Consider the following 121,896-nt stretch of genomic DNA (forward strand, 5'->3'; position numbering starts at 1 on the left):
TTCAGTGTGGGAAGGTTGTGCTTTTCTACGAATGTGTCCATTTATTCCTGGTTGTCCATTCTATAGGCATTTAGTTGCTTTTAGTAATCTTTCATGATCCTTTGTATTTCTGCAGTGTCAGTTGTTACTTCTCCTTTTTCATTTCTAATTCTGTTGATTTGAGTCTTCTCCCTTTTTTTCTTGATGAGTCTGGCTAATGGTTTATCAATTTTGTTTATCTTCTCAAAGAACCAGCTTTTAGTTTTATTGATCTTTGCTATTGTTTCCTTCATTTCTTTTTCATTTATTTCTGATCTGATCTTTATGATTTCTTTCCTTCTGCTAACTTTGGTGGGGTTTTTTTTGTTTTTTTTTTGCGGTACGCGGGCCTCTAACTGTTGTGGCCTCTCCCATTGTGGAGCACAGGCTCCGGACATGCAGGCTCAGCGGCCATGGCTCACGGGCCCAGCCCCTCCGCGGCATGTGGGATCTTCCCGGACCGGGGCATGAACCCGTGTCCCCTGCATCGGCAGGCGGACTCTCAATCACTGCGCCACCAGAGAAGCCCTAACTTTGGTTTTTTTTTATTCATCTTTCTCTAATTGCTTTAGGTGTAAGGTTAGGTTGTTTATTTGAGATTTTTCTTGTTTATTGAGGTAGGATTTTACTGCTATAAACTTCCCTCTTAGAACTGCTTTTGCTGCATCCCATAGGTTTTGAGTCATTGTGTTTTCATTGTCATTTGTTTCTAGGTATTTTTTGATTTCCTCTTTGATTTCTTCAGTGATCTCTTGGTTATTTAGTAGTATATTGTTTAGCCTCCATGTGTTTGTATTTTTTACAGTTTTTTTCCTGTAATTGGTATCTAGTCTCATAGCGTTGTGGTTGGAAGAGATACTTGATACAATTTCTGTTTTTTAAAATTTACCAAGGCTTGATTTGTGATCCAAGATATGGTCTATCCTGGAGAATGTTCCATGATCACTTGAGAAGAAAGTGTATTCTGTTGTTTTTGGATGGAATGTCCTATAAATATCTGTTGAGTCCGTCTTGTTTAATGTGTCATTTAAAGCTTGTGTTTCCTATTTATTTTTATTTTGGATGAGCCGTCCATTGGTGAAAGTGGGGTGTTAAATCCCTTACTATGATTATGTTACTGTCAATTTCCCCTTTTATGGCTGTTAGCACTTGCCATATGTATTGAGGTGCTCCTATGTTGGGTGCATAAATATTTACAATTGTTATATCTTCTTGGATTGATCCCTTGCTCATTATGTAGTGTCCTTCTTTGTCTCTTGTAATAGTCTTTATTTTAAAGTCTATTTTGTCTGATATGAGAATTGCTACTCCAGCTTTCTTTTGATTTCCATTGGCATGGAATATCTTTTTCGATCCCCTCACTTTCAGTCTGTATGGGTCCCTAGGTCTGAAGTGGGTCTCTTGTAGACAGCGTATGTATGGGTCTTGTTTTTGTATCCATTCAGCTAGTCTGTGTCTTTTGGCTGGAGCATTTAATCCATTTACATTTAAGGTAATTATCGGTATGTATTTTCCTATTACCATTTTCTTAATTGTTTTCGGTTTGTTTTTGTAGGTCTTTTCCTGTTCCTGTGTTTCCTACCTAGAGAGGTTCCTTTAGCATTTGTTGTAAAGCTCGTTTGGTGGTGCTGAATTCTCTTAACTTTTGCTTGTCTGTAAAGATTTTGATTATTCCATTGAATCTGAATGAGATCCTTGCTGGGTAGAGTAATCTTGAGTGTATGTTCTTCCTTTTCATCACTTTAAATATGTCCTGCCACTCCCTTCTGGCTTGCAGAGTTTCTGCTGAAAAATCAGCTATTAACCTTATGAGGATTCCCTTGTATGTTATTTGTTGCTTTTCCCTTGCTGCTTTTAATTTTTTTTCTTTGTATTTCATTTTTGATAGTTTGATTAATATGTATTTCAGTGTGTTTCTTGTTGGGTTTATCCTGCTTGGGACTGTTGGCGCTTCTTGGACTTGGGTGGCTATTTCATTTCCCATGCTAGGGAAGTTTTTGACTGTAATCTCTTCAGATATTTTCTCAGACCCTTTCTTTTTCTCTTCTTCTTCTGGGACCCCTGTAATTCAAATGCTCGTGCGTTTGATGTTGTCCCAGAGGTCTCTGAGACTGTCCTCAATTCTTTTCATTCTTTTTTCTTCATTCTGCTCCTCGGCAGTTATTTCCACCATTGTATCTTCCAGCTCACTTATCCGTTCTTCTGCCTCAGTTATTCTGTTATTGATTCCTTCTAGAGTATTTTTAGTTTCAATAATTGTGTTGTTCATCACTGTTTGCTCTTTAGTTCTTCTAGATCCTTGTTAAATGTTTCTTGTATTTTCTCCATTCTGTTTCCGAGATTTTGGATCATCTTTACTGTCATTACTCTGAATTCTTGTTTCAGATAGGTTGCCTATTTTGTCTTCATTTATTTGGTCTTGTAGGCTTTTACCTTGCTCCTTCATCTGTAACATATTTTTTGTCATTTTATTTATTTATTTTTTTGATGGGTCCTGTTGTATTCCTGTCTTACTGGTTGTTTGATCTGAGACTTCCAGCACCGGAGTCTGCAGGCAGTTGGTTAGAGCTGGGTCTTAGTGCTGAGGTGAGGACCTCCGGGAGGCCTCACTCCAATTGATAGTCCCTGGGGTCTGAGGTTCTCTGTTAGTCCAGTGGTTTGGACTCAGAGCTCCCACTGCAGGAGTTTGGGCCCGACCTCTGGCCTGGGAACCAAGACCCCGCAAGTTTGTGGTGTGGTTAAAAAAAAAAAAAAAAAAGGAAGAAATAAGGAAAAGAAGGAAAAAAAAAAAGGAGCAGTATAGTATCAAAGAATAAAAAGCAAAATAAAATTAGAAAGATAAAAAATATATTAGGAAAAATAAAACTATAATTGAAACAACTGCAAAAAGGTCAAATAAAACCACAACAGAAAAAAGAAAAAAATAAAAGAGGTATGTGGGGGGAAATAAGCCAAAAGGAGAGAACAATAACAAAGTATAAAGAATAAAATAAAATTAGAAAAATAAAAGATTTATTAGGAGAAATAAAAAAAAAAGAATCAACAACAATGAATCAACAAGATAAAACAGAACCCCAGTCTAAAAGAGTAAAAAAAAAAAAAAAGCCTTGGCTATGGGGGTGGAGTTTTGGCAGGGGTGGAACTTAGGCAGGAGCCGGGGGACTAGGTGAGGCGACGTTCAAGCGTGGGGTGGGGCCTCTGCTTCGGACCTGCACGGAAGGGGAGAGGCAGCCGTGGAAAGGAGGGCCTCTGGAATGTGGAGTTCCGGAGTTTGGAGGTAGGGCCCTGCGTGAGGGTGTGTGGGTGGGGTTTGGGCCCAGCGTGTAGGAGGGGGTCTCCGAGTGTAGAGGTGGGGCCCTGGGTGGGGCTCTAGGGGCGGGGCTCAGGTTCTGTGCAGCAGGAGGGAGGCTCCGAGGGCAGAGCATTAGGCCCAGGAGCCCAACAGGCTCCCCGGTGCCTAAGTGGACAGGGAAAGCGTTGGCCCTGTTCCCTTACGTTCCTTCGTGCCCCTCCCCCACCGTCTCCCCAAGGGTCTCTGTCGCCACTGGACCCCTAACCATGGGTGGGTCCCACTGGGTGTAGGAACTCCTCCCGTCCCCCAGCCACCCTTAAGGAGTGCCAATCCCTGAGGTCCGGCCTTTACTTTTGCTTCCCCTTCCCTTCCTCCCTGACCCTCAGGCAGGACCCGCGCAGCTGGAGGGGGCCTAGGTGGGCAGAGGATCAGGCCCGAGATCTCAGCAGGTTCCTAGAGACCCGAGTGGGCAGGGGAAACCTGGCCACGCTCCCTTTTGATCCTCTGCCCTCCCAATGGTTCCGCAGTTTCCCCCTTTGGGTGTGGGATACCTTCCCCTCCCCCAGCTGCCCCTCAGGGGTGCCAGTCCTGTCCCACCTCCACTTCTCCTCCCCCTTCACTCCCCCCACACCCCACATCCTACCAGTTGCTGGGGGTTCCTCCCATCCCCTTAGGTGTGTGTGGTCCTCCACCAGTGCCTGGTAGGTGCCCTTACATTATTTTGTTAAATAAATTAATATATGGATTTTACATGAGTCCCTTAGTTTTTCTTATGTTATTTAGGCTAACTGGTGCAACAAGGTCAAAACATCAGTGCCTGGACAGAGGAAGGGCTTATATCTCATTACTGCTATACTCTCACTTGGGTCAATGAATGGGAAAAACATCTCTGCTCCACAGAGTCATTCAGAGACCCAGGCTCCTTCCAGTGGGTGGCTTCACCATCCCTTGAAGCCGCGAACTCCTCTACTAGATCCCATGCATCTGGATGCCAGGCAAAGGAGAAGAGAAAATGTGAAGAGAGGATTGTATGGTGGGTCAGCCCTAAAGGAGGAGGCTTCTGCCATATTTCATTGGGCAGAAACTTAATTCTCTGCTGCTCTATCCCTCCAACTGCAAGAGAGCTAGGAACAGTGATCTAGTGACGCACCCTAGAAGAAGAAGAGAAACTCATACATCAGTAAGAATTCACTTTCTCTGCTTCACTCTTTGAGCCCCAACTTCTGAAAAGAATTAATTGCTATTTGTCAACACTTTATGGGGATTTAATTAGGCAATAAATGTGGAAGTATTTAGTAAAGTGCTAATCAAATGTTAGTTATGAATATTCCTGGGTAATTTAGTCCCTTTACTCCTGCTTTCATGGGTGAAATGTATAGGCTGAAATGCCCTCTAAGAATCCTTTCCAGCTCTAAAATGCTTAGCTTCTGTGGTTCTTTTAAACCTTCAGCAAGCAGGTGCCTTTCTGACTTTGTGGTGGTGCCTGGGATAAGCCCTTTAGGATCCTACAACCCAACCCGCCTGTCCCCAAACCCTCTTTGATTGCTATAATATTGCCTGTGTTCTTTCTGAGACATAAGCTGACCCAGTCTTATCTCATTTTAATTCTGTTCATTCCCACTATGGGTAAAAGATAACTTTTGCTTCCTGTTGCATCAGCAAGTTGTAGCCCATTAGATTCTTAATTTCAGAAGAAAATTGTAGATGAGGGAATAGAACCCAAGAAAGCATTCTACAGATTTGAAATACTAAAAACAAACAGGATTAATTCAATCCTGCCTTGAAAGATTCGGTGTAATAGAACTGATTCAATCTACTGCCTTTGTGGTTTCTTCAGTCTCTTACCTCAGCTTCCCAACCTTTTGCTCCAGCTAAATTCCCTTTGTGGTTCATTGACAACTGTTTTGCACAACTCGTAGAGGAGGTGAGCAAGGAGAAGTCTGAATTCTCCTCTGTTAAGGACAGAATATGCATTGATGATATACATTGATGCTCGGGGGTATTCCAGCTTCTAGGTAATTTGAATAAAGCAGAGGAAATGATCTACCCACTTCCATTCAGGCCCCTTCTTATCTTTCTCCAGACCACAGCCAGGGGGCTTTTTTCACATTGCAAATCTGATGTCATTCCTGTGGTTAAACAGTTTAATGTGTATTGTACTTTAAAAAAAAAACTTTGATATATATTATACAAATAATACAATGCACAGATCTTCAGTACAGTTTCAGGAGTTTTGATAATTGGATATGCTTGTGAAATCACCATCCCAAACAAAATATAGAACATTTTTATCACCTCAGAAAGTTCTCTTGCTCCCCTTTTCCAGTGATTTCACTCCCTGCCCAGCCCATTTTCGGATCCATACAAATATAAATACACAGTATGGACTTTTTTTGTGCCTGGCTATTTTTACTCAAAATAGTCTTCTGGACAGCATTCTGTGTTGTTCTGTGTTCATTCCTTTCAGTTGAGTATGAATATACTGCAATTTATTTATCCATTCTCTTGTTGATGGACATTTGGATTGTTTCCAGTTTTAGGCTATTTTAAGGCAGCTGTGAATATTCATGTTAAGTCTTTTGGGGATATAAGTTTTCATTTCTCTTGGGTAAATACCTAAGAGTGGAATTGTTAAGTAATAGGGGCTTTAACAGTCTAAAGACCCATTTAGGATGAAGACCAAAACCCTGCGTGACCTTGATCATGGGGTCATCCCACAAACTCCCCCCTTCTCTTCATTCTGTGACTGCAGCCCCTCTGTCCATGCTCTTCCCTCTGCCTATCTTCCCTCTGGAAAAGAGGCCTTTCTTGCCTCTTTTCCAGTTTATCCTTCAGATCTAAACTCCAGCAACAGCTGCCCGCTTTCCCCATTAAGGTAAGTCCTTTATCACAGGCATCCACACCTCTGTGTTCTCGATGCCCTGCACACACCAAGACTGTGGTTTTATATTCATGGGCATGAGTACAGCTGACCCTCGAACAACTCGGGGGTTAGGGGCACTGACCCTCTGCACAGTGGAAAATCCACATACAACTTATAGTCGGCCCTCCCTATCCACAGTTCAGCATCCACAGATTCAACCAGCCCTGGTGATGCAGTACTGTAGTATTTGAAAAAAACTTAAAAAAAAAATCTGCATATAAGTGGACCTGCGCAGTTCAAGCCCATGTTGTTCAAGGGTCATCTGTATTTGTTTAGTGTTTGCTTCTCACTCAGCTCAGGCTCCATGAGAGCAGGCTATCTGTCTGTTTCACTCACACGGTGCCTGGTCTAGTTTCTGGCACATACTAGGCATTCAATAAGTCACTGTTGGATGAATGAATGATGGTGCTGTCCCTTACCACACCACAGATTCTGTCCTCCACTTTGGTAAAACCCCTTTTGTTTATCCAGAGAAGAAACTCTTTGTCCCCTCATGGATTTCTCCATAGCTGGGACTCAGCTGGAGAAAAAAAAAAGACCAGGCAATCAGTTATGTTTAGGCTGCCTGGCTTCCAGGAAAGAGAAGAGCTTGAATTTCAATCTTAATCATTTTTGTCTTAAGCAGACCATTATATAAATGAACTCCCTGCTAAAGGGGCTTCTGATCCAAATGAGACTACAAAGCAATGCAGTTAGCAAGTATTCCACCTTGAACTACATCGACGGGGACTTGCTCCTAGTTTTCTTTGTTTCCCCTAGTTTTTCTTCTTGAGGACAAAATACTGGGAGCATTCTCAAGACAGCACTGGTTTTCTTGGAAAGCAGAAATTCTTCTTAGTAGAGAGTCAGGGAATGAAGCGGTTCCAGAATAAAAATGAGAGGATAAAATGCTATGCAATGAAATTTGCTTATATATTGAAAAGCGCCTCCGTGAGGCATTTTTACCAGTTGACTTGCCAGAGCAGAGGTGCTGATGAGGTGGGAAGGCTCCTTTACTCCATGTGCTGTTATTGTGAGCAAGGCTAATCAGGGAGATGCTTAACTATACATCCTCTCTCCTCCTCAAACCCTCCCAATACGTAGAGGAATGAAGATGATTACTCGAATCTTACATACCTTTGCATGATTCCATATTTCTCATGAGTGATTTCCTTTCTGAGTTGAGTCTTTGTTTGCGTAGAGTGATAACAATGAGCAGATGAGTGTGTGGCTACTCTTTCTTCTCTAAGTATTTTGCCTTTAGGAATCAGCAAATCTCTGTAGAAGGAATGGAACATACTCTCCTGTCTTTAAATAGGGGTGGGTGATTCTCCCTTTGATGAAAATTTCAGGAAGTCAAAGGTGGTAATATGCATCAGAAACTCTGCCAGGATGTTTATTAAGAAACTTTAGAGTGTTCATACCCTTTGATCTAGTAATTCCACTCCTAGATATCTGTTCTGAAGAATTAATCATAGATATAGACAAGAGACTATTGCAAGGAAGGTCATTGCTGCATAATTTACAATAGGGAGATATTGGAAATGGTCTAAGTGTTTAACAAAAAGAGAATGGCTAAATAAATTCTGGGGTCTGCTTATCATAAATATTATGATATTAAAGTGTTTGCAAAGTCTAGTTAATATGATAGGGAAAATTCTCCTAGTGAAAGAAGTACCTAGAATAGGGCCTGAGATACTGTAGGTACTCTGTAAATATTTGTTCAAGTAATAGATGGATAGATTATTTTTATAACCAGAAAAAGTGATTTGAAAGTCTGCCAGAGAAATGGAGGTTAACATTTTAAAAAAATATAGGTAGGGTTAACACTTCTGGAAAGGCATTTTGCAGAGGGAAAGAAGATGAAAGCAATTCTCCCCTCTCCTCCCTAAAAACCAACAAAAAACTTGACCTTGAATGTAGGCCAATGGAAAGACCTTTCTCCCAGGACATTTTAGATGGAAACAGAGTCCATTTGCAATGATGGCCAGGGTGGGGGTGGGGGGGTGCTTTGCTCTAAAAGGAGAATTTGTTAACTTAATAGTTCTTGAGCACTTTTTTTGGTGTATGTGATAAAAATTTTGCTGAGATATTGGTTTGAGAGATTTTTCTAATTTAAAAGAGTTTTGTTCCTTCACTGTTTTGTTAGGTGAAGAGTTGGAAATATTTCTGCCTCATCAAACAGCCTCAATTCCAGAGAGACACCCAGACAGAACATCTGCCATGTAAGCCTTTTTCCTCCTCTTGCCCTCTAAAGTTGAGACTGGCAGCTGTGGGCGTTCTTGGAAGTGTTTGCCTTGTACATTTGAGCTCAAACAACTGGCTCATTGCCAATCTGCACTCCAGATACTTAAATCTTAAATACTTAGTATTCTTCTGAAACTTAAATAGAAGATGCAACTTCACCAGATATAGACGAGTGCGCGCACGCGTGCGTGTGTGTGCGTGTGTGTGTGTGTAGGGGGGCGGCGGGGAGAGGCACAAAAAGAAAATCGACAAAAAGGTGTAGATTGGAAGCTATACTCTGAGCCAAGTGCTGCGCTTCAGTGGAATTAGGGGTCCACCTACAACAGGAATGTTTCAAAACAAAGATCAGGACAGAGCCAGCAAGGTCCAAGGTCACCCCTAGGGATACATGGATTCTGAAGCAAATTTCTCTGGGCTTCACTGACTGGGAAGACCCAGCTTTGGGAGGTAAAGGGAGGCATTATAATTTTGGAAACCCTCTTTAAGAAAAGAATACAATTTTAGGATGCAAATACTATAACAAGAAGACATGACAGTGCTTACATCTACTAAGCCCCACTATGTGAATCCCCAAGCCGACTTTCCTTTAGCCAGATCCCAACATGTCCAAGGACTCTCCAAAGCTCCCTGACACGTGGGAAATTGTGATGGGAGGAATGTCAGAGAACAAGGACGGAGGTCTTAACTGACTGCGGTTACAATGTCTTAATTTTGCAAATTTAACAAAAACACGTGCCCTTGTGAGCATTGTTGGACTTTTCCTAGGGCCTTTACAAGGTGGGGGCTTTGAAACTTGAACTTCATTAACTTTGAGATGAATCCCCTCTGACCCATGCCCCACCCTTAGCATTTTTCTGCAGATTACATCAGACTAAAGTTAAAGGCAGCCATAAGTGGAACGCAGAAATTATAGAAAGGGAACTCGTCACATACGTTCTTATAAGTCCTGTGATCTGATGAAGGACATGTTAGGTCTTCTGGAAGATTCAGTAAAGGAATCTTGGGGCTGAAGATCCAGCCTCCTGAGATAAGCATTAGCACAAGTTGGGAAACAAGGCTGCTTCAACCCAGTGGAGAAGGGAAAGTGACTTAGAAGGGCAGAGGAGTTACTTGGAGGTGAGAAAGGTAGCAGATAGTGCCTTGTCCAGGGACCTTACTTTGCTACTTGGCTTGGCAATCATTGCTAGCTTTGCAGTTCCCTCCAGGAGGGCAAATGAAGAACTTGGAGCAAGTTTCTCAGGGAAGAGGGCTACACAAATGAAAAAAAACAAGGTTGACTTTTGGGTGAGAGCATTAAGTGGGTGCAGGCACTGGATGGGTGGTTGGGGGAGGCGTGTGGCAGAGAGAACTCTTGAATGAGATGTGAAGTCAAACCATTTAGGTCAATTAAAAATACGAGCTTACCAAACAGCACATATTTTATAAGAACACAGAAACAAAAGAATGCAAACTAAATACATTAGAAGGGGTGTCTGTGGGAGAGGGTTAAGAGTACGACTGGGGTTAAAAGGGAACATATTACTCACTTACCCAGTTCTTAATAAACAAGAGAGGAGCCATGAAAACAATCAAATAAAACAAAACACTCCAGCAGCAATGGGAGAGCATCAGTTTTTTGTGAAACGGCGAGATTTCCAGTAATAACTCTGGGTGGGATCTGCATACAACAGTTTCAGACTCTCAGTAGTCCCAAGGTTGTGTAGCTTTGGGAAACAAGGGCTGCCCATGTATGAGAATAGAAGGGATATTTTTAAAAACTGCTTCATAGTTTTTTGGGGAAAATGATACATGATTTTGGTTTTCTTAAAAATGCAAACCATACAGGTTATTGAATGAATTTAATCCATGTAAAATACTTGAAAGAATGCCTGACACATAGTGTGCCCCCAGTAAATGTTACAAAACTAACCTGAAATTCCACCACTCGTAGATAACTAGAATTAAGATTCTGGTAAACATCCTTTCCAGGAAATATAGCAGTTTACTTCTTCAATTGTATATAAATGAGATAAAACTCTACATGATGTTCTGTAATAAAATGAAACTCAGTCTCTATATACACACATCCTGTCGGTTCTACTTCTCTGGAGAACCCTGACTAATACAGTTTGTTAGGTTGCCCAGCTCAAATGTTTATTGACTTTCTGTATTTATTTCTTTTCTTTTAACTTTTCCTTTCTTTCTTTCTCTCTCTCTCTCTTTCTCCCTCTTTCTTTCCTTCTTTCTTTCTTTCCTTCTTTCCTTTTCTTTCCCCTCCCTCCCTCCCTCCCTCCTTTCCTTCCTTCCTTCCTTCCTTCATTCTAAAAATTATATCCTAGCCCTGTATCTGGATCTTTTTCAGCCCCTCTGCTTATGCCTGACATGAGGCAACGTGACCTCGGAATCCCCCAAAGTGAGGGGCTCTAACCTATAATCCCTGGGTTTTTTGGGGAGTGAGGAGCCTTTTTGACTAGGGAGTTGTACTTCAAGTGAGATTATAGAAATAAATAGGCCGAATAAATAAAGCCAAGTAATTGAGAATTACTGGCTTTACTTAAGGGAACTTACTTTAACAACCAGTTCCTCCTTCATTTATCAGTTTACAGCTGAATGTAGAATTTCCTGTTGTTTCTTCCCCCCCCCCCCCCGCCCCGGTAGTGGTTGATGTCATCACTGCCACCTAAAAGAACAATTTTTTACAGTGATGAAGGTTCTGTGATGTCATTGGGATTACAAAAGCTGGCAAGGAAATCTGCTATCAGCACTTATCACCGGAAATTACAAAGGAAATTAATTGTAAGCTTTCTAAGAAAGGACTGTTCAGTGAAACTAAACTTTTTTTTTTTCTTAATTTATTATACAATGAGTCTTTCCTCTCTCTACAGAGAGAATGCCCTACAACTTCAGGAGACTAAATAAACAGGGTTTGTGTAAGAGATAGATTGTCCTACTTTGTGAGTGCTTGATTGGCTAAGTATCTGTGCCAAAATGGTAACTATCTTCTTACCGGGTAGTTTGGTGATGGACCGTTTTTAAAGCAATCAGTCCTTGCCTGAGGAAGCTTTGAAATTTCCCCCTTTCTGTATCTTAGGTCAGATCTCCTAAGCAGGGTTCCCCTGCTCCCGCCCCTCCCACCCCCCCCCCCACCCCAAGCCATTAGAATGGAATTAGCATGTGTTTGTTTCCTGTGGCTGCTGTAACCAACTACCACAAACCGGTGGCTTAAAACAATAAGAAATTTATTTTCTTACAGTTCTGGGGGCCAGAAGTTCAAAATCGAGGTGTCAGGAGGGTTGGATTGGATCACACCTGAACAACACTGAGCAGGGAGAAGCAGTTGCTGCAAGTAAGGGCAATACTGTCACCAGAAGGAAGGGAGCACATGCAGCTGGGCAGCTTCAAACACCAGGCCAAGAGTGCAGGGAGAAAGGCAGGGAGTTCAGTTCAGACATGCTGAGTTGTGGCGTGGCTGGTGAGGCACCCAAGTGGTGATGCCCGTCTATTGGATTTGGTAGCAGGCGCACCGTGTTTGCCTTCAGGGAGAATGCTTTCAGTGGCATGTAAGGCAGGGGGACTATGGAAGGGAGGTGAAGAATGAATGGGATTGAGGAAAGCTGATATGGGGGTGGTCAGAAGCCAAAGAGAATAAGGATCTTTTGCACTGAGGACAGGCTTTCAGGGCCCAAGGCGATGCCCTAGGGCAGTAGTTGTCGAAGGCTAGTACCCAAACCTGCAGGAGCAGGCACCCAGTAACTTACCAGGAAAGCAAGGGACCTACCCAAGACTTAACTGAATCAAAAACCATAGACTAGAGCCCAGAAATCAGTGTTTAACAAGCTCCCAGGTGATTCTGATGTAGGCTGAAGTCTGAGAACTAAGCCCTAGGAGGCAGGAGAAACAAGCTTTGATAGAGCTGGTGGTGCCGGCTGTCATCAGGGAGGCATCTGGGCGGGTTGTGAACATGTTGAGTCCGGCTGGGCTGGCTGGAAGCAGAAAGTCTGGCCTGGGGTGGGGGTGGGGGGTGGTATTGGACTTTAGGGCATGAATTTCTGCAAAGCAAGCAAATGAGGAAAGGGACTGACTGGTTCCTTCCCAGGGCAGGATCCCTGCTGCTTGAGTATGAAATACACCTGTTTTGATCTTTCGAGCAGACCATCAATTCTACATCTTTCCACTCCTCTGAGCAACATAGTAGTGAGCGGATCTCTTGAAGCAGGAGCCTGGTGTTTGGCTGAAGCTGTCACAAAGTGGCATTTCTCACAGTATTTGCAGAGCCCCTGGGAAATGTTAACCAGAAACTCGGTCTGCTCTTTGACTTCAGTCTTTATGGTTGAAAACCTTTCTAAAATGGATATTTTTGTCACTTCAGAGACTAGGATAATATCCAAAGTAGCAAAGTTGTGACAGATTTATTATCTTTCACAGATAAAGATAAAGCAGAGTGGCTTTAAGATGAGCTCTCAAATAGTGGCACTCTTACTTGTGTTCTGATTTGCCTTCTTGAGAGGAAAGGATTGGGATGAAAGGAGTTCCTGCTGGGTGCTGGGACTTGCTTGTTACCTTCGGCATACATGATCTATGACACACTCTGTTATGAATGTCTCTATCGGATTTCCCTTTAATGGCTATCATGAAAGTCATCTGTCCAGTGGCAGATAGCAGGAAGGATGGCACAGTGTAAACCTGATGAGAGCAGGGCTGGTTAGTTCTTGGTTTTCTCTCTAAAACTTAGAATTATAACAGCACCCAGTAAACATGTTGAATGAATAAAAATACATGGTAATTATGGGGCTTCCCTGGTGGTGCAGTGGTTGGGAGTCCGCCTGCCGATGCAGGGGACGCGGGTTCATGCCCCGGTCCGGGAGGATCCCACGTGCCACGGAGCGGCTGGGCCTGTGAGCCATGGCCGCTGAGCCTGCGCGTCCGGAGCCTGTGCTCCACAACGGGAGAGGCCACAGCGGTGAGAGGCCCGCGTACCGCAGAAAAAAAGCGGGATGTGGGCGTAGGGGCTGTTTGCCAGGAAATCCAGTAAAAGTCCCAAGCCTGCGCTGTGAGCCAGGGTTGTTGGGTTGGATAAACCCAGAATATATGACCCAGGAGTGAAAAGGAGAGTTTCGCTGTGCCACGTAGAGTAATGCTCTCAACCCCACTCCAAAGAGGTCTATATCCCAATCTGGAAGGAACTGTGAATAGGTTACATGGCAAAGAGGAATTAAGGTTGCCAATCAGCTGACCTTAAACTAGTGAGATTATCCAGGTAAACCCAATATAATCACCAGCATTCTTAAAAGTGGAAGAAGGGGGCAGAAGAGGGACAACCAGAGAGATGGTAGCATGAGAAGGACTTGGCCTGATGTTGCCGGCTTTGAAGATGGAGGAATGAGGCCATGAGCCATGGTATGTGGGCAGTCTCTAGAAACTGGAAAACGCAGAGGAACAGATTCTTCCCAGGAGGACCCAGCCCTGCTGATACCTTGACTTTAGCTCAGCGAGACCTATTTTTGATTTCCAACCTCCAGAAGTAAGTAAATAAGATGATAATTTTGTATTATTTTCAGCCACTAAATTTATGGTGGTTTGTTACAGCAATGATAGAAAACTAGTACATTCCCCAACAGGAAAATTTTAGAGCACTCCTACTAAAACAAGGGGGAAATACTGGGCAAGCAAACAGACCAGACAGATGGGTGCTGTAGACTAGATCTCTGGGGTCTCTTGTTCTATGGCTCCCTGGATATTTTCCTAGGGGAGACAGAATATACTATACAAAGTGTTGTCAATAGTAGCATGCACATGTTCCAGAAAACCAAAGCTCACGGCACCTGCCAGCAAGAGCAGAAAAGCCTGAGAGTGTTGCTCTGAAGGCACTCCACCTAGCCTGGAAACCTGGTTCCTTCACCCATCAGCTGAGTTACTGTAGGCAAGTTAACCTCTATGTGCCTTAGTAAAAAAGGATGATAAATATGTATCTGATGGAGTTTTTATGAGATTTAACCATGTTAATATATAAAATTAATAATCATGACCGGCATGTGGTTAAGGCTGTTGATGTTGATGGTTGCTGTTATGACTAGGCAGTATGTATAGAGGTTAGTAACCCTGGATCTGGAGCCAAACTCCCTGGGGTCAAAGCCAGCTCTGTCACTTACATCATCTATGCTGGGGCAAGTTATTTAACATCTACGAGGCCTAGTTTTTTCATGTGTAAAATGGGGATATTAAAGGTACTCACAGTTGTGATGGGGATTAATCAATTAATACACATAGAGTCCTAGAACAATGTCTGATACATCCAGTAAAGGTCATCTGTCGTCGTCATCATCATCGTCATCAGTATTATGGGACCACTGTCACTCTAGATGATTAACAACTAAACAACCCCCATCATGAATTCAGTAGCATCTCATGTGATCATCCAGACCTTTTAGGTTAAGGAGAACCATGGTTCCCAGACTGTGGGAGTTACAGGGAGCAGCACCATCTTTCTTATCAGGAAATCAAATCATAGTAGCACCTAGGTAAGATGCATGCGAAAGGAAAGTGAAAAAATTAGTCATCAGAAACACCAGTAAGGAAAGACTCTTAGATAAGAGACAGCCTACCTACTTCTCTTTTTTCCTCTACTCTGCAATTATGCAGGGCTGTACTTCCCTGTTGCTTTTGATTCAATGTTTTTACACTTTGTAACATAGTAAGAACATTAGGTTAAGGAACCTTGCCACTTTCTTATTCAGAGCAGTCCTTCCCACAATGCCAAGCATTCTCACTTCGGTAGATAATGACAAGAAATACGACACCCCATTAGTAAACAGGCAAATCATTTCGTGGCAACAGCCGATTTAATCAAAACATTCTGGTTTTTCCCTCATCTGAACCCACACAAGGAATGAACCAATCCAATGGGAAAAAATATTTGTTTTATCTTTACCACATTTATTTACTCTTAGGGACTGTTTAACTTCATCGGGCAGAGAAGTTGGAAAGAACAAAAATACTCGAGGCACTGAACAGCCTACTCTATCTCCGGCACCAGACGGGAATGGCCTGGAGGTATTTCCACAGGGATGTGTTCTTGAGCTTTTTCTTGAAATCCTTTGCCCTCTTCTTCACAGGGGAGAACTAACCTATTTGTGCACCACGTTTTGGGGGGTAGGGTGCAGAATGGGAATTGAAGGATAAGTCAGTCGTTTAACAATCCTGCCCATCCATGCAAATGATTTCAAAATATAAAATACTCATTCCAGAAAATTTATTGACAATTTATTATGCAAGGTATTGTGTAGGTGTTACAGAAAGACAAAGGTAAATTACACATGGATCAAATCTCAAGGAACTCCCTGTCAAAGAAGTCATGTAAAAGACACACAGGTAACTGTGGGGAGTAGAAAGCTATGGGTGTGTTTTAGGTTGGATTCCTGGAAGTACAGCTAGAGCAGGGCTTGTGGGCTTTATTGAGGGAGGGATCTGGGGTGAAAACTTTGAGGCTGTGAGCCGAGAAGGACAGAGCAGGAGAGAAGCTAGGCAAAGAGGTGAGTGTATCTGGAGCCTGATCCCATGAGGAGCTCTAAAGGATGATTTGTGCCTGTGGTATAATAAAAAATATATATCTGGTCTTTGTCCCTGATTTTGGAGTACAGAGCTCCTAAAACCCTTACAAGTTATCTTCTGTATGCTAATGAGGTGAGTCCTGTGGAGGCCCCAGATCGTCTCAGAATGGGAGCTGGTCACAAGAAAAGCCAGCTATATGATTAGAGGGTTGGAACTCTCAGCCCCATTTCCCAACTTCTGGGGAGGGCAGAGGGGCTGGAGATTGAGGTCAGTTCCCCGATGGCCAATGACTTAATCAATCATGCCTGCATAATGAAACCTCCATAAAGCCCCTAAACAATGGGATTCAGAGAGTTTCTTTTTTTTTAAATTGAAGTATAGTTGATTTACAATGTTAATTTCTGCTGTAGAGCAAAGCAATTCAGAAATATATATCTATATACGTAGATATATATACATAGATATACATATATACATTCTTTTTTTAAAATATTCTTTTCCATTATGGTTTATGACAGGATATTGACTACAGTTCCCTGTGCTATACGATAGGACCTTGTTGTTTATCCATTCTATATATTAAAAGCTTGCATCTGCTGACCCCAAACTCCCACTCCATCTCTCCCCCAACCCCCTCCCCTTTGGCAACCACATGTCTGTTCTCTGTGTGAGTCTGTTTCTGTTTCATAGATAAGTTCATTTGTGTCACAGTTTAGATTCCAAATATAAGTGATATCATATGGTATTTGTCTTTCTCTTTCTGACTTACTTTACTTAGTATGATAATCTCTAGTTCCATCCCTGTTGCTGCAAATGGTATTATTTTGTTATTTTTTATGGCTGAGTGGTATTCCATTGTATATATTATTACATCTTCTTTATCCATTCATCTGTCGATGGACATTTAGTTTGCTTCCATGTCTTGGGTATTGTGAATAGTGCTGCTGTGAACGTTGAGGTGCATGTATCTTTTCAAGTTATAGTTTTGTCTGGATATATGCCCAGGAGTGGGATTGCTGGATCATATGGTAATTCTAGTTTCTGAGTTGGTGAACACATCCATGTGCTGGGGGGGTGGCTCACCCCAACTCCATAGTGCAGAAGCGCCTGTGCTTGGGACCCTTCTGGAACTTGCCCTATGTACTTCTTCATCTGGCTGTTCATCTGTATTCTTTGTAGTAAATTACAACATAAGTGGAGCACTTTCCGGAGTTCTCTGAGTCATTCCAGTGAATTATCAAACTTGAGGGGGCATCATAGGAACCCCTAAATTTGTAATCAGTTGGGCAGAAGTGTGGGTCTCCTGGGGATCCCACTTCTGACTGGCATCTGAAGTGGGGGGCTGTCTGGCGGGACTGAGCCTTTTAAATTGTGGGATCCAATGCCAGCTAACTCCAAGTAAATAGCGTTAGAATTTAACTGAGTGGTTGGATACCCAGTTGGTGTTGGAGAATTGGTTGGTGTCAGGAAGAACCATACATTTTGTGTTAGAAGTGGTGTCAGAAAACAACATGTAGTACCACAAAGGGGAAAAGCTGTTGTACACTGTATCAGCTAGCCATTGGCTGTGGGCTGCCCCTGGGGATAGAATAACCTCCCAAACATTTCTGGGCAAGGTGGCTCCCATGAGTCAAGGGCAAACTCTCCAGAGTAGGAGGCAGCTGTAAGCCTGTAGCAGTTGACACAGCAGCTGTGGGATGCCCACATCTGCCTGGCAAAAGCATCTGGACAGGACACAACAGCACTGATTACAAGGTCGCATTCAGAGGAGGATAGGAAAGTGTTGAGGGGAGTTCCAGTGAGAAGTGAACTGAGCCATTGAAATCAGCAGGAGAGAGGTCATTCAAATGGAGGTTCTTCCAAAGGAAGTAAAACAAATACCTCAGAACAGTCATCGAGGAAGCTCCTGCCTGAAGATTCCAGTAGGACATAGGTGATTGTATCAGCCAGGGTTCTCCAGAGAAACAGTACCAATAAGGGCAAGTAACTTGCTAAGGGTCACTCAGCAAAGGAGTGGGGTTCCTGCCCAATCCGTGACTCCCACTGCCGCTGCTCCCCACACCATGCCACCGCCTCCTCCTTCACGCTTTCTCCTTAGCTTCCCTATGACTCAGTGGTTCTCAAACTTCAGTGTGCATCAGAGTCACCTGGGGTGCTTCTTCAACCAGACTGCTGGGCCTGGCCATAAGAGTTTTGATTCAGGTGGTCTGGACCCAGGCAGAGAGACAGCTGCAAAATTCACTGCGTCCAGTGCAAAAAGAAAATGCAGGGCCCTGTCCTGGGGGGGAGTCCATCTCCCCTTCCCACAGGCCCATGGCCCCGGTCCACCCTTAACAGATACCCTCGCCTATTCCCAAGGAAATGCAACCTCCACACCAGGATACTCTCAGTACCCGGATCAGGGCCGGCGAGAGGCCCCTGAAAAGTCACTGTGGTACTGCCCACCTGGGATGGGGACAGCGCCACCTTGCCCTGACCTGAGCACCGAGGGGGCGAGGGGTGCGTGTCCCACCCCTCCCCTCCCTGTGTCTGTGATCAGGGCCCAGCCTGGGGCAGAGGACAATGGCAAATGCAAGCCTCCCCTCATCACTGCCACTTGGCTACCCACCCCCCTTCCCTGAGTGGAGGGAGGCAGGGTCCTGGGGCAGGGAGGGTGGAGGCAGAGGGCCTAGAACCCGGGCAGGGAAGCGCTGGGAGGCTCCAAGGTCCTGAACCATTGTCCGAGCTGACTTCACTTAGGAAACACTCAAAGATAAAATTAAACTTCAACTGCCGGGCTCTTCTGAACCCGTGGCTGTGTGTAGCTACACTGGTTGCACGCCATGAATCCCGCTCTGGCCACAGGGGATATTTGCATTTCTAGCAAGTTCCTAGGCATTTCTGAGAACCGTGTAATCATTCTTTTTTTTTTTTTTTAAGTGAGGCAAAACGTTGCTGCATGCTGTGGCTTTCCTTCCCTTCTCTGTAAAATGATGACACTTCTGCCTCACTGGATTGGGGGAGAGGACACAGGGGAGCAGGCTTAGCACAGAGCTGAGAACACAGGCCACACTCTAGCATAATGATGTCAGCAACAACGACACTAGTAGTAATGATCACTACTGTCATCACTACCTCTACTTTTGTGCAGGCTATTGTGTCTAATGCTTTTATCTGTCGTTTCCCGCTTATTTCCTCTCCGCTGTCTGTGGCCTCAATTTTGAGAAGGAACTGAAAAGTACAGGGGAGGGCTTGGGGTGGGAGTGGGGAGGGACACCTCTGGCCAAAGCCAGCTGTGGCAGGAAGCCACGTCGAGAGGAAATGTGTAAGGATGCTGCCATTTGCCTTAACAAATATCAACCTTGGATCCTCTGAAATTGGCACTAGAGGGAGAAGCTAAGTGTGAGGAGGCGTGGGTGGACCGCTGCACCCCATGTTCCCCTCGGGACTGAGCTTCTGCTCTGTAAAGGACATATGAATATCTTTAGGGAGGAGACAGCTCCAGGTGGTATTCAGAAAAGGACAAGATACAGTCCTGGGGATGGAGATGCAGTTCTCACTGCCACCCCTCCTGTCCCTTCAGATGTGAGTGGAGAGGGGCCGCTTTTCCCAACAGCATCTAGACCAGGTTAAGACGTCCAGAAGCACAAGACTGCAGCCATTCTGTTTCATTTCCACAAGGCTTTATTAAAGTCAGGCTTACGGGGCCTTGCTTGCTCTCCAAGGCTTGCCCCATCCCATCCCCTGTAGAAAGAATACACTGTTCTCAAATTCTAGTGCGGGGAGACTAAGGCCCAGAGAGAGAATGAGACTGAGTGCCTCTGCAATGGGTCTCAACCTTGGAATCTTCCTAGGAACTAAAAAACACCAGTGCTTAGGGCCTACCCCAGGGGTTCTGATTTAATTCATTTGGGGGGCATTCTAGGCACTGGTGTCTAAAAAAACCTCCACTGGTGTAACGACTGTGTATGGAGGTTGAAAACCACTGCTGTACAGCTCACTCAGCTCTGGGTGGCTCTGGGGACCCTTCCATGCAGAATGAGCCACCCAATCAGGGGCACATCCATTATTCACAATGGTGTGTCCTTGCCTGAGTGGCTATCCAGGAAGTCCTCAGGACACACAACATGCACACAAGAGAGGGCCACTATAAGGCCAGATGAGGATGGGGTGTGGAATCATTTTAAGGGGAAGTGGGAGGGTCACTGGGTCACAAGTCACCACAGGGTGAAAAATCAAGAGGAGGGATTCTAGGGTTGTGTCTAGAGTATGTCCCCTGGAAATAAAGTGAATGATATAGAAAATCTTCCTCTTGCTGTTCTGATTGGCAGGAACCCCTTCCTCACGGCCTTAAAGCAGCTGTGCTGGAGGGTGTTTTCACCACTGTGTCCTGAGACCTAAGCCTGGGGTAGGTGCCGGATGTTTATGAGAATTCTGCCTGGTCTGCCCTCTCCTCTTTGCCAGATACAAGCTGCCAACTTGAGTACAATCTCCTCACCTGAAATCAATTCTACAAACATTTATGGAACATCTTTTCTCTGACGGCAGCACACGAGGAACTAGGGAGCACACGATAAATAGCTGTTATCATTGTTGATTAATACTCTTTTTAGAATGTTGACCTCAAGCAAGTTAACTTGCCTCGCAATATTTTAGTTTCCTAACCTGAAAACGTGATAATAATAGGGCTTACCTTGAAAGGTTGTCTGAGGTCTAAATGAGTTAACACATCAGAACACTTAGAAGGATGCCTGGCGTATATTAAGTACTTAACAAGTATTAGCCAGTGTTATTATGATGATTAATATTAATGTTACTAACTGGGGCTACCACAGTGAATAAGACAGGCATAGTCTTTGGTCTTATGAAACTTACAGGCAAATGGAGAAAACAAGCAATTACAATAGAGTGGTGGGTGTTAACACAGCCAGAAGTAGAGGTGCTGTAGGAACATTCAGGAGGGGCCCCGTACCAGGCTTGGGGGAATATTGAAGTTTTCTTAAGGGAAGCAATGGCTTGGCTGAGACCTGAAGAATGATTAAGAGATTTGCAGGTACGGGAAGGACTGTGATGAGGGGAGAGGCAGAATGATCTTCCAGGCAGAGGGAGTAGCAATGTCAGCAGGTGAGAGAGGACTGGCTCAGCAGAGAAGAGGAGGACACAGGAGCAGGTCCTTCAGGCCTGGGAAGCACGCTAAGGAATTTGGACTTGATCAAAAATGGATGGGGCTTCCCTGGTAGCGCAGTGGTTGAGAGTCCGCCTGCCGATGCAGGGGAAGTGAGTTCGTGCCCCGGTCCGGGAGAATCCCACATGCCGCGAAGCGGCTGGGCCCGTGAGCCATGGCCGCTGAGCCTGCGCGTCCGGAGCCTGTGCTCCACAATGGGAGGGGCCACAACAGTGAGAGGCCCGCGTACCGCAAAAAAAATGGAGAAGACACAGGTCCTGCTCTTGAGTAGCTGCCAGTTCCGCAGGACAGATGGACATAAAATAGATACTTTATTATTTTTATTCGTTATTTAATATAATGTGAGACTAGAGAGGAAGGGCCTGTGGCAGAGAAGGAAGGGTTTATAGAAAAAACCAAGATGAAACGCCCAGATCGACATGGACAAGTGCTACATGGGAACACTTCCTCTATCTAAGCATGTCCTCTTGCCTCTCTTCCCAGGTTCTTTTGCTGTAACAACATCCTCTACCAACTCAGAACCTTACTGTGATCCCCAGTGCCATTTTCTCACTCACTCCTCACATTCAACCAATGGCCAAGTCCCACTGAGTTGCCACTTCTCATTGCCCTGAGTGAGGGCTTTATCATCCCTTAAGGGATGCTTTCAACAACCATGTCTATCGATCTTGCGTTGCCCTGATCAAATTCAGTTTCATACCACGAGTGCCAGAGTGATCTCTGCAACATAGAAATCCAGCCATATCCCCTCCCTGGGGCAAAACTATTCAGTTTTACAGCATCTTGCTTTCCCTGCATTTCTACCCATGCACAGAGCTATTGTGAGCTAAGGATGCACATGTGTAAAATACCTTCAGTCCCTCTGGGGAAATGTAAGAGTGCTATTTTTATCATTCATATTCTTAATTTTAAAAATTGAGATATAACTTACATAACATTGTTTAAGGTGTACAACATGATATGATACATTTATAATTTACATGATTATCACCCCATCACAAAATTATCATTTCTCTTTTATGGTGAGAACATTTAAGATCAAGTTAAGAGTGCTATTTTTAAACCTGTTTTTAGTACTGAAGTTAAAACAGTATCTTCTCCTATCTGTAATTTCACTGAACCTGAACTATTCTCTTTCTTGAGTAACCTGAATTAAAATGGGGAGGGGTACCTAGACCTTTTAGGTGCAGAGATAAAACTCATCCTTACCTCCCTTATTTGTCTTCCCAGAGTGAGAACCATACAAATGCCAAAATACAGGTTAGAGGGAAGGTTATTTAGTGATGGAGTCTTGCATGTACACTGACCTAGCCTGAATAACATAAGATTTCAGCCTTTTCCTGCTTTTTGTCCTTCTCCAAGGTAGTTCTTTTCTAGTTTTATCTTCTTAAGAGTCAGGTTTATTGGGGAATAATTCACATAAAATAAAATTTACCCCTTTACAATGTATCGTTCAATGAGTTTTGTTGATTGTATACAGTCATGTAACTACTGCCTTAGTCAAGATACAGAACATTTCTATCAAGTCCAAATGTCCCCTCATGCTCTTTGCAGTCAATCTCCTCACCCACCCTCATTTCCTGGCAACATATGACCTGTTTTCCAGAATGCCATGTAGATGGAATCCTGTAATGTATAGCCCTTTGTGTCTGGCTTCTTATGCTTAGCATATTGCTTTTGAGATGAATTCATATTGTTGCATGTGTCTGTAGTTTGTTCTTTTTTTATTGCTGACTATTATTCTATGGTCTGGATGTAGACAATTTGTTTATTCACCTGTTGGCAAACATTTGGACTGTCTTCAGTCTTTAGCTATTATGAATAAAATTGTTTGAAATATGAGAGTTTCTGTTGCTTTGTATGCTCACCAATGTTTGGTCATGTCAGTTTTAAAATTTTAAACATTCTAGTGGGTGTACAATGGTACCTTGTGTTTTAAGTTACATTTACCTAAACTCAAATTAGCATCTTTTAATGAACTAATTTGCCATTCAGTTATATTCTTTGGTGAAAGTGTCTGTTTAAATATTTTGACCACTTTTTAGTTGGATTTTTAAATATTATTCTTATTGAGCTGTAAAAGTTTTTTGTAAGTATTCTAGATATAAGTCTCTTATCAGATATAGAATTTTCTAATAATTTTCCAAGTCTGTGGCTTTTTTCATTTTCTTAACATTATTTTTATAACAACCTTATTGAGATATATTCATTTAACATTATCTCTTGAAGAGCAGAAATTTTAAATTTTGATGAAGTCCAATGTATTATTTTTTTCTTTTATGGTTTCTGATGTTTGTTGCCTATCTAAGAAACCTTTGCTTAACCCAAGGCAACAAGATTTTCTATGTTTTCTCAGAAGTTTTATAGTTTTGTTTCTTAACATTTAGGTCTATGATCTACTTCAAGTTAATTTTTGAGTGTGGTATGAAGTAAGAATCAAGGTTAATTTTTTTTTGGATAGCCAATTGTTCCAGCACCATTTTTTAAAAAAATTATTTATTTTACATTTGGGTGTGTTGGGTCTTCGTGGCTGTGCGGGCCTTCTCCGGTTGTGGCGAGAGGGGGCCACCCTTCTCTGCGGTGCCTGGGCTTCTCATTGCGGCCTCTCTTGTTGTGGAACATGAGCTTTAGTCACGCGGGCTTCATTAGTTGTGGAGCGTGGGCTCAGCAGATGTGGTTTGCGGGCTCTAGAGCACAGGCACAGTAGTTGTGGCACACGGGCTCAGCTGTTCCCTGGCACGTGGGATCTTCTTGGACCAGGGATTGAACTCGTGTCCCCTGCATTGGCAAGCAGATTCTTAACTACTGCACCACCAGGGAAGCCTGCATCATTTGTTTTTGTTTTTGTTTTTTATAAATTTATTTATTTGGGGCTGCATTGGGTCTTCGTTGCTGTGCACAGACTTTCTCTAGTTGTGGCGAGTGGGGGCTACTCTTCGTTGCGGTGTGCGGGCTTCTCATTGCAGTGGCTTCTCTTGTTGTGGAGCACAGGATCTAGGTGCGCAGGCTTCAGTAGTTGTGGCACGCAGGCTCAGTAGTTGTAGCTCGTGGGCTCTAGAGCGTAGGCTCAGTAGTTGTGGCACACAGGCTTTGTTGTTCCACGGCATGTGGGATCTTCCCAGACCAGAGATAAAACCTGTGTCCCCTGCATTGACAGGTGGATTCTTAACCACTGCACCACCAGGGAAGTCCCCAGCACCATTTGTTGAAAAACTGTTGTTTCTCCATTGAATTACCTGGACACTTCTGTTGAAAATCAGTTGACTGTATTTTGGTAGATCTATTTCTGGACTCTGTGTTCTGTCCCTTTGATCTGTATTTCTATCTTTAGACATATGCACTGTCTTGATTACTGTAGCTTTAGAATAAATCTTGAAATCAGAGTGATTTCGACTCCAACTCAACTCCTCCAACTTTGTTATTCTTTTTTCAAAAATCATTTCTAGGTCCTTTGCACTTCCAAAAATTTTTAGATTCAGTTTGTTAATTTCTACACCACCACCAACAACAAAAGCTGATCAATAGTTCAATTTGGGAAGAATTGACATCTTAACAATACTGACTCTTCCCATTCATGAGCATGATTTGTCTCTTGATTTGTTTAGTTCTTCCTTGATTTCTCGCAGCAATAAATCTACTTTTCGAGGTACAGCTCTTGCACATAGTTGATTATATTTATCTCTAAGTATTTCATGTATTTAATCTTTTGTGAGTGGTATTTTTAATATTTTCAATTTCCAATAGTTTGTTGCTAGTGAATAGAAAAACATCGTATTTTTTTATATTGACATTGTATCCTAAAACCTAGCTAAACTCATGTTTTTATTGTCATAACTATTTGTATTTTTGATTTCTTAGAATTTTCTATGCAGATGATTATGTTATTTACAATTAAAGACATTTTAACTTTTTTTTTTACAATCTATATACTTTTATTTATTTTCTTGTCTTATTGGACTAGCTAGGACCTCCAATATAATGGTGAAAAGAAGTTGTAAATGTGGGCATTCTTGCTTTGATCCCAATCTTAGGGGCAAAGCACTCAATATTTTACTGTTAAAAATGATGTTACAAATTTATTTTTTATAGATAAGGTTTGCCATATTGAGAAAATTTCCTTCTATTCCAAGTTTGCTGAAATTTTTTATAATGGATGGATGTTGAATTTTATAAATGCTTTTTTTTACATGTATTGAGATAATTATATGATTTTAATATTTTTGTCTGTTGAGATTGTGAATTTTACTGGTTGATTTTGAATGTTGAACCAACTTTGCTTTTCTGGAACATACCCAAGTGGGTCATGACATATTATCCTTTTTATAGATTTCTGGATTCAATTTGCTAATATTTTGTTACTATGCTCATGAGAAATTTTGGTCTATAGTTTTCTGTCTTATCTATCTTTGGTATATAGATAATGCTGGCCTCCTAAAATGAGTTGTGAAATCTTCCCACTTCTATTTTTCTGGAAAAGTTTATGTAGAATAGGTGTTATTTCTTCATTGAGTGTTTGGTAAAATTCACCAGTAAAGCCTCCTGAATCTGGAGTCTGTTTCTTTAACAGGGCTACACAGGTTATCCATTTCTTTCTTTCTTTCTTTCTTTCTTTTTTAAAAATATTTATTTATTTGGCTGCTCCAGGTCTTAGTTGCAGCATGAGGGATCTTAGTTGTGGCATGCATGCGGAATCTAGTTCCCTGACCAGGGATCGAACCTGGGTTCCCTGCATTAGGAGCATGGTGTCTTAGCTACTGGACCAGCAGGGAAGTCCCTATCCATTTCTTTTTCAGTGGGCTTTGGTAACTGGTGTCTTATTCTCTTGTGGTGGTCTTTGTGTGAGATGTTGGAATATTATAACAGCCTTCTGATTTCCCAGTTGCTATCAGTGATATTTGTTTATTCATACCATCTTTACTTATTGTGCCTCTTTATTTTTGTTCATTTAATGGCTGCAATAAACAGATCACAATAAAATGAATCTGGTTGACAGTGAACACGTGGCAGGGGAAGTTTGGTGGTTGTGGCAGAGTAGAAGGCAATGTAGACTTTGGCTAAAAATTTTTATGTCATGAAAGAGAAGGATTTGCCTGATGACTTTGTCAGACAAATTTATCTCTTTTAAGTATTGACTTTAAAAACAGGAGAAAAAAAGGGAAGTTGCAATAAAAATCTCCTTCCCAGCAAGCACTGGAAAAACCAAAGGGAAAAATAGCAGGACTTACAACATGATGTGCACAGAGTTATTTCTAAACAGGTTTTTTGTTTTTGTTTTTTTTTGGCATTTTATAAGAAATAAGACTTTACCTTAGTGTTTATTTTGGAGTTAATGGCACATACTGAAATGATTGATTGGGAGTATTTTAAAACAAAACAGAAAGAACCCAACTGTCCCTTCAATTCCTTATCCCTAGCCTATGTTTAAATATTGTAAATAACCTTTGAAAATGTAACAGCTATATTCATTGGAATAGCACTCAGTGATTTGAATGACCTAATTTACAAGCAACTTACCCTACAAGTTACTTTTCCATTTAAAATGTTTTCTTTGTTCATACTAAACCCCATTCTGTTTTCCCAAGGACAATTTGGTTACAAGTACAGCATAACCTACTTAATCTACTTTGGTTTAATTTACTTACAGGTAAAGTAGATACTTCTTTTCCTACCACCGTCAAAGGGTTTTTATAAGAGTAAAGTCAGATATATGCTATAATATATTGGTGAAAAAAGAGTAAAGCCATCATATAAAGACAAACTGATGATATTATATTGCTTTCCTGTATGGCAGGGCATGATCATTATAATTTAATGTGCTAGGAACAGAAAAGGCCTGTATGTGTGATCAGCTGGCCTTTTCACGTGGGATGTATATGGAGGTTGTCCTGTGGCTTGAGGAGGTGGCTACTGTTTGTATGGTTTAGAGCTTGCCTTCTGTAGCTCTGGTTGTAACATGCCTTTGGTTAAAGTTAGTCTCACCCATGATTGCCAATCTCCAGGTTGGTTCACTGGGTGCTGCTACTTCTCAGAATTCCATGACTAAGCCAGGAGTGGTGTTTGTTATTTACTAATAGGTATTTCTTCTGCCTGTTCTGCTTACCACATCATCATACCAGGCCTTGACCTTTGTGAACTCCTCTGGAAAATCAAACATACCTAGAACCTGCCCCAGCTTAGGTCTAATAACACCATCAATTGCTCTTTGGGAGGTTGTGGAACAGAGCTTGGAAGGTGATTTGAATGAGAAGGAAACATAACAGCTCATCAAATCCAGATTTTCCATGAGAAAACAAGAATCCACAGAAGTTAAGGGTCTTGATTAAGGTCCCTTCTTCCAGGAAGCCTTTCTGGACTTCCCAAGGTGGTTGTACTGGTGTTTCCCAGCTGTTTGCAAAGCCACTCTTAATTCCTCCACAACTTTTCACTCTTTGCTAAAATGATTTCCTGGTGGTGTCTCTCACTAAGAGAGGGCTGAGTTACATTTGTTCACAAGGCCTAGAACATTTTAAGCCCTCATGAACATTTGTTGAGTGGCTGAGTCTCTCACTTACTAGCTACTAGGTACTACAGCTGTGAAGTCAGGCTCATGGAAATTAAGGAGAAACTCCAGGAAAGCCCAAGCTCTTCTTGGTAGCAGATCAGAGTCTGTAGGCTAAGCCAGAGACTGAGCTGAGAAGCACATGTAAGCAAGGGAAGATGAAAAAGTTAAAGGGAGCCAGTCCAGAAAGGAGCTAGTGAAAGTGTTTCAATTTCCCTACTTGTAGATGCATTTGTTTAATTGATTCATTCGGCAGCTTTATATTGGGCATCTACTATGGACCAGGAGCTATTTCAGGCATTGGAGATACAGTAGTGAATAAAACAAAGTTCCTCTTATATTTCCAGTGGGAGAGAAACATTAAACAAATATCAAGTGAAAAATACTGATAACGTCAGGTAGTAATAAATGCTGGGATGGTAAATAAAGCAGGGGAAAGAAATAATCACTGATAAAAAAAAGGAAGGTCTCTCTGAGCAAAGACCTGAACGAAGTGAGGGAGCGATGCCATGAGAATATTGGAGAAAGAGCATTTCAGAGAGAATAAGTACAAAGATCGTGAGGCAGGCTTGCTGTGTTTGAGAAACAAGGTGACCAGAAGTTTAGAGCAGCGTGGGGAAGGAGAAAGATGAAGAAAATTCTTCTGCACTAGTGAAACTGTCCTTTCCAGCACCAGAGTGTTATGATTTGTGATCCTCTGACTATATAGACCAGTTCCAATAAAGAACGCCCCATACAGTGCTGAAACCAGACCTTTATCTCTCAGGAGTGCTCTATTGAAGACTATCCACCCTCTAGGACGAGGGTTCTCACCTGAGGTCAACAGGCCCCTGGGGGCTCACAGTCAGGCTTCATATGGTCAGTTAACCTCCTCCCCAATCTGTGCCTGCCTCCTGAACATTTTCCTGCAGATAAAGTCTTAGGTGGAACCTGTCTGCAAATGCCTGCAGGACCAGGTAGGAATATAGAAGAATGAAATAGGCCAATGTGAGAACCCAGCCACACTTTGTTTGCCTATTAAACAGAGGAATATTCATCACTTCCACAGAGAAATAAGCTCTCTCCCATTTGTCTTGAAATATTCAATCTTTTGGTTCTATTTTTAATTTCCTCACTCTGGTAGAGACTTAGGGCCAGAGAAATACTTCTTCACCATAAGAAGACCAGCAATGTAAGGGTGATGACAGATGGCAAGTCATGTTCAGTGCTGGGGATCCATAGAGGATGCTGAGGATTGTGGAGAACGGGAGGGGATGTACCTTCCAAAGGCGGCAGCCGCCACTATGCTTCTGCTGCTCACTGCCTTGAGGGAGTGGGACCCAGTGTGGACAGATCTTAGGACGGGTTAAGAGAAAGCAAAAATCTGGATCTCTTTGGGGGTGAAATCTCCAGAGATTTTATTTGGTTCACATTTTTTTTTTTAGAACCCTGGTAGACCACCCATAACACTCAGGGTCAAATATGGCCCATATGCAGGTGGTTTGTTGAACTCTGATCTATAGATTTTACCAGAATTTCTGAGAGATCTGTGACTTAACATTGACAACTACTGTCCTAGAACATGATTCCCTTCCACTTCTGTGGGTAGAAAGACCAAGGACACAGCCATCAACCATGTCCCAGCGTCCCAGAAGTCTAGGGGACAGCCATCTGCCTGGCTTCTCCCTCCCCCCATCCCTGACCCAGAGCACAGAAGCCAGCAGGATCTGCTCGTCTTCCTCTGTCCCCCAGTGAGTGTCCTCCACTGTAGGGGTGGAGCAAGCAGGACATTGTAAAGGGAATTGGTACTGAGAAGCACCAGATGACGTTTAAGAGATGCTCATTACTGTGAAAGGCAGCTCTCTTCTTTGTCTTCTCAATTCTCCACTCCACTCCCTCCCATACATCCCTCCACACCCACACCACTACACCCCATGAGAGTATCTTTGATTACAAGTTACGGAAACCCAAATCAAACCCTGTGGGGAAAAAATAAACTCTTTCATTCCTGTATCTGAGAAGCCGAAGGGCAGTGCAGCTTCGGGCATGTTGGATTCAAGTGCTCAGGAATCTCTCCCTGTCACTCAAACCTGAGCTCTGCTTTCTTCTCTGTTGCCTTTGTTCTTTGACAGACTCTCTCGAAGTGGTGGAAAAGTTGGCTTGCACGGTCATTACTGCTCATCATCTCAGAAGGGGAGGCACTTACATCAAGTCCTAAAAAAAATAATCTGCTTGGGCTGTGATACTGGACAAACCCGTGTCCAGGGGCATGGGGTACTCCTATTGGCTAGCCTAGGTCATATGCTCTCCAGAAGAGTGGGTTCCAGAATCACAAGGAGCTTTGAAGGTGCTGAGTGTGAGTGTGTGTGTGTGTGTGTGTGTGTGTGTGTGTGTGTGTGTGTGTGTGTGGTGGTGGTGGTGGTGAAATGGCAAACTCTAAAAGGAAGGGATGGTGGCCACTTAAAAGGGTACCTTCTACCCACAGGCACGTTAGATACAACAGTCAACGGTCATTCCCTCGGCCCCCAAACAAAACCCAAAAGGCTCTCTCTGCAACTCAGCAGAAGCTCAGTGCAGATTGCTCATCAATTCCAGTATCAGAACATCCGCACTGCAAAACCAAGAAGGTGCAGTTCAGGTTTGGTACACAGAGATTTTCAAGCCTTGGCAATTCCTCCACGCGGGCAACAGAAGACACTCTCCAGCTTTGTGAAAATCACTCTCCCTTCCCTCCCCAATTAGAATGAAAGTTCACTACTGCAGCCATGCACCTGCCCTGCTGAACAGAACAGATGTACTCCTGAAAATCTAGGAACAAACAGAATCACTATTTTACCCTATACATTTAAAGCTGAAGGTGAACTCCAGGGAATCAACTAACGGGAAGTTCTTGGTCAGTGACCAGAGAGTGACTGTTGGGTTTCATATAGGCAAAAATAAGATAATCTTACCCCTAGGGAGAAAAATCCAAACTCACTGAGAGTAAAAGAATGAGAGTTGAAGTAATAGCTAATCTTTATTATTTGCTAAGTGCCAAAGCACTTTTTATAGATTATCTCATGTAATTCTCACAATACCTCTATATGTTTAATTATTATCTCCATAAGAGGCTAAATCATTTGCCAAAGATTACATACGCAGCCAGCAGTGGCAGAGTGAGGATTCATGCCTGGGCAGTTTAACTTTAAAGCCATTCTGATGGAGCATCAATTCATTCATTCTACAGTCATGTGGAGTGCCTACTACATGTTGGGAACTCTTCAAGGTGCTGAGATATATAGCTGTAAACAATGTAGATACAAATACAGATATATGTCCTCATGAAACTTACATTCTTGTGGGGGAGAAAGATAGGAAACTGGACCAATGGATAAAACATAAACTAGGTTAGATAGTGATCAGTGTAAGGGAAACAACTATGGCATGGAGGCAAGAGAAGTGGGGGGGAGGGGTGGATTCTGAACAGTCAAGTCTCACTAAGAAGGTGACACTGAATAAAGATCTGAGGAAGTGAGGGAGTGAACCATGCAGATTATCTGGAGGAAGAGCATAATAGGTAGAGGAAACAGCAAAGACAAAGGCCCTGAGGAAAGAGCAAGGGCAGCATGCACTACCAATAGCAAGAAGTCCAGTGTGACTTGAGCATTGTGATCAAGGAACAGAACAGGAGGGGATAAGATCAGAGGTACCAGATCTTCTAGGGTCTTGCAAGTGGCTGTTAGTGTTTTGTCTTTTACTCTGGTGCAATGCAGCCACTTGGGTTAGAGCAGAGGAGGGACGTGAAATGACTTAGTTTAAACAGGATCTCTCTCACTGCTCTGTCAGAAATAGCCTATTGGGGAGCAAGGAGGCCAAGAGGGAGGCTGCAGCAGTAAGCTGGGTAGAAATGGAGGTGGCCTGGACTAGTGTGCAGTGGAGATGCGGCAAGTGCTTCCATTCTGGGTTTATTGTGAAATCAGAGTCAGAGGATTAGCTGACAGGTGAGATGTGGGTGTGTGTGAGAAAGGGCAGTCAAAGATGGCTCTAAGGCTGTTGGCTGGCCTGAGCAACTGAAGAATGGAATTGACATTTTCAGAGATGGGGAAGGGTGCAGGAGGGATGGCTTTGTTTTTATTTTCTTTTTAAGGGTGGGGGGGGAAGGGTTATCTAGGCCCCATTTTGGGACCTATTAAATGGGAGATACCGATTAGACATCTAAAGGGTAATGCCGGGTGGCAGGTCTGGGGTTCAGGAGGGCAGTCCATCAGCTCTACAAACTATACTCTACCCCCTGAGAGTAAGTGAAGACACCTGCATGCAATTTTGGGAAACTGATGGCTGTATCAGAAATACTAGAACAGTATTAAGGAAAGTCAAATTTAAAAATTCACCCACATCCTGCCACCCTAAAAACAGCTGCTTTTATTTCTTCTCGTTCTGTTTTTGCCCACATGCATACATACTTCTATAATGTCAAAATCATAGCATGGATACAATTTCATATTGTACTTTTTTTCACTTAACATGATCTCATAAATATTTTCCTAAGTGGCTCCCACATGTGCTTCCTGGGGCCAATAAAATGCAGGGCATTGCTGAGACCTTTCAGAAACAAAAGTTAAAAATCCTACTTTGGTACAAAGCTTGGTGCCCCTACAGCTGGCATTGTGTTTATTGCAATCTTTGTGGACAGTGACTCTCTGTGGATGTGACTTTGAGCTGGGCCCTGAATGACGAGAGTCTGCCATGCACCCAGTCTGGGGAGGGGCATTCCAGGAAGTGAGGAGGGTGTGTGCAAAAGTCCTTAGGAAGCCACAGGAAAGCACGTTAAGAAGTGCTGCTGGCAGATCCATTTCAATTGACAATTAAATAGAAATTATTTTATCTTTGTAAAATTTTAAAAATATCTTTAAACTACAGAAAAGTGGGTGCACCCTTCCTCTGGGATGCTCTACCAAGGAAGGAGAGGTCAAATGGAATAATTTAGAGCATAATGAACCCTAGTAGATGTAGTGGCTCCTAAAGGTTCTGGGCCTCAGACTGGACACAAACTCCACATGGAATCTTATTTTTTCATTCATACCAGTCCGTCACCCAGAACCAGAGTCCAGTCCCTTAATTTTATAGAAAAGGTCTAGGGTCCAAGGACGATAAGCGACTTGTGCAAAATTATTCATCTCCATTATAGAGGGTTTTAACTAGGATTCAATTAGCTTTGCCCTCCAGATCAGACTCTAAGAAACAAAACATGATTCAGTGCACGCGACTCCATCGTTGACAAAACCCTTTGTTAGCTGGGAAATGCAACCCCCCTTCCTCTCCAGCTAATCTGCCTATCATTTGCATAATTATTTACTCAAAAGCAGGAAAATTATTGAGAAAAACCGTTTGTCCAGGACTCCCGGCCCGAAGGAAGGAGCTGGTTTATGCTTCCTCGCAGAGCCAGCAGGGGGGTGCACCAGGCAAGGTTTGTGAGCCGCGCCTTCCCCTACGCCCCCTCCCCTTTCCTCGCCCAACTTCCCTATGGCCAACGCTTCAACTAAAAGTGGCCATTGACCTTTCAAGCTTTTGAATAGTGATGCAATAGGATAGTATTTCAAAGAAAAATGGTTATCGAAATTTTGGATCCGGTTTTCCCATGAGTGTTAATGGTTTTTAAAAAGTAGGTCACATTTAAAGTAGGTCACATTTCGGAGGCGGACGTGCAGGGAAGGAGATGAGTTTCAACTGAGGCCAGGTGGCCTTCAACTAGGTGGGAGGAGGTGAGGGTCCCTGGGCAGGGAAGAAGAGCTGGGATCTTTCCGCATTTCCGGGCCCCGGGTGCAAGCTCTGCGGGAAATCGCAGAGTCGAGCGCTCTCGGCCTGCGGACACCGAGACTGGCCGGCCAGGACCACTAGGGCGCGCGGGTCTGGGCGCCCCCTCCGCGATCGGCGCAGGTGAGCCGGAGGGCCGCCGGGTGGCCGGAAGGAGACTACGGAGCGGCGAGGAGGAGGAAGGGACGGAGGAGCCGGGCTGGGCCGGTGCGGGAGACAGCGAGCAAGACCGCCACGGGGAGGAGACAGAGCGGCCGGCGCCGTTTAACGAGGCGCCGCTCTACGCCCGCTGGCAGCCTTCTAGGACCGGACCCGAGAGGACCGCCATCAGCCCGCTCCCTCCGGGTCCCGGGCGTGGGCGCGGGGGTGCTGAAGAGGGAGCTCTCCCACTCCATTAATGTATCTTAGAGCGGGAGGGGCCCTTTCCGAGGATCTCTAGTCTCTCCAGCCACCACCACCCCGAAAATGTGCGGCCTGGAAAGTCGCCTAGAGAAGGCGCGGAGGGGATGGAAAAGACAACCAGCCGCGGCGGGCCGAGGGGCGAGAACGTTTGCTAACCGCTCGACTCCGGCGCACAGCTTGCATGGGTTGGGCGCAAGCTCCAGCCGCCGAAACCGGGACGGTGATGGCCTGGTTCTTCTCCTGCGCGTCTCCGAGAACTCCGGGGCGTGGGGTCAGAGGAGGGCGGATTCCCAGGCATCCACCCCGCCCTGGCCGGCACCCGAACGCTCTGAGCCCGTCTCTCCTGAAGCCTGCGCATTAGCACCGGAGTCTCTTTAAAGCAGTAGCGGGGGCCGCGGTCACGTGAGGTGGATTCCTGGAAAGTTCCTGGAAAGCGGCCTCCGCAGCCGCGGGGCGGGGCGCACGAGGAGCGCGGACTAGGGAGAGAGGCGGGGAGCGAGGGAGGCGCGTAGGTCTGGGAAGTCGCGCGCACACAGCGCTCCGGGGACAGACATTTAACTCTTGTCTAGTCTCGCCGCCGCCGCGGCTCGCGGGCCTTGGGCTTCCCTTGAAGCATGAGCCTTCTCGCCCGCCGCCACTGGCACTGCGCGGGCCGCGGACAGTGCGCGCCGGGGCCCCGGGCGCACAGCCTCAGGATCCCCGTCGCCTACAGCTGGGGCGCCGGAGGAACTCGGGCAGGGGCCCGCGGCAGGTATCGGGCCGGGGAGCTCAAGGGCTCCGCCCCTAGGAGGGCTGGGGAGGGCACTGGGGCGCGGCCGAGAGAGCGGGGCAGCCTTGGCTTCCGCAGTTTCGAGCCTCTGGGCTAGAGAGCCCGAGCTGCAGTTCTGCCCCGAGGCTGGAGCTACTGCCTGCTTTCTCCAGTTCTTTCCCGGCGTCTGGAAGTCTCCAGAGTTTTTGTTTTTGTTTTTCCTCCCCTAAACTGCCATCCAGATTAATAATCCTCCTAATAAGCTGATCTCCCGCTCCTCCCCACCCGCCTACCTCCCGCCCTCTTTCCTCCCTCCCTCTCTCCTTCTCATCTCCTTGGTTGCAGCCGGAGGGAACCCAGCAGCTGCCCCGGGTCGGGGGTGTCCGAGCCCGGAGGGGGTGTTAGAGCCCGGCGAATCGAGGCGATGGTCCCCGGGGCTCACGTTTGCCCTCTGTTCAGAGAACTCCGGCCGCCCCCGCCGCTGAGCACAGGGCTCGTCACATCCCCAGGCATCTCATTGCCAAATTAAAAGTCAACAGGGGAAACTCGGGCAGACACCCCTCCTCCCGGGCCCCTCCCGGCTCCCCCGCCCCATGCCTGCTGGGGAGGCTGCCTGGTGCGGAGGCGGCAGCGGCGGCCGAGGCCGAGGTAAGGGCTCAGCGTGGGTTGTCTAGCACGTCCCGCAGCGCTCTCTGCCGCCTGCTCGGCCCCCGGCTCGGGTCAGGGCTCGGAGCCCCCGCGCGGGCTGCGCGCTCGGGCAGATTCCTCGACAGCGCTCGCGGCGGCAACAGCAGCCTCAGCCGCCCGGCCTCGGGAGCGGCAGCCACGGCGCCCCCAACCCCTGCCCCAAGCGAGCTCCAGGAAGCGGGGGGAGGGGAGGGAGGCAGCCTCTCCTGCTGTGTTGCGGCAGCTCCCGCACCTCCGCGTCCCGGGCTGCAGGCTCTGCCCGGGAAGCCCCGCGGCGCTGTAGGGCCGGGAACTAGGTTTGTGCGGGGTGCTTCCTCCTGGGGCTCCCCGGGCTGTGCGGAGTGTGAGATAGGAATGCCAAATGGGGACCTCTCCTGTTCTTTCCTTTTTACATTTTTCTACTTGTCCTTGACTGAGGCCTGTTTACCACCGTACCCGCAGGTGACTCTTTGCTCTTCTCATCTCCTTGTCTGCGATTTCAGCGAGCAGCCCTGGGCGGGAAATAAGCCGGTTCGCCACCCTCATCCTGTCCCCCGCCCCAACTCTTGCGTCTTGGATCCCTGCTCTCTCTTTATCCTTCTTTCTCTAGAACGGGCCAGGGCAGTAACTGGATGCTCGGGGTTAAATGGTTCAGGAGCGCAGACGCGGAGGATTCCCGGGATTTTCCACGTCTCTGTCCCTCCACCCACGCCCTGGCCGCAGGGGTCCAGTTCCGACTGACCCAACCCTCCACTTTCTCTTTGCAGGCAAACTGTGCGTGACCGCGCCTGCGGGGGATTTTGCTATCCGTGCACCGGGACCCGGGGAGGAAGAACCAGCGGCTCCCCATTACCTCCCCCTCCATTTCCATTTCGCGGACTCCTCAGGGACTCGTTTTGGGGTTTCCACTGACTTCTAAGAAGGACGCGTGCCCCTCTCTGACCCCAGCTCGGGCGGCCACCTGTCTTTGCCGCGGTGACCCTTCTCCCATGACCCTGCGGTGCCTCGAGCCCTCCGGGAATGGCGCGGAAGGGACGCAGAGCCATTGGGGGACCTCGGGGTCGGCGGAGGAGCCGTCCCCGGAGGCGGCGCGTCTGGCGAAGGCCCTGCGGGAACTTAGTCACACAGGTAGGGAGCGGACCGGCCGCAATGCGTGCGAGAAGGGGGCGCCTCCCCAAAGACAAGGATGCGGTTGTGCTAGCGAGGCTGGGAAGCAATCGCTACCCTCCCCGCCCCAGATCAGGGAACCGCGGGGAGAATGCCCCTACGGACCTGGATCCTTGGAATGCGAAAGAAAAGTGGTTCTCGGGGGACTCAGAGGCCTAGGGGAGGTTAGAGCGCTAGAAGGACTCTTTGGAAATAGACTCTTAGGGCGCTGGAATTTTTGCTATTTTCCGCGGCCGTTTGGGGGTCGGCACTCGGGCTCGGACCTTAGCCGGAGAAAGTGCCCGGCTCCTTTCCTGTCCGCGGGGTGAGAGGGCGGCGAGTGGGCGCTGCACTGCCCGCAGCTTCAGCTGCATCTGGCTCCCGGGCCGGGCAGCCGCTGCAGCCTGGAATCTTGGCGGCCAAGTTCGGGGACCGACTGATTGCCGCTCAGGACTGCCGCAAAGCCGGGAGGAGGGCGGGCTGCGAAGCCCCAGCCGAGCTTGGCCTCGCTTGTTTCAAGTACAGTCTTGCGCTTTGCGCGGCTCGCTGTCGTCTCTCGGCATCTGAAAGAAGAAAAGATGGAAAAAAAGATTCTGGCAAACCTGCAGGCTTTCAAAATCAGGATCCTCAAAGCTTACGTTTGGGGCAAAGTTGAAGTTTTGGTAGCAGTAGGGAGAAGGAAAAGTTCCTTCACTTGCGGTTCCGGTCTTTCCGTGCAGGCCACGGGCTTTCCCTCAGCGGGAGGAACCGGCAGATTGCAGGTACCCGAGCAAGTTTTTTTTTTGGAGGGGGGGAGCATTGTTCAAACTTTTAAACTGTAAGATGTTGCTAAGTCACTTTTCAAAACGGGATGGGAGATGGAACTGGCAGGTAGACTCGAGAATGCTGGGGAGACCGACGGTTGTGATTGGATTTGAATTAGGGCAAAGTCCAAAAGAGTTTATGGAAGAATGTAAACTGGAAGTACTAACTATCAATTGGGCTTTCTCTCATTTCTCAATGACTGATAAGGTAGTTGTAATCAAAGCAGCGAACAGAAGCTATTGTATCATACTAGAACTGCCCTCTTAAAACAAGTAAATAGCGGTGCTTTACGGGACTTTGAAAAGAGAGATGGACGCAGCCGCTAACAGATTTGGGGAGGGTGGGAGTGGACACCAACCATTCAGAAAGTTGCTTCTTTTTATCTTGTTGGTATTAACTGGAGTTGGGTTTTCCACTTTTTTAAGGGCATGGCTTTTATTTCTAACTTCTGACTTAATTTACATTAAATCTTTGATTTCACTTGACTAGTGGAGAAGCATCATGCCCGGTCAGCCAGTGTGTCATACTGCAAACATTCTTTTGTTTCATTAGGAGAAAGTCTTAAGAGAGTTTAAAGAACAGCTACAGAAAGTTACTTTTAAAAAAGAAAACTGGCTTGCAGTTTGTTCAGAAAATAAAATGGACCTATGTTTTCATCAGATTTCTATAGAAAGTATTTATGGTAGCCTCTGGTAAACTTTCACACATTTCTTTTTAGAGCTAGAAAAATTGTTGCCAAGTATTTACCCTATTTTAAAAATTCTCTATAATAACTATTTTACTCTCTCTTCTTTTTCTTTTGAACAAAAACCCCAGGTTGGTACTGGGGAAGTATGACTGTTAATGAAGCCAAAGAGAAATTAAAAGAGGCACCAGAAGGAACTTTCTTGATTAGAGATAGTTCGCATTCAGACTACCTACTAACAATATCTGTTAAAACATCAGCTGGACCAACTAATCTTCGCATCGAATACCAAGATGGGAAATTTAGATTGGACTCTATCATATGTGTCAAGTCCAAGCTTAAACAATTTGACAGTGTGGTTCATCTGATCGACTACTATGTTCAGATGTGCAAGGATAAGCGGACGGGCCCAGAAGCCCCCCGGAACGGCACTGTTCACCTTTATCTGACCAAACCGCTCTACACATCAGCACCACCTCTGCAGCATCTCTGTAGACTCACCATTAACAAATGTACCGGTACCATCTGGGGACTGCCTTTACCAACAAGACTAAAAGATTACTTGGAAGAATATAAATTCCAGGTATAAGTGTTTCTCTTTTTCTAAACATGCCTCCTATAGAGTATCTCCGAAAGCAGCTATGTAAAAAGAGAACCAAAACTTGAGTGACGGCTCTGGATAACTACGCAGAATTCTAAGAACAGCTGAAGTCAATCTAATTTAAATGTGTGGAGGGGTAGCTAGGTATTTAAAGTTCCCCCAGATATTTTCACCTGAGTGATGCTTCCCTTCCTAAGGCTGACCAAGACCAGTTTATCCTTTTAAGTTAAAAATAAAACGTCCCAAGTAAAGGCTGAAGGAACACTTTATCAGAACTCTGCCTTTCTGAGGTTCCTGTTAGGTGGAAGGTGCCAGCACCGGCAGTAGAGAAGGAGCTCCACTTAGGAGTGCTGAAGAAGTGGAAGGAACCAAACTGACACAGGCTTAACTTCAATTTTGTATGCCTGGTGATCAGAGTCTATTTTAGGACATTTGATACTTTGCATTCTGATGTACTTAGGAGATTTGTTAAACAGATATGCTTGTGAGTATTTATCCTTCATTTTATGCAATTAACCAAATCAACCAAAAAAAGTGACCATGAAATCCTGTATTTGTCTTTTTACTACATGTATGAACTCTCTCATGTGAATGAGTACTGTAGTAATCCATTTCAAGGGAGCCTTATTTCAGAAATATTTCAAACTGGTGCAAATGGAAAAGACTTCTTTTCCTTTAAGGCTAAAGACAAGAATGTCATGCTATACAGGTGCAACTCAATCCCTGTTAATAAAACCATGTAGATAGAGACATTTTACCCTTTGAAGTAGCTGTGTCCCACAACCTGTTGCCATTGATTTTTCAGAAATGGCTTTAGAAATTTCCAAGTGGTCTAACCATGGACATTAGCAATTGTCTCCCTTCTACCATGTAGAATACTCTGACTTAATTTTCTTCCAGATATAGGGGGATACCTGCCTGTTTTTCAAAGTGTTTATTTACTGCTGTTACTATTTGATTAGAATGTATTAAATAAAAAAACCTGACTTTCACAAGTTGCACTTAATTACTTTGAATCGGAGAGGACATACACTTTCATGGTAATAGAGGGTTGCCATAAAAACTTACGTCAAGTGAAATAACTGTATTCAGCCAGAGGTAGAACGTTACTTGCCCTTCTCTAAAGTTACAGGTCACACTTGCCCTTTGCATTTTGGAAAGCATGGTTTAGAAACTACAAGAATTGCCAAGTGGCCTGATCTTTTACAACTTGAAAAGGCATAATACTAACGCCGGTTGTGTTTCCGAAAAACCTGGTTTAGAAATTACAAAAATTTTTACAGGTTGAATAGGCACAATACAAAATACAAAGTAAGAGTTTTGTGGCCTTTTTTTTTTTTTTTTTTTTTTGCCACACGGTCTCACGACTGTTGCAAATGCACCATCTTTTCTGGAGTTCAGACATTATTCATTTTGCTGCCTTTAAAACAAAATGTGCTGCATAGCTGCATACTATGGTGTGTCACTGGGAAGGTGAGCCTAGTATATGATGTGTGTGCCCCAAGTGAACAAGAAAATTCAGGTATAAATTATAGTAAAACCTGCTAATCGCATATCGTGAAAATATGAATATTTTCATGAAGCTCTTAAAAACCGGTTTTGTGCCTGGAAGGAAAACATAACTGTGCGTGTCCAAACAGCAGAGCCAAACACAAAAGATTGCTAGGTGTGCCTTAGGAAGAATTTATTTGTAACCGAAAATTTACAGAAGAGCTAGACTTTTAAGGTCTGGTCTCTGATGGGGAGGTAACCTTCTCATTAGGATTCTCAGAGTCTGTGCTTTATTTACCCTCTTTTTCCACCAAGAACCATTGTGTGGTGTGGGACGTTTGGCTTTTCTGGCAAAACTTCCACATGATTGGTGCCAAGGGGCTTTGTGGAATTTCTTTAAGGTCTTTTGCATTTCTGTCCTCGTTGTTTCAAACACTCTGCTACCTCTCAGTTATTGAGAGTTGGATGTATAGTGGGGTGTGAGTACCCGTGGCATTGTGGAAAGTTCTTCTTAATGGCTATCAAGTGACTGATTACAAGAAAACCAGAGGACAGCAAAAACATCTCTGGATTGTGCTGTGGAACTATTGTTGCCTTATGTTTCGATCTTCCCTATTCCAAGTAAGTCGATAAGCATCAGGAAACAGTTCCCCCCCCACCCCGTTTTTTTGGTTTTGTTTTGTTGTTTGTGTGTTGTTGTTTTTACAGTTAGTAACATCATTGATTTATTGAGTTTATTGTGTCCCAGATGCTCGCTCAGCACGTTCCATGCATTATCTCATTTAATCGTCACACTGAGCACAGTACAGTGATTACAGGAGGTATATCTTCTAATTTGTGAGTGAGGAGGCATTCCAGGAATATCCTAGTCCTTTTTATTCCTGGAGAGGAATTACGAAGAGCAATTTACTGCTATTTCTACATTGATCCAGATGAACAAGTTAGAGCAGGCTGTAAGAGGAACCCTCAGCCTTTTTACCGGTGCCTCAACGGGAAAAGTATAGGTATCTTAATTAGCGTTGTGCCCTGTGGGATTGGAGCTAGCTTGGCCTAGTGGTTTTTTCCTAGTGTCGGGGTGGGTCAGGAGGGGGTTAACTGTTTTACCTGCTGTCTGGTAAGTGATGCCAGTTACCAATTATCGGTCACCCCATTTTACAGACTGGCCAACAAAAGAGTTAAGATTGTACACTTGTCTAAATTATTCTCAACAGAATCAGAAAAAATATCAGTGTTCTCCTTTTATGAAGGGCAGTTTGGGGCATCAGTAAGGGTTTGTTACTGTCGTTATTGTTGAGGAATATAGTATACAGGGCTTACATCTCCACAGATTTAAAATATTTTGATCTGAGTTTCCATTCTGAGCAGAGTTGAGGCGGTGGAGTTTTTCATTCCATCTCAGTGGGCACTGGGGACTGCTTTTTAGGGACTTGGAGGTTTTTTAGGGCTTTGGACAGTGGAGAAAAGGCAGTTCAGCTTATGAGCTGAGAGGTCTTTTCTGGCGTGTCAATAAGAAAGTCTTGACTTCATAGCAATTATGTAATCCAAATAGGTAACAGAATGGGACAGTTGCTTGGGAGTGTTTATTTTCTTGGGAAGGATTTTTCTCTGCTTTTAGAAAATTGTACTCTGGGAGGAGGGTAGGAGAGAGACACGTCATCAAATAATCCATGGGATGGAATGTCCCAGGACCAGGCCATGCCCTTCTCAGCTGAGGGTTTAGGCACAAGGAATGGGGGTGGAGTGGCAGTGGTGACATCTAACAGCCAGGCAGAGGCCCTCCTGTGTCCGAGGTTTCTAGCCTTTGGAGCAAAAAAGTGTTGTCATTCATTCTAGGCCTTTTGTTTACTAAGTGGCCTGCATTCTCCTCTCCCAATTTTTTCACTTCCTAGAATAAAGCTTGAAACCACTTTTCAGATGACATAATTTAGTTCCATCATTTTACTGAGGAAGACACCCAGCCCCGGGGAGATCAGGAGAATCGCGTGCACATGTACACAGAGACACACACACCATCAACCCAGCAAGTCAAGGGCGGAGTCCATATTGGAACACAGATACTTTAAACTCAGGTTTAGTATTTGTAAAAGCTGCACCCTCCTACCTTTTGTTTCGATCATCAGTACTTTTCTTTGGCGACCCTGTACGCCCTACAGTTCTTTGAACATTGGGTTTTCCTTCCTTTGGAATTTAGACAGCGGGCCTTGGGAATACTCTGCGGGCTAGTTCCCGGTTCTTGGCTCCTTCCACCGAACTCTGGAAGAATCAGCTTCTGCTGGTTTCCATATTTTGATTCACATCAGAGTTTTGCATTAATTTTTAACTCCTCAACGTTTCTCATCTACTTGCTGTTTTAAAATCGAAACCCTGCCATCCATGCTGTTTTGTGATCTCATTTTTGCCTCTGCCAGATGTGACTCACGCCCAGCTGGTGACGCCTGTTGGCCCAGTCAATGCCTACCCTCCTGTCCTCACCAGGGGAGCCATTCTTTCGCCCACTCTTGGTCCTAATGGCTCAGTTCATTCCTGCCTTACTTTCCCCCTTTGGTAGCATGAGGTTGCTCTGTTTGCTTGTCTGACCCAGCCCTGCTGGCCAGATCATACTCCAGTGAAAGGGGGTAGTTAATTACCTTCTCCCAGAGTTGGGTAACTGAGTGATTTAGGATCGGTAAGATTAAATCTGACTCTTTGTCTCATTTGATTCCTTTCAGGTTTTGAAACAAGTAGCCAGCCCCAAATGCCACGCTTTTGTCATGTGCATTTTTTAACTCTTTTTATGTAAAGTATCAGAAGCTGCTTCTTCACTAAGTTGCCCTTCATTTGAATGGAATGGAAATACCCTCTGTTCCTTCCCTTCTGGATATCTATCTGTAAAAATGAATCTGTGATAGTTTCGTTTCACTCTCCTATGTAGGCATGGTTTTCTTGTATTCTCATCTTCACATATTTTTGATGTTTCTAATTTTTTCCTCTATGTGGCTTGAGTTCAGGTTACTTTATTACTAAAGTAAAGTAACAGCTGTTGCCACAGAAGCTTCTTAAAAGCCCCAGAGTACCAAATGCCTAGATAGTAAGTCAGCTGAAATCATGGAGCAAAACCTGGATATTCCTTCGGGAGCTTTGTCAACGAGAGAGGCTGGATCACACGAGTGTTGTCACAGAGAATGGGGTTGCATCAATAAACATCTACTGAGCCATAAAACTGCTTTCATAGACAATTCTCACTCTGAACTGCATCCTTAACTTATAGGAACTCTGACTTGCCCTAGAGATCAGGAGCATATTTCGTGAAGTATTATTACTCATGTAGTGCTGCCTCTGTTAAAAACAGAGGGAAGGGGAAGGCAAGCCAGAGTCCTAGTGAGAGGGAAGGAAATATTGCCAGCTGCCTTCCTCTTCTGTCTAAGCATAGATACCACCCAAGGAGCCCCTTTCCTATGGCAGAGAGAGTGAGGCTTCATCACAGAACTTCATAAAATTTATATCTCTCCAGTTTCTAACCACGTTAAGATAAAAACTTACATTTTGCTAAACGGTTTTCCCTTCGGTTAGTTTGGTGTGCTTTTTCCTGTTTAGATTTTGGTCCAGAGAGCTGCTGTGATCTTTAACATTCAGAAAAATATTTTCCCTGTTTATTTCTAACCAGGGGAGTTGTCTGATTTCCCATTTTAACATGCCCTCTGCTATCTTTTTAAAAGTTGAACTATAGTTGATGTACAATATTATGTTAGTTTCAGGTGTACGACATAGTGATTTGACATTTAAATACATTTTGAAGTGATCACCACAAGTCTAGTAAACATTTGTCCCCGTACGAAATCATTACAGTATTATTGACCATGTTCCTTATGCCGCATTTTACATCCCCTTGACTTATTTTATAACTTGAAGTTTGTACCTCTTAATTCCCTTCACCTGTCCTGCCCATCCCCCTCCACCCGTTTGTTCTATCTATGGGTCTGTTTTCATTTTGTTTTGTTTGTTTTGTTTTTAGATTCCACATATAAGTGAGATCATATGGTATTTTTCTCTGACTTATTTCACTCAGCATAATACCCCCAAGGTCCATCCATGTTGTCACAAAAGGCAAGATTTCATTCTTTTTTGTTTTAAAGGCTGAGTAGTATTCCATTGTGTGTGTGTATGTATGTGTATATATATATATATATATATACATATATCTCGTATCTTATTCATCTATGGCTGCACACTTTGGTTCTTTCCATATGTTTGCTATTGTAAGTATACCGCAATGAACATGGGGATGCACATATCTTTTCAGTTTAGTGTTTTTGTTTTCTTTGGGTAAATACCCAGGAGCGGAATTGCTGAATTGTATGGTAGTTCTAGTTTTAATTTTTTCAGGAATCTCCATGCTGTTTTCCAAAGTGGCTGCACCAGTTTATATTCCCACCAGCAATGCATGATGGTTCTTTGCTCCACATCTTCGCTAACATTTGTTATTTGTTGTATTTTTTGATGATGGCCATTCTGACAGGTGTGAGGTGGTGTCTCATTGTGGTTTTGATTTGCATTTCCCTGATGATTAATGACATTGAACATCTTCTCATGGGCCTGTTGGCCATCTGTATGTCTCCTTTGGAAAAATGTCTATTGAGGTCCTCTATCCATTTTCCCTTCTGGCATTTGATGAACTTGACCCTTCTTAGGTTTCTAGCATAGCTTTTTTTGGCCTCATTTCTATTACCAGGTTGTGGCCATTAATTCTATATTTGATCAGAAAGTATGTTTATATTTTGCACGTTTGATTAGGGCATCTGCTCAGTTATCTGCAGTAATAAGGGGCAGAGAGCATAGGGATAATTGAAACCCATAGACACATGGCTTCCTCCCTCTTCAATCTCCTTTGCTAGAACCACTGACAGAAAAATCATCTGCTCTCTCTTTTATTTTCCTTGTCCATCAAGCAATAAGGATGTTAAAAAAACAACAGAGTGACTAAAAAGATGGCAAAAATGAGAAAATTAAGAGGAATGGAGAATCAGTGGTGTGCTGAGGGCTCCTGAGAGCCAGTTGTTAAATGCTTAGGGATTTTGGGAGCTAAATTATTATAAGTGTGTCATTAGTAGATTGAAATCACCCGTGGTGGGAGTATTTACACCACAGAAACTGGCAGGCACTACAAATTAAGGCTTCTTTCCCCCCTCTCTGGTTTAATAACATACCGCTGATCTGTGTGTGTTAATTGAGACCTCACTAGAGTAAGACCAGTTTATTTGTATTCTCATTTGTGTTAAGCCCAGCATTTAGAGTGGAATAGGAATGAACAATTTGGGGAATGAAAGTTTTCTAAAATATATGTGCCAATCCTGTAATGGACTACAATGCCTTCTGCTGGTAGATCTGCCAGTCTCTGGATTCAGGGTCTTTTCTTAGTGACAGTAGTATCTGCAGATATCCTTTAAGAGTTTATTAGTAGAGAAGGCTACGACATTCTCACAGTCATATGACCAGTGTGTATAGTAACTTTGTTAGCTCTAACAGATCAGGGTCTCTTTTTGCTTCTAGCTTCATTCATTCATTCATTCATTCCATTATTTAATTTCCTTCTTCCTTTCCTCCCTTCCTGCCTCCTCTGCGTTCCTCCCTCCCTCTTCTGTTTTTTTCCTGCCAACATTTATTAAGTGCCTACTGTATTATTCACCAGGAATACAAAAGAGTAAAAAGAAAGTTCTAGCATTAAGGGAGCTCTTATAGCCAATGGGAAGTGGGAAGGGATGGAGAGGAGAGGAACTAACATTTATTAAACCATCGAATGTTTTCTACCTCATACTGTCATTCCATTTAACCCTCCCAGCAAGCTGTTAAGGTATGAATTTCTTCATTTACTGAAAATGAAACTGAGGTTTGACTTCCCCAGTAAGTGGGGAAGTCATGGTTCAAACCCAGGTTTTTGTTGGGCTCTGAAGCCCGGTTCTGCCTCTCAGGATACCATGTTGTTTAGGCTCTTTAACCACATGAACAATTTATTGTGAAACGTCAATATAAAGGCAGTAATAATTACCTGTGGACAAGGTGCCGTCAACCTGCTTTGAGGGGTTAGGGAAGACCTTGGAGGAAGGTGCCTTTTGTCTGAGTATTAAAGGGCGGAAAGGAGTCGTTAGACCCCTCGGTGAGGAAGGTCTTTCTCCCACAAGGCTGAAGAGGAGGCAGAGGTAAGTCGGGGCAGATCTTATAGGCCTTGCTGAAGCGCTTGAATTTTATCTGGAGGGCAGTGGATAAAAGCTTTTTAAATGGGGCAATAACTGAACTCGGTTTGTGTTTTATATGATCCCTCTGGAAGGACCCTTTGGAAAATAGCTTGAAACAAAGCTAGAGTGGAGTTAAGGAGACAAGTGAGGTGTGAGGGGATGGGAAGGAGGGGGTGGCTTGGGAGAAGATCAGTGGGAGGGTGCAGACATCGACTCCTTTTCCTTGTCTGCAGGCTCACATTTGCCCTGGAGTTTGGGGCTTTGGGTCCCCCAGATGCATGCTTCCCTTTGAAGGCTGGCTTCCATGCCAGGCAGGCTGAGGTAAGTGGCAGATTCCATTCTCAGGAAAGGAGGAAGTTGTGTTACAGTGGGCAGAACCTTGAACTAGCACGTGGCAAATGCGGAGTCCACTTCTGGTTCTTTGACCTTGGGTCAAACACTGAATCTCTTAGGGCCTCTTGGTGGCTTCATGCTTTTTGTTCCCTTCCGGTGAGGTACCCCAAGTGCCAAGATATAGGAGCAACCTCTCTGCCATTGGGGTGGGAGTGGCCTGAGAAGGGGCAATCTCCATGGTCCTGTGGAGTCTCAGTTCCGACTTAAGTTGTAATGTAGATTTTGCCTCTGTGCCATAATATCTTCTCATTTATTTTGAAAAAATAGTAACACCCTCTCAACTCTGTACTTTTTCACAGCTGGAGTCGGTTGACTCCGTTTTCATCCTGGTCAGAAGAATCTGTGTTTTCTCCTGGCTGTGGATCTTTGTGCACTACCCTATAATCATAGAGTTTGGACTTGGGTTTTTAGATCTTGGTTGTGATGAAGAAACAGGAATGTGATGTGTGTCAGCCATGATCACAATAACCCTCTGGGTGAATGTTCATTGTTTAGGGACCTGGAGGCCTGTCTGTGCTCTGCTTCCTGGCCAACACGGTAGATGTGCTCCCAGAAAATTGTGGGCAGAGGATATACTTTTGGAAGTCATCTTTCCCACTTACATAGATTTTTCTCATTTTTGATCAATCATGAATGGATAAAGAAGTCATTGAGTTTTATTTTTCCTTTTCTCTGTCAAACAATTTATTAAAAGGAAAGAAAGAAACCTGCAAAGGACTAAGGAAATTTCTGGACTCTTTGGCATCGTGACAAGAATCTTGGAGCATGAATAATCCTGCCCCAATCTATCATCTTGCATATTGGATTTTCCTGGATATCTTTTAAAGTGGGGCACTGGTCTTGATAGCCTAGGAGGGTGGGAGTGTGCAGAAGTCATAGGCAGAGATACAGCACTGAGCCTGGTAATGGCTGAAAGCTCCCATGAGATCCAGTTTGAAGCTGCATTGGGTAGGCATGGGATTCGCTATGTTCAACACAGGACAGTAAGGCAGTCATTCTATAACCAGCCAACCCTTGGGCTTCCAGGGGACTGGAAAAAGCTAAAACATTTAGTAATACCAGGCAGTGCACTTGACACTTTACAGATACGACCTCAATTAGTGCTCCCATCAAACCTTTGAAGTAGGTTCTGTTTTTATCTCCACTTTAGAGATAAGACTGACACTTAGGCTGATTTAAAGTAGAACTGAGATTTGAATTCAGGCCCATCTAATTCCAAAATCCATGCTTTTATTCACTCTTCTATCCTTTTTCTGAGTAAGCTTACAAGTGCTTTTAAGCTCTGAGGCCTGCAGCCAGCATATACCTCAATGGTGTTTGCTAGGCCATGTACCTTTAAGTCGTATGTAGTTAGTATCAAGAGTGCTATGACTTTGCCCAATTTGTAATTATAGTATTATTAGGACTTTGATTTCAGAAGTAATACAAGATCTCCCCAAGCCCTGGGCACCCAGCTTGGAAGGATCCTTTACATCTGAATTTACATCTTTCCTCTCTTCCACTAATCTCCTTTAGAGCTCTATCCAGGGCAACCATAACACATCATCTCTTCCCTATCACGCTTTTCCTTTCTCTGGAGGTAAATTATTTGAATAATATGTCAGTCATAATAAGCTAGGTTATGCTGCAAAACAAACAACCCCAAATTCTCAGAGGCTTAAAACAACAAAGGTTTGCTTCTTAAAGTAACACAGATTTCTCTACCCATACATGTGTCACCAGGGAAACTCTTCTCTTAGTCATTCTGGAACCAAGGCTGGCAAAGCAGCTGCCTCCTCAAACGTGATGGGAGCCAGTGGGAAAGGAGAAATCCAAGGATGTCTTGTTGACATTTAAATGCTGTCACTTCTATTCCCAACTCATTGGCCAGAACTCTGCAGAATGGTGCCACCCAACCACCAGGGCCAGGCAGTCCAGTCCTCCATGTGCCCAGGAGGAGGAGAAAAACAGACAAATTAGGTGAGCACCAGTAATAATCACCACATATTTCATGCCATGTATACCTTGCTTCCTTCTTTTTTATTTTTTTTCCTCCCCAGCTTGACCAATTTGACTTCAGGTAAACTTTACAGAACACACATGGCCGCCCCCCCCCCCCACTTTTTTTTTTAACATCTTTATTGGAGTATAATTGCTTTACAATGGTCTGTTCGTTTCTGCTTTATAACAAAGTGAATCAGCTATATGTATACATATATCCCCATATCTCCTCCCTCTTGCATCTCCCTCCCACCCTCCCTATCCCACCCCTCTAAGTCTTCACAATGCACCAAGCTGATCTCCCTGTGCTATGTGGCAGCTTCCCACTAGCTGTCTATTTTACATTTGGTAGTGTATATATGTCCATGCCACTCACTTCGTCCCAGCTTCCTCTTCCCCTTTCCCATGTTCTCAAGTCCATTCTCTATGTCTGCGTCATTATTCCTGTCCTGCCCCTAGGTTCTTCAGAACCATGGTTTTTTGTTTTTGTTTTTAGATTCCATATATATGTGTTAGCATACGGTAGTTATTTTTCTCTTTCTGACTTACTTCACTCTGTATGACAGATTCTAGGTCCATCCACCTCGCTACAAATAACTCAATTTCATTTCTTTTTATGGCTGAGTAATATTCCATTGTATATATGTGCCACATCTTCTTTATCCATTCATCTGTTGATGGGCACTCAGGTTGCTTCCATGTCCTGGCTATTGTAAATAGAGCTGCAATGAACATTGTGGTCCATGACTCTTATTGAATTATGGTTTTCTCAGGGTATGTACCCAGTAGTGGGATTGCTGGGTCATATGGTAGTTCTATTTGTAGTTTTTTAAGGAGCCTCCATACTGTTCTCCATAGTGGCTGCATCAATTTACATTCCCACCAACAGTGCCAGAGGGTTCCCTTTTCTCCACACCCTCTCCAGCATTTATTATTTTGTAGATTTTTTGATTATGGCCATTCTGACTGGTGTGAGTTGAAACCTCCTTGTAGTTTTGATTTGCATTTCTCTTATGATTAGTGATGTTGAGCATCCTTTCATGTGTTGGTTGGCAATCTACATATCTTCTTTGGAGAAATGTCTATTTAGGTCTTCTGCCCATTTTTTGATTGGGTTGTTTGTTTTTTTGATATTGAGCTGCATGAGCTCCTTGTAAATTTTGGAGATTAATCCTTTGTCAGTTGCTTCATTTGCAAATATTTTCTCCCATTCTGAGGGTTGTCTTTTGGTCTTGTTTATGGTTTCCTTTGCTGTGCAAAAGCTTTTAAGTTTCATTAGGTCCCATTTGTTTATTTTTGTTTTTATTTCCATTTCTCTAGGAGGTGGGTCAAAAAGGATCTTGCTGTGATTTATGTCATAGAGTGTTCTGCCTATGTTTCGCCTAAGAGTTTTATAGTGTCTGGCCTTACACTTAGGTCTTTAATCCATTTTGAGTTTATTTTTGTGTATGGTGTTAGGGAGTGTTCTAATTTCATACTTTGACATGTAGCTGTCCAGTTTTCCCAGCACCACTTATAGAAGAGGCTGTCTTTTCTCCACTGTATATTCTTGCCTCCTTTATCAAAAATAAGGTGACCATATGTGCGTGGGTTTATCTCTGGGCTCTCTATCCTGTTCCATTGATTTATATTTCTGTTTTTGTGCCAGTACCATACTGTCTTGATTACTGTAGCTTTGTAGTGTAGTCTAAAGTCCAGGAGCCTGATTCCTCCAGCTCTGTTTTCCTTTCTCAAGATTGCTTTATTTATTTGGGGTCTTTTGTGTTTACATACAAATTGTGCAATTTTTTGTTCTAGTTCTGTGAAAAATGCCAGTGGTAGTTTGATAGGGATTGCATTGAATCTGTAGATTGCTTTGGGTAGTATAGTCATTTTCACAATGTTGATTCTTCCAGTCCAAGAACATAGCGTATCTCTCCATCTGTTTGTATCATCTTTAATTTCTTTCATCAGTGTCTTATAGTTTTCTGCATACAGGTCTTTGGTCTCCTTAGGTAGGTTTATTCCTAGGTGTTTTATTCTTTTTGTTGCAATGGTAAATGGGAGTGTTTCCTTAATTTCTCTTTCAGATTTTTCATCATTAGTATATAGGAATGCAAGAGATTTCTGTGCATTAATTTTGTATCCTGCAACTTTACCAAATTCATTGATTAGCTCTAGTAGTTTTCTGGTAGCATCTTTAGGATTCTCTATGTATAGTATCATGTCATCTGCTAACAGTGACAGCTTTACTTCTTCTTTTCCGATTTGGATTCCTTTTTTTTTTTTTCTTCTCTGATTGCTGTGGCTAAACTTCCAAAATTATGTTGAATAATAGTGGTGAGAGTGGACAACCTTGTCTTGTTCCTGATCTTAGAGGAAATGGTTTCAGTTTTTCACCATTGAGAATGATGTTGGCTGTGGGTTTGTCATATATGGCCTTTATTATGATGAGGTAGGTTCCCTCTATGCCTACTTTCTGGAGGGTTTTTATCATAAATGGGTGTTGAATTTTGTCAAAAGCTTTTTCTGCATCTATTGAGATGATCATATGGTTTTCTCCTTCAATATGTTAATATGGTGTATCACATTGATTGATTTGTGTATATTGAAGAATCTTTGCATTCCTGGAAAAAACCCCACTTATCATGGTTTATGATCCTTTTAATGCTCTGTTGGATTCTGTTTGCTTTTTTTTGTTGAGGACTTTTACACATAGACTTTTTAACTCCATTCCTCCTTCCTCTTTGTCTTCCAAAACTTTTTCAAGTATTGCAAAAATAATTTCTCTTTTTCCTTTGTGTGAGTCATTTGTGGGCCAAAAGGAAAGGTATTAAGTCTTGAAATGAAATTATACATATTACAGAGCTAGGTACAAACTACTATACATATAATAGATAGGCAACAAGGATTTACTGTATAGCACAAGGAATTACAGTCAATATCTTGTAAAAACTTATAAAGCAATACAGTCTGCAAAAAAAAAAAAACCCAACACCCAAATCACTATGCTGTACACCTGAAATTAATGCAATGCAGTATTTTAAATCAACTATACTTCAATTGAAAAAAAAAAAAGATCTAGGGCTACTATCTTTTGCTGCTGAAATAAACAGAAGTTTCTTCTGATCTTCACAAATACCTCCCTGGGCTTCCTTACCCTGCTAAAATTAAACCTATCTTTCTTCTAATTGTTAATATTCAAGATAAATGATGTTCACATTCACTTCTGCTTACTCTTTTGCTTAACTGGCTATTGCAATAGTATTGAATAGTATTATTTTCTACCACTTTTCAATTAAACATGGAGCCACAGGCACATTACAAATCAAATGGGCTTTTGTATGATCACCGGTTTTAACTGGCTTCTGAGGGAAATTGTATTCTAAATTCTAGACAACTGGTTTGCAAACCTTATTTTGGAATGCAACTATTTTTAGGTTGAGGTCTTTTTATATAGCATATTTATGTATAATCAGAATACCAGAACAACTGCTGTGTTTTAATGGACAATTATCTTCTACTGCATTCATGGATGATCTTTGAAAAATTTAGAATATGTGAAATGTCCTTAACGTAAAATTTTATGAACACAGTATTTTCTTTTATACTCCATTTCACTTTTTCTCCATTAACCCAGATTAGACACTGTAATCTTTGCCTTTTCCCTCTTCATATTTAGCTCTTTGATTTATTTAGGCATTCATTCACTGCATCATTCAACAGATATTTTCGGAGCATCTACATGTGCCAGGCAGGAGGCAAAGTCCTGGAGAAAGTTAAAACACAGTCACCACCGTCAGGGAGATTGTGAGTAGTAGGGAGACACACATGCCAGCAATTATAATGCAATACAATAATCAGTATAAGAAGGTATGTACAAAGAGCAGTGGAAACTGAGATGAAACACCTGGGTCTGCTTGAGGGCATCAGAGAGGAGGTGGCTTTTGACCTGGCACTTAAGAAAGAGTTGGCCTGACAAGGAGGGTGAAGGAGTCCCAAGGGGAGAACATACCGTTGTGGGTGGAGCTTCAAATGCAAAAGATGAAACCCAAGTGTGGATAAGCCTCAGTTGGTAAGCAGAGAACAAGGCAAGGGCTTTACCTACCTTTCAGAAGAGTTTGTGTTTTACCTGTGAAGCAAGGGAGCTATTGAAGAGTTTTGAGCAGGAGAATGACAGCATAAGATTTGTAGCATTGTGGAGGGTGGTTTGGTCGGCCATGACCCTAGATCAGGGCTTCTTATCCCAGTCCTTTGACTTGCAAGGGACCCATGGATAGAAAGCTTGGGATCTATGAACTTGGACAGGGAAAAAATTAACATTGTCACTAACCTCTAACTGAAATTGAACAGTTTTTTTCAAATATGAATCTGGGCAACAGATCACAGTAGAATTAGCAGAAGATGTGAGTTTATCACCAACAGAAATCAGGTATTTTGATATAATAATACAGGTGTTGCAGATATCTCAAAATATCCTTTACACTTTTCACTAAACCAAAATTACTGTAGCCAGGGCTTCCCTGGTAGTGCAATGGTTGAGAATCTGCCTGCCGATGCAGGGGACACGGGTTCGTGCCCCGGTCCAGGAAGATCCCACGTGCCGCGGAGCGGCTGGGCCCGTGAGCCATGGACACTGGGCCTGTGCGTCCGGAGCCTGTGCTCCGCAATGGGAGAGGCCACAACAGTGAGAGGCCCGTGTACCGCAAAAAAAAAAAAAAAAAAAAAATTACTGTAGGCATTAGACCCACAGCTACATCTTGTACATCTTGTCATTTAATGAATTAATAAAGAAGTATGCATGAACTTATGTCAGAACTTAAAAATAATTTGACATATGCATTTTTTAATAGAATTCATCTTTTGTGATTTGTGTATTTAATTTTATGATGTAAACACAGTATTCTGAGATGCGGTCCACAGTCTTTTCTGGACTGCCGAAGGGGTCAGAAAATGTCAGAACTCATGCATCAGAGGAAGGTGATTGTGGGGAGGTCATTGCAGCCCAAGGCAGTGGTGGGGAGGAGGGCGAAGGGGAAGAATTTGTGGGAGATTCTGGAGACAGAGTGAACTTGATCTGGGACATAAAGCAGAGGGAGGGATCTGCATGTACCCTATTTCCCCCATCAAGTTTCTGGCTAAAGCAAAATTCTTCGTATTGCTTGTTACCTGCTCCTTCCTTCCCTGTGCTATTGTTATGTAGCTCTTACACTTTTATCAAAGTCATACATGCAACGTGGTTCAAAAAAACCAAGGAGTATGGAAAGACATAAGGAAAAACAATCATCCCTTGCTCCCCTCCTCTCCACCTCCAGTCTTACAACTTTTTGAACTCTTAAAGTGGTATCTTCTCTAGCTAGATGGCAAATTCTGTACAGGAAGTGCCTTTTAATCCCCACTATGTTTTTCATTTTAGGTGTTGAACAAATGACTGATAGATTCCAAAGTCACTTTCTGTTGCAAGGTCACTATGTACATCAAGTATACCATACTTTAGTTACAGAAGTTATACCAATGGTGACATTCTAGGAAATGGTTCTTTTCCCTAAATTCCCATGTTTTGTGTCACTTGTCTTCACATGAAATAACACAGAATGTGCACATAAAAATTCCATTTACTTAGGCTTTCTGGTTGTCTTTGTGAAAGTGAGATTAGTGTGCTGGTGGGTTAAATAATCCTATGGAATCACAAACCAGAAATTGAGAAGGTGGATTTGAAATTTCCACCCATTACTTTTCTTGGTGGGTTGGGGGGCGGGGGTATTACTGTCTTGGTAGCAGTGGTTCATTTCAGCGTTGTTACCCAAGTTGTACACTACAGATGGAGTTGCCCCTGAACCCTTTGGTTGGCTGGCTGAAATTCCTTGCCATGCTTCTTGTGAGGTCCAGGAATGTATAGTTTTGTGGTCTGATATACTTTGATGGTTGCCAGATAAAATTGATGTCTGGCACTTTTTCTAGGAAAAACACATTTAGATGTTTCCAAATCGATTCGTAGGAACTTAGTGTTATTAGAATTTTGTGGCAGAATTTTTTCTCAAGTGGCAGAAGAAATAAAGGAACTTCAGTTTTGAGGGCTGTTAACAGCACCTTCCATTAGTGCCAAAGCTGAGAAGGCTGACAAACAAATCCATTGTTACTATGGATTTATGACAAAAATAAGCAAGTATCTAGACTTTTAAGAGTTACCGATATAGTATAGTTTCAGCTACTGACACTAGACTAGCCCCCAAACTTTTAGAAAAAGGCACCTTTTCCCCTTATTTTCTGATAACATTTCTCAATCTAGTAACCAGAGAGACTACTCTGGGGTTAAACCTTGAGATTTGATTGCCATTTGCTGTTCTTACTGTTTTATTGGAGGGAGGGAAAGCAAGGCTTGGGAGAAATAGACTGCAGAAAAATTAGCTTCCCAAGCTACACGTGAGAATCACAATCCTTTCCTTCATTTATGTTATAAATATTTGAAGAGCAAGTTAGAGATTGTTTGTGAAGAAATGAGAGAGATTACTAAGTAATATGATGAGTTAATTCTTTAAACGTACTGGCTTCCCCCTTAACACTAACTGGCCAGATAACAAGTTCCTACTTGTGACACTGCAGTTAAGCCTCAGAATACTAGCAGCAAAATGACTATTTTTCAAAAGCTGCTTCATTGAAATATAATTTTAGTGGAGGAATATTTTAGATTTAGAAGAAATATTTAGGCTCCAGAACGTCAAACCCAACATTTCTAAAAGACTTTAATGAGCAGGTTAATGAAGCCCCAGAGGAGAGAAGTTTTATGGTTAATCAAGGAGGTAAAAACCAAGACTCAGTAGGAGAGACTGGAAACAGTTGACTTTGATTTATAGACATAAGACTAGAAACGAAATAGCCCGGGTGGATATTTCTAGGAACTAGTTAAGGGAGAATGAAAAAGACAGGAGTGAGGACAAGAAAGTGTGTCTGTTTGCCGGAGGAGGAATCTTACTTATGAGAATTCCTGCCCTTTCTACATGAGAATTTTCAAACGGAGTTGCTACAGGGGCTGGCTCTAAAGTCTGCGACGTGCACACAGGCTGTTGACAGGGAAGTGATCCTGGCGCCACTGGGTGATGTAGAAAAAGTTCTTTGTGTGTAGCCGGCTTGAGTGCGGAGATCAATCGCGCAATCGCGGCTGTGGCGAGGCAGCTCCTCCCAGGCGCGTCCCGGCGGCGCTGCTCCGGGCTCCTGGATCTCATGGAACTTAGCGTCGGAAGAAAGATGTTTAGAAACTGACCGACGTCAACGTGTTTAATAGTGGAAACACCCCAGGTGACTGTGGTATGCAGAGTAAACGGCTGTGTTGAACATTCTGCTGTGTAGCTAATGGGTTAACGTCCGTTCGCGTAGGCTTAGTTATCCTGGTAGAGATGAGAACGTGATTAGGCAAAGTGGCTTCCGAGGACTGTCCCATAAAAGAGCATCGCTCTGTTTCTGTTAATGTAGGTTTAGTATAAGCTCTTATTATTAGCTAGTTTTTCAGTTATTCTAAAAGTAATAACGTGGTTATTACCATGATTAGAAATCGAATCCGTTCAGAAGGGTATGAAGTGAAAAATAAAATTGCAAAAACGCCTAGTCCCACTCTCCAGAGGTCACTATCATTAAAAGTTTCTTTTATTTCTATCGGAATTTTTTTTAATGCAAGATACGCATATATTTAAATCGTTTTTAAAAAGCATAAACAAATAGTATCATACTATGCATTCTGTTCTGCAGTTTGCTTTTTTAATTTAAAATTTGGGACCTCGCTATAGCTGGATAGCTTTATATATCTTTTATGGTAACAAAAAACTTTACATCATTCTTTTGACATCTGTACAGTATTTCATGGTATGAATGCACCATCGCCGATTGAATCAACCCCCACTACCAGTGGGCATTTAGGTTGTTTCCAGCTTTCTGGTATTATGAACAATGATGCAGTAAACATCACAGAGTAAATCTCTGTGCTAATGTTGCTGTGTATCTGTGGGAATATATATGTTGAGTAAATTTCTAGCAATGAAATTTTAGGGTCAAAGGTTATAGACATTAACATTTTAATGGATATTTCCAAATCATATTCCAAAAAGGTTGCACCAATTAATATTTCAGGTTTAAATAAGTTACTGTCTTTTAAATTGTTAAGTATAAATTGACGGTTTTCCTTAAAAAGCTGTTAAATTTTAAACAGTATATTTAGTATTCAGACCAAATAAGGTTGTTCATTTGCTAATTAAATGACCTGAAAGTTAAGTCTCTGTTCCACAGAGGATGTCTCTGGAGTGTTAAGTGTCTGCCCAGGCCTTTAGAACCAGCAAAAGGCCTGGCCCAGCAGCCTGAGAACCTCAGACCCCGCATGACCAGAGACATCCAGAGCTATGAGATATGCACGTGGCTTCATGCTTTGCCTGTGGCTCCAGTTAAAACAACTGACTGTCTTGAGAAATCCTAGGGCAGAATCTGAAAACACATTTTTTAAAATGTGCAATAATACCATCTTCCATTAGTTCTGATCAAAAGACATTGATTAAGCACAACTATGGAATAAAGTTCCTTCTTTAACAACTGTCTGTCATCCCCACTCTCTATCTCCTTATCCTAGTTCTCTCTCTTCTCTGTCTCTCTTTTTGTGTTTGTTTCTTTGCATACCAACCACTTATCCTTTGCACCTACTCATGATACCAGAGGAGTGGCCAGTTCAAGGGACAGCTAAATTGATTTCCTGCAAGTGAAAGGTGGTTCTGGAGAGGGGATTAACTTTGCCTGTGGTTATTACCACAGTGATCAGACTCTGTATCTCGATTCTACCCCTCCATGGGATATTTGATCTGCTTATGATGCCAAATGCTTAAAGCATTCCACCTATACAAAAACACTTCATTTCTTATTTTTAAGTTTTTAAATAGTTAACACTTATTACAGATGAAACAAAGATATAAATCAAGTTTCAAAAAAGTTGTAACTCAAGTTGTTCGTAAATTTTTTCATAAATGATTATAGTAGCTCCCCCAAATACCTTTTAGATTATAGCCAACTCTTTGGGAATTACAGAATTTTGACAAGTATTTTATTTCACAAATTACCTGCTTTTTTGGAAAACAGCTCTTTCAAAACCCAGCTCTTTCACCACCCTCAAAACATCTTAAACAAGGACACAGTCACTTCAGAATAGGATTTAGCTCTCAGCAAAAAGGGGGAAACAACTAAACTAAACTAAATTTCCCATTTAATGTCTGAATCTCAGTGGCTTTATAAGCTACTTCATTATCATACAGAGACTTAATGCCTTAAAGGAAATAAACCAACAGGCACAGAAAGCCTGTCTAATCAAAACTCTTAATTTCAAACTCTCAGTTTCCCAGTGACACATTAGAAGCCAGCAGGAAGAGAGAGGAGGTGAAATGTGTTGTTTCATGTTGTCCCTAAATAGAATGTTCTTCCCAACTGGCAGGAAGCACCTGGGGGATTACTTGGTTTAGAAATCTGTAAATAAATTGTTTTTGAAATAAGAAGGGAAAAATAAATTGGTTTCTAAGTTCAGGTGCTCTTAACATTTTCACATACATGCATTTTTATAATCTGAATTCTCATGAGAATGAATTCAAGTTAAAAATGGTTTTAAATTTAGGGAAGAATGTAGATAACATCAAGATAGGGAATCGAGATAGAAAATTTTAGCTTAATTTTGAATCTCCTTTTCTTACTTTGACTAAAATTGACCTTCATTATTACAGTACTTTCATTTTTACAGCTCTTTACATATTCTGTAAGAAAGCTTAAAAGTGAAACAAAGATGTTTCTTGACTATTATAATCTCTACTGTCCAACTTTTCTAATTTTTAAAATCCATTAAGACTTTAGAAGATACTCTTTCCCAAATCCATCTTTTAATTAACAATTTACTAATGGAATTGACATGATTTTTTCCATTTTTATTGTCTATGAGAAGAAATATTCTGGTTCCTTTTATTATTCTTATCTTATTTCTTTAGATGTAATTCTTTTTTTCTTTTATAGTTAATATGAAATTAATTCATTGCAGAGAATTCTGTTGTTCTGACTGACAATATGAATACATATTTACCCACATTGCTAGTAAGAATGTTGTATAAGAGAGTTAGTGGGAAGTATCAGCTCTCAGACACTGGAAATTAAGGGAGAAATTTGTACTTGTAGACCATTGATCTTTGTGTTTTAAATAAAAATTTTAAAAGAATTTCACCATTATATAACCAGTACCTTAAGAAAATTTTACTACATTCTGTTAACATTGAATTAACAATGGACAATTAACAGAATTAGCAAATTGAATAATCCAACCAGAAACACAAGGTACTGATTCTTCTGGTCAGCAATACTTTAAAAGTAGGGATTTACTGAGAGTTCTTTTATTACCTCGACTTTATTTCTTTTGCAAAATATGTGATGGATGTTAAACTTAGATTTACTAGTGTTCTTAAAATCCTGTAACACTTTTTGTTATAAGTGTTGCTGATTTAAAAGCGTTTGTGAGGGGGGATGGTCCTGCTTTTGGAGTCTCACTCATTACTGAAAATAAAATATTCTTGACTTGTTTTTCTTTTTATAGTAGACATGTATTTGATTGATTCCAAGTTGATACTTCAGGAATCCTTCACATATTTTAACTAATTTTTGTGATTTAGTTTTAAAAATGAGTTGCATTTTAGATTGTTCCTTCTTTTAGATACCTGATTTATGTATTTCTAAAGACATGTTGCAGACCCTGTCATTACAAATTCAGTTGAAAGACCAGTTCTTTTTACCATCCTTTGTTGTTCTGATTTCAGAATTTCAAGTGGGATTGTTGTCAACTTTAATGTACCTTTTGAGAATAAATGCAGTCTCCAATTTCTTGTGTGTGTGAACGCTCCTGGAGCTGGAATGCTTTTCTTCGGCCAACTGAAAGTGGAGCCTGGTCCGTCTCCTCTCACAGATTAAATCTAGTTTCAGTAGTTTTAAATTTAGTTGGTTCATGACCAAAAGAAAAGAAATGCCCTCATTTTTCTTTTTAATTTTAAACAACCGTAATCTATAGTCTTGCAGTAGTCTTTGGGAACTTTAAGTATACAGCTATTTTTGGCTTTACGTCTGGTTAATCTAATAGAGTCTATATATTCTCTTGGCATTGAATTTGTGATTGTACCTTATTGTCGTCTATAGGGTTACACAAACACAGTGAGCCATTTTGGTTTATATTCTTTTCTTTTTCTGGTGGGGATATGGTTCTCCCAGCTATTTTCTAATAGGCAATTGTGGTAATTTTATTGAGTTTGCCTCACCCCTGTCCTTATCCCTACCTCCACTTACCCACAATTTAATACTTCACAATAAGACCCTTCGCATTTCACCTAGCACAAAAACCGGATTATGTGGTTAGACGGTTTCATGCATAGGCCAGTCCTTGGGACAAATAGTAGATGTATTTGGGTTTATTTCACAGGTAATAGGCTGTGTTTCTTGACTTTTAATTGCACGCTTACTATGTGGCAAGTTTTATGCCGAGCACTTTACATGTATTATTTGATCTAAACACCATGAGTGGCATATAATCACATGCAGATGAAGAAGATGATGAAGAAGATGAGGCTCAAAGAGGTTGAAATAGAAGGCCATCCCTTTACCAAGTGGCAGAGCTGGGATTTGAAGCCAGGTTATCCGATTTTAACATCTGATCTATGATCTAATATCTGGGATCTCCAGCCTTGCTATGCAGCCTGAGTCAGTCCCTGGGAGTCACTGTTATATCAAAGGAAGGGCTACCAAGGGATCTAGACCCGCGCATTTGCTGACTTGATTGTTCAAAGAAAACTACAGGTGCTGCAGGCCTCCCTGTCCTGCCCCATACGCCACCTACTACAAATCACTTCTGTTCTTAGGGGCCTCACTTGTCTCATCTGTTAACTAGAAACAATGTTATTTTGGGTAAACTACATATTTTTCTATTTGTAAAATTTTTGAAATAGTTATAAATTTATATTATATAAAAATTATAAAGATAGTTGCAAAGATAGTACAGAGAGGGACAGAGAGGAACTGTGTACCCTTCATCAAGTTTCCCCCAGTGGTTACATTGTATATAACTGTAGCACAAGCCGAACCTGAAAACTGACATTGGTATAAAGTGTATGCATAATGCTATGCCATTTTATCACCAGCAGATTAGTGTAGCCACCCCCGAAATCAGGATGCAAACTTCTTAATCACTGTTAAGATCTCCCTCATGCTACCCATCTAGAGTCACCGTCCTCCCATCCCTAACCCTGGGCAACTATTGATTTGTTCTCCGTCTCTATAATTTTATTTCAAATCAATCTTTAAAAAAAAACAACACCCATTTTCATTATGAAATACCTTGATCAGAAAAGTACAGAGGATACTGTAACAATACTTCATAACCACCACTCAGATAAACAGATTTCATACATGTTGTTGTATTGCCTTCCAAATTAAAAAAAAAAAAAATCACAGATTGAGTTTAAGGTCTCTTTGTCTTACCCTCTGAGCCTATTGACCGCCTACCCTCCCCCGAGATAAACTCTACCCTAAAGGTATTGTGTATCCTTCCTGTCCATGTTTTCAATCTTTTACAACATAACTAGGAGCCTATAAATACCATGTAGCATAGTTTTGTATGTATTTAAATTTTACATAAAGAAGTCAACTAATATTTATCGAGTACCTACTATGTGCTAGGTGCTGCTCCAGACCCTGGGAATATGGTGGTAAATAAGGCAAAACCCTTGTCCTAAATATATAAATATATGAATAGATGAGATAATTGTACATATCTGTAACTGTGTGAAAATGATAAAATAGGATACTGTGGTTCGGATTATCAGAGGTGGGGGAGTGAGGGAGCTGGCAGGGTCCTGAGGAATGGCCTTGCTGAGGATATTGCTCTTCTAAGTTATCTTCGTTATTTGTTTTGTTCTGATATTAACTTATGGATCAACTTATCAAGTGCCATGGGAAAAATTATGGATTTTAATTGTAATTGCAATGAACTTATAGATTAATTTGGAGAGAATTGCCATCTTTGAGTCTTCCCATCCCATACCTGAGCATGGCATATCCTTTAATTTATTTAGATCTTTTCATGCCTCAATCAAGCTTTATCCGTAAAGATCTTGTATTTCCTTTGTTACATTTGTTTATAAGTTTCCCAAGTTTCTGTTGCTGCTGTTAATGGAATCTTGTTTTTTTGTTTTGTTTTGTTTTGTTTTGTTTTGTTTTTTTGTGGTACGCGGGCCTCTCACTGTTGTGCCCTCTCCCGTTGCAGAGCACAGGCTCTGGACGCGCAGGCTCAGCGGCCATGGCTCACGGGCCCAGCCGCTCCGCGGCACGTGGGATCTTCCCGGACTGGGGCACAAACCCGCGTGCCCTGCATCGGCAGGCGGACTCTCAACCACTGCACCACCAGGGAAGCCCTGGAATCTTGTTTTTAAACTATACCTTCTATTAGTTTTCTGTTGGGATATGGGATAACTTTTTTTTTTTGAATGTTCATTTGTATCCAACAACCTTTTTAATTCTAGTGGTTTGTCAAAGAGTCTTTTAGATTTTTTAATGTAGACAGTCATATTGTCTGCAGATTATTGTGTTAGTGTTTTTCAGCTAACCAATGTGTGGATAATCTTAAATCCCTTTCAAACCCTAGGATCCGTGATTCTATCAATACTTTTGTATCTATGTGTGGGTAAAAAGTAAGCATGGGTACTCACTCTTGATGCGTCATATAATATCTTGATACACTGTACAACAATCTTTTTTTATTCTTGCCTCCTATTCCCTTCTCTGTTGACTTTACTGGGAAATTTTCACCAAAATTTTGATAACAAAAATAAAATAGTTATAATAAAAAAGTCTTTAAGAGATTAGACATCATTCATCACTTGCTGGTGACTGTGATACCACTATAGGCTTAGATGTACATGGCACATATTATAGATTGCAAGATGTGGGTCAAGACGAAGTGAGAAAAAGAAAATTGTCAATCCTCCGTATTTGTAGAACACACACACGTACACACATACATAACACACATACATACCATATGTGTGTGTATGAAGTCAGGTGAGCTACACAATATATTGGCATTTAGATCATATTTTCTATAGTTGGAAACATCAAATCCAGGAAATATATACAGTTTCCAATTAAGGTTCAAAGGCATACGTCAGGTCTCTAAGAGACTTTGGGAGGTATTGTTTCTGGAGGTGAGTCTCTACTCTTTGATGGGTCCCTTGGACCAGGAGTGGATCAAGTTTGGGTGGTTCTTGACTCCTAGGATTATGGTCAGGACGGTCCACAGGGTGGGTTGTAGCATAAGTCCCCTTCACTGCTCAGCTCCTGGGAAGTAAGGAGGCTATGTTCTGCCTCAGAGCCCTGTGTTCTGTGATTCCCTAAGACATTGGACCTAGCACTACATGGGGTGCTAGGTGGTGGTGGTGAGATGAACCCAGGAAGTGCCCTTTTGGCATTTTCCTAGGTAAAAAAGGAAAGACCATAGGCCCACTCCTCTTGGGAAGCCTTCCGAAGGGCCTGGCCTATCGAACTTTGCTTGGGCTGCTTTTCTAGGTTGTCCAAACCTCCCTGGAGTGAGGTCCAGTCAGGATGTGGTCTGAGCTGAGAGGCAGTTGGAAGGCCATTTATTCCACCACTGAATCTACTTGGTCAGAGACCAAGTCATAGCTGTTCCCCGAAGCTATGAGAGTAAACACTGCCTCCTATTTTTAGTAGTTCGTTGCTTGCAAAAATAGCTCAAAATCCAGACCTTTGAGTCTAAGCCGCCTTCAGCTTAACAGGCTACCCTGTGATAACAACCGCCTCAGCAATGACCGTGACAGTCACCACTACCAGTTACCCGGGGTTACTGTGTGCAGGTGTTGTGCTAAGTGCCCTATATGCATTATCTTGTTTCATCCTCACACGGAGTAGTCATTGTTATTATCCCTATTTTCCAAATGGGAAAACCAAGATTCAGTAAGATAAGGCCACCTGTCCCAAGTTGCACAGCCCTTCAGAAGCAGAGCCTAGTCCTGAACCCAAGTCAGCCCAGCCATAGTTCACATTTTAAAAAATTATTTATTCATTTATTTATTTTTGGCTGCATTGGGTCTTTGTTGCTGCGTGCGGGCTTTTCTCTAGTTGTGGTGAGCAGGGCCACTCTTCGTTGCAGTGCGCGGGCTTCTCATTGCGGTGGCTTCTCTTGTTGTGGAGCACGGGCTCTAGGCATGCGGCCTTCAGTAGTTGTGGCACGTGGGCTCAGTAGTTGTGGCTCACGGGCTCTAGAGTGCAGGCTCAGTAGTTGTGGCACACGGGCTTAGTTGCTCCGCGGCATGTGGGATCTTCCCGGACCAGGGCTCGAACCCGTGTCCCCTGAATTGGCAGGTGGATTCTTAACCACTGCACCACCAGGGAAGTCCCATAGTTCACATTTTTGACTACTTGTTATTCCTGCCTTTCCATGTTCCATAATGGCATCTGTGTGGTATGTTTATTACATGGGATCTGGTCCAGGTTCCTCAATGAACTTTAGGTGATAATTGGATTCAGGTTAAAAAATCAAGAGATTTATGTCAATCTCTATGGGAGATATTAAATGTCATTTTTCTTATCGTTTTCTTATTTTTTAAAAGCCATTGGATTTACAAGTTACCTTGTTCTTCTCACCATGTTCTCATTTTACAGAGAAACCCAAGATATTTTTCCAACACAGTGTGATTTGGGGTAATTGCTTGACAGTTTGAAGGGCGTCCAGCAGTTTTGTAGAACGTAGTCTTAAAATGGCCAATAATACCATCAGAATATGAGCAAGCTCCAGGGGTGGAAGCAGAAATGTGGCTGCGTGCTCCTCCTTGATCGCTTTAGCAGAAAAATCAAGCTCAGGATCTTGTGTTTACTGAGATGACTGGCGCACATTATCAGAGTAGCTGTACCTGGAAAATTTCTGACTTCAGTCTACTGATGTCATGTAAATAGCATTTGGGAAACAATAAGTGATGGTTTGGTTGCCAAATAAAAATCCAGGGAACACCCACATGGAGACAATATACTTGTTTCTAATGTGACAGCTCTCAAGAGGGCAAACATGGTGGTGCCGGCCATTTCCTGATGAGTCCTCATTGTGTAGACGAGTAGATAAAAGCTTCACTATATGCGGTGAGGTGAGGTGGCGGGTGGCAGCCTCACAGAATGCCTGCGCTGGGAGTTGTCAGAGTCAAGGCTCTTTTGCTTGCAAGTAACAGAAATCTACTTCAAAGTAGCCTAAACAAAAATAAATGAAGGATAGTATTTATACATGTACATATATACATGAGATAACATAAATAGGACAGGGGCTTTACTCGAAGGATACAGGGTTATCTCATGGAATCCAAGGATGACCAGTGTTGGGGGCTTTGGTAGAGACCAGAATGCCTGTGCTCTAGGGTGGCTGTCCTCTCAGGCACCTTCTCTCTGGGATCCATGGGCCCTTGTCCCTGCTTCTCCATCCTTCCTCCTCTTTTCTCTTCTCATTGTCTGTGGACCAGCTCTATCTGCTTCTCTGTGCACGGCTGCCGCACAACTCAAAACGTCACCCTTCCTTCCTTAGCTTATGAGACCCTAACTCTGTACCTCAAGTCCAGATTCTGGGTCAGAGGATGGAACTGACCCAGCCCAGCTCAGATCAGCAAGCCCGGTTGTCAGCTCTGGCTTGCGGGGGATGGGCACAAATGGGCAAGAAGGCTCAGTTTCCAAACACATTCTTTTCTTTCTACTCTTCTGAACACATGTATTCTTAAAAAAAAAAAAAAAAAAAAAGGCTGAATTTTTGTCACTGTTACTCCTCTCATGGTGGGAGAAAATGTGAGAAGTAGTTGTTATCTTTGAATGAATAGGCCATGCATAAACAATGTATGAGGGGAGATACCTGTTTTATAAAATTGATACTCCAATAATCTGCATTTTTATTCCTCAGACCAAGAAGAAATGGTTCATTTTATCCAAATCTAATATTTTATATTTGAAAGAGTTTCACTGATCGCCTATCAAAATTAATTACAATAACTATAATAAAGAAGTAGTTTTGTCAGACCTTATTTTATAGGTACAGTTATGTCTATCCAAACATACCTGAATTGTGTGTTTTAAGGAAAAAAAAACTGTGGTGGGTATTTTAGAAAGTTAGGCTACATTTGTAAAGTCATCTATTTATATCTGCTGGGTAAGTTCAGAATTTTTACATGTTGGGTTTAAAAGCAAAAAATATATTTGCTCACATATGTAGGGTAAAATATTTAGGAAACAACAAACTATGCCCTCCTACCTACTCCCATCCCCAGCCTGAGTGGTCTTGGTGATTTTGTAGGTCAGTACAGCTTCTGAGTAGTTCTTTTAAATTCCCTTACTTTTTATTTTAAAATTGTGCTTATAATGTATTTTAAATACAGATAAAGCATAGAGAAGAATATGACACCCCTCTCCCCACATTTAACAAGGATGATTGTTGTGGCATTGTTTGTTGTGGTATAGCTTTTCATAGTCTCCTAAATGAGCAAGTTGCCAAGCGTTACGCCCAGCGTATAACCAATATATGTAAGATTAAAAATTTTCCAAAGCTATACTATATATTTCTTGGGATACATATACTTGTTAAGACATATATACACAATGGGGAGGTACTCAGCCACTTCCGAAGGGTTGTTACCTGTCAGAAATTTGATGGGTGACATCAGAGGCTTCAACCACATCTGGATGCTTTATTAAAAAACATCATCTGAAGCAAATATGGAAAATGTTAACAATTGTTGATTCTTGGAGGTTTTCAGTATAAAGCATATGGTGAAACAATTTGACTTTTCAAGTGGAAGCTTAGAAATGTTTTTCCTTCCCCTCAGCCATGTTTGTAATTAATAAAAAGGAACCACATGAAAAAATCATGGGTGGATGTCTATTGTAAGAATGTCACTTGAGTCAGAGAATGGAGTAAAGGGGGGAAAAGGAAATGTCCTTCAAATTGTGTAGCTCTTCATTTTATTCTAATCGATGCTCTTCTGAGGAGTAGTAGAGGTAGAATTCATAACTATCACCATCATCTTCCTAGCTGGCATTTACTGCATGCTTTATAATGTGTCCATCACTTGCCAAACACTTTACATGGGATATTAGTTAGGATACAGGTTCATTTGCCATAACAGAGACCCAAAGTAACAGTGTCTTAAATAAGACAGAATTTTATTTGTCACTCACAGAACAGTCTGGACATATGAGTCCACAGGCTGATACGATGGCTCCATGAGAGCCAAGGATCTGAGCTCCTCCTTTCTTGTTGCTCTGCCATTCCTAGGGTGTTGCCCTTATACTCATAGTCCAGGATGGCACTTGGCTCTCCATTACTAGTTGTTGCTCATATTTCCTTGACCAGAATTGAGTCAGATGAGCACATCTGGCTGTAAAGGAAGCTGGGAAATGTAGTCTTTATTCTGCACAGCCATGTATGGCAGCTACAAAAACCGGGGTTTCTATTCCTATAGAGTAAGAGGAGATGGGTATGGGAGGCCACAAGAAGTCTGTGCCACAAGCAAAGAGTTTCTTTTCTTTTTTTTTTAATTTTAATTTTATTGGAGTATAGTTGATTTACAATGTTGTGTTAGTTTCAGGTGCACAGCAAAGTGATATATATATATATATGTATATTCATTCTTTTTTTAGATTCTTTTCTCATATAGGTTATCACAGAATATTGAGTGGTGTTCCCTGTGCTATACAGTATGTCCTTGTTGGTTGTCTGTGTTATATATAGTAGTGTGTGTATGTTCATCCCAAGCTCCTGATTTATCTCTCACCCCACGTTTCCCCTTTGGTAACCGTAAGTTTGTGTTCGAAATCTGTATCCAGCCATTGGCTTTTATTGTCCCATAGCTCTTGGATGCTCTGTTCTGTTTTTGTTTAATTTGTTGTGTTTTCTACTCTTTTTTGCCTCTGTGTTTCAGTTTGTTTAATTTCCATTGACCTGTCTTCAAGTTCACCAATTCTTTTTTCTTATTTTAAAAGTTTTTATTGAAGTATAGTTGAATTACAATGTTATGTTAATTACTGCTATACAGCGAAGTGACTCAGTTGTACATATATATACATTCTTTTTCATATTCTTTTCCATTATGGTTTATTACAGGATATTGAATATAGTTCCCTATGCTATACAGTAGGACCTTGTTGTTTATCGATTCTGAATATACCAGTTTGCATCTGCTAGTCCCAAACTCCCAATCCAGCCCTCTCCCACCCACCTCCCCCTTGGCAACCACCAGTCTATTCTCTATGTCCCTGATTCTGTTTCATAGATAGGTTCATTTGTGCCATATTTTAGATTCCACATATAAGTGATATCATATGGTATTTGCCTTTCTCTTTCTGACTTACTTCACTGAGTATGATAATCTCTAGTTGCATCCATGTTGCTGCAAATGGCATTATTTTGTTCTTTTTTATGGCTGAGTAGTATTCCATTGTATGTATGTACTGCATCTTCTTTATCCATTCATCTTTCGATGGACATTTAGGTTGTTTCCATGTCTTGGCTATCGTGAATAGTGCTGCTATTTACATAGGGGTGCATGTATCTTTTTGAATTATAGTTTTGTCTGGATATATGCCCAGGAGTGGGATTGCTGGATCATATGGTAATTCTATTTTTAGTTTTCTGAGGAACCTCCATACTGTTTTCCATGGTGGCTGCACCAACTTACATTCCCACTAAACATGTAAGAGGGTTCCCTTTTCTCCACACCATCTCCAGCATTTGTTATTTGTAGACTTTTTAACGATGGCCATTCTGACCGATGTGAGGTGGTACCTCACTGAAGTCTGATTTGCATTTCTCTAATAATTAGTGATGTTGAGCATCTTTTCATGTGCCTGTTGGCCATCTGTATATCTTCTTTGGAGAAATGTCTCTTTAGGTCTTCTGCCCATTTTTAGATTGAGTTGTTTGTTTTTTTGTTGTCAAGTTGTATGAGCTGTTTGTATATTTTGGAAATTAAGCCCTTGTCAGTTGCATCGTTTGCAAATACTTTCTCCCATTCTGTAGGTTGTCTTTTCGTTTTTGTTTACAGTTTCCTTTGCTGTGCAAAAGCTTGTAAGTTTGATTAGGTCCCATTTTTTTATTTTCGTTTTTATTTCTATTGCCTTGGGAGACTGACCTAAGAAAACAGTGGTACAATTTCTCAGGGAATGTTTTGCCTATGTTCTCTTCTAGGAGTTTTATAGTATCATGTCTTGTGTTTAAGTCTTTAAGCCATTTTGAATTTATTTTTGTGTATGGTGAGAGGATGTGTTCTAACTTCATTGATTTACATGTGACTGTTCAATTTTCCCAGCACCACTTGCTGAAGAGACTGCCTTTTTCCCATTGTATCTTCTTGTCTCCTTTGTCGAAGATTAATTGACCTTAGGTGTGTGGGTTTATTTCTGGGCTCTCTATTCTGTTCCATTGATCCATATATCTGTTTTTTGTGCTGATACCACACTGTTTTGATTACTGTAGCTTTGTAACATTGTCTGAAGTCTGCCTCCTGCTTTGTTCCTTTTCCTCAGGATTGCTTTGGAAATTCTAGGTCTTTTTTGTTTCCATATGAATTTTAGGATTATTTGTTTTAGTTCTGTGAAAAAGGTCATAGGTAATTTGATAGGGATTGCATTAAATCTGTAGATTGCTTTAGTAGTATGGCCATTTTAACAATATTAATTCTTCCAGTCCAAGAGGATGGGATATCTTTCCATTTCTTTGAATCATCTTCAGTTTCCTTTATTAATGTTTTATAGTTCTCAGCATATAAATCTTTCAGCTCCTTGGTGAGGTTTATTCCTAAGTATTTTATTTTTTGTGCTGCAATTTTAAAAGGTATTGGTTTTTTTTTACATTCCCTTTCTGATATTTCATTGTTGGTGGAAAGAAATGCAACTGATTTCTGTGTGTTAATCTTGTATCCTGCTACCATGCTGAATTCATTTATCAGTTCTAGTAGTTTTTGTGTGGTGTCTTTAGGGTTTTCTATATATAGTATCATATCATCTGCATATAATAATTTTACCTCTTCATTTCCAATTTGGATACCTTTTATTTCTTTTCTTGTCCGATTGCTATGGCTTGGACTTCCAATGCTGTGTTGAAGAGAAGTGGTGAGAGTGGGCATTCTTGTTTTGGTTCAGATTTTAGCAGGAAGGCTTTCAACTTTTCACCATTGAGTATTATATTGGCTATGGGTTTCTGATAAATAGCCTCTATTATTTTGAGATATGTTCCCTCTGTGCCCACTTTGGTAAGAGTTTTTATCATGAATGGATGTTGAATTTTGTCAAATGCTTTTTCTGTATCTATGGAGATGATCATTTGGTTTTTGTCCTTTCTTTTGCGTATGTGGTGTACCACATTGATTGATTTGTGTATGTTGAACCATCCTTGTGAACTTGGGATGAATCCCACTTGGTCGTGGTATATGATCCTTTTTATGTGTTGTTGGATTCAGTTTGCCAATATTTTGTTGAGAAGAGAGTTTCTATTTAACCTCACAACAAAACTAAGAGTCAAGCCTTAATTGATCTGTTGAACACAAGAGAAAAAGAGAGATTAAGTTACTTGCTGAAGGTCACACAGCTAGTACTTTGTGGAGCTGGATGAGGCTTTATTTTGATTACTTTTTGCATTTGCATCCATTTTTCTAAGAAGTTCTAACACTGGGATCTGGGCTGGGAGTGCTCAGCCTTCTTAGGACTGCCACACCTCATCAGGGCATACTTGATTTCATCACACCTTGTAAAACAATCACCTGGGAAGGAGCTGTGTGCCCTGTCCTTTAGACTTGAAAGCAAACACACATTTAATTGTGTTCAAGGAATTCTGTGACATTTCTTGAGCAATGGGTAGTACATTTGGATGTTGTCCAATCAGAACTGGGAACCTAGACCAGGGATATGTCATTCTTTAGTTCAGATTGTACCTGGCTTCTGGTTAGTGTAGAAAATGTGCCTCCAAAATCTTCTTAATAAGAAGGAAATGCTTAAATTAAATATGTGTTCTAACATCTTGTACTGAGCCTAATATTAAGGCCATGGACTATCTCCTGAGCTTTAAATAAAAAGTGGCACATTTTCTAGAGATGATTTTAAGGAGAAAAAAGTAGCATCAAAACCAGATGTTGCTTTCTGACACCATCCAACCACCAGCATCTTCCACGCAACAAACCTTGGCAGAAGAGTGACCCCTTTCTCCCACTAGATCACAATTTTCAAGAGATGCCGTGTGCTGAAAACAAAATTTCAAAAGGGAAACGTGTTTTCCTGAAGGTCTACCTCTGACATTATTCAAGCTCATGCTAGATCAAAATGATACACCCTAGGAAGAGGCACGCAATTATACCTGTTATATATCCCTGCCTTTGGAAATGCTAGAAGTTGAAGCATGAGGAACTCAGAACCAAGGTCAGGATTAGGGAAAGGTAAGTGAGGCACTCACTTCTGGCAGCAAAATTCACAGGGGTACCGAAAAACTTATTAATCAAGTAAAATAGTATTTTAATGCAAAAATTTAAAAATAAAACTAAATATGAAATAAATTCATGGTGAAAAAGTAACAAAATTTTAAGTGAAGACTGGCTCTTGTTGCTTGTGTTACTAGCCTGTATTGTTGTGTGATGGGAACAGCCATGTCGAGTCAGCCCCTAGGTTCCTGGCTCCAGGGTCCTCAGATTGCCCACCAGGAAGGTTTATAAGGTTTGACAACGTGTGCAAAAAGATTGGGCAATGCAAGGCTTTATGTACTGTCATGACTTTTGATCACAGAGCTTTTATTAATTTTTCTCACTTGGCTCAAAATATTTTGGAGGATATTTTGATGAGTGTATATAGGAGTGCATATTTCTCCATTGTCTCAGGCTCCAGTATGGCTCCAGAGGGCACTGCTTAGGACCTCTGGGAAGCCTGCTCTTCATTCTAGATGATGCTTTGCTGAAGGAGTTCCAAGCTCTTGGGAGTTCTAACAGTGTTGGTTCCTTCTCTGAGAACATTTGACTAAACACGTGCCACAAATGCCCTTAGCCCTTCAATCACCATGCCACAAATGCCCTTAGCCTTTTTCATTTACACCAGACCAAGTCTTTGCTTAGTTTGTCTAGAGATGCATTAATATCATCTAAACTAGGCTGGAAGTCCCTTGATACCCATCTCCCCAACCCTTCCCTTCACAGATTAGGTCCCTCTTTTTTCTCTCCCTTTTCAATGCTTATAATAATTTTACCTGTGTGTGTTTATTTCACACCTGTCTCCCCTGCTAGACTGAGGCATTATGAGGGCAGGGAGCATGTCTGGCTGACATCACTGTGCCCCCAGGACCTAGCAGAGACTCTGCATAATGTAGGGAGTGCATACAGGCTTTTTAATAGCAGAATGAATTTGTAAGTGACATGGTCCAATTCTAAGTGAAACTTCAGAGGCTTAATAATATTTTCGGTATTGACGCTACAAGATTTTTTTTTTTAATCAAGAATGCCTTCAAATGTCAGTGAATTAGTTCTCTTTCTTTTTCTCTTTTCTGAGTTAGATCCTGATTAAGCAATATTTCTCCTACCTGACAACCACTTATACTTTAAGTGACGCTTTGTGGTATCTGAAAAGGTAACAATGCAAAGGCAGTTTGGCTTAGTGGGAAGAGCGTTGGATTGGAAGTTGGGAGGCCTGGCTAGGAAGGGTGACTCTAACAGAGAATGAGGTGCTTTTGGTAGGGTGGGCTGGGTTTCCCCCTACAGTCAAGTAGGCCTCATTCTCATTCTCTTAGAGGTTGCTGGCCATTAGCAAGTCCCTGATGTCCAAAGACCCTTTGTTTTCTTTAGGTCTTCCCTGCCCACCAGCTAATTCTGATCACAGGGCTTCTTCACACCAGAGCCCATCCATGACCCCATTTTGCAGCCAGTGAAGCTTCCATATCCAAGTTCATTGTCTTCTCTGAGCATCTTCTCTTTGGAGCTTCTGGATAGTGTCAGGGGAACCTGGGAGCCACATCCTTGAGGAGGCCAGTGGGTCAAAATGTTTAGCCAACTGCAGTTATGCTTTTGCACCAGATCAGGCAAGGAGTCCCTGTCTTCTAGGGCTGTCTTATCAGGCCAGGAGAGGCAGGATGGTGAGGGGGAAAGAGCCCTGGCTTTGGAGTCAGACAGACTGGGCTCTAGTCCCAGGATGACACTCATCACCCAGGTAGTCTCAGTTTGACACTGAGAAAGTAGAAAGAGAATAATATAAACACTCTACCAGCCAGAGTTCTTGGTTGCACACGACAGACACCTAACTCAAAGTAACTTAAATGGGTATAAATAACTTAAACGGCATAAATGGGAATTAACCAGAGGGGCTTGTCTGGTTTATCTCCTGTAAGCCCAGCAAGGGTGGGATATAGCTGGAGTTTGGTGACAGTTGGAACCAGGATCTGCAATATTGTTAGGGCACCTCTTTCTGTCTCTGTTTTCTGCTTGTTTCAATGTGCAAAGATTTTAGTTCCTAAGGAGGGCTGCTTCTAGTGGAGGGAAAACATGGCCTCGTATTTCACAGTTTCTGCACTAGAGAGAGATTGCTTCTCTTCAAATGGCTCCATTTGAAAAATCCTGAGAAGGATCTGATTGGCTTGACTTGGATCCCATGCTGCCCCATGGACCAATCAACTTTGGCAAGCATGGGCTGGGTTACGGTGATTGACAGCCTGCAGCAGAAGCACATGTTGGAGTTGGAGGGGCATTCCTCAAAAGAAGGGAGGTTGCTTTTTTCAGAATATGGAGAGGTGCCAGGAAGGTAAACAACAGATGTCCACCACACATATTTACCTTTTAGGCTTGTTTGTGAGGATTAGAAATAATACATGCAAAGCACTAGTGGTGCTGATGATGGGAAAAAGTAGTATCTTTCTATCTCTGGATACCCAGGCTCTACTTATGGTACCAAAATACCTCATAGATAGAAGCACACTCTTTTCTTTGTTATTCTCTTGACCTTGGGACAATCATCATAATAGACTCCTATGAAGCCCCTTGGTCACAGTTGAAGAAAATAAGACCTAAGAAGAATATGTGATTTGCTCAAGTATGTGAAGCTGGTTAGTGGAACGGTGAGGCCTAGACCCAGCCTTTAAGGCTCCCAGTCTCCTTTTATATATCATGTGGTGATTAAGTGCCGGTTTTAAAGCTGGGCTGCCTGACTTAAAGCTCAGCCCCTTTTACTGTGTGACCCCAGGCAAGTTCCTAACCTCTCTGATTCTCAGAGAGTCCCTTTGCAGGGCTGTTTCGAGGATTAAATGAATTAACATGGGTATATTAGCTATTATGATGTTCCCATCCTCAGACATTTGCAGTTAAGCCTCCTGCCCTAGCGCTTTTCCAAGTGTGTCTGGGAACATGCCAGGCACTGCAGTGGGGCCACAGTTTGGTTTCACTGGGCACTAGGATTGGAGTGGGAGCAGCCATTCAAATCACTTAGGGCTCTGAGTGACAAATGAAGTCATTGCCAACTCTCTCTGTCCCAGAAGTAGCATATTAAGCAGTTTTAAAAATAAATATGTTCCCAACATAAAAGTTCTTAATGAACTATTGATGCTGCCAGGCCACTTCACTGATCTCACAGGGGATGTTCAGCAAACAGCCTAACCTCCCTGTGTCCTTTCCTCCTCTGAAAGAGAGCCACAGCCATGCCTGTGATTTCACGAAGAGCATAGGCTTTGAAGTCAGATAGGCCTGCGTTTGAATCCTGCCTCTGGCACTCATTTAGCTGTGTGACTTATACAAGGTGCTGGACCTTCTTTCATGTCTGAATTGAGAACAATATCAATATGCACCTTGTTGGGAGGAGTCTCCGAAGGGCAGGCGTAGTGTTTAGTACAGAGGGTGCTCTTTACATGGTGGCTATCGTGAGCATTAAGTATCACCTGCTGGGTATCTGTTTGAGAACATGCAAAATCATTGAGCCAATCTGGAGCCTCGTTTTTATAAAATAAAGACATTTGCATGTATAGTTTCTCATAATCATGCTACTACTTTTAAGAATGCAGAAGGCTCAACTAGATAGAGCCTTGGGTAAGAGTTTTTTACATGATTTTTAAAACGACAACAACAGTAAGAAAATATACTCACACACAGGAGAAGTGTCTTCTTTGGTTCTGTGAAAGGCTGCAGGGTTAATTTTGTTTTTTTGTTTTTTTTTGCGGTACGCGGGCCTCTCACTGTTGTGGCCTCTCCCGTTGCGGAGCACAGGCTCCGGATACGCAGGCTCAGCATCCATGGCTCATGGGCCCAGTCGCTCCGCGGCATGTGGGATCCTCCTGGACCGGGGCATGAACCCGTGTCCCCTGCATCGGCAGGTGGACTCTCAACCACTGCGCCACGAGGAAAGCCCTGCAGGGTTAATTTTGACAACAGAAGCAAATAGGAACCTTCCCAGAGCAGCAAATGATTTTCACCCTTGGTTTCAGAGGAGGACAACGACTCCCACATTTATCTACCAGCATCATGCTGAGCGCTTCTGTCAACCTCGAAGCTGGAGGCGGGCTGGCTCTGGGAAAGGCATATTTTCTTAAAAATAGAATTTGCAACGTTCTTTCAACTTTCCTTTGTATCCTCCACATCCCTCATCCACCAATCCTGCCTGGGGTCCCAGTGTGTTGGGACCATTTGTTGAAGGCTCAAGTCCTACAGTTTCAAGTAATCCCTGTTTGCAAAATCCTCTTGAACATTTTAGGAATTTCCTTTGTACTCTAGAGAAAAATACTCTCCCCTTAGTGGAAAGTGCTTTCTAATGTAATAAATAATATCTTGATGAGATGTGCTTGTATTGGCCAGGAAAGGCTAGGTCAAGTGTGGTAACAAACCACCCCCTGCTATCTCAGTGGCATCACATATGAAGTTTATTTCTCACCCACCCAAATCTACTGCAGTTCTGTTGAATCTCTGGGGTAGCTTCTTTCCAAGTGGGAGCTCAGGGACCCAGTCAGCTTGCATCTGGTGACTCTACCATGGAGCTCCCAGGCCGCTGCCACAGAGGAAGAGACACTCCCTCTCAAATGTTGCCCATCACTTCTCTTCACAGCTCATTGGCCAGAATCAGGTCTCACAGACACACCTAATTATACGGAGGCCTGGAGGTGTAGTTTTCCAATGTACCCAGGAAAGAGAGAGAACTAAAAATGAACAGCAGAAGACTCTGCTGCCATACTTTTCCAGTGCAGAGATCCTGGTTCCTGCATCAGGGCTCCCTGTGAGAAAAATTTGAAGGAGGCTTGAAAGTCTGAGCAGAAGAAAACAAGGAGAACCAGTAGTGAAATGGGAAAGTATTTTCTAAAGAATGCTGACTACCTTCCTGTCAGCAGTTCATGGTTCTTTAAAATAGCAGGAGAACGCAGAGAACCCAAAAAGCTTGAGAATGGAGACCAGTGGAGCATCGTGCCGAAATGCAGTACCACCCCCAATACAGTCACTCATTCACCTCCTTCTCATCTTTTCCCTCCATCCTAGTACCACACATACCACTGGGTATCACCTTCACAATTCTCTGTTTTTATTATCAACTTAAATTTTTCCTTTCAATAACTCACTTTTCCCTTAAGTAAAAGGAACTTTATGTCTCTGCCTGAGTGGAAGTCCAATATTATTTACTATACATAGATGGTATCCAATAGGAACAAATACAATGTCAGCCAAACAGAGGGTTCTGAGCCTGCAGTTTGCTCTCTAGTTAGAGAGAAACTAGCAAATATTGGAAAGATGAGAAAGACGAGTCAGCTCTAAACCTGAACTTCCTTCATGGAATGGGATTGAAAGAATTATAAAGGAAGAGGCAAATAGCTCAGTAGTGGACTCCGTGTCAAGATGCCTGGGTTCTAATTCCAGGGCCACATCACGTACTAACTGTATGACCTTGGAGCCTCAGTTTTCTCATCTGTAGAACTGAAGATAGAACTCATAACAGTGCCTGGCACATACATAGTAAGGGTTGTATAAGCATCAGCAATTTTTAGCATTATTTCTCACAATGTGATGTCTTATTTAATACTGCCCTGTCTACCTTCTACAATCATCTCCCCTAACACATTAAATCATCTCTCCTTCCCTGGTAAGTTGCATTCCACTCTTGAGAAAACATAGATTTAATGGAACCAACACAGGCTCTAGAAAGTGACATCCTTGAACCCCAAGCCCTTGGGCTTACTGGTGATCCTATAGGCAGGTTACTAACGTCTTTAAATCTCAGTTTTCTTTTCTTTTCTTTCTTTCTTTTGACTCTGGTGGTTTTTATTATTTATTTATTTAAAATATTTTATTTATTTATTTTTTTGGCTACATCGGGTCTTAGTTGTGGCACGCAGGATCCTTCGTTGCGGCGTGTGCCGGCTCTTCATTGGGGCACGCAGGCTTAGTTGCCTCGCTGCATGTGGGATATTAGGTCCCCGACCAGGGATCGAACCCACATCCCCTGCACTGGAAGGCGGATTCTTAACCACTGGACCACCAGGGAAGTCCCTAAATCTCACTTTTCTAGGTGAGGATTAAAATACCTACCTCCCTGAGGATGCTGTATGATCACAGAGGTAAAACAAAGGGCATCCGTCCAAACTTTTGACCTGTAAAGGATGCTGAATACGTATTGGCTTACCTTAAAGCAGTAATCCGTAGCCGTCCCCGAGGGATTTGTGGAAATCTTCACTGAAATCTTCAAGTGTGTTGTCCACTATATTATATTAATTTAAAAATATGCATACATATGTTAGAGCAGTGGTTTTCAGACTTTAGCACACATGAGAATCATGTGGAGTTGGAGTAACCATTCCATCTCAGATCACCCTGGACTCTGCAGTTTTCACGCTGGAAGTGCGTCTTCGACGGATGCTCCTCTGCCTGGGGCAAACTTGGACGCTTGGTCACTCTGCCTGGAGAATTGCTCAAACCCAGTTTTCTGGGCTCCCACCTCCAGAGATTCTGAGTCAGCAGGACTGGTGTGGGATGGAGCCTGATAATTTGCATTTCTAACAAAGCTGCAAGGTGCTGCTGTGAGTCTGAGGACTATTCTTTTAGTAGCACTAAGAGAACTTTCTCATATTAATACCCATGCTTGGTGTTCCATTTCTAAATGTTGAGAATTGCTCAACTTTCAAAACTTCACAGGGGTTCTTACAGCCCATTTTATAGACAAGAAAACTGAGGCTTAGCAGGGGTTTAGTAATTTGGTTGAAGTCACATAGCTAGGAAGTGACTCAAACCCCGGTCTGACACCAAAACAGGTTTTCTCAATCCTGTCTTCTTAAATCACAGATTTCCAGGCTCCCACTGCCTTAGTTTGGGATGAATTCTCTCCAGGGACGCTCTCTAATGCCCCCTGCCGCCCACCCCCCCCACCAAGATGTGCACTTCTGGCCGATATTACCATAGGTCTGCAGTAGACACAGCAAAGACTCAAGTGGGGACTTCTGCTATGCAAATTTTGCTTACATATACATAGCTTTTCCAGTGAAAAAACAGAAATTGTCACAATGTGATTTTTGTGTTGCAGATTGCCTTATTTCAACAGATTTTGCACCCATCAGATATAGAAATCAGCTACATAATTGTTTACCAAAAAATATTTTTTAAAATCCTCTTTCATTACAATGTATTATTAGTTGCCTTGAGAGTCATTTTACTCTATGTTTCAGCACAGTCTACTTGAATTCTGCAGTTCCCAAAATGCAACATTGCTAAATGAATGTAGGAGTAAATCAAATCTAAAATTGTATTGAATTTTTTTTATAATGATCAATGCTATTATGTGTAAATTTAGTAAACCTTGCTTTGGTCTTCAGTTTATGTTGATTGCTTTCCTTTTTCATATTCCACAAAGGAGTCCTAGTTCAGCTTGCGTCTCTGTTTTCCTTATGACTCCTCTCTCTGCTCAGAGAACTGGCTAGTTTGATCTCAGCCCCCATCAATTGGTTGTGCTTTTGACTCCATGACCATCGGGCCTGTCACTTCTGGCTTCACATGTTTCCAGGGAATATTGTTCTTTGATCTCAAGAGATGCTAGAAGGACCTGGGAACAATACCTACCTCATGGGGTTGTTGTGAAGTGAGCTAGAGGATGTATCAAAAGTGCCCAACATGTACCTGGCATGTGGTGAACGCTCAACCATTTTCCCTTCAGAGAAGCTCTCCAACCTATTTCCCTTCCCATGCCCTCCCAATCCAGGGCTTTGCAGATGTGCTTCCCATGCCTGAAACCCAACCCCTCCTTTTACTCTTGGTTGCACTTTCTCAAGGTACCATGTACCTCTCCTTTGTAGCACCAATCACAGTGCATTATACATTTTTCTGTGATTATGTTATGGCTGCTGCCCCCTCTACCAGACTTTATGTGCTGGAAGCTCTGATGAGCCACTCAGATCCACCTTCAGGATTAAAGGCTATTGTTGCCTCCACTGATGGAAGTGTGACCCCCTTGGCCTTGCCTCAGCTGAAGAGAGCTGTTCCCCCAAGGCCACACCCCCTTTCAATGATTGATCTACATGGGGGTGTGAAGGCCTGGCCTCTCACTCAGCTGGGAACAGCTCTGAAAGGTCATTCCTCTTTAGAACCCTGTGTAGGGCTGGCCCAGGCTTCCCTTGAGACTGTTTCATATTTTGACTGCATTCTGGGCTCACTCCTGCTTACTTTCCTTCCCTCCATGGGTGTTAATCCTAAGAGCACTCTGTAATGTGATGTATGCATTCTAATCTGTCTCAGAGTCAGCTTCCTGGGGAACACTGTATCCTCAATAAAGGTATGGATTATATTGGTGTTTGCCACTTGTGTACATTCTCAGAGCCTGTGAAAGTCCCTGGTACCAGCTGGATCTCAGTAAATGTTTGTGGAATGAGTGAAGGAATCATGGTAGTAGTATCATTGGTAATTTCTGTTTTATGCTCCAACCCCTCTCCTTTCTTCAAGGGGAAATATAAGTTTTACACAAGAATTTGTTGGATTTCCATCCAGGGATTGATTTTCTTTCTTTTCATTCCTCTCTCCTTGCATGTTCCCAGTCCCTTTTCCGCTCCCCCTCCCCTTTCTAAAATCCCTGCCTTAGAATCCCTGCCTAGCAATCACCCTTAGATGTGGCTGAGGAGGGAGGAAGAAGCCTTGGGAATGCAGCTGAGAGATGGTGATGGGAAACAGCTAAATTACTTCAGAGGCCAATTCAGAAATTCCAGCTTTCCTTTCTATCAGGAGCCCTATGAAAAAGGGTAATGCCGAGAGGAAATCAATATCTGAAGGCCCTGCTAATTGCATGGCTGTCAGAAGGTATTTGCTCATTTTGAATGAGAAGAAAGGGCCTTTTAAAACAACAAAGCTCTTGTACAAATAGAAAAAAAAAAGAAAAAAAAAAAACCCAGAACTCACATTTTGAGTCCACATGAAAAATGGCCTCTTTGTTACTAATTTCTCATCCTCATGTAAAGCTTCGCGTCAACACTTATTTTTGCAACCCAGTTTTTTGTTTTGTTTTGGCTTCTTTCACCCCCTCCTAGAAAAAATCCTGGATTCAAGTTAGAAGCCTGGGTTCAAGACCCAGCTAGACCGCTTTAGTAGCTGTGGAGCGTTTCTGAGCCTCAGTCCCTCGTCTGTAATGTGGGCATTTGCTAATCAAGTCACTGATTTGGGTTATTGAGAAGCTCAAATGAGACAGTGGATATAAATAAGCTTTGAAAATTGCGACAGATTCTAAGGAGAGATTGTCATGGTCACTGTCATTGCTACTTAATCTTCAGTGAAACAGAGCTTGAAAGTTAAAGCTAGTACAAAAAAAAAAGGAATGCACTTCCAAGCCAAATATAAATTAAAAAAATTATTCCTCATCCTGCAGGATGTTTGGCAAAGGTCCCTGTTATCCCGCATGATTAAGAATTGACTGTCCTTGTAGTGGACTGAGAATGTCAGACTTCTATGGAAATCAGCCATTTTTTCAGTTATTCATTAATTCATGACAGATTTGGGAAGCCACCTGTTCTCCAGACCATGTTTTAGGTTGATTGGGTAGATGTTGTTTTCACAGCTCAATTAGTACTCTTCCTTGTTTCTCTTTGGTCTAAGGCAGCCCTGGCATTCAGATGCATCTCTGCTTTTCTTGCAGACACGTGATGCTCTGAGGATTTATGCCATTAGGAATAATCTCCTCTCAAGCCTGGGTGTGCAGGGAGCCACGATTTCCTTTGTGCAGAGCAATTTTCTGAGGAATATAGAACTTTCTCCTTTCCGCAGGAGGCAGACCCAGAAGGCTCCTTGAGCAGCCAGCAGAAGGTCCCAGGTTTGCCCCTTGAATGCTGATGGATTGTTAAATCCTTGTCATAATATTTGGGGGCTGCAGAGATCTTGAGTTGTTTTATAATCAGGTGTGAGGTGTGATCAGATTTTCAGCAGAGACTTACAGATCTTACAGGGATGGGCTTTTTAAAAGTCTTTGTCCCAGGTGCAGGCATTTTTCTGAAGAGCGAGCTTTACATGGAACAAGGTGAAGTGTGAATAAACAGACATACATAACACAAAAACTACAGAAGCAAGTGGTCAGACACTGGGCATGAAGTCCTTTCTCTATCATTATAATGGTATGATCACAGACTTCTTGAAGACAACTGGTCTTATGTCTCCCTGACCCCACACGATACTGGGAGATCCTTTGTAAAAATGAGAGATGTTGTGTTACCCTCCTGCTTAAAATCCTTCAGTGGCTCTTCAGTGCCTCCATGATAAAAATCCACCTTCTTGGTTTGGTACTCCAGTTCCCTACCATGAAGCCTGGCCTTCCCTCTTGCCACTGCCCCATCTAAACTCCACAGTGGCAGCCACTTGCAACAAACTGCAACGCTCCAAGACTGCCCCAACTTGTTGCATTGTGAATGCCTTTCTCAACTGGCTAAATTCTTCTCTTTCACCTTTCAGACCCTATTCAGGGTCTCCTTAGAAACAACGTCCCTGATTATTCTCTCAGCTCCTCAGGGCCTAAACCCTATCTATCTCCTAGTGGGTTACGTGCCCGTCATCTGAGTCACCTTACCATCCTGCCACAGCCCTTGACCTTCTGAACTGTCAATCAGCGGTTTGCTTGTCTGTGCCCACCTCAAGACTGTTGTCTTAGAGAACAGGGGCTGTTCCTTGCTCACGTTCATTCCCAGAGCCTAGTACAGTGCTTGAGATACAGGAAGTGCATAATAATTACTGGTTGAATTAATCAATGAATGGCTGGTTCCGACTGCATCCCTCTCTCTCCCTTGGCACCAACCTCTCTGGCTTGTTTCTTTACGGGGTCACGGGGCAGGGATCTTGCAGAGAGCATGGGGAAGGCCTGCACTATGGTGGGGCTTGCCCCTTCCAAATGGCTTATCACATTGGTGGTTAAGTCTCTGCTGTGCCCCATTTTAATTGGATTAAGAAATTATTCTCTAAGAGGTAAAAACACTACGTAGCATGCCCATGAGAAATTAGGTGGAATCATAAAGTGTTAAAGTAGAAGGGATCTTAGAAGCTGGAGGGTCCATCCCTCTCTTTTTGCAGTTGAGAAACCAGTCCCAGAGGTGGAAAGATTTGTCAAGCTCTTGTGATTAATTAATGACTGGAGAGGACGCATGTGGCTGCTGCCGGCCTCAGTCCTTCTGGGGTACCAGCCCTTCCCACTCTCACTTCTAGCATTTTGGGTGGTGCTGACTTTACCCCCAAATCCACCATGAGCAAGTGAGCTGGGCCTCACCAACCAGAGCATCAGGACATGTGTTCCCAGGAGGCCAATCAAAGCTAACGAGACTTGATTTCAGGACCTTGGAATAGAGAAATTCATGTGCTCCCTTGGGGTTGCTGGGAGGATAGGACTGTTGGCGGAGAGCCAAGGAAAGCAGTGTCAAGATGTGGAGAGAGTGAGTCTGTCTTAATGACGTTGTTAGAGACCCTGATATAGCTGTATCTGATCACTGACCCCCGAAGGCACTCATTCAGTACTGGATTTTTGGTTTGTTTTTTACTTAAGTTGAATTCTATCACTTTCAGCTAATTAACTATCCTAACTGATGTAATGTTAGAACTAGAACCAGGCCTCCTAACTCTCAAATGCAGAGCTCTTTCTACTAAACCATCATGGGCATTCCTTGGATTAAGCTGATGCCACGCATTGTCACATAGCAGAAAGCAGAATTGGGAGAGAATGGGAGGCGGGAGGGCTATGTTATGATGGGTGGGGCTGTGCGTGCTTCCGGTGAGGGACTCTGGGGCCAGTGGGAGGCATGAGGTCACTGGAGTTAATGGGAGGGGCCAGAATTGGAATGAGCAAAAGAAAGCATCAAAACCAAATCTTGCCTGCTTCCCTGTTTTGACCCTGGCAGTGTAATGAAGGACAGGGGGAGCAGGGGTCGGGGCCTACATGTGACTAGAGGCAGATTCAGCTGGACTTTTCATCTGGATTAATGAAAACACCTTTTGGTCTGGACCTGGGAAAGCTGCTGGAGTGCAGCCTGGGAAAGCAAGGACAAAAGTCAAGACATCACTATTTTACTCTTAACATCTCATGACTCATGGAAGGTGTGGGAAAATATTATGCTGCATGACAGCCACCGCTATGATAAACAGACATTCTAATACATAGGCAGCACTACTGATGTGACCGTGCTGGACCGTGTCCATTGATGGGGATCCAGGCTAATGAGGTTGCTTCACGCCTTGGGGATAATTTGGGTTCTAGTGTCTGAGGTCAGATCTTCATCATAATGTCCAGGAAGCATGAACTGAAACTGAGGGCCCATCCCTGGTGGGAATCCCATGCTGCTCACATACCACGATGGGAGTTTTAGAGGTCTGCTTCATCCCACTCACATAACTCTCATCTCTGCATTCATGTAAAGTTCAAAAACAAGCAAAACTAAATTATGGTGTTAGAAATCAGGGTGATAGTTACACTGGGGGTGGGGTGGGGAGTGGCCTGGAGAAGGTGCCAGAGGGGTTCCTGGAGTGTTAGGTTCTTAAACTGTGTGCTGGTTATGGAGACGTTCAGTTTGTGAAAATGTATTGAGTTACGTACTTGTGAGTGGTGTACTTTTCTGTGTGTGTGTGTTATGTGTTAATAAAATCATCACATGATGTTAAACGCTGTCATTGTAGGCGATCATTTGGTGCTGTGGAGGTCTTAGAATCGAAATGAAATGGAGTCATTGAAATTATGTGATCATACTACTCTGTTATAAGGTGGGCATGTAGATGATCCAGGATATGTTCATCTAATTTTGAAATATATAATCATTAAAATGAAAATATAAATTAATAAAAAATATATAGTGTGCTCACCATCCTCCAAGGATCTAGGACACTGGTTGGGAAAAACGAAAGTATTATGATACCTCAGGATCACAGTGTAAATGGATCTCAAGTCCATTCACATCTCTCCACTGCCATTGCCAACACTCTAGTTCAAGCCACCAGCAACTCTGGCCCGGACCATAGCAATAACCTCCCACTCTTTCCTGGTGTACAATCCATTGCCCACACAGTAGAAGACTGTAGACTCAAAACATGGCTCAAATTACTCCCCAACCTGCAGCCCTTCAAAGACTTCCTAATATACTTAGTCTTTAAGTCCAGATCCCTTTCCACGGCCCACCACGCCCAGCACTGACTGGCCCCTCCTGCCTCTCTGACCATCCTCCCACCACTCACCCCCCAGGTCACCAATTTCCAGCCCCACTGGCGTCTTTTTATTATTCCAACACCCCACGCTTGTCCTCACCTTATCGCTCTTACATATGCACTTCTGCCTGAAACAGGGGTCTCCCAGATCTTTGGATTGCTGGCTCCCCCTCAGCCTTTAGGTCTCTGTTTAAATGTCATCCCCCTCAAGTAGCCTCTCCCAACCACTCTTTATCACATTACCTTATTTTCTTCTTAGTACCTGTGGCTATTTTGTAGGAGGCTATTAACGTAGGAGGCCAGGACTTGTCTGCCTTCTTCATCATGTATAGCAGAGTCCCAGTGAGCAGGAAGCGCAGAAGAGTTTAACTGGAGGGGACTGAACAAAGAGACCATGTACAGCGTGAAGGGAGCCCACAAGACATGGTGCGGGCCCCAGGGATTGTCATCCCCCGCCAGGTGTGAAGGGGCAGGCGGAGGGAGCTGGGTCCCACACAAGCTGGGAGCTGTGCTAGGGAAGGGGGGCTACCCACCACCCCCAAGACCAGACAGGGAGGAAGTGGAACACGGGGTAAATTGCCCAACTTCTTTCTCCTCCTGGCCTCGGATTTCCTGCCAGTGTTTCCAGCTGGAAGCTAGAGGGCAAGGGAGGCTGGGTGATGTGGTCCACGGTTGTCAGGCTCCTGGGGCACAGCACAGGGCAGGGATGAGTGTAGAGTGGAACTGGATGGGAGCAGACAGACAATAACCAGCCCAGTGCTGGTACAAGATGGGTGCTCAACCCATGCCGAACGAATGAGGGAATGGATGACTAAGTGACTGACTGACTGACTGAATGAATGAACAAAGACAGCTGAAGAGAAAGAGATATCAAAAAATTAACATTTAACAAGTTAATGGGCCAGGCATCTCACACAAATGATCTTGTTTAATCTGCACGAAGATCCTATAAGATGCATTATTGTTGGAAAACCTGTGACCTCAGAGTTAATTAACATAAGTCATTCAGGAGAAATCACAGAGCCAGGGTTCCAGCTCAGGGCCTAAGTTCTTTCCCCTACATCACATTAAACACAACTTGCATGATTCCATACCTGCATCAGTACAGACTCTGCATCCCTTCCTGCCTGGAATGCCCTTTGGCTTCCTGAAATCCCGGTAAACCTCTGGTTCAGCTCCCACTTCTCTTCACAGCCTGCCTGGATCACCACAGCCAGAGGTCATCTTTCTCTCCTCTGAGTATTATAGCAACTGTTACATATTGTTCATATTCCAATTACCACCTAATTTCTTTATTCTTTAATTTAATTTTTTTATATACAGCAGGTTCTTATTAGTCATCAATTTTATACACATCAGTGTATACACGTCAATCCCAATCGCCCAATTCAGCACAATACCATCCCCACCCCCACTGCCGCTTTCCCCGCTTGGTGTCCATACGTTCCTTCTCTACGTCTACCGCCTAATTTCTTTACCATGTAATTGTTAGAGAGCATCTCATCTCCTTAATTATTTTGAAAGCTCTTGGAAACAGGAAGTAATTTTTTTGTTTCTTGTCATTACTTTGCATCTACAGTACTTAGTAGGTAATCAGTAAATATTTGTTGGTCTATTTACGTGTAGTATATGGGTCATTTTCAGTGTTTTTTTGTTGTTTAAGAAAAATTCATTTAAATGATGCATTTTGATATATGCTGTATAAACAACTTGTGTCCTTTTCTCATTTATTATTGGTTCATAAGTATTTTTCTATTGCACATCCTTTGTAAGCAATGTTTTTAATGGCGATCTAATAGTCAACCCTATGGTTGTACCAAAATATACTTTTTATTGCTGGACATTTGGGTGCATGGCTTTCCCACACTCCCCTCACCCCCACCCCCATCAATGTTGTTATGAACATTTTTGGAGTTGCATTTCTCTCAATAGAATCATTTCACTAGGAGCCCATTTTTGGGAATGTTTGGTTATGACTGATTAAGCACTACAGTTGTTAATTACACCAAATGGATTTAGCTTTGAGACTATCTATCTTGGGACTGACTCTAAGGGAAGAGTCAGAATAACATTGTCTCCTGTATATGCAGATGTGTGTACCTTTGGAGCCAATCCATTATCCATCCATCCTTCCCCCCCATGCAGTCCACACGACCTAGGAGTCCTCGTTGGGAGTGTGGCAGTCACCATGGGAGGCTGGTAGCCTCTTCTGAAGATACAACATTTCATTATGTTCAGAGCATCCCTGTTGTTTGGTGGCCAAGAAGCTGAGCACAAATGTCATCACAGCTGTTCCACCTTCCAGTCAAGTCCATATAGATTTCATTTATTATGATACTGATCACCTGCCTGGATATTACGGCAGCTTTTGAGGCACCGAACTGAAATGACAACTGTCATTAATATCTAAAATGCCAAGCTGTCCTCTTTAGCATCAGAAAAATCCCTAATTCTTTCTTTTCTTTTAAAATGTATTTATTTATTTTGGCCTCACTGGGTCTTAGTTGCGGCACACGGGAGCTTTAGTTGCAGCACACGGGATCTTTAGTTGTGGCATGTGGACTCAGTTGTGGCACGTGGGATCTAGTTCCCTGACCAGGGATCGAACCTGGGCCCCCTGCATTGGGAGCACAGAGTCTTAGCCACTGGACCACCAGGGAAGTCCCCCAAATCCCTAATTCTATTCTTGAAATTGCTTCAAAGCATTGGAGGGGATGGGGGAAGGGAACTTACATGGACTGGGTATCAATTACGGGCAGAAATTTGTACTGAATGTTTCACAAGCATAACGTATTGATTAAGAGTAGTGAAATTTGGAGCCAGGTTACCTGGGTCCAGGCTCACCTTCCTGCTCTACTTCATCATGACTGTGTGACCAGAGCAAATTACTCAACTTCTCTTTTCCGTACTTTCCTTATCTGTAAAGTGGAAGTAACAGTTACATCTCCCATAAGGTTGTTGTAAGACCTGGTTACATATGAGTACTAGATTGGTAAAGCAAGCAGAATGGTACCTGGACCATACTAAGTGCTATGTGAGTGTTTGCTATTATTATTACTGATCTTATTTTAAACATAGTTAATTCAGTTCTCACAACAACTGTCAGAGGTAGATCAGGGGTTGAAAACAGTGAGTCTATGGGCTGAACTTGGCCTCCACGTGTACTTTGTTTGGCCTGCACATATTCCTTTAATCTGAGCCAACGTTTTAAAATCTGGAGTTTTATATAAAAATCTGGATTCCTAGCTCTTCTTGAAAAATCCTCATCTGGCAGCAACCAGCAGGAACTGAGTGCAGCCGACTTCCTTAGATTGAGGAATGCCCCTCAGTAGTATGTCAAGATGAGGTGGGGATGATTTCAGTGTGACTGATAGAAAACCCAACTAATAGCTTCACGTAAGGGTATATTACCTCAGTTAAGGTAGGGGAGCTCCAGGGTTCATACAGTGGCACAAAAATGTTGTCAAGGACTGCTGCCCCCACCACTGATGTTTTCCACCTTTCCCCCGACATCTTCAGTAAGTCAGCTGTGATGTTCCCCTCCTTTCTACCAATGCCTCCAAAAGGCACACATGTCACATGCAGACACCTATCCAGAAGAGGAAAGCATGTCCTCCCATTGGTTTCTCTTTCTTGTAAAGGTAAAACTTAAAAAAAAAAGTCCCTAACTGACTTCCCCCTGAGCTCACAAGTGACCAAGACTGGCTCATATGCCAACATCCTAGCTGCAAGGGAGCCTAGGAAAGCATGTCTCACACTTCCTGCTGCTCTAAGTGGGAAGGCAGGAGCTGCCTACAGAAGAGGCAAGGTTAGTGATTCAGCCACCAAAATGCCAGGTATATCTCACTTAATAATTGCTCAAGTGTTTACACCTAACTCCCTCTACTTAGCTACCTGTGGGCAACTGAATTTGTGATTCCAGTGTTTTCCCCATTTTACAGATGAACTGAAGCTCACAGAGGATACATGATTTACCCAAAGTGATACAACATAAATGCTTAGAAGGATGCCTGCCACAGAGGAAGCATTCAGCAAATGATAGCTACTAATTGTCTTCTGGGAGGTTTGAGGCATAACTAATTTAGAAAGATTTTCAAAAATCAATTTGAGTTCTTTAGAAAGGAGGCCCACATAAGTTCAAAGTGGCATGATGACTTTGCTGTTTAGAGTTTGAAATTCAATTGGGATATTGACTCCTGCCTGGATAATTAACAGTACCAAGCAGTATTTATGGTGTCTCCAGGTGAGCATGTAAGATGACATGTAAGATGCTATACAGGGAGGGACTTCCCAGGTGGTCCAGTGGGTAAGACTGTGCTCCCAACACAGGGGACCCAGGTTCGATCCCTGGTCAGAGAACTAGATCCCACATGCACGCCACAACTAAGAGTCCACACGCCTCAACTAAGAAGCCTGCATGCTACAACTAAAAGATCCCACATGCCACAACTAAAGATCCCACGTGCCGTAATTAAGACCCGGAGCAGGGGACTTCCCTGGTGGTGCAGTGGCTAAGACTCTGGGATCCCCACGCAGGCGGCCCGGGTTCAATCCCTGGTCAGGGAACTAGATCCCACATGCATGCTGCAACTAAGGAGCCCACATGCCGCAGCTAAGGAGCTGGCGAGCTGCAACTAAGGAGCCCACCTGCTGCAACTAAGACCCAATGCAACCGCATTAAAAAAAAAAAAGACCCGGAGCAGCCTAAATAAATAAGTAAATATATAGAGAAAGAGCAAACGTCAATTCTCTAAAAAATAAACCAACAAAAAAAGATGCTATACAGGGATGTGGTCACCAGTGTCTAGGTACTCATCACCAAACAACTCTGGAGGGTGTTGTTTTATAAAAGAACAGTGTAGAGCATGTGAATATTGCAAGCATCAGAGATTGTTGGAGATTCTTGACAGGACTCTCAAGCCATTCTATCATCAAGGGGCAGGGGGAAAGATTTAGTAGAAACTAAGTATGTAAAGCTGTTTTTGATTCCATATGAAAAATAGAACCTGAAACAGGTCCAGCAAGAGGTTCGTTGCTGAAAGGATCTCCTTGGCTTGGCAATCATAATGGCTGATGCTTCTTACAGTTCTTTTCATCTGTACCTTATGAGCTGCCTTTAGAGCAAGGAGGTTGGAGCCCAGCCCTTCACTAATCCCCTGAGGTAATCTTTTTAAGAATCTCAAGCGGAAGGTCCCACTTTTTCCCCCACCTCTGATGTTTCTTTCAGATCCCTTCACCAATCACGCTTGCTCTTACTGGCTATTTCCCATGCTAAATCATTCACCGACGATCTGGCCATCTCCTAGGGGAGCCAAATGGTTTTAAACATTTTCTGTGATTCATGTATGCTTACCAGTTCTCCATTTATTTATTTTTTGTTGATGTCTCACACACACACACACACATGCAAAATCGGTTGCTAAAAGAAGAGTATCAGTCACAGAAAACCAAATCTCCACTTTCTTAGTGCGTCTTCACTTGTATTTTAGTTTTGGGTTTATACAATTGAAATAAAAGTTTGCTTATTTAATCTTTAACCAAGTCCCAAGTTTAGCCAAGAGTGTCAAATTCAGGATTCAGCCCTATGAAGCTTAAGGATTTCTTGATGAAAAATAATGCCATATCATTACTATTTGGCCCACGGGTGATCAGTTGCTCTGCTGCCTTCAACTGCACTGGCACCAAACCCTGCATCTGAAATCACTCAGTGATGAGACTAACAGAGCCAGTGGTGCAATCTTATTTTATTATTTTTAAAAAGCCCTTAAAATACAGGGTGCTGAGTAACTAAGAGAAGAACGCCTGATGAAAGTGACAGTAGAAATGAGGGGGATGCAGAATAGACACCACAGTGGATACTTAACCTGGCTCTTAGACCGTTCTAAGGCTTGGCTCGTTCCAGCTTGAGATCATTGCTTAGGTCTTCCTAGGGAGTATTTAAACTAAAGCGAGCCTCTTTTTGTTTATCCCACAGCTGCCATTTTGTCTTAACAATATACTCCTTGAAGCCTTCTAAAGGTAATGCTGATCTCTGTTGAATGCAGACATACCATTGCAGGCTAGATAAGTCCTGCCATCCCTAGGCAACCACTTATCTATGCGTTGCCTCTGTAGATTTGCCTCTTCTGGGCATTTCATGTAAATGGAATCATACAGTATCCAGTTCTACAGCTCTTTGTGTCTGGCTTCTTTCACTTAGAATATTTTCAAGATTCATCCATGTTATAGGATATATCAATACTTCATTCCTTTTTATTGCTGAATAATATTCCATTGTATGAATATACTACACTTGATTTATCCATTCATCAGTTAATGGACATTTGGGTTGTCTCTACTTTTGGCTATATAAGATATATGAGTTGCAAATATTTTCTCTCCTTCTCTGTGTTGTCTTTCCACTTTCTTGATAGTGTCCTATAAAGCACAATAGTTGTAAATTCTGATGAAGTTCAGTTTAGTTTTACTTTTGTTGCTGTGCTTTGGTGTCATATCTAAGAAATCATTGCTTAATCCAAGATCATGAAGATTTCCACATACATTTCCTTCTAAAGGTTTTACAGTTTTAGCTCTTACATTTAAGAGGTTTTGGATCCATTTTCAGTTAATTTTTGTAAATGGTATGAGACAGAGGTCTTACTTTGTCCATGTAGATATCTAGTTGTCCCAGCACCATTTGTTGAAAAAATTATTCTTCTTCCATCCAATTGCTTGGGCACCCTTGCTGAAAATCAATTGACTATAAATGTGAGGGTTTATTTCTGACTCTCAGTTCTATTCTGTTGATCTATATGTCTGTCCCTGTGCCAATAGCACACTATCCTGCTGACTGTAGTTTTGTACTAAGTTTTATAGTTGGGAATTGTGAGTTACTCTTCTATTTCAAGATTGTTTTGGCTATTCTGGATCTCTTGAATTTTCATATGAATTTTAGGGTCGGCTTGTCAATTTCTACAAAGAAACCAGCTAGGGTTTTGAGAGGGATTGCATTCAATCTGTGGACCTATTGAAAGAGTACCGCCATCATAACAATATTGTCTTTCCATCAGCGAACATGGAGTGTCTTTCCATTTGTTTAGGTCTTCTTTAGTTTCTTTCAGTAATATTTTGTAATTTTCAGGGTATATACTTTGCACTTCTTTTCTTAAATTTATTCCTGAGTATTTTATTCCTTTTGATGCTATTGTAAATGGAATTGTTTTCTTAATTTCATTTTCACATTGCTCATTGCAAGTGTATAGAAATACAGTTGGTCTTACATACTGATTTTGTATCTTACAATCTTGCCAAACTCGTTTTTCAGCTCTAGTAGTATTTTTTTAGGATTTTCTGTATACAAGTTCATGTCATCTGCAAATAGAGACAGTTTTACTTCTTTCCCATCTTAGTGCCTTTTATTTCTTTTCTTGCCTAACTGCCTAATTCACCGCAGTATGGTATTGAATACAAGTGGTAAAGGTGAACATCCTTGTCTTGTTCCTAGTCTTAGGGAGAAAGCCTTCAGTCTTTCACCATTAAGTATGATGTTACCTGTGGGTTTTTCATATATCCCCTTTATCAGATTGAGAAAGTTTCTTTCTATTCCTAGTTTGTGGAGATTTCTTTTTTTTAATTTATTAAAGGGTGTTGGATTTTGTCAAATACTTTCCTGCACTTTTGCGTCTATAATCATAAGGAATATTGGTCTGTAGTTTTCTTTTGTTGTAATCTCCTTTTTAAAATCTCAAATTGCAACTTTATTTTGCAAATACTCAAGAACCTAGAAATCAACTTATTTATTAACTTCTAAGGTACTTGTGTTAGGAAGAGTTCTATATTACCACATTTATTCTGTACCTTCAATACTTCAAATCCAATGAAATGCTGTTTTAGTATTCCTGAAAGCAATTGTATTTGCGTAATGCTCGCACATGAAAACAAATTGTATGATGGCATTTGAAGAATGAAAAAGCAAAATGACATTGTCACAACCATTTCTGCCTTCACTGTACATGCCTTTTCCTTTCACTAATAGAATCTGTAATAATGGCAGGGAGAGATATAGGAAAGTTTATCATAGACACAGCAGCTTTTATAGAAATTTGGAATTTAGCAGATGTTTTATGTAAGTCAAAACATCCACCTATATAACAGAAGTATTTGCAGAGTTTTCTGGTTTTAGTTACAGGGTCATATTGGCCTCATAGAATGAATTGGGAAGTTCTCCCTCTTTTTCTGTTTTTTGGGGAAGAGTTTGTGAAGAATTGGTATTATTTCTTCTTTAAATATCTGTAGAATTCACCAGTGATGCAATCTGTGCCTGAGGTTTTTCTGTGGATAGTTTTAAAATTATTAATTGTTTTAAAACATAGGTTTTATCAGGACTTCCCTGGCAGTACAGTGGTTAAGAATCCACCTGCCAATGCAGGGGACACAGGTTCAATCCCTGGTCTGGGAAGATCCCACATGCTGCAGAGCAACTAAGCCCATGCACCACAACTACTGAGCCTGCACTCTACAGCCCATGAGTCACAACTACTGAGCCCATGTGCCACAACTACTGAAGCCCATGCGCCGAGAGCCCGTGCTCTGCAACAAGAAAAGCCACCGCAATGAGAAGCCCATGCACCACAACAAAGAGTAGCCCCCGCTCATTGCAATCAGAGAAAGCCCACACAGCAACAAAGACCCAACACAGCCAAAAATAAATAAGTAAATAAAAAAAAAACGGTTTTATTACTATTCAGGTATGGTGAGGCCATTTGATCAGGAGATGATTGCCGTTGAAAAGATAGTTTGTTACTCATAGTTCTCAAGTTCCCACACATATGGGGGAGATAACAGGGTCAGTCAGGAGGCAAAAGGAACAAGGGGAAAACATTGGCATGAACCCTTTTGTTTTTCCCTTGGAAGCCAGTGCAAGCAGGTTTAGGGTTAGCTATTTTGAATAATTTCAGCAGGTTCTGGGGCCTGGACCTGGGGTGATTAGGGCAGATAACATATGAGAGAAGAAAAGAGAGCAAGTATATATTTACAGAGTTTGTTATATTTTCCTTCTTGTTTACGTTTCCAGTCCTCTTCATTTGATCCTGTGGATTTGGTGTCGTTTCCTTACTCTAATATAGCTTTTCTCCCACCCACTTTGTGCTCTTATTGTTAAATACACTATGTTTCTATATGCTGAATGCCCATCAGTACAATTACATACATACTGTTTTATACAATTGCTTTTCAAATAGGAGAAGAAATATGCATTTATCCTTTCTTATCATTACTGACATAATTATCTCTCCTGGTGCTCTTTGCTTTTTGTGTGTGGAATCAAATTATTCTCTAGGGTCACTTGCTTTCAGCTTGAAGAACTCTCTCTAGTGTTTCTTGTAAGATGAGCCTATATATTTTTTATTAAATCTTTGTTGTTGTTTTTCACTTAATAATGTACCATGCCATTTCCCATTAACTCTTCTTCAAAAACACAGCTTATTACACCTACATGATGTTTCATGGCCAACATATATCTATTATCCTAAGGGGTTATTTTCAACTTTTCATTATTACAAATGATGCTATCATAAACATCTTTGTATATGCATCCTTTAGGAAGCATTCTTTTTTAAAGTAGGTAATTAATCTGAGAATACAATTATATCTAAAACCATTCAGACTCCCTTCAGAGGTGTTCTCCCTGCCCATCCCCATCTCCTTCTCAAATGTACTGATTCTTATAGTCTTGGTGTGTGTACATGTTCATGTACTTCCCTATGCATTGAGAGAGAGAAGAAAGGAAGGAGGGAAGGAGGGAGGGAGGGAGGGAGAGAGAGAAAAAGAGAGAGAGAGAAAGGGGAAGAGAGAGAAAGAGAGATGCGTTTTGTTTGTTTTGGCACTGGTTTTAGATTAACATCAGTGGGATCATCCTGTGTGTCCTGATTTTCACCTTGTTTACTTTAATTAACAACAGGTCTTGGAGATCTTTCCATATCATAATTTGAACTCATTCTTTTTTTAACTGCTATGTAGAATTCTAGAGCCATTTAACAAACATTTATTGAGTCCCACTGTGTGTCAGAGTCTGGGGATTCAGAGACTATTTTCTCATGAAGTTTTACTGTCACAGTGTGGATGTGCTAAATTTAATATTCCCATTTTGATGAATGTGTAGGTTTTTTCCCAAAGACAGATGCTTAGAAGAGGAATTACTGAGTCAAAATATATGAAAATTTAAAAGTATGTTGACATGTAATATAAAATTACCTTCCAGGAAGGGAGACCAGTTTATATTCCCAAGGGGAATGCTAGCCTGCTAATTTGGTAGATGGAAAATTTCAGTTTAAATTTGCATTTTTTATATTACTACTGAGATTGAATATTTTTCCATATTTATTAGCCAACTGTATTTTCTTTATGGATTGTTAAAAAGTTTTTTTTTTTGCCCAACTTTTAATAAGGTCTATTTTCATGTTTTATTATTTATTTGCATAAATATTTAATATATTATGAATATTTTTCTTTTGTAGTTTTTGTTGCAAATGTTCCTTCCTATTTGTTTTTTGTATCTAATTTTTTAAATGACTCCTTGATGGACAAAAAGATTTTATTTTTTAAATGTTTCATTTTAATGGCGTCAAAGTGTCCATTTTTTCTCTTTTTTTCCCATTGTATTTATACTTACAGAGTCCTTCCATAAATCAAGATAAGATAGAAAACCATATGTTTATTTAGCTATTGGTTTCATTTTTAACATCAAACTTTTTAATCTACCTGAAAAAAATTACTACTTTAACTTTATTATTTTTTCCCCAAACTGTTCTCATACAAATTACTGAATGACTCCTATGCTCACTGTATCTGATGCCACAGAACTCTATCTCCATACAGCCACTTAAGACCCTTTTTTTTACAGTTTTTACTTTCATCATTGATCCCACTCCTATTTTTATGTACCATAGACACTTACCTTAAAATGTGTTATATAAGTCCTCATATAATATATACATTCTTATAAAATGAGGGTTGCTTGTTGCACGTGCTTAGAATATATATTCAGTGTAAAATCCCACAGATCATTCTGTGTTTTACTGTATGTCTCACTAGAGCTGTGTCTATTTTGTACATCTTTTCAAATAATCCATTGTTGGTTTATTCATGTCCTCTATTTTATTTCTGTCTCTACCTTTATTATTTCTTCCTTACATTTCACCAGGCTTATTTAATTTGTTTTTCCAATTCCACAAATTAAGAGTTCAGATTATTTTCTTTCAATTTCCTGTTTTCTAATAAATGTATCTAAAGCTATAAACTCTCTTTTTGGTACTACTTTAACTGTATTTCATAATTTCTTTCACGTAGCATTTCCAGTGTTTTTAATTCCAAGCATTTTTTTTCCCAAGCATTTTTAATGCTCCTTACAGCTTCTGCTTTAATCCAAGCATGACTTTAGTAGAATATATTTTAGTTTTCAGACACAAAGAATAATTTTTAATATCCTTTTGTTATTGGTTTCTAATTTTGTTAGAATATTATTGGTAAAATGTTAACTGTACTTTGTTAAGATTGCCTTTGTAATTAATTTTTTTTTTTTTTTTTTTTTTGCGGTACGCGGGCCTCTCACTGTTGTGGCCTCTCCCGTTGCGGAGCACAGGCTCCGGACGCGCAGGCTCAGCGGCCATGGCTCACGGGCCCAGCCGCTGCGCGGCATGTAGAATCCTCCCGGACTGGGGCACTAACCCGTGTACCCCGCATCGGCAGGCGGACTCTCAAGCACTGCGCCACCAGGGTAGTCCTATGATTAATTTTTGTGGGTGTTCTATGTTGCTTGGAATGAATATGCATTACCTGCTTGTCCCATGTTTAAGTTTATTATTTGTTTTTTCAAATAAACCATACATTTGTGTGTGTGTGTATGAGTGTGTTTATGTGTTTTGTTTTTTTGTTTTTTGTTTTTTTTTTTAGTCTGCTTGACCTAAGAGTTTCTGCCAAGGACATTTGAAATATCCAGCAGCAATTATACCTTCTGTTTCTCCCCATAGTTCTGTCAGCTGTTATTTTATTTAGTGGGGAGATGATCACAGTCATTATATTTTATTGAACTTGGTTCCTTTCTCTAACGCATGATGTCCCTTGTTATCCCTTGTGCTTTTTGGCCTTGAATTCCGTTTTGTCTGACAACAAATATTTCTAAGTAATTTACTTTCCTTAATCTTGTAGCATCCTTCTATATTTATTTCTCTTCTTTTAAGAGTTTCTTCAAAAAGGTCTTGATAGGATAAACCTTCTGAGTCTTTTTTTCTTTTTTATTGCACACACTCACATGGAAAAGATAATTTAGCTGGTTATAAATTTCAACATAAGGCATCTCGGTTTTGTTTTTCCCTAATCCTCTTTGGCAGTCTCTAAGGGCTTTCAAGCTGAAAAAAATTTCCTTAATCTGGTAAGTTCTGTCATCCCTTCAAACATTTCCTCCCCTTTGTTTTTTCTCCTTTTGGGATTCCTATTGAAATGGAAGATCTCCTAGCTCAGCAATTTTTTCTTTAGGTGTATTTCTTGAGTTATTAATCTCATTTATTGAGTTATTTTTATAAATCATGTTTCAACTATCACTTTTTTTTGTAGCCAGGTTTTCCACTTGGTTCTTTATTCTATTAGTTCTGATATCATGTTACCACTATTGTCTCTTATTTGTTTGAAGATTTTTATGCTTATTTAGCAATAGTTATTTATCTACTCATTAATTCTGTTTCTTCTCTTTTTGTTGTCTTTCTTTTATGGCGATGCTCTTCTTTTCAGGTTTCTATTCCACTGGGAGCATCAGCTTCAGTGTATGGCAATATGTACTGGGGAGCTGTTAGGCCTTGGGTTATGGTGGGTCAGGTCCTGGGAGGGCATGGGGCTCCACCCTCAGGATGGAGAGTGCCCCTCACCCTCCCATCCCTGTCCCACAGTATGGGCTTGAGCAACCTTTGTTGTCTCCTGCCCACCACCCATAGAGCAGGTCACCTGTCCCTTCGGGAACCTCCATTACTTCTGTCCTTCACTCGAGCTTTTTCCAAGAGTTTCTCTCACCTAGGGATGGGCAGAAGAGCAGGAGGGAGTACCTGGTGCCCAGCCAGTCCACCTGTACCTGTTGTTTTCTCCTTCTCACCCAGCCAGCTCCAGGGCCATCTGCCAATGTGTTACCCTGCCAACCTGGCACTACGGGGTGGGTGCCGCTGTTTTTCTGTTTCTCTAGAGGCATCAGGCACACAGTCCACCCAGGATATTGTGAGAGAGAAGGAACGCAACTCCTAAATAACCCCTGGCCGGGAGGCCAGGCCTCCTGGATTGTCCTGTCTCCCCGCACTGGCCCTGTCCTCCAGGAGGTTCTCGCAGTGTTCCTGTGGGGTTTGCAGAGCAGCACACATCCCTCATGTTCTGGCCCATGGCTGCTCTGAACTCATCCCCTGCTGTTCACCAGTCCCGGCCCCTTCCTGTTCCTGGAGGCATCAGACACATTCCCTCCCAGGGTCCCTGTGCTGTTGACTTTTGCTCCTCTGCCCGGAGGACTCTTCTACCTGCTGGAATCTGGTGGGAGGAATTCCTTACCCTCTTCAGGTCCCTGCTCAGTGAGGCCTTCTCTGAGCGTGCCCCACGAACACAGGCCTGGTCTTTCCCCATCCTGCCAGGGCCCAACACCCTCCAGATAATACATAGAGTCATTTTGTTAAGTTGTCCCTTCTGCCAATTCCACTGAGATTTTGATTAGGATTGGGGGGGGGTCTTAGGTATTTTATTGGAATTGCATTAAATATGAATTTGGACAGAATTAGCCATTTTACAATAGTTCAGACTCTTTTACTGAAAGAATGTGCTAAGTATGTTAGTTTCCCAGGCTGCTGTAACAAAGTGTCACAATGGGGTGGCTTAAAATAAGAGAAATGTATTCTCTTACAGTTCTGAGGCTAGAAGTCCAAAACCAAGGTGTTGCCAGGGCCACGCTCTCTCTGAAGCCTCTGGAGAAGTGTCCTTTGTTGCCTCTTTCTAGCTTCTTGTGGTTGCCTGTAATTCTTGGAGTTCCTTGGCTTGTAGCTACATCATTCCAATCTACGCCTTTATAATCACATGGTCATCTTCCTTCTGTGTGTGTCTGTGTCCAAATTTCCTTCTTCTTATAGAAGGATACCAATCATTGGATTAGGACCCACCTAATCCAGCATGATTTCATTTTAGCAAAGACCCTATTTCCAAATAAGGCTATAGTCCCAGGTTTCGGGGAGACATTATAGGGGGGCACTATTCAATACAGTACAGTAAGTCCCTCTCTTTTTATATCTTTGCGGCTGTTTGGGAAGGGGATAGATACCTAGTTTTTTAAACCATCATGTTTTTGAACTGGTAATTACTATGAAAGGAATGCATTTTGGATAGTGGAAGTAGAAGACCCCACCTGATTCCTACTAAGCTCTCCTGTTAGTAGACATGAGATTCCCATCAGTAGAATCAGAAAGAGATTGTTAATAAAGACAGGACCATTATTTCTACCCTGCAGAGGACTTGTTCTTTTGTCCTTTTGTGTTAGTAGATAACTACGTATTTTTTGATCAGATAAATTCTTTTTTGACTTGGCACACAGAAGTGACTTTCTGGGCTGACGTAAATTAATTTTAGTGTGAGTTAATCAGAAGGTTCAGCAGGAGGTGGGGCAGACCCAGGCATATGGAACTGACACCTCAGGAGATGGAAGAGCAACAGTGGGAGGAGGGAAGAGGGATTCTGAGAGAAGCGGTTGTTTCCATCTCAGGTTCTGTAGCCATTCATTCAGCCTCCAGGCAGAGAGAGTAATTGGATGCTGAGAGTAGTGATAAAAACACATGCTCGACTCTGACACTTAGCAGTTGACCTCTGGGTAAGCATCTTATTGTCATTAAGGCTTAGTGTTCTCATCTGGAAAATGGAGCCCTAATACCTCAGAATGTGGTTGTTAGAAGTTTACGAGATAATATAGAGAGAATTCCAAGTACAGTGTCTGGTCCATGACAGGTGTTTAAAAAATATTAGTTCCTTCCCCCAAACACTCCTCAATCTTTTCCCTTTCCATTGAAACGTTAAAAACAACGGGTAAGAGAATGAATGCTGCAATTTTCAGGGAATGTGAATATCTTGATATTACATTTACAATTCTATTTCTCGTTATATCCTAGCCATGTTTCTTTCAGTTATTGCCAAGTCGGGAACACAATTGGCAATTAACTTGGTGCATGGGTATCTGAAATGCAAGGAAAACCAGTCAAGGAAAACATGCTTTACTCTTTCATTCTTGTTCTTCTGCATTTTAGCCCAAGCCTTTTACTTTCTCAAACTGTCTCATTTTGTCACGTATCCGGCTCCTAGAGCATAAGCAGGTGGTGGGTAGAGGTAGTCCCCTTTGTATAGAAACATTTATAGCGTCTATTCCCAGAGTTACATGGCACATTTTCACTTTGTTCCTCTTGTCCTTTCACTCCGCTTTCACACTTTTGGAAAACAGCTGCTGTTGTTAGCTCTTCTAGGTACCCTTGTGAACACTGGGAATCGTCCTATTGTCAAAATCTTTGCAGCTGGCTCGTGGCTAGTATTTCGTAATCCATTCTGAAAATTTTAATAGCCCTTAGTTTTTCATGTCAGTTGTGTTTCCTGTCTTACAGATAATTGTGAGTCATGGTCAAGGCTTGGTTGGCCCAACTCTTCCCTTTTTCACGTGACTTTAAGACGTGCTGGGAATTCAGATTCCTAAGGCTGATAGAAACTAATTCTTTTCTGTTTGGTGTTACAACTTTCCTCAAAGTCATTATTATTTATTCCACTTCTACGCATTGATTCGTCCTTGACATCTGCGTGATTTAGCCTTCTGATATGCGTGGCTGTTTTCTAAATTTTCTTCTTTTTTTATTTCTTTGTGAATGATTCTTAAAGAGCTTTGGACTTTTGAGTGGGTACCAGACTTTTCAATTTCACGGACCAATGAGAAAGAAAACAAAAAAGTTGAGGACTGAAATCGTGTTGCCAACATTTTATTTTGCCAAGAGTATATATTTGAAAAATACAACCCACCGCTTTCTACCATTGTCATTTCATAAAAGAACATTTTAACATCAAAGCAAGTAAGGAAGGAATCCTGCAATAAATGACAGTCTTTTAAATGGAATGCATTTAAAAAAAAAACGTGCTACATTGTCCTTTTTCTCTTTTTGCCTGGATCCAGTGAAAGTCTCTACAAAGACATGTGAGAACTGCTACCTTCAGAGCCTGATCTATATCCTCTCACATGCTGGCTTGGAACGTTTTCTGTTACCTTCATTGTGTCAAAGTTTTTCCTACCTGGCATTTTCCCCTCACGCTCCAGCAGTATTCAAAGACCTCTCCCTCTGGCAGAGCCTTCAGTGCCACACTGGAGAGCCTTGATTGTCAATGCTGCGAGGCTAGACGTCAAAGGAGCTGGTGGTAGAGAAAGCCCAGCAGAGGCGGCAGCTGTTAGCTCTGAGGACACAGAGAAGCTGTTTGCTGTCGTTCCAGAGCTATCTCATCATTTGTTGTGCACAAAGGTGGCTTTACAATTCTCAATCCTTGTTCTTCTCCCCCAGGCCAGGAGAACCCAATGTCTTTCATGGTGCCATGACTCAAGATCTTTGCCATTTGTCTTCCTTTCCTTCAGGACTTTCAATAGTTTTTTTGTGTCATAGACTGTTTCAATGTCAAATACAAAATGCAGGCCTCCATAGAGCAAGGATCCCTACCCTTTTGGCTTTGATTAGATTTTCTTTCTGAATTCCAAATAACAGCCTCTGCAAAATTGGGAAGAAGTGTCAGGTGCGGCTGGAGTTTCCTCTCCGCATTCTCCATTTCAGTTCCATCCACCTTTCCTCCTGAGAGCTGGTGACTTTGTGCTGTCATTTGCTCTTCCTCCAGAGGACAAGTAATCTGATCAAACCACTCATAGTAAGGAGCTAGAAGCGTAATTTCCCCCCTGCCGGATGTTCTTACACACTGTGAAGCAGAAAGAGAGCTCACCTTTGGAGTCTGAAGGAGTTAATTCCAGCCCTGGCTGTAGTTGTTGCTATGGGACTTGGGCAATTGATGTAGTTTCTCTGAGATTCTGTTTCTTCATCAACAAAATGAGAATGATAATCATATCTATCTCACAGGCTTGATGTCAAAATTAAACGCGATTGCGAGTAGTCAAAATACTTTATAATCTGAAAAGTGTTTTGATTATTTGTTAGTCTTTTCCTTGGGTTGTAAACAGTAGAAACCTACTTGAGCCAGCTTGAGTAAGGATACTGGGTTTGACCAAGTCTCATATAAGGCAAGACTGAGGGCCTGTGGGAAATCAAGAGGTTCTCTTCCTCTTGGAGATCCTTCTAGTGTTCAACAGTATCTCCTGCTCTCCTTCATAGACACCCAGTTAAGTTGAATTTCCTAGCCCTCCTTACTTCTAGGTGGAGCTATGTGACTGTGGGAAGAAGTGATATAGGCCTCTTCTAGGCCTGGTTACAAAATGTCCCATGTGATTTTCTATGTTCCCTCCCTTCAATATTGGGATGGGGTAGAATGATGCCCAGGGGATCTTGAAACCACAAGACTGTGGAGACATGAAATGAGATGAGAACATCCTGGGTTCCTGAGTCACCGCTTGGAGAGAGCTGCACGGGAGAGCCACCCAACCAAAAACATTAGTGTTGGACTTTGTGTGAACAAGAAATAAACTTGTATTGTGTGCAGTCACTGAGATTTGGGATGGTTTCTTAGAGTAGTTAGTCTACCCTAATACACCGTATCTTGAGTCTGCTTCCCCCTATCCCCCGGCATCATTTATTTCCCTTGCTGCACACCAGCCTTCTCTGCCTTCTTATTCATCGCAGTGGAAAATGGCCACCAGCAAAAGCAACCAAGTTGACCCCTCTTCTGTTCAAGAGAAAGGCTTGATCGCAACTAAGACACATTTCATATTTCAAATTCCTTTGAGAGAACTGAGTTAAGTCCAGCTGGTTTTGGATGCTATCTGTGAGGTTAAGGAAGAGGCGCAGTTTCCAGAAAGGCAGTGCTGGGCAGCCAGCTCCAAACATACTTACCACAGTGCTCTAAACTTGTGATAACATTTGAAAAAAGGAACATGGGAGGAGTGGAGACATACTTTTCTTCTTACATACCCCCCAAAATAATGAGTCTCTAAGGAAGGCTTGGCTTTTCAGTCATCAGGTAATGGTTTACTTCTTGGGGCAGGATAGCCTTTCCCGATTGCCCTCAAACAATATTGGTTTAATGTAACAATATTGCCCATCCAGTGTCATGAGGCACTGGGTTAGGGGCTGCATGTTCTGCACCACACCAGGCACGATGGCCATGCTAATATCTGCAGTAGGTAAGGGGCAGGAATCATTGTCGGGTACATTGGTACTTCAAGTGGGATGCAGCAAAGCCCATAAAGTGACCTTGGGTTGGTGTCGTAAGAGATGGCAGACAAGAATAGGAGTTTGGTTCCTTCCAAAGCACGGAATGAATATCACAAAACAAAAAAGTAGCTCACAGAAATGTCTGCTTTTCTGTGTAAGCAACTCGCCATATCAATGTCACCTCCCACCACCTACAAGGCAGAAGTCAAGTTTCTGAGGTGGCGCACAAGGCCCTTGGTGAGTGGCTCTTTCCAGCCTGACCTCCCAGTGGGTCCTCACACACTCCGTCCACTAGCCTCTAACCAGACTGAACCAGGAGCATTTCCCTGAGAGGATCATGTGCTCTAAAGCCTCAGTTTTCAGTGTATGCTTTCCCCTCTGCCTGAACTATCCCTTTACCCTTACCTACAAAGGATCCTGCCTGATGTCAGGACTCAGCTCCAGCACACCTTCCAGGACTAGCAACCCATAGTTAGTGTTAAGCCATCTCTCTTTCCTGCTCCACTGTAATAGCTAAATATGCCTTGTTTTTTTTAAACGACATTTTTTCTAAGTGCAAAATCAAAAAAGGTTAATGCTACCAACTTTGAAAAGTTCAGATAAGTCCAAAAAAACAAACTAAAAATCTCCCATCATCCCACCCTTCAGGGGGAATACATGTGCAGTACACACACACACACAGAGCACACAACACATGTACATATACATATAATTTCCAAAAATATTTTGCTTTTGTACTTGCTTTTCCCTCTTAACAAATGTATCATGAAGTTCCTATTTATCTACAAAACAATTTTTAATGAATATGTAATAACTTGTGGATATTCCGTAATTTATTTGAGCAAACTTATTGTTGGATGTTTATGATTGTTTCTAATTTTTCATTGTAGTAAATGATTCTGGGATGAATAACCTTGGATGTAAATCTTTGCATATCTCTCTGGTTATTTCTTTAGGATAAAAACCTAGAAAGAGAGTTACTGGGTCAAAGGGTATGCAAAAAAGATCCGAAGGCAAGAAAGCAAAGAAAGTTACTGTCTTGGGTCCCTTTCTCAGAAAGAGGAAAACTTTCCGAGGAACCCTCCTCCCCAGAAGCTTACTCTTTTGTCTCAGGGACAGAATTGCATCATGTGTATATGCAGAAACCAGGTACTGGCAAGGGAAGGGAGACTACCTTTGGCTTAGACCACCCAGATGTATCCTATCACACCCAATATCTCAAAAAAATGGCCTTTTGTTATTAAGGAAGAGTTGAGAGTAGCTGTTTTATTTCACATATTGTACAAATATTCATATCCTTTCAAAAGTGACTGTGTTTTACTTTCTGAACCCTTCAGAGCCCAAGGCTGTGTCTGCCATATAGTCAACCCCAAATAAAGGCTTGTCAGATGAATGAAGCCTACATATACATGTACCTATATACAGTCTGGTGTGTGTTTTGTAGTAATAAGTAAGAACAGGCGGGAGAGTGGTTCACCATACAATTGAACTCTAGAGACTGGATAGTTGTGGCATATAGACTCAAGGTAGCCTGGAAACAGAATAAGAGATTTTCCCAGAACATATCAGGCAGTTACATATCCAAAACTCAGCCTACTTTTCTATTAGTTCAATGTATTTTCCATTGGTCAGCTTTTGAGTCAGTTTTACAATGACCATTACGATTCCATCCTTATTTAAGCCAAAAGAGCTTTGATGGGCTATGGAGAAAAATATCCATCATCTGGAGAAATAAAGCAACCCAGATATTAATTATAGAATTGTTCACCTTGACAGAGATCCTTAGGTGAATGAGTCCTTGTATAATTATTATTAGAATGAATTTGCAGTTAGAAGAAGCCGTCATGGTCTCTTAAGGCTAGAGTTACAGAACTCCGGGGAGCAATAAAAAGAAATATCAGTCTATTTGTTGAAGAATTAATATGGTAAGTCATCAGTTTGAATCCTGAGGTTTATGGCAACTGAATAAGTGTTTGTGTGTAGGGGGCACTGCTGTAAGCTTCTTTTGACAATGGAAGGCTTGGAAGTTTGTCTTACAAACCCAGGACCTTGCGTGAGAAAAGTGCAAGTTTTTAAATTTCTTGATTAAAAATAAAAAATGAATTTTTTTTTGGATTAGGGACAGAAGTTAAGAACAGCCTTCTAATGGAGCCTTAAATAAATGAACCAGGCTTCCTTTTTTATGTGGTTAATGATGTACATCAGCACAGTCATATATTAGCATCATCCTCCAAGATGATGAATAATTATGCACCCTTTGGTCCATCAATAACTGACTACCTCTGCGTCTCTATTCCTGCCCTACAAATAAGTTCATCTGTACCATTTTCTAGATTCCACATATATGCCTTAATATAAGATATTTGTTTTTCTCTTTCTGACTTCTCTCTGCATGACAGACTCTAGGTCCATCCACATCTCTACAAATGAGACTTGTGGACACAGGCAGGGAAGGGGAGGGTGGGATGAACTGGGAGATTAGCAATGACATATATATACTACCATGTGTAAAATAGCTAGCTAGTGGGAACCTGCTACATAGCACAGGGAGCTCAGCTCAGCTCTCTGTGATAACCTAGATGGGTGGGATTGGGTAGGTGGGAGGGAGGTCCAAGAGGGAGGGGATACATGTATACATATAGCTGATTCACTTCATTGTACAGCAGAAACGAACACAATATTGTAAAGAAATTATACTCCAATAAAAAAAAATAACCGACTACCTAGTTAACGTTAACATAACCAACCTTCCTGTGAAAACAGTTATTTAGATGTGTAATTATTGATAATGCAATTGAATTGATTTTTACAATAATTTATCTAAATCTAACAGTTTTTATGGTCTGCTTTTTAAAAAAATAAACCATAGGGAATGAATGCATCAAATCGCTCTTTCTTAGCTTTACTGGGATTTTTCAATAATTAAACATTGAAATGACTTTTGTTTGAAGGAGATGTGGACTGTTCAAGGCTGTGTAATTGATTATGAAATTCAATAATTGACTGCAAAATTCTATAATCCTCCATCATCCAGACATGAGAGCAATCAATGACAAGCTGATGAGAATTAATGAGTGAATTACAAAGTGTTAAGTGTTAAAATTCATTGGCACTCAGGTGTGTGAAGAGATTACAGAAATGCGCTGGTAAGAAAAGAGCCATATGATTCTGCCACCATTGTCCTCTCCTTGCCTCACCCAGACAGAGTCTCTGAGCGTGGGTAGTCATCCCCAGAGCCCAAGCCTTGCCTGCTCACTTTTTTTTTTTTTTTTTTTGCGGTACGCGGGCCTCTCACTGTTGTGGCCTCTCCCGTTGCGGAGCACAGGCTCCGGACGCGCAGGCTCGGCGGCCATGGCTCACGGGCCCAGCCGCTCCGCGGCACGTGGGGATCTTCCCGGACCGGGGCGCGAACCTGTGTCGCCTGCATCGGCAGGCGGACTCTCAACCACTGCGCCACCAGGGAAGCCCTGCCTGCTCACTTTGATATAATGTTCAGAGATGGAGGGTTAAGTTTGGACTGATGTTATGGACTGAATATTTGTGTGTCCCTCCTCCTCCACCCCGTACTCCCAAATTCATATGACGAAGCCCTAACCTTCAATGTCATGGTATTTGGAGAAGGGGTCTTTGGGTTAGGTTAGATCATGAAGATGGGTCCTCATGATGAGATTAGTGCCCTTATAAGAAGAGAAAGAGACAGCAGGGCGCTCTGTTATGTGAGGACACAATGAAAAGGTGGCCAGAAAGAGAGCTCTCACTGGGAATCGAATTGGCCAGCACCTTAACCTTGGACTTCTCAGCCTCCAGAACTGTGAGAAATAAATGTCATAGGTTTAAGGCACACAGTCTATGGTATTTTGTTATGGCAGCCGGGCTAAGACAGACTGAGATCTAGGCTTCTGAGGATTTGATGAACAAACTGGACTTCTCAGGTGTATTGTCCCATGACTATACCTTTCTTTGTATTAATATCTTTCCTCATTTTTATTAGCAACCTTATCACACTTCATCAGCACTTATAGAATATGCAATTTGGCTTCATTACTTTATTGCCTAAGTATTTATTAAACATATACTAATGTAGCCACTCTGGCCTTCAGCTTTGAATAAGATATGAAGGTGACTAAGCATCAGTCATTGCAATTGATAATTTACACCTCAGTTTACACCTGAGTCGTAAAAAATAACTGACAATAGAGGACTGTGAACTAGGTGCTATGGGAACCCAGGGAGTGCGGCTTCCAGAGCATTCCAGGAAGGCTTTCAAGAGGGGTGACTTTTGAGTTTTACTAAATAACAAAAATGTGTATGAAAATTAATATTAACACTCTAAATTATGAAACATAGTAAACATACAGAAGACACAGAAAATACTATAACTGACATCCGTATATCCACTATTCAAATGAAATACAAGTAAGCTTTGTTTTAGATAGCTCCCCCTTACTCTTTATTTTTAATTTTTAGAAATAAAATGCAATAGTTACAGGTTAAGTTCCATCCTTCATCCCTTTATTTTTTCCTCATCCAGAAGTAATATCTATCCTGAAATTGATGAGAGTCATCATATATATTTTGCAATGCTTACGACATAGGTGAGTGTGTATACATAGAATTGTTATATGTATGTTTTAAATGCACTTCATAGTGTTCTAAAATTTGCAATCTTGTTGTTAGCACATGTTTTTGAGATTTAGTCACATGTAGATAGGCTATTCCTCTACTTTTTCTGGGGGTGCTGTGAATCAGTAACTTTCTTATCAATATCTCACGTGCATTTGAAAGAATATTCTCTAGTTTAGATGCCTGCAAATGGAGCTTTTAAAAACCATTTTAAAGAAATTCTCAGACTACATTTTAATCATTTCAAGAAAGTGTTGTTCTAACCCATGGAACTGCTTCATCACTTGAACACAAACTGCAGTATGAATCTTGCTGGTAACAAAACAACACAATCATTATTTATTCAGGCTTCCTATATGCCAGGCACGGTTATATGTGGTATATATGAATTACTTCTTTCATATATAACTTCACTTGCTCTTTTTTTAAATTTCAACTTTATTTGTATAACAAAAAGCTTTCATTTTAATGAAGTCCAACTTATTTTTTTTTCATGGATCATGCTTTTTTAAAATTATCACTGTAGGGGCTTCCCTGGTCGTGCAGTGGTTGAGAGTCCGCCTGCCGATGCAGGGGACACGGGTTCGTGCCCCGGTCCGGGAAGAGCCCACATGCCGCGGAGCAGCTGGGCTCGTGAGCCATGGCCGCTGAGCCTGCGCGTCCGGAGCCTGTGCTCCGCAACGGGAGAGGCCACAACAGTGAGAGGCCCGCGTACCGCAAAAAAAATAAAAATACATTATCACTGTAGCATAAAATTTCCTACCCTAAGCATTTTAAAGCATTGGTCCCCAACCTTTCTGGCACCAGGGACTGGTTTTGTGGAAGACGATTTTTCCATGGATTGGGGGTAGGGGGTGGGAGGGTTGGGGGTGGAGGATGGTTCAGGCGGTATTGTTAGTGACGGGGAGCGATGGGGAGCGGCAGATGAAGCTTCGCTCGCTCGACTGCCTCTCACCTCCTGCTGTGCCATCCTGTTCCTAACAGGCTGTGGACTGGTACTGGTCTGCAGCCTGAGGGTTGGGGACCCCTGTTTTAAAGTATACAGTACAGTAGTGTTAATTATAAGCACATTGTTGTGCAACAGATCTCTAGAACGTTTTCATCTTGCAAGACTAAAACTCTGTACCCATTGAACCAACAGCTCCCCATTTCTCCTTCCCCAGCAGCCCTTCGTAACGACAGTCAACTTTCTGTTTCTATGCATTTGACTACTTTAGTACATCAGGTAAGTACAGTATTCTGTTCGGTGGTTGGCTTATATCACTTAGCATAATGTCTTCAAAGTTTACCTATGTTGTAGTGTGTGACAGGATTTCCATCTTTTTTAAGGCTGAATAATATGGTATTGTATGCAGATATCACGTTTTGTTAATCCATCCGTCTGCCATTGACATTTGAGTTGCTTCCACCTCTTGGCTATTTCGACTAATGCTGCAATGAACATGGATGTGGACATATCTCTTTGAGATCCTGTTTTCACTTCTTTTGGATGTATACCCAGAAGTGGCACTGCTGGTCATATGGTAGTTCTATTTTTAATTTTTTGAGGAACCTCCTTGCTGTTTTCCATAGCGGCTGAACTATTTTACATTCCCACCAACAGTGCACAATGATTCCAATTTCTCCACATTCTCACCAGGACTTGTATTTTCTGTGTTTTGGAGATTTGCCATCCCTTGAATGTGAGGTGGTATCTCATTGTGGTTTTGATTTGCATTTTTCTCATGGTTAGTGACCTTGAGCATCTTTTCATATGCCTGTTGGACATTTGTACATCTTCTATGGAGAAATGTCTGTTCAAGTCCTTTGCCAATTTTTTCTTTTTATTCTGATTTTAATTTTTTAAAAATAATTTTTATACAATTTTAAAGATTATAACACTTATTAATATTAACACTTATTAATATTTGCTATATACCCCTGTTGTACAATACATCCTTGTAGCCTATCTTACACCCAGTAGTTTGTACCCCCGCCCTTATATTGACCCCCTCCCCTCCCCACTGGTAAACACTAGTTTGTTCTCTATATCTGTGAGTCTGCTTCTTTTTTGTTATATTCACTAGTTTGTTGTATTTTTTAGATTCTATGTATGTGATATCATACACTGTTTGTCTTCTCTATCTGATTTATTTCACTTAGCATAATGCCCTCCAAGTCCATCCATGTTGCTGCAAATGGCAAAATGTCATTCTTTATGGCTGAGTAGTATTCCACTGCGTGTGTGTGTGTGTGTGTGTGTGTGTGTGTGTACATATACACATATATGTATGTGTATATATGTATTCCATTGTATATATATATATATATATATATATATATATATATATATATATATCTCACATCTTCTTCATCCATTCATCTGTTGATGGACACTTCCATATCTTACCAATTGTAAATCATGCTGCTATGAACATTGGGTTGCATGTATCTTTTCGAATTGGACATTTGTATATTTTCTTTGGAGATTTGTCTGTTCAAGTGCTTTGCCCATTTAAAAAAAAAACTGGGCTATTTGTTTATTTTGTTACTGACTTTCAGGGGTTCTTTGTATATTCGGGATATTGACCATCTATCAGATATATGGTGTGCAGGTATTTTCTCCCATTCCGTAGGTTGCCTTTTCACTCTGTTGATTGTTTCTCGTGCTGCGTAGAGGTCTTTAAATCTGAGGTAGTCTCATTTGTCCATTTTTGCTTTTGTTGCTTGTGCTTTTGGTGTCATATGAGGCAGATCTTGAGATGATTATAACACAGTGACTAGAATTAAAATCAAGCTTTCCAGAAGTTAGCGCTCACAGAAAACAATGTTGGGGAGATGGGATCTGTGCTCCAATTTGACATGGCAGTTTTATTTCCTTAGTGGGGTCTCCCTTTTCTTCCATCCTTACCTTCAGGGCCTGCTACCACCTGTTAATCAAGACTTTCATGGCTTGAGGTTCCATTAAATTGGGTCTTGAGGACAGAAATTTAGTTTAGGGACGAGTTAAGAAACCTGCCTGAACCATGATGAGCCACCTGCAGAGCTGGACTTGAACTTAATCTGGCTACATTGCCCCTGCTCTAAACTACCTCATGCACCACCTTCAGTCACTGAAGACCCAAGTAAGAAGAGGGGCCTTGGGATGCTTATCATGGCTAACAGTTATCGAAGGCTTCCTACGTATCAGGCACAGCTCCTTAAATCCTCACAACAACCCTATTCAATTATTAGCCCATTTTACAGATGAAGAAACTGAGGCACCAAGGAATTAATTTACTTGCCCAAAGCCACATGGTTTTTAAGTGGTGAGGAGGGATTTCAATCTAGGCAGTCTCCAGAGTCTGGTCTCTCAACCATTATCTTCCCCTGGGTGAAGCCAGGTGCCTCACCCACATTTCTGAAATGATTCGGAAGCCTTATTTGTCTGGGAGTGAGGGCCACCTGGGTTAAGAGCCACCTCTACAAAGTTATCAGTCAATCCTGGGCTCCTGGGAACACAGAGAACAGGCTGTGTTGAGATTTGAGCTCCAGACAGTCCCTGGCTTTGCTGCAGGAACTGTCCAGGCAACAACCCAGTTGCTGGATGACAATTTCTCTCAGGCATATCATATGTTCAAGACAGAAAGTAGGGCTGGCTACATGATTTACAGGGCTCAGGGCAAAATCAAAATGCAGGTCCCTTTGTTCAAAAAGCCAGAAAAGAAGTGCCAGTAAATTTGTTAAAATATGAAGCCTTTTCCTTCTTTCACAATCTCTCTCAACATGTCATGATATTTTTGGTGTGCTATTTAATGTCTTTCTAAGTAAAGAAAATTTTAAATTATTAGCATAAATCTTACTATTCATCTTTACATCATGCAATGCCAGTTTTAAATGCAAATATCGGAGCATTTAATTCATGTGTGGAATCACAGAAATCACACAACTTATATTTTGTATCTCCTACATGCATATGTGTTTTGTTCTTATCATAACCGTGGAAATGCTGCACAAAACTAAACTAACTCAATTGTTTCAATTTCACTTCTTAATATGCACACTTTCTATCAACACTCTATGGAAGCTGGCAACTTTCGTAATATTATATTTGCTTTGAGTCTCACTAAATTTCCACACGTCGTGGGTCTGAAATTTTGTGTGAATGGGACAGCAAGGAACTATGAGCATGCATACTGTGCATGTCTTATCTGTTCATATGCACACTCTATTGTCCCATTAGATTTCACTTATAAAACACAAGTTCAAAGGTGAAATATTATGAATTTCAAGACAGTGACATTAGAGCATTAAACTAAGCGTGGGGTCCTTCTGATCAGAGCATGAGGTGGTGGGTGACTATACATGTCTCATGCTCAGGAAGACCACCTTGCTAGAAGGGACTTCAGGGCTTCACTGAAGCTCACCCATTCGCTTCAGTGGGAATACATAGGCCAGAGCAAGGTTACTTCCGGCACCTCCTACATCAACCAGAATTAGGTCCATCTTGAGCCTCTAATGGAAACGCATGACATTCCTAATTATCCAACTCTAAAATTCGGAGCTGGAAAGGGCAGCTCTTAGCTCTTTGTCTCTCTTTTTTTAATGAAGCCTGTGTTTTTAAATACAGGAAAACAGAATACTGTAACGAACTTCAATTAATTTCAGAACAAATCATTGTTAATATTTTGTTTTTTCGAAGCCTTTTTTAAAAAATTTTTTTATTTAAAGAACTGGGACATTTTAGGTAAGAATGAAGTACTCTTTATCCTCCACCCCCAATCAAATTCCACACTCTCTTTAGAGGCAGCCATTACTGTGAATTTGGTGTATATCCTTCCAAGCCATTTAAAAATATTTTTACTTATATATAGTAACCATAAACAAGACAGATTTTTCTGCATACGTGTTTGGTTATTTCCTTAAGATTTATACAGTGGTATCTTATAATACATATTATTCTGCAACTTGCTTTTATCCTCATGCAACGTTGTATTTTTGAGATCTATCTTAATATATAGTCCTAGTTTACTCCTATTAAATGCTATAGTGCATTTTATGAAAGTGCCGCGTTTTAGTTATTTACTACCCTGGTGGATGGTATAGTTGTTTCCAGAAGTTCACCGTTGTAAACAATTCTGCAACGAACATGTTTTTTGCACATGTGAGAGAGTTTCTCTAGGATGGGATGTGCCGTGTGCCAAAGTGCTCTCCAGAGAGGTTGTACTAACGTACTCTCACATTGGCAGTGTATGAGAATTTGCACTTCACCGCACCCTGGACAGTGCTGAAGAGTGTTAGAGCTTTTTCATTCTTTTCCCCACATTTTATGGACTCTAAGAACCTCAGGACTTGGGCAGAAACAGTTCTAGAGCCTAGGACTCCTCATTCCCAACGCAGAGCTTAGGAATCAGTTTAAATATTCACCGTTATGCTCTTTTTCCTCTACTTTGAATAACACTTTCAGAGACATTTTAAGTTAATTGACAAAGTTCTGGGCCTGGAGTTTGGCTTTTGCCCTGACACTCCCCCTCACCCCAAGTCTGGTGGTGAGGGGATGCAGCCAGTCTATCCTCCATTTCAAAAGCCTCCTGAAAACACGACTGCTTGTCCTGCTGTGTTTTTCTGAGTGTGTGTGGTGAATGGGGGAGAAGTGTCAGGGGAGAAATTATATACTGTTATTTGAAGAGTCTGGGGCACTTTAAGACAGGGCTGGAGATAAAATTCAAGGAACAGTTGAATTTTAAAAGTTTCATCAGAATAGGCTCAGGCGTTATTAATGCCATTGAGGAGAAAGGTTGTTTGGATAGAGGTGCTGAACAATTCCAATCTGGAAGGTTGATGTGACTTTGCTAGTAGGAAAACAGCCTGTGCTTTTACATATCAACATACTTACTTCTATACAAATCATGTATCACGCTACAGAACTCATTGTTCAAAGACAATATACATGAAAAGAAATCCTCCTTCCTTTACCCTGTTCAGGGGACTTTCTGTTGGCTGAAAGGGCGGAAAGGATAGGTATTCATCCACAAAGTTTTATAGACATGAATTAAAGCTTAAGTCTTTTCCCAGAGGAACACCGGCCTGGAATTAAGCCCTGCATTTATGAATAATGCAGAGAGACACCAGGGAAAAGGGCAGCATGATGGGTGGGTCTCTGTGTAGCCACACTCCACAAAGCTCTCCTTTACTTAACCCAGACCTGGGTTTGTTTACTCACGAGCTAATTAACCTTTAAGCCTTAGTGTTCTCATCTGAAAATGAGGATAATAATAATTCTGACTTCACAGGACTGTTGTGACAATTAAAAGAGATAATGCATTTGAAGTGCCAAGCATATAGGAAGCACCTGATAAATGCCAGCTGTCCTTATTGTTAGTTTCTACCCTCTCTGAATTCTTAAAAGGCTTTTGGTGGAGTGCCTCATCATTTAGTTTGCTACAGTTTCTTCTAAGTTAATCGTATCTCTCTTATGCATCATTGATCTTATGAAGGAGGTAACTGTGTTAATATCTAAACCTGCACCTTTACAATGTACAAAATGTGTCTAAAGATATTCTTTTACATGTCTTTTGAATCTCCCACTTGCCCAGCCCACAGCTGAACACAGATGAGGCACTCTACAATATGTACTGATGGATTGATGGTTCTTTGTCGGAGAGATAACCCCTCTAGAAGTTACTGCAATGATTGTGAATCAAAGAGCTTCACTTTTTTTTTTCAAAGAGCTTCACTTTGAAGAAAGCACAGTGCATTTTAAAACATACTAAAAGAAAGCTTCTCATCTTGACAATTTTTGTCTGCTAGATTAAATACAAAATGATTTTTAATCCTTTTTTTTTTATGGGAGCACTCTGGTGAGGTTAAAAAGTACCTGTGGCACACTGTCCCTTTTTGAAGAGGAAAACACAATACTGTAAAGGTTCGTGGAGCGCATTGCTAAGCAACAGAACCAGGTCTGGACTGCACAGGAGTAAAAATTCTTTGTTCAGTATGATGAAGAATTATGAAATGGAAAATCCTTAATAGAATCTTACCTGCAACAGTAACACTCATTATTTTTCAAAGCACTAATCAGCAGTTGATAACTAATTTTCATGGGAGTCTCCAAAAATAACTCACAGTTCTGTTCTCTGAGTAAAAGAGTTCAGCAAGAAGGTTTTGAATATTCATTTTTATGGAAGACATGGATCTGCCATCTGGATTTCAACTCACCATTCCCTGTGTTCTAGGATTAATCCAGGATTATAAAAATGCATCTCAAGTAATTTCAATACTGCTTAATCTTGATGGAAATGTGTTTATCACATAATTTAAAACAGTGGCCTCCAGACAGCATCACCTGGGAACATGGTAGAAATGCAAAATCTTGAGCCCCATCCATCCCGGGTCTACTGGATCAGAGAATCTGGGGTCAGGACCCAGCGCTCTGCTTTCCTCCTGGTGATTCTCATGTTGTATAAAGTTTGAGAACTTAGAGAATCAGGATAACTGTGTGAAACACATAAAAGTAGACAGTGAAGAGTTAAATTCAGTTTGGCACTAGTGGATCATCTTGAACCACTGATGAACTGTTGGACCATTTTGAACTGGGAATAAAATTATAGTTGTAATTCAGAAAGTAACTGCAGAGGAAAAAAGCACATGTAAGGGAGGAGAGTCTTCAAGGTAGCTTTCAATTACTTCCTGCTGAAATTGGAGCCAACTATAAATGCCTTCCACCAGTTGCATCTGTGACAATCAATGTTTGAAGAGTTTATTTACCAAGAATATCTAATAATTTTTCTCTTATTTTTCCCCAGAGACATGAAGGAGAAATGATGTCCATTGCTTATTACATGAGAGATTGGTAACCTGAAATGTTTTAAATAAAATATAAAGTCTAGAAAAAATATGTGCACATCAATATCATAAACTTGGCATAATCCTGAAAGTTTGAAGTCGTGAGTATTAACTCAGGAAAAATGACTGAAAGGGTTATTGCTCAGTTACATACTGAGAACTAAATTTGGTAAATGATGTAATTTCATTCTATCAGCTACTAGCCCTGCAGCCACAAGTCACTTTACCTCTCTGTGCCTCCTTTTATACTTTTGTGAAGTAAGAGGTCATTTCTTAGTTCCTTTCCATTTCCAGAATTTTGTGATTGTATAAATAATGGACACTCTGTGAAATATCTCACATTTTTTTTCAAAGAGAGATATGCACTAGCTCACTTGACCTTTACGAGAACCAGGTCCTTCTGTACAGTAAAAGAAATGTTTAACTTTGTAGACCTGAATATTAGAAAGCATGTAACAATCATTATAAGTTCTGCAGAAGGTTCAGACATTTAATAATTAACTAACTTGGAAAATGCTGTTTTGGATAGCGTCTTGCTGTGCTTGCAGGATGTGTATCCTAGGAAGAATGTTCTTGTGTAGCCAAGACTTGATCTCCATGTGCTCGCCAAGTGAACACTATCTCTGTTACCTTCCAGGAGAGGGATATGAGCTCTAAGTTGAGGCTAAGCTGCCCTGACCTTACTCTCCTGGGTGAATGTTCCCAGGGAACCTGGCCCATCTGAAGGGAGCATAGTATCAGTAGGCAACCTAACCTTGGTTGGGACTTAGGTCTTTGGGATAAGACTGATTTGTATTTGAATTCTGGCTCTGCCACTTGGCTAGTTGTACCTACTTCATAAGGCTGTGCAAGGATTGAACAAAACTAAATGAGATGGTGTGTGTAAAGAATGTCCATAGTTCCTGGCGTATGTAAATGTTCAATAATTATTAGCTTTAAAAGTTAAGGTTAAAACTGTTGAGGGAAACTGGAAAATTTAAATTGGGTCTCAATGAATATATTACTTTACTTAAAAACCTGTGTTGTTTTGCATTCTGCTTATTTTTCATGTTCAAATGCATTTTAGGCTTATTAGCTAATTGATTCATTGACTTCTTATTTAAAGAACTATTTATTGAGCACCTATATGTGTCACATTCTCTTGTAGACAGTGGAAGTATGACAGCAAACAAGAGAGCAAAAATCTCTTTTTTAATGGGGAGAGATGAAAATACTCCCCTTCCCAATAAACAAACAAATAAATAAAAAATTAACTGGTAGTGATAAATGCTAAGAAAAAAATAAAACAAGGTGATGTGCTTGAGTCTGGGAGCAATTTTAGATCAGCTGTTCAGAGAAGGCTTCTCTAAGAAGGTGATATTTAAGATGTCACCTGAATAACAAGATAGAGCAAAGTTCTGGAGTCTGAGCAAGACATGGTAGTGATTTATATGAGGGTAGTGGTGGTTAGAATGGAGAGATGTGATTGGATTAGGAGATGTTACAGTGATAGAATCAGTAGGACTTAATAATGGATTGGATGTGAGGTGTGAGGGAATGAGAGGAATCAAGGATGTCTTTGAATCAAGGATGTCTTTGAATAAAGGATGTCTCCAGTCTTTGGCTTGATGGGATGGTGGTACCATTTACAGAAGTGGAGCAGGTTGGGGAGAAGTGGGTTGAGGGTAAGAAGAGTCCAGAGCCTAGATTTGGGAAGATTAAACTTGAGTTGCCTATTGAACTCCAAGTGGAGATGTCAAGTAGACAACTGGATACATGAGGACAGGACTAAACATTTGGGAGATTTTTTTGCCTTTGCATAATATTTAATGGAGTGGGTTGGTTGAGAATACTTAGGGAAAAGAGTACTGTTAGAAAAGAGGAGAAATTCTAGGAGCATTCTTAACATTTCAGATACTTACGACTCATAACAAAATCTTATATAATAACATATAGCCCTTGTAAAGTTTGCTACATAAAAATGTACTGAGAGGAATTTTTGACTTTCTTACGTTCTTTAGTATACATAAGTGGTGACCAAAAAGAAGTCTGGTTGTGATACATTGGTCTTATATACATTCATTTGATCCATATTTTTGAGTGCCTACTGCAAGGTACCATACTATGTACTAGTGTAAAATGAAACCAATAGAACAGTCATATTGTTAGTCAAACATATTTACTGAGCATATGCTGTGTACATACTACTAGATGATTTGAGAAGAAACCACAAAAATGGAAAATCAATTCTCTGTCCCTAAGAGAAGACAGTCTAAAACTGCCACTCAAAAGGAGAACAGCGGGCTTCCCTGGTGGCACAGTGGTTGAGAATCTGCCTGCCAATGCAGGGGACACGGGTTCGAGCCCTGGTCTGGGAAGATCCCACATGCCGCGGAGCAACTAGGCCCGTGAACCACAATTGCTGAGCCTGCGTGTCTGGAGCCTGTGCTCCGCAACAAGAGAGGCCGCGATAGTGAGAGGCCTGTGCACCGCGATGAAGAGTGGCCCCCACTTGCCGCAACTAGAGAAAGCCCTCGCACAGAAATGAAGACCCAACACAGCCATAAATAAATAAATAAACTTTAAAAAAAGGAGAACAAACCACTCAAAAGTCATAAGGAGAGGGTGTTTCCTTTTCCTTTTGCGTATCTGATGCTCTTAGGCCATTAGGAGAAATCTATGTAGGCCAAATGAACTTGGTGAAGTAGGCCACAGTTCATAATCCATTTTGTCTTTTCCCCTCGCTTCTACTTCTGGTCAATGGAGAGCTTCCCTGGGTGGAGAGAAACTTATTTTAGCCCATGTCATACTTCTAGTTGACTGGTCCTCCAAGCATCCCAGCATTCATATTCTCATTATCTGGGGAGAAGAGACATAAAGAATCCATCAGCACTTGTAATGGCTAATTTCTTTGCCCTATTAACTCAAACACAGTTTCCCTGAAGAACAGTTCTGATTTGTTGAAAATTCTATACTTCCTGTATAGCCAGTGGATGGAGTGGATGGATTGGATGCATGCCCACTTATCAGTGCAGATGGGAAGGAAGGGAAGCACCCTCTTCTGGGCTAATGGTTGTATTTGCTTTATTAAGACCCAGCCTAACCTTTTGGAGGCTTGTTACCAGAAAGAACAGTCTAGCATCAATTATGCTGAAACAAAAATCATTATATTTAGTAGTCATTGTCTAATTTCTAAGTGGACTTTATTAAATAAATCCAGATAAAAGCTTAGTTCATTCAACTACATGGTGCATTTGCTGATAAATCATCCAGGCAGACTCATGATGATGTAGTTCTTCTTGGAAAGAAATTCTCAGTACAGTAAAGTCCATGTGAAGTTTTTTTTTGTCGTCAATGTGGCCAACTGGTAATAGAAATACTTAGGGTTGTTTTTGGTGGGAGGCAAAATAATTTCTTTGTGTTTTATGATGTCAAATTCTGTGGTCTCAGCCAAATACTTGGCCATATGCTTAAACAGGTTCAAACATTTTGTTGTTCATTGAGAAACATTTTGACCCTTTTCCCTGATACCAGCATAGCTTGCTTCTGTGTCATTTTGCTTGAACAAGAATGGAAGGTTAGCTACTAATTGTTCATCACAAAATGTTGAAAATCCCTTTATATATTCTATCTGAAGTGTATGGATTTCTCTTCAATCAGTGATACATGATGTCATCCCAGTAGATATTTAGCAGAAAGAAGATTCAGCTATGAAATTTTACCATTCAGAATACTTAGGTTCGGTTGTTAGCTGGTACTTGAGAGGGTCTAAATGGCATCCATTTACTGGTCTCTTTCAGTCACTGCATTTGGTTATATCACCAGAAAGTCGGTACCTAGACTGTATTATCTTGTGCTTTATGGTGGGTCAATACCGAGAATGTACATTTGAAGAACATTTTGGTATCTTCTACAAAAGAACACAGGAAAATCATAGTTTATTAGTTTATTTGATGTTCCTTATATAAAGAATCATATGATAAATTCCTTCTTGAAACTAGTGTCAGAGACGTATTAGTCTTTTTGGATGACTCAGTATGTTTTCTTTCTTTGAGAGATAGGAACTATACAACACAAATGGTTTTCTTTTTTTATTGTGAATGCCAGGAAACTAAGAACTTATTTTAGCAAGTCCTAATATCTTTAGGTATCCTAATATTTTAAATTCTCAACTGGTTTCTTATCCATCTTTTAAATGTGTGTAGTACAGTTTTATACCTACTGCAATATTTTGGGGTAAGAAAAATAGGAGAGGTCACTTCCTCCAAGAGGCTTTTCTCTGAAGACTCCATTGAAATCAGCTCCCCTCCTCCAGCCCCCTGGACTGGTTTTTCTTATCAAAGCACTCTTCCTTTATTGCATTTACAATAATTTGTAATTATCAGTTTTATTTGTTTCCTTATTTATGTTTTTTTTTTTTTTTTGCGGTACACGGGCCTCTCACTGTTGTGGCCTCTCCCGTTGCGGAGCACAGGCTCCGGACGCGCAGGCTCAGCGGCCATGGCTCACGGGCCCAGCCTCTCCGCGGCATGTGGGATCTTCCCGGACCAGGGCACGAACCCGTGTCCCCTGCATCGGCAGGCGGACTCTCAACCACTGCGCCACCAGGGAAGCCCCGGCCATTCTAATAGATGCGATTTCCATCTTTTTTAAGGCTGAATTATATATATACAATATATATATTATGTATTATATATATAAATTTATATTACATTTCTTTATGCTGAATGATATTTATATCTATCTATGTATATATGTATCACATTTTCTTTTTCCATTCATCTGTCATGAATATTTAGGTTGATTCCATATCTTGGCTCTTGTGTGTAATGCTGTAATGAACATGGGAGTGCAGACATCTCTTTGAGACACTGATTTCATTTCCTTTGTATCTATAACCAGAAGTGGAATTGCTGGATCACATGATAGTCCTATTTTTAATTTTTGAGGGCTCTCCATACTGTTTTCCATATGGCTATACCATTAGAAATGTGTGACTTTTTTTTAAACTCAAGAGTTTAAGGGTATTTTATTTAGTCTCCAAACTTATGGGATTTAAGGAAGCTATTCTTTTGTTAAAATTTCCAATTTTACTGTAAAATGATAGAGTACATAGTTTGTAGGCTATTGATTTTTTGAATTTATTGAAGTTTCTTTGTGAATTAATTCATGACCTATTTCTGTAACTGTTTCACATATGCTTGAAAAGAATCTGTTTTTCTCCATGGCATAATTTCCACATCTATGAAACAAGAAGAACCAAAAATATCCAACTTCTTTGATTTTTGTTTTGGAGGTTGCCAAACCAAAGACCAAAATGAAAGAAAATACAACACTTGTTCTTTTTGACTCTTTCTTTGGCAAACTCACAATGGGTATATCTTGATACAAGAAAGCACGTAGGGGACAGAGAAAAAGGAAAATATCTGTCCTTCCTGAAAACAGATTTGTTACCACTGAGTAACAGGTGCTTAATCCTCTGTGGGGGCATAATTCCAGCCTATAGAGAGGAACTAGATGGAGTGAAGGAGCAACCACCTGTGTTAGTGATTCTGATCTGTGTTTGATTCCCTCAGGACCTGCTGGCCTTGGATATTTATTAAAATGAAGCTGAGCCTTTGGCGTGCTACTCAGACTATCATTATATGCTAGGGTGGGGTGGTGGTCCTCCAACAGGCTGATTGATAGGAGCTGGCTAGCCAATCAGAGAGCCAGCCTAGTCATTTAGGGGGCAGCATGGATGCTTAGCTCAATTTTCCGAAAGGGGAATTTGATGGTCAAGGGCTTCACCTTATGGTTTTAGGTGAGATCCTTAATAGCCAACCTCTCAAGTTCTTCACCGTAAGAACTCCATGTGCCTCAGCTCCTGCACTGTCTCTGCTCATGCCATCTCTCACTCTCTTCTCTTCTGTGAGCTCTCATGGAACCCACTGTTGGCTTACCACCTCCCCCTGTACGTCATCAGCAATGTCTCCTTCTCTTTCCTAGGAGATCTCAAGCCTTTCCAAATACAATGAGTCATTAAGAAGCATTTTTAAAATATGTAGTTTTATATGGGTGTTTTTGGTGTTATTTGTTTCAACTTTGCTATTTGTTTGAAAGTTATCAAAGTTTACAGTTGGAAAAAATCCTTTTTTTTTCCTTCCCCCAAAGTCAGTAACCTCAGCTATTGACACTATCGCAAGAGGTTTGTACTTTATCTGGATGAAGACAGAATATTACTAACACCTGTCCACCAACAGGAGGAAAATCTTGCCCAGGAAAGGACGGCAGTTCCAGAGTGAAAGAAGACGGTGAGAGTGAAGAGACTACCTGGAACTCAAGAGTATCAAGAGTAGGAGGTGGCACCAGAATGATTTACTAATATTTTGGCTGTCATTAGAATAGTAGACACTTCACCATACAGGGGTGTGTCATGTACTGTGTACTGGAAAGGGCATGAAATCAGAGGGACCTGGTTATAATTCAGGTTTTGCTATATATTAGCTTTGAGATTTTGGCTAAGACACTTGACCACTTTGATTCCACGGTCCTCACATGTGGAACGTGTAAAATGCTAATGATAATAATAATACTTGCCACCCAGTGTAAAAATATTGTCACTGGCATAGTAAAATGGTATATTGGTATAGTAACCCTTTAAACTTGTTACAAAAGTTAGAATGTTTTGAGGAGGGAGGTTTAGAAGTGCTTTCCATTGATTTGCTTACAAAGATATTTTCATCTTCCACTAGAAGTGTTGGTTATGAAAAACCTCTATAGAAATAATGATTTTTGAGGTTTTCTTCTGTTACTGTCAACCACTTTTAGCAGGTGTACAACTTTCTGTGTATGTCACCCAA

General features: G+C 41.8%; 1 protein-coding gene across 13 annotated transcripts; it reads left to right on the forward strand.

Annotated features, from left to right (window-relative positions):
* The first annotated feature begins 33,040 nt into the window (after window positions 1–33,040).
* On the forward strand, window positions 33,041–116,565 carry SOCS2 (suppressor of cytokine signaling 2). 13 transcript variants are annotated; one of them, XM_082850181.1, is made up of 6 exons: window positions 33,350–33,583; window positions 34,956–35,258; window positions 36,044–36,404; window positions 38,043–38,494; window positions 108,414–108,497; window positions 115,036–116,556. In XM_082850181.1, the coding sequence occupies exons 3-6, from the start codon at window positions 36,266–36,268 to the stop codon at window positions 115,084–115,086; spliced, it is 726 nt and encodes a 241-aa protein (XP_082706307.1). In that variant the 5' UTR covers window positions 33,350–33,583; window positions 34,956–35,258; window positions 36,044–36,265; the 3' UTR covers window positions 115,087–116,556. The 13 variants fall into 13 exon arrangements, 12 of the variants coding, with proteins under 12 accessions (XP_082706309.1, XP_082706307.1, XP_082706306.1 ...); XM_082850182.1 differs by lacking the exon at window positions 33,350–33,583 and adding an exon at window positions 33,683–34,613; XR_014326593.1 differs by lacking the exons at window positions 33,350–33,583; window positions 34,956–35,258; window positions 115,036–116,556 and adding exons at window positions 33,685–34,613; window positions 46,446–46,533; window positions 48,476–48,564 and having other exon boundaries at window positions 108,439–108,461.
* The last annotated feature ends 5,331 nt before the right edge of the window (window positions 116,566–121,896 follow it).

This window comes from Leucopleurus acutus (genome assembly GCF_964270905.1).
Source record: "Leucopleurus acutus genome assembly, chromosome: 11".
Taxonomy (NCBI): Eukaryota; Metazoa; Chordata; class Mammalia; order Artiodactyla; family Delphinidae; genus Leucopleurus; species Leucopleurus acutus.

Bases quoted from the DNA above. Each gene is read 5' to 3' on its own strand.
- SOCS2 (XM_082850183.1), top strand. From the start codon at position 36,266: ATGACCCTGCGGTGCCTCGAGCCCTCCGGGAATGGCGCGGAAGGGACG. The intron at 38,495-108,413 runs GTATAAGTGTTT...TTGAACCAACAG, and splicing joins TGGAAGAATATAAATTCCAG to CTCCCCATTTCTCCTTCCCC. The intron at 108,498-115,035 runs GTAAGTACAGTA...ATTTTTCCCCAG, and splicing joins TGACTACTTTAGTACATCAG to AGACATGAAGGAGAAATGAT.